Source organism: Lithobates pipiens, unplaced genomic scaffold (genome assembly GCF_037356315.1).
Source record: "Lithobates pipiens isolate NorthernLeopardFrog02 unplaced genomic scaffold, aLitPip1_a1.2 Scaffold_13, whole genome shotgun sequence".
Lineage (NCBI taxonomy): Eukaryota > Metazoa > Chordata > Amphibia > Anura > Ranidae > Lithobates > Lithobates pipiens.
The window spans coordinates 102,190,751-102,334,929 of NW_027507718.1; the positions used below are offsets into that span (position 1 = coordinate 102,190,751).

The following is a 144,179-nucleotide window of genomic DNA, read 5'->3' on the forward strand; positions in this document are numbered from 1 at the left end:
GAAAACCAATCACTGCCTTCAGGGTATCTAAGGGTGCAAATTTTTGATTTCACTCCTTACTACCTATCACAGTTTCGAAGGCCATAAAATTCCAAAATAACACAACCCCCCCCCCCCCCCAAATGACCCCATTTTGGAAAGTAGACACCCCAAGCTATTTACTGAGAGGCATGTTGAGTCCATGAAATATTTTATATTTTGCCACAAGTTGCAGGAATATAAAAAAAAAAAATTTTTTGCACAAAGTTGTCACTAATTGATATATTGCTCAAACATGCTATGAGCATAAGTCAAATTACACCCCAAAACAAATTCTGCTGCTTCTCCCGAGTACGGGGATACCACATGTGGGGGACTTTTTGGGAGCCTAGCCACGTACTGGACCCCGAAAACCAAGCACTGCCTTCCGGATTTAAATATAAAACGCTACAAAAAAAAACTGTTAGCGATCGCAGGAATCAGGCCTGACTCTGCGATCGCTGCAGTTATGTGTTTAGTGTTTTGTAAGTGACAGTGATCGATCGATACTGCACTTGGGTGGGCTGGGCGGAGGGGCAAAACGCAGGTGCTAGCAGGTATCTGGGCTGATTCCGCTAACAATGCGTTTTTTTGGAACCCTAAACAGCTGGGGACGCTAGTATAGATCTGATCAGATCAGATATTGATCTGTTCAGATTCTATACCACTACGGGAGGTGTATTCTTTGCGCGTGGGTGTTAGCGGTACTGGCACTAACCTAGCGCTGCCTGGGGCAACGCAGACCCTGACCCTAAAACCTAATTGATATCACCCGTCGGGTGATCAGGGGGTTAAACCTTTATTGGGTAATAAATGGTGGGTGCCCTGATGCTATAAAAAGCAAACTAACTAACCAGAGTCACCCGTAACACTTATACGGTGATCACTGGTGAAAGGGTTAACTAGGGGCAATCAGGGGGTTCAAATTTTTATTAGGTAGTATATGGAGGTCCCTGGCGCTATATAAAAACCTGACGGGGAACCTAAATAACTAACTGGCTAACCAGCGTCACCAGTGACACTTATACGGTGATCGCTGGTGAAAGGGTTAACTAGGGGCAATCAGGGGGTTAAAACCATTATTGGGTAATATATGGGGGTACCTAGCGCTATAAAAACCTGGCGGTGAACCTAAAAAAATAACTAGCTACCTAGCGACACTAGTGACACTAATGCAGCGATCAGAAAAATGATCGCTTAGTGACACTGGCAAAAGGGGGTGAAAGGGTTAACTAGGGGCAATCAGGGGGTTAAAACCATTATTAGGTAGTATATCGGGGTACCTAGCGCTAAAAAAACCTGGCGGTGAACCTAAAAAAATAAGTAGCTACCTAGCGACACTAGCGACACTAATGCAGCGATCAGAAAAATGATCGCTTAGTGACACTGGCAAAAGGGGGTGAAAGGGTTAACTCTAAGGGCAATCAGGGGGTTAAATCTTTATTGGGGGGTGGTAGGGGGCTACCCTGGACCTAACACTAACTGCCCTGACACTTTTTACTTTTACAACTGACACTGAATGCAGTGATCAGTAAATAAATGATCACTGCAATCAGTAAAACTGTGACTGGGGGGGGGGGGGGTGGGGGGACATCGGGGGGTGATCGGTGATTGGTGCAGACTTACTGTGTCCTCTCCTCGTAGTCCGGTCAATAAGAGGAGAATGACATCACTTCCTCCCTGCCTGTGTATACAATACACAGTGGGAGGAAGCTTCTCATTCGCCAGGAGCGATCGAGAGGGGATGGCCAGAAACCAACGGCCATCCCCTCATCCCGGATCGTTCCTGAAGCGAACCGGACCGCCGCATCCAGCGGCAGGGGGTCCGATCGGACCCCCCACCCGCTGGAAGGCAAGCACGTACATGTACGTGCTTGTGCCTGTACATGCCATTGTGATGACGTACAATGGCATGCGGCGGTCGTTAAGTGGTTAATATCCTCTATGCTATACATATAAAGATGTATCCCTGCTACACCTTACTAAATGATGGTTTATGTTTCCTTAAAGTGTAACATATAATTAATCCCACATAAGAAAATGATCCTTCCTGACCTCTTTTAACAGATTTCATTATTATTTATTTAAAGTGGAGGGCCACCCTGAGAAACAAAAATACATTAAAATTTAGTAAAAAATCTGAAAAAAAAATGAAAAAAAATTTTTTTTTAAACTTACCAGAAATGCCTGTTGCTAGGCATATCGTCCTAATCCGCCTCTTCCTCCTCCGCGGTGATGTTCGGTCTTCTCTCCTCCGTGCGGCGTCTTCTGGGGAATGGGGCGCTGTGTGTTCTGGGAACTGTGTGTCCCAGAACACAGCGCTCCCCATTCACAAAACGCTGCGCAACTCGCGCATGTGCAGTAGGAAACGGGCAGTGAAGTCGCAAGGCTCCACTGCCTGTTTCCCTTAGTTGAAATGGCAGTGCCGGGACCTGAGAGCCAAGAGACGGGTCAGCCTGGGGCGGCCGACATCACGGGCGCCCTGGACAGGTAAGTCTGCTTATTAAAAGTCAGCAGCTACAGTGTTTGCAGCTGCTGACTTTTAAAAAAAATTTTTTAAAGCTGGCCCTCCTCTTTAATGATGATTTCTCCTATGTTCTAAATGTTACTCATTATAGATAGAGTCGTAATTAAATAACTGAGTAGAATGAATAATACATGTATATGTTTGTGTTTAGACTTTTATATCTCCAGGAATAGAGAAGACTGGATTGCTTGTTCGCCGTATTGCGGACCACACCCTCATGATGAGTGCAAGTGACCCCTATAAGTGGTTGGACAAATCCTGGCTTTCCATCCTTTTATCAGAGGTCAGTGTAAAATAACAGAATACTGAGAACTACTTGTGTAGCTCCAGAGGCTGCAGATGACACTATGAATCCTTGAATGTGTATTTATAAAAAGATTTGCATAGCTATTTTCCAGCAATACTGCTGGTACATGTGTTCTGTAAGAATAGGGTAATGCCACGTACACACGGTCGGACTTTCCCAAATGTGCAATCGGAGCTTGTTGTCGGAAATTCTGACCATGTGTAGGCTCCATTGGACAGTTTCAATCGGAATTTCTGTCGCACAAAAGTTGAGATCTTGTTCTCAAATTTTCCGACAACAAACTCTGTTCACGTAAATTACGATCGTGTGTAGACAATTCCAATGCACAAATTGCCACACATGCTCCGAATCAAGCAGAAGAGCAGCACTGGCTATTGAACTTTTTCTCGGCTCGTCGTACATGTTGTACATCACCGCATTCTTGGCGTTCAGAATTTCTGACCAACTTTGTGTGACCGTGTGTATGGAAGACAAGTTTGAGCCAACATCCGTCTAAAAAAATACTATGGATTTTGTTGTAGGAAAATCCTATCGTGTGTACAGGGCATAAGATTAAATCTTTACCTGCTATTTCCTATACATGTTGAGTGCTTCCCATTCATAAAAAAATAAGTGGTTTAGGAAAATACTGCATCATGGCAATTCGATGAAGCTATGAATGATAGGAAATTGGTATTTATTTCCTTTGATCCTGAACTCCATCTAGTGGCTCCATCTATTGTGGTATTTTCCCCCAGCCATTCATTCTATTTTTTAATACATTTTTTTATGAACACATTTCTAAACATTTGCTCCAACATACCTTTCATATGAATTTGAAAAAATCTTCCCCTGCAGTGGGCCCCCCACACTACAAGGGTTAAATGCCGATTATGTCTAGGGGTACAGGAACAGACAGTTTTACACACCCTAACCCCAAAGCTCTGGTCTGTAGTAGGTAACTTTGCGTCATCACATACAATGCAGGCCTATTTACCCTGCATTTTTCCTGGAGGAGGCAGAAGTGTGACCAGGAGTGGCTTAGAAAGGATGTTGCATGGGACTGGTCGCTCTGCTGCAGGGACCCTGCTACAATGAGAAATTAGGTATTACTCCCTATTCATGTATCTCTAGATTTAGCAAGCAATTAACCCTTGCAGTGCATGGGGAGCCCCACTGTAAGGGTAGATCTCTCATTGGGGCTGAATCAGGCATATTCCCATGAAAGCTGAATTCCAACTTTCTTTTCACTAGAACTGTATGGGATGATCAATCTCTGTACCATGTTTCTCGGTCTGCAGGCCCCCTGATATTCTGGGTTTAGTTGTGGCTTTGTATCATGTAACACTCTGTATATCCTGCTGATAGACTCTGTCCCTTCCACAGCCATTTCCTGCAGAAGCTTGAGTCCCCTTTAAAGTCTTTCAGACTCTGCAAACAATGTAACTACCCTCACAGCCCTAATTAGTATTCAATCCTGCCCAGTCACACCTACAAACCTACCAAGTCCCACCTCACAGATCACACTCATTATTCAAGAAGGAAACCCCTTTTTGCACACCCTGTACTGAAGGCTAACTGTGTTGCTGTTGAATTGAATCCATATAATGTCCTATGAAAATTGATAAATTGAAAGTTGATAAGTCCATAAAAAATTGTGATGAAAAGGGGTGAACTGGATAAGGAGAAAAGAAAAAGTGTTCCTCATGACGTCAGTGTTGCATGAATATATAATATGACCACCACCGGTTGTGAAAAGGGTTACCGGAGTGAAGGGACTAAAATGGGCATATGAGTCAGCAAGACTTATGGTGTAAACCCAACACTGTTTTCCTTTCCCTTGGTCCAGTTCACCCCTTTTCGTCACTATGTTTTATGGACTTATCAACGTTTAATTTCTTAATTTTCATAGGACACTATATGGACTTATTTACAGTTTAATTTTGTGTTTATTCACATTGTTTCATATTGTTTTCTACATACACATGATTTTGTAGCTGTACAAAACTTCTAAGCGCTGCACATATTTTTATTTTATTTCTAGTTTGATTTGCATTTGTTGCTGTGCTGGCTGCTGCTTGAAAGACTTTTGGTGTCAGTACCATATACACAATTTCCATTGTAACTGTGCTGCTGTTGGGCGGATTGAATGGATCACAATTAGCCCCCGTACACACGGTCGGACATTCTGCCAACCAAATCCATCGGATTTTGTCCGTCGGATTGTGTCTGAAACTGTTGCATACACACGGTCGGACAAAGTTGTCGAAAAATCCGATCTTTCAGAACGTTATGACGTAATTTCGTTACGATGGGACTACGTTCAGGCTAGTAGCCAATAGCTTTGATGTAGGAATTTGATCTGAGCATGCGTGGCACTTTGTCCCATTGGAATTCTCTACACATGATCGGAGTATGTCCTATCGGACCAGTTTGTCGGAAAATATTTCCAACAAGTTGGAAAATTTGGTCCGACGGATATTCCGACGGAAAAACAGTCTGATGCATACCACACACAGTCGGATTATCCGACAACACGGTCCGATAGGACACATACCAACGGATTCTCCGACCGTGTGCTTAGAATTCAATCCTGCCCAGTTAAGTATGCTGACCAGTATGAACAGAGAGGTCCCACCCTCCCAGAGCCCTTCCCCTTCCTCTGTAGTCTTGCAGTAAGCCATTATTCTGTGGCATGCAAGACAGGAATAACATAGGAGTGATGACACCATCAGAACTGGTAGAAGTGACTTCTATAGCCCACCCTGAAGCTACAAAGGCTCAAAGGATCATGGGACATGTTGTATCAGGACTGTAAAAGGAAGGAAACAGGAATCCAGAGAACTTTAAAGTGGTTGTAAACCCTTACAACCAACTTTGACCTACAGGGGAGCCTAGATTAAGGCTTACCTGTAGGTCCAAGAAATATCTCCTAAACCTACACGGTTTAGGAGATATTTGCCGAAAGACAGCTGCACGCAGGCGCACTGAGCGCGTCACGGTCAACGGCGATATGCCGCGAGTGGCGGCTCCCGTGCGAATGCGCGGGGGTGACGTCATCGCGGCTTCGCAGAATGGCAGCAGCGGAGCAGCGAGACCCACCGAGAAGATGGATGCGCCAGACTACAGGGGACAGCGGTGACTTCGCTGGCTCCTGTGTCAGGTAAGTGACACATAATGGGCTACTATGCGATGCATAGTAGTCCATTATGCTTTACCTTTGCAGGGAATGAAAGAGGAAGTAAACTCATCAGGGTTTACTTCCCCTTTAATATGCCATTGACCAAACTATATAAAAGGGATCTTGCATCAGGGGTGTGGCCATTTACATTTCTTCCTATCTGACGAGCTGGCGGCATGCAGCATTTCTTTGTTCCCATTTTGTTTATATAAAAGGCAGTGGCGGCTGGTGACGTTTTTGGATGGGGGGGCGCCAGACCCCGCCCATCATGACCCCGCCCATCATTTTGGCCCCCTCCCACTTCTCATAAACCACGCCCCTTATGTAATCTGAAAAAAAAATTGGCATGGGTTCCCCCCTCCGAGAGCATACCAGGCCCTTAGGTCTGGTATGGATTCCAAGGGGAACCCCCTACGCCGAAAAAACGGCGTGGGGGTCCCCCCCAGATCCACACCAGACCCTTATCCGAGCACGCTACCCGGCCGGCCAGGAAAGGGGGTGGGGACGAATGGGCGCCCCCCCCTCCTGAGCCGTACCAGGCCGCGTGCCCTCAACATGGGGGGGTGCCTTGTCCCCATGTTGATGAGGACAAGGGCCTCTTCCCGACAACCCTGGCCGTTGGTTGTCGGGGTCTGCGGGCGGGGGGCTTATCGGAATCCGGGAGCCCCCTTTAATAAGGGGGCCCCGGATACCAGCCCCCCACCCTATGTGAATGAGTATGGGGTACAATGTACCCCTACCCATTCACCTGTGAAAAAAAGTACAAAAAAAACACAACACAGGGTTAAAATATTTTATTGCACAGCTCCGGGGGTCTTCCGTCTTCGGGGGTCTTCTCACCGGACTCCTCCGCTATCTTCTTGTAGCTCTTTTGCTAGCGGAGGAGCCCGGCTTTCTTCCTCGCCGCCGAACTCTTCTTCCGACTTCGGGGGTCTTGTCCCCCTCTTCGGTTCTTCTGCCGGGCCACCGCTCCTTCTTATAGCTCTTTTACAGGCTGTGGCCCGGTCTTCTTCTTCTTCTCCAGGAGATGTTGACTCGACGCTCTCTCCGGCCGGAATGCCAGGGACGCGCTGCGCTGCCACTTATATAGGGACAATGGGGCGGTGTCACATGGGTTGATGTCACATGGGTTGGTCACATGGGTTGATGTCACATGGTGACAGTCCCAGCATCCTCCGGGACTGTGACATCGTAAGGGGCGGGGTCACCATGTGACATCAACCCATGTGACCAACCCATGTGACATCAACCCATGTGACCAACCCATGTGACATCAACCCATGTGACACTGCCCCATTGTCCCTATATAAGTGGCAGCGCAGCGCATCCCTGGCATTCCGGCCGGAGAGAGCGTCGAGTCAACATCTCCTGGAGAAGAAGAAGAAGAAGGAGAACGGGCGGCCGCGACAGAAGACCGGGCCACCGCCTGTAAAAGAGCTATAAGAAGGCGCGGTGGCCCGGCAGAAGAACCAAAGAGGGGGACAAGACCCCCGAAGTCGGAAGAAGAGGCCGGCGGCGAGGAAGAAAGCCGGGCTCCTCCGCTAGCAAAAGAGCTACAAGAAGATAGCGGAGGAGTCCGGCGAGAAGACCCCCGAAGACGGAAGACCCCCGGAGCTGTGCAATAAAATATTTTAACCCTGTGTTGTGTTTTTTTTGTACTTTTTTTCACAGGTGAATGGGTAGGGGTACATTGTACCCCATACTCATTCACATAGGGTGGGGGGCCGGTATACGGGGCCCCCTTATTAAAGGGGGCTCCCGGATTCCGATAAGCCCCCCGCCCGCAGACCCCGACAACCAACGGCCAGGGTTGTCGGGAAGAGGCCCTTGTCCTCATCAACATGGGGACAAGGTGCTTTGGGGTGGGGGGGCCGCACGCCCCCCCTCCCCAAGGCACCCCCCATGTTGAGGGCACGCGGCCTGGTACGGCTCAGGAGGGGGGGCGCCCGCTCGTCCCCACCCCCTTTCCTGGCCGGCCGGGTAGCGTGCTCGGATAAGGGTCTGGTGTGGATCTGGGGGGGACCCCCACGCCGTTTTTTCGGCGTAGGGGGTCCCCCTTGGAATCCATACCAGACCTAAGGGCCTGGTATGCTCTCGGAGGGGGAACCCACGTCAATTTTTTTTTCAGAAATTTGGCGTGGAGTTCCCCCTTCAGAGCTCATTCTCTGATTGGCCACGGCAAAAGTCGCCTGGCCTGGGGAAGCCTTTCTGGCTGTGAAAGCTTTTTTTCCATTCATTCAGCTAAATGCATGAACATTCTCAACAAAGTAGAAACTAGAAAGCCTTTATGCGGTGACTCACCTCTTGCCTCACTGTCTTGCAGCTCCGCTCGGGCTGAGGAACGGAGCTGCCGACGTCACTTCCTGGTTTCGTGAAGCAGCCGAAAGCCGGAAGTGACCTGCCTATCTAAGAATGACAATGCTCCTGCCCGTAGAATCACAGTGATTTTACGGGCGGAAGCTAGTCGGCGTTCTGCAGTGCGCCGCAAGGCGGGTTTTTAACCCGCAAATGAAGCGCCATGGATGCAATCTTGCGATTGCATCGACGTGGCGCTTCTCATAGTGCACTGTGACCGGCGCCACAGTACACTATGTTAAATTGTTAAATGACATTTTATTTTATTTTTAAATGTCTTAAAGGGCCCGTTTTTTTTTTTTTTTACACCTAGGGGGAGGGGGGGGTGGCGCCCGGGCGCCCCCTATGGGCGGGCCGCCACTGATAAAAGGGATGTATAATATTTTCTTTTTTTTTTAGATATACACATGAAATAGACCACGTGTGTGTTAATGCTTTTTAAATCTTGTTTCCATGTATAATTTGCAATTACATATGCACTTGGGACTAACTATTTATCTGCTCTGCTTATACGCGCATGCTCTTTTTCATGCTTCGTAGTGCTACACAATAGTGTTGCTTTACTGCTTCTTCCCAAAATCAACTGACTCATTGAAAACATTGCACTCCCTTGTGTGACTGACATCTCTTCCTAAAAGCTGTTAAACAGTGAGGATGCATGAGTCAATTACAGAGTTCCTTCAAGAAGAATTTCAGCTTTTCCTCCCCAAAACAACAGATGCATTGTGTAATAAATTACAACCCCACTGTCAGTTTGTGTGTAACTTACCTCCTTTAGCTGTGTACAGCAGGTTTTTGTGTCACTCCCCCTCCTGGCTGAATTTTAAAGAGGAAGTAAACCCTGATGAGTTTACTTCCTCTTTCATTACCTGCAAAGGCAAAGCATATGCGATGCATAGTAGTCCATTATGTGTCACTTACCTGACACAGGAGCCAGCAAAGTCACCGCTGTCCCCTGTAGTCCGGCGCATCCATCTTCTCGGTGGGGTCTCGCAGCTCCGCCGCTGTCATTTGGCGAAGCCGCGATGACGTCACTCCCACGCATGCGTACGGGAGCCGACACGCATGGCATCTCCGTCATTGACGGTGCCGCCCTCAGTGAGCCTGCGTGCCGCTGTCTACGGTGCATGCGCCGTAGACAGCGGTGCCTGTCTTCGGGCAAATATCTCCTAAACCGTATAGGTTTAGGAGATATTCCTTGGACCTACAGGTAAGCCTTAATCTAGGCTTACCTGTAGGTCAAAGTGTGTTGTAAGGGTTTACAACCACTTTAACTGAGCAATAAAAGAAAGCTTTGCCACAAAGATCAGATCTTCACGTCACTTTTTTTCTGCCAGTAAGCTCCTGTGTTAGATGACAATACTGTATAATGCAGTAGGGCTTGGTGGTTTACAAGGTTGCCCATCTTTCTTCCAATCACGGCTGATCACAGTGTAAATAGGAAGATCCGGTGATTGGCTTTTCCTCACTCGTGTCTGTCAGTGCCCCCCTGTGCCGCCTATCAGTGCCTATCAGTGCCCCCCTGTGCCGCCTATCAGTGCCCATCCGTGCTCATCTGTGCCACCTATCCATGCCCATCTGTGCCGCCTATCCATGCCCATCTGTACCGCCCATCCATGCCAATCCGTGCCAGCTATCAGTGCCAATTTGTGCCACCTATCAGTGCCCATCCGTGTCGCAAATCAGTGCCACTCATCAGTGCCGCCTATCAGTGCCACATATCAGTGTCCATCAATGCCACCTCATCAGTGCCACTACATTGGTGCCACATCATTGGTGCCCCTCAGTGCTGCCTTATCAGTGCCCATCAGTGTAGCCCCATCAGTGCCCATCAGGGAAGGAGAAAACTTACTTATTTACAAAGTTTTAAAACTGAAATAAAAAAACATTTTTTTTTCAAATTTTTCGGTATTTTTTATTTGTAGCGCAAAAAATAAAAACCGTAGAGGTGATCAAATACCACCAAAAGAAAGCTCTATTTGTGGAAAAAAAATGATAAAAATTTCATTTGGGTACAGTGTAGCACGACCGCGCAATTGTCAAAATGCGACAGCGCTGAAAGCTCAAAATTGGTCTGGGCAGGAAGGTGTTTAATTGCCTGGTATTGAAGTGGTTAAGCTTTTTGGAAAACATAGGGAAGGGTTATCATCCCTGTATGACTTTTTTTGCCGTCCGTCTTTTTTCATCTCACTTCCTGTTGTCTCCTTCCGTTTGCAAGTAGGAGACGTTTGTAAGTTGGATGTTTGAAAATAAGGGCCTGCCCTATATGCTCTGCAGAAATTTGGGCCTAAGGTGTTGGTGTTGCCACAACACTTTAAGCCGTCAAAGTGACTCTTGGTGGGCACTGGAACACCCTGCTGTGAACTATTATATCAAGAATTGTAATTACATGCCATTGTTGAACAGTGGTAGAAAAATTGGGCCTTTGGTGATGGTGGTGCTGGTGCCACAACACTGTAAGTCCTCACAGTTACTCTCGGTGGTCGCTGGAACGGGCCCTGCTGTGAAATATTATATCAAGAATTGTAATTACATGCACCTGTTAAACAGGGGCAGAAAAATTGGGCCTTAGGCACTGGTGCCACAACACTGCAACACCTCACAGAAACTCTAGTTGGAGAGCAGGAATGAGCCCTGCTGCAAAGTATTGCATCAAAAATTGTAATTACACGCCCCTGTTAAACAGGGGCTGAAAATGTGGGCCTTAGGCACTGGTGCCACAACACTGCAACCTCTCACAAATACTCTAGTTGGAGTGCAGGAATGAGCCCTGCTGCAAAGTATTGCATCAAAAATTGTAATTACACACCCCTGTTAAACAGGGGCTGAAAAATTGGGCCTTAGCCACTGGTGGCGGCACCCAGTACCAAAAATGTTCTTCCAAGCTATCAGCAGTATCATTGAGGAGGAAGAGGATAGTCAGTCAAAATAACAGGATAGTCACTCAGCATCAGCATAGGCAGTCTTGAAGGGATGTGACATTTAAAAAAAATTAGTTTCAGGTGCTTGGTAGCTGGTGGTGATCCAAGACTGATTCATCTTTATGAAGGTCAGTCGATCAACTGTGTCAGTGGACAGGCGCACCCTGTGATCGGTTACAAAACCTCCAGCAGCACTGAATGTGCGTTCCGAAAGAACGCTGGATGCAGGACAGGCCAGTAGCTCAATTGCACACTGTGCAAGCTCTGGCTAGTGATTCGTCCTCAAGACCCAGTAACCCAGAGGATTTTCAGTGGGAAAGGTGTCCAAGTCTGACCTTGCCCCTAGGTATTTCTGCACCATGTAAATCAGATGCTGGTGATGGTGTTGCTGGAACCGATCATACCTTGGGTGCTGCGGACTAAAAAATTGTCTGAACGCATCGGTCAGATGGCCACCTTCTACACCGCTCCTTCGGTGACTGACCGAAACCTCAGCAACAAGTTGTCCAGGACCAGGAATTTTTAACCTCCCAGTCTCTGGGAGCGCATTGCACAGACCTTTCTGCAAGGCCTCCCGGAGATGTCTCATCCTCTGCTCCCTCTGCGACGGCAAGATAAGGTCCGCAACTTTACCCTTGTACTGTGGATGAAGGAGAGTTGCCAGCCTGTAATGATTCCTCTCCTTGATCCACTGAATACGAGGATCCTTCCACAGGCTTTGCAGGATCAGGGAGGCCATGCAGCGTAGGTTAGCTGAGGCATTCGGTCCGGAGTCCTCTGGGTCACTAAGGATGACATGATCCGCAGGCACCTCCTCCCTGCCATGTACAAGTCCACAGGTTTCTTGGGACTGTAAATCATCCCTAAAAGACTGCTGATGCTGAGTGTCAGACTCCACCTCCATGCTGACACAATCCTCCTCCTCCTCTTCCTCCTCTTCCTGTGTGATCGGTGGGACAGCAGGAACACTGTCTGGATAAAGAGGGCCTTGAGAGGCAAGAAAGTCCTCCTCTCCCTGCCTCTGTTCTGCCTCAAGTGCCCTGTCCATTATTCTGCACAGCGTGTGCTCCAACAGGTGGACAAGAGGGACAGTGTCACTGATGCATGCACTATCATTGCTCACCATCCTTGTGGCCTCCTCAAATGGTGACAGGACAGTGCATGCATCCATGATCATGGCCCACTGGCGTGGGGAAAAAAACCGAGCTCCCCTGACCCTGTCCTGGTGCTGTAGTCGCACAGGTACTCATTGATGGCCCTCTGCTGCGTGTGCAGCCGCTGCAGCATGGCCAACGTTGAGTTCAACCTGGTGGGCATGTCACAGATAAGGTGGTTCTTGGGCAGGTTGCAACTCCTTTCGGAGCTCAGCCAGCTGAGCACTGACATTATATGACTGGTGGAAATGAACACAGACTTTCCTGCCCTGCCTCAGGACATCCTGTAAGCCCGGGTACCTGCCCAAGAACTGCTGCACCACCAAGTTAAGCACGCGAGCCACACAGGGCACGTGGGTCAGTTGTCCCTGTCGGAGAGCGGGGAGGAGGTTGGTGCCATTGTCAACCACCTCTCAGCCTGTCCCTGCAGAGCTGACAAAATATCTGCCCCAGTGTGGCTCATGTCCCCCAAGTACACCAGCGCAAGCACGGCATGGCATATTTTTTTCCCCGCGTACTTGCGTAGCCCCTTGCATGCCTACAGAGCACCAGTGGTTTCCCAGGACAAAGCACAGGAAGAGGCCACGGAGGAAGAAGAAGAGGAGGGGGTGGAGGAGAGAGGTGTGTCACAACCAGTAGTAGCATTTTGGAGGCGTGGTAGTGGAACAACCTCCAACACTACTGCACCTTGTCCTGCATCCTTCCCAGCTGCCAGAAGAGTGACCCAATGCGCCGTGAAAGACAGGTAACGTCCCTGTCCATGCCTGCTGGACCATGAGTCAGCGGTAATATGCACCTTACCGCTGACCGCCCGTCCAGCAAGGCATGGACATTGCCTTCCACATGCCGGTAGAGAGCCATATTCGCCTTCCGTGAGAAAAAGTGGCGTTTGGGAACCTGCCACTGAGGAAACGCACATTGCACAAACTCACGGAAGGGGGTCGAGTCTACCAACTGAAAAGGCAGAAGTTGAAGTGCTAGCAATTTAGCCAAGCTAGCATTTAAACGCTGGTCATGTGGATGGCTGGGAGTGAACTTCTTTCTACGGTCCAGCAGCTGGGGCAGGGAAATTTGCCTGGTACAATCGGGCATCAGTGTACTGCTAGCAGAGTGCCGCAAGTACTTGGCTTTGGCACACCTAATTCTACACCTTCATTCTTCTCAGTGCAGGTTTCAGAGAAGGTATAGTGGGGTTGGAGATCCCAGCTGATGAGGCGCAAGGAGAGGTACGCTTTGTTCTTTGGTGTGGGTCTTTAAGGTATGCTTGCCAACTAACTGCATGGCAGGTCAACATATGTCTGGTCAAGCATGTGGTGCCCAAGCGGCTGATGTTTTGGCCATGCGAGATACGCTTGAGACATATGTTGCAAATAGCAGCGATGCGATCTGATGCACTCGTCTCAAAAAAGGCCCACACCAAAGAACTTTTGGAATAATGCGCAGAGGAAGTGCCCTGCACAGGCAGAGCTCTGCGGTGTGATTCAGTCAGTGTGCTGCCCTTAAGCTGGCCCCTGGAGGGCATCCTGCCTCATTGGAGATGTGCCTCCTCCTCTTCCTCTCTCCTATCAGGCACCCACGTGGAGTCAGTGACCTCATCATCCCCTCCCTCTTCATCACTGGAGCAAACCTGGCAGTATGCTGCAGCTGCTAGAACATGACTGCCAGATTGTTGTCCTTCTTGAGCATCCCCTATCTCTGGGCTCACGCTACTGCCTTCATCTAGCTGGGTATCATCATCAGAGCCTTCAAAACGCTGGGCATCCTCCTGTAGCATGTACCCAACACTGTGCTCAAACAGTTTGGGGGACTCCTCAGGAGGATATGGTTGGTCTAGGGAAGGAGTGACTGATGCCATTGAGATGAGGGAAGATGCCGCGTTGGCAGCTGCTTTGCCAGTACTCTAAGCCTGGGTGAGAGAGGATGAGGAGGGCTAGGTCATCCACTCTACCAATTCTTCAGCATGTTGTGGCTCAAAGCGTCCAGCTGCTGAAAATAAGGACAAGCGTGTCCCATGGCCACGCTTATGATGATGCACCGCGTCCATGACCAGCACTGTTGCCTCTAGACACAGAGCCTGCCTGCCCTCTACACCGACTGTAATTACTGCAGCTTCCTGCCTGCGGTATAGCACCAGAACAACCCCAGCAATTGGGGTTGCTTCAGGTGTACACTGTGCAGGGGGCACAATACACCGACTGTAACTGCTGCAGCTACCTGTGGTATAGCACCAGAACAACACCAGTAATTGGGGTAGCTTCAGGTAAACACTATTCAGGGGGCACAATACACCAACTGTAACTGCTGCAGCTGCCTGTGGTATAGGACCAGAACAACACCAGCAATTGGGGGTAGCTTCAGGTGTATACTCTGCAGGTGGCACAATACACTGACTGTAACTGCTGCAACTGCCTGTGGTATAGGACCAGAACAACACCAGCAATTGAGGGTAGCTTCAGGTGTATATTGTGCAGGTGGCACAATACACCGACTATAACTGCTGCAGCTGCCTGTGGTATAGGACCAGAACAACACCAGCAATTGGGGGTAGCTTCAGGTGTATACTGTGCAGGTGGCACAATACACCGACTGTAACTGCTGCAGCTGCCTGTGGTATAGGACCAGAACAACACCAGCAATTGGGGGTAGCTTCAGGTGTATACTGTGCAGGTGGCACAATACACCGACTGTAACTCCTGCAGCTTCCTATGGTATGGGACCAGAACAACACGAGCAATTGGAGTAGCTTCAGGTGTACAATGTGCAGGGGGCACAATACACCGACTGTATTACTGCAGCTGCCTGTGGTATAGGACCAGAACAACACCAGCAATTGGGGTAGTGTCATGAAAATCTCATGAAGAGACTGACCTCCAGGTCTTCGGTTTTAGGATCGTCGCAGGTACGCACGATCGTACGAACGCGCATTTTTTTCCCACGCAGGTGCGCGTGCGCGGTCACGTGCGTGCGTCCGTGTTGCCGCCAAACGGCCTATTTAAACTAGCCTCTGGCTAATGGTCTCTGCTGTCTGCTCTACAGCGTTATACCTGTGAGGCCGCGTACACACGGGCGGACTGTTCGCCCAACTTTGTCCGCTGAACAGTGTTTGGGCGGACAGTCCGCTCGTGTGTGGGCTTTCAGCGGACAGTTTCAGCGGACAGTTTGACGGACAAGGTTTTTCGGAATTTCCGAAAAACTGTCCGCTGAAACCTTGTTTCAGCGAACAGTCCGCTCGTGTGTAGGCTTGTTCGTCAAACAAAGTTGCGCGCATGCTCAGAAAGGATTTTCACGCCGAAAGCTATAATGCAGTGTATAGGACGTCGTATTTTTCGTCCCGTCGTACGTGCCGTTCACGTCATCGCGCACGGTTTCAGCAAACTGTTCGTCCGTCGTGTGTGGCCATGTCCGTCCATGCTAAGTTTGAGTGGACTGTTTGCCGAAACTGTTTGACGGACAAAGTTGGGCGAACAGTCCGCGCGTGTGTACGCGGCCTCAGACCTGATCCGTATTGTTTGTTCCTGTTTGACCCGGCCTGCCTGTGACCCATCTGCTATCCGCCTGCACCCGACCCCAGCTTGTTGTGACGATTCTCCTGCCTGTTCCCTTGTACTTCGTTCCTGTCTGATATCCGATCCGGCTTGCTTTGACCATCCGTCTGCTAAAGGTGAACCTGCTTATACTGAACTGTGTCATCTGCTGCAAGTAACCTGCTTGTATTGAACTGTTCACCTGCTGTAAGTGCCTGCTCATATTGAACTGCTTATCTGCTGCAAGTACCTGCTTATCTGCTTCAAGCCACTTGTCATATTGCGCTGTTCACCTCTTTCAAGTCACCTGTCTTATTGAACTGTTCACCTGCTGCAAGTGTCTGCTCATATTGAACTGTTTATCTGCTGCAAGTACTTGTGTATATTGCACTGTTCATCTGCTACAAGTTGCCTACTTCCCTGCACTGCTTATCATCAAGTAACCTGCTCCATTGAACTGTGTTATCTGCTATAAACTACCTGCTGATCCATTCACTGTGATTACCTGCTCCACTGAACTTCACCTACCCATCCTACCCATCTGTTGATCCTGCCAGGCACCTGTACCCCTCCTTACTCCTGTGTTCCCTGTTACATTGCCAGGAAACCGGTAGTGGGAGTCGTAAGGGAGGCCTCTCTCCGCAATCCGGGCACGCTACTAGAAGGTACGTGACAGTAGCAGACAGCCAATGTCTGAGCCCAAGCGGGGAGCCTCCGCCATGGAAGAACTTTGTCAGCACCTGGCAGGACTTTCTGAGGCAGTTAAGGGCCTCCAGCAAGGCTACACCCGGCTGGAAGAACGGGTGATTGCTCTTTCCAACCCCTCCGGATCCTTGGGGGCCCCTCAACCATCAGTTTCTTCAGCTGAAGCAGGACCAGCACCTACAGTTGTGATGTTACCACCAGAACCTAAAGTTCCCACACCCGAGCGATTTTCTGGGAATCGCAGTGGCTTCAGGGCCTTCCGCAACTCCTGCGAGTTATATTTTGCCCTCCAACCACTGACCTTTTCTCTAGAGGCTACCAAGGTGGGTTTTGTGGTATCTTTACTCTCTGGAGACCCCCAGACCTGGGCCCACCGCCTATTAGAACAGAAGGACGCAGCGTTGGCTAATCTTACAATTTTTTTTGATGCAATGGCTCAAATATACGAAGATCCCCAACTTTCATCGACTGCAGAAACTGCCTTGCGGACCCTCCAGCAGAGACGAAGGGCGGTGGAAGATTATGTGGCCGAGTTCAGGCGATGGGGCGCGGATACGAACTGGAATGATGCTGCCCTTCGTCCTCAGTTCCGCATGGGACTCTCTGATTCTTTGAAAGATGAGCTTGCTAGAGTCGGTGTTCCACAGACCTTAAACGCATTAATTGACTTGGCGATACAGATCGATCGTCGTCTGAGAGAGAGGAGATCCGAGAGGGCCACAGGTTTCTCTCGCCCAACCTGGATGCTTCCAAAGGCCCCAAGCCATTTACATCCAGTACCTGCCGCCCGACCCGGGGCCACGTCTGACACACCTGAGCCTATGCAACTTGGGGTCTTGCGACCATCTCTTACCCCCGAAGAACGTCAACGTCGGCGGAATAACAATCTATGTCTCTATTGCGGGGAATCTGGACATTACGTCAGGAACTGTCCTATTAAGCTCCATAAGTGTCCATCTATGCCTCCTGATCTCCCAGACTCTTTAATAAAGTTTTCGTCTCACCTTATCATTTCTGTCTCCTTCCAGTTCCCAGGAAAGACTTTACAGACGCCCGCCATTATTGATTCCGGGGCATGCAGCTGTTTTATGGATTCATCCTTTGCTGCCCAACATCAAATTCCTCTCCTACCTAAGACCCGTGGACTCTCTATCCATTTGGCCGATGGCTCCGCTATTAAATCTGGTCCTGTAACTCAAGAAACTGCACCTCTATCTACTGTTATCTCTGGTTTGCATCGAGAACTTCTCCGGATGGACATTATCTCCTCCCCACTTTTTCCTGTAATACTTGGGATGCCCTGGCTACAGGCCCACAATCCAACCATAAATTGGGCTACAGGAGAAATTACTTTTTCTTCACCCTATTGCCAGAAGTTCTGTGGTTCCTCCGGTTTCCTGAGACCAGCAACCTTATTATCTATTGACTCCCATGACTACCATGAATTCCTGGACGTATTCAGTAAACAAAAGGCAGAGGTGCTCCCGCCCCACCGAGCTTATGACTGCCCCATTGAGTTACTTCCTGCAGCCAAAATTCAGTTTGGAAGGGTTTTCCCCTTAACAGAGGTAGAGCAGGAGAAACTCAAAAAATACCTCGAAGAAAATTTAAAGAAGGGGTTCATTCGCCCATCTACGTCCCCAGCAGGTGCGGGTATTTTTTTTGTTGAGAAGAAGGACCACACTCTCCGACCCTGCGTAGACTACCGTGAATTAAACAACATCACTATAAAGAACCGGTACCCTCTTCCTCTATTTCCAGAGTTATTCCAAAGACTGGGCACTGCTACGGTTTTCACTAAACTCGATCTCCGCGGGGCTTACAACTTGATCCGTATCAAGGCCAGAGATGAGTGGAAGACCGCTTTCCGTACCCGATTCGGACACTTTGAGTATTTGGTGATGCCCTTCGGTTTGTGTAATGCCCCCGCTACCTTCCAATACTTTATCAATTATGTGCTCCGGGACTTTCTGGACTTATTCGCTGTCGTTTACTTAGATGATATTTTAATTTTTTCTTCCTCCCTTGAAGCCCATCACAAGCACGTCAAAAGCGTGTTGGGTCGGCTCCGCCAACACGGACTATATGCAAAAGCAGACAAGTGTTTGTTTGAACAGGAAAGTATACCATTCTTGGGGCTGATCATTTCTAGTAAGGGTATAAAAATGGACCCCCAGAAGATCGCTGCGATTTTGGACTGGCCAACTCCTGTAGACAGGAAAGGAATCCAACGTTTTATTGGATTCGCCAACTTCTATTGCAAATTTATTAAGGGGTTCTCGGCTATTGTCGCACCCATCACACAACTAACCAGACAAGGAACCCGTTTTCATTGGACTTCTGAAGCTCAAGAAGCATTCGAGACTCTCTAGGGACTTTTCACCTCCGCTCCTATTTTAAGACATCCAGATTCCTCCCTGCCATTTGTTTTAGAAGTGGATGCATCCGAAATCGCCGTAGGAGCTATATTATCCCAAAGACAAGGAACCAAGGCCCTGCTCCATCCTGTGGCTTTCTTTTCGCGTAAACTATCAGCAGCCGAGAAAAATTACAATGTTGGAGACCTGGAGCTATTGGCAATTAAATCTGCATTAGAGAAATGGCGCTACTTGTTGGAAGGAGCTTCTCATCCAATTTTAATATTTACCGATCACAAAAACCTGGAGTACTTAAGATCTGCAAAAAGACTAAAACCAAGACAAGCCAGATGGGCACTCTTTTTCTCCCGGTTCTCTTTTCATGTGACGTATCGCCCAGGGTCTAAGAATATAAAACCAGATGCCTTGTCACGGATGTTCCACAAGACCCAGGAAATTTCTCCTCCAGATACCATTCTCGCTCCTGGGAATTTCCTTCTGCTTCAGGAAGATCTTCTCTCCCGGCTTAGACAAGCCTCCATGGGACGAAGACCTTTTTCAGAACCAGAACTACAAACCAGAGGTGGGTTACTGTGGTATAAAGACAAGATCTACATCCCCGAAACTCTGCGGGTATCTATCCTTGAGCTGTGTCACGACCACGCACTCGCCGGACATTTTGGTATCACTAGAACTATTGATTTGGTACAGCGTACTTTTTGGTGGCCTCAGTTACGGGAGGATTGCAAGAAATACGTGAACACCTGCACTACGTGCATTAGAAGTAAGAACTGTAAAACTAAGGCCTGGGGCCTCCTTAAACCATTGTCTGTTCCGGACAGGCCATGGAAAATGATGTCTCTAGACTTCATTGTTGAATTGCCTCCGGCAGGCGATCATACCACTATCTTTGTGGTGGTTGATCGTCTGTCAAAGATGGCACATTTTATTCCCATGAAGGGTACCCCCTCAGCCTCTGAAACTGCACAAGTGTTCATCAAGGAAATCATTAGGCTCCATGGGGTACCAGCCAATATAGTGTCGGATCGAGGGGTACAGTTCACCTCTCGATTCTGGAAGTCCCTCTGCAAGGCCTTGAATATTGAACTGTCTTTCTCATCCGCCTATCATCCTCAGTCCAATGGGCAGACTGAGAGGACGAACCAAACTCTTGAACAATATTTACGCTGTTTTTCCTCTTTTGCACAAGATGATTGGATCTCCCTGCTTCCAGTAGCTGAGTTTGCGTATAATAATTCTCTCCATTCCCCCCACCAAACAGACACCCTTTTTTGCCAATTATGGCTTCCACCCTTCGTTTCTACCCAACTCCCTTCCTGAATGCTCAGTACCAGCAGTCCAGCATAAGATGAACTTTTTCTCAACCAACAACAAACTTCTGCAAGAAACAATGACTAGAACTCAAGAGCACAACAAGGCAACCTTTGACAAGAAGAGACGAGGGGAGTTAGTACTGGTACCTGGTGATTTGGTGTGGCTATCCACGGTAAACTTAAAAATGGCGTGCCCTTCAAGGAAACTAGGTCCCAAGTTTTTAGGACCTTTCGCAGTCAAAAGGAAGATTAACGAAGTTGCTTTCGAACTAGAACTTCCAGACTCACTAAGGGTCCATCCGGTATTCCATGTGTCCTTATTGAAACCTTTCACTCCCAATCCATTTCCTAACCGAAAGACCGCCCCTCCTGATCTGATCCTGGTTGATGGTGAAGAAGAATTTGAAATAGAAGCCATCCTAAATTTCAGAAGAAGAGGAAACCAGAACCAGTTTTTAATCAAATGGAAAGGTTATGGTCCCGAAGAGAACTCCTGGGAGCCCGAGGACAACATTCATGCAAAAAACTTAATTCAATCTTTTAAAAGGGCCCATCCGGGAAAATTTGCCCGAAAGGGCATCCGGAGGCTGCCCCTTGGGAGGGGGCAATGTCATGAAAATCGCATGAAGAGACTGACCTCCAGGTCTTCTGATTTACGATCGTCGCAGGTACACACGATTGTACGAACGCGCATGCGTTCGTACGCAGGTGCGCGTGCGCGGGCACGTGCGTGGTCGCGTGCGTGCGTCCGTGTTGGCGCCAAACGGCCTCTGGCTAATGGTCTCTGCTGTCTGCTCTACAGCGTTATACCTGTAAGACCTGATCCGTATTGTTTGTTCCTGTTTGACCCGGCCTGCCTGTGACCCATCTGCTATCCGCCTGCACCCGACCCCGGCTTGTTGTGTGACGATTCTCCTGCCTATTCCCTTGTACTTCGTTTCTGTCTGATATCCGATCCGGCTTGCTTTGACCATCCGTCTGCTAAAGGTGAACCTGCTTATACTGAACTGTGTCATCTGCTGCAAGTAACCTGCTTGTATTGAACTGTTCACCTGCTATAAGTGCCTGCTCATATTGAACTGCTTATCTGCTGCAAGTACCTGCTTATCTGCTTCAAGCCACTTGTCATATTGCGCTGTTCATCTGCTTCAAGTCACCTGTCTTATTGAACTGTTCACCTGCTGCAAGTGTCTGCTCATATTGAACTGTGTATCTGCTGCAAGTACTTGTGTATATTGCACTGTTCATCTGCTACAAGTTGCCTACTTCCCTGCACTGCTTATCATCAAGTAACCTGCTCCATTGAACTGTGTTATCTGCTATAAACTACCTGCTGATCCATTCACCCATCCTACCCATCTGTTGATCCTGCCAGGCACCTGTACCCCTCCTTACTCCTGTGTTCCCTGTTACATTGCCAGGAAACCGGTAGTGGGAGTCGTAAGGGAGGCCTCTCTCCACAATCCGGGCTCGCTACTAGAAGGTACGTGACAGGTAGCTTCAGGTGTACACTGTGCAGGGGGTACAATACACTGACTGTAATTGCGCTAGGTTCACAAGAAATGAAGACACTGTCCCTGCCTATCTTTCTCTCTATGAATGCTGCAGCACACTACACAAGACCGCCACGCAGGCGGCCTTATATAGTGTGGGGCATTTACTAAACCCCGTGAGCTATAATTGGCCACAGGCATTCTATTCAATTATGGCTCTCCTTGCTGCCGGCGCTGTGATTGGCCAAGCATGTGGGTCACAGTGCATGCTTGGTCAATCATCAGCCAGCAATACCCTGCAATGCATTGTGGGCCGTGAGCTCCACACGAATATGACGCAAACAGCCCACAAAGTTCTGGCTTCGCCGAACGGGCGAGCACCCGGTGTTCGAGTCGAACATGCGTTCGACTCGAACACTGAGCTCACCCCTAGTTGGGAGGTATGTAATGTTGTGAATTGTTTTATAAAAACACAAATGCACACTTGTGACACCATTACTCTTCAACCTAAAACTATTATTTTGGGTACAGATATTTTCATTTTTTAAATAATTCTAGTTATGTAACAAAAAATTGAAGAAAAAAAAAACACAGCAAGGATTTTGTTCATTAACCCTTTCCCGCCGAGCGTACGCAGATCTGCGTACTCGGCTTCCGGGGGGTATACCGGGATGATGCCCGCACCTGCAGGCATCATCCCGGTACCGTTTTCTTCAGCAGGCGATTGGCTTTCCAGCCATAACAACCGATGTGGCTAAAAGCCGCTCGGCTGTTATGCCGGAGGAGCGGGAGGGGACGTCCCGCCGCCTCCCGCCGCTGTTACCGGTGCTCCCGTTCGATCGGGAGAACCGATTCAAGTTGCGCTGCCTCCGGCCACTGGGGAGGAACTGGAACGAAGCCGTAATCGGCTTCGTTCCAGTCTCCTCATAGTAAACACGGAAGCGACGTCATGACGTCACTTCCCGTTTACTCGGCTGCCAATGGCGCCGGTTTTAAAAAAATATACGGTATTCAGAATCGCCGTTTTCGGCGATCTGAATACATTGAAGTGTAAATGAGGGGTGGGGGGTCTTTTAGACCCCCGATCCCTCCATAAAGAGTACCTGTCACCACCTATTACTGTCACAAGGGATGTTTACATTCCTTGTGACAGCAATAAAAGTGATCAAAATTTTTTATTTTTTTTTAAAACAATTTAAAACAATTTAGTTAACTTTCACATTGGTTGTGCTCTCAACCAAACTTTCAAACCATCCAATAGTTGGTTTCATAACTGATCACATGTGCAGCATTATGGCAGTTGAAGAATCATTAGAGGCCAAGATGGCAGCTTCCTTGCCTGAAAACGATAGGAGGGTTTACTTCCACTTTAATATCTGGCCTGTTAGTGGGTCCTGAGGACAGGAGTGGAGAACCACTGTTGTAGAGGCTCCTGATTAAAAAGATGCTTCTTACTGAAGATTTCTGGATGTAAATGTACCAGGTCAGCACCTACGCTGCCAATTTATCCAGTGGGATTTTTCAGAATATAGATTGGTGTCCTTTAACAAGAACTTTGTACTTAGAATATTTATAAATTGCACGCTTCTTATGGTCTAAAGAGTAATGTGTTGTTTTTCTGTTGAAATATACTGAGGTTTGCTCAGCTACAGCAATCTATCCTAAATAAAATATGCCATAATAAAAAGCAAGTAATTTCAGCACAGAACATTCATATTTTTCTTTTACCAAGCAATACCATCATAAGATAACATTGTATTTGAAATGAGGGCAATTTTCTGTGTATTGCTCCTATTAAAAAATGTTTTAACATTTGAGGATAATTTGACAATTTTTTTTTTCCCGGAAAAAGCATGATTAGGATATTACAAAGTATATGCCAACTATATAAAATGAATTTAAGTTGGTTAGTCTTGAATGATTTCTTTACTGTGAATAATATTTTTTAGATAATAAAATGGGGTTGTTTGCTTCCATTCTATTTATATTAGGGATGCACCGAAATTTCGGCCACCGAAACATATTGGCCGAAAATGGCCCTGTCGGCAAAAAACCGCAAGAGAATTCTTGCCGATATTGGCACCGAAAATAGCGCATGTGTAGTAGAGGCGGCAGAACCAGCGGGTGATGTCACTCATTGTGTGGGCGGCGTGCACATTCCTCGCGGTTAAGACGCCGTAACGCCAGACTCGTAAGCATGTTCCCTGCTGAGACGCTGGCACCTTCCCCGCGGATGCTCCTCATGCTTGTGAGACGCTGCTGGGACCTGAGAAACACTGCTGGGAATCGATAAACGGTACTAGGGCCCGAAAGACGGTACTGGGACCCGAGAGGCAGTACTGGGAAGTGAGAGACTGTACTGGGAAGCGAGAGGCGGCTTCATAGAGGGCTGCACATAGCATACTCAAGTACAAGAGTGGGCATTGTCACTCCTGGATGGCTACCATTACTATTCCCCGGTGAGCATTGCTGCTTTTGCCTTTTTAAACTGACAGAAACAAACTAGTAATTTTATTTCTTGATTATTTTATTATAGTACTAATACTGACTATTTAAAATGACTGTGTATCTGCACTGCAGTACATCTGACCTAACTTATTGCAAAAAAATTATATAATTGAACTGAGTGATTAAATATGATTTGAAATGGAATGGATTGCAAATTGCAAGCTATTTTTTTTTTTAGCTATTCTGCAATATACTGTATACAATTCATGCGCTTGCTGTTATTGAATGTGTCACTTTGACAGCGTAGTATAAGTTATACAGTATTGACATGACAGAAAGCGCATGAATTTATATATTAATAATTATATTTATTGCGTACTATCATGTTTAAAAAATTAATGCGCTTGCTGTGATGTCAGTGTCGTATAACTGTATAACTTATAATACTACGCTGAGACAAAGTGACAAGTTTTATTCAATGACAACACGGCACATGAAGTATACTACAGAATAGCTCAAAAAATAAATAAAATAGCATGCAATTGCAATTTGCAAACAATCCATTCCATTTCAATTTATTCAGTTCAATTATATTTTTCTCTTATATTCACTGACTGACACAGCTCCTCTCTGTAACTAAATGGGTTGTATAGCCTGCCATTAGGAGAAACTAGGCAAAATTGTTACACAATACACAGAACTTTAATCCCGACCCAGGGGTTCAATGCTCAGGGGTATACATATGACCGGGTTACTGATGTCTGGATCACAGTATACCGAGGCCAGCAGCCACCCTGTAACTGCGCAGGAGTGGGTCTGTGATGGAATGTCTCCCAGCTCTTCAGGACTGGTAAGTACGGCTCTCCCTGCTTCGGTGGGGTGAGCAGCTGGGTATTCCCTGGGGTGTCGATTCGGGGGCCACCTCACCTCCCTATCTTCTCTCCCAAGTCCCTATCACCCCTCCTTCCCCCCTCTGAGGGGGGTGGCTGCATGCGCTGTGGGCAGTGTGTGTGTGTGTGTGTATGTCGCTGTTTCTCACCTGTGGGGGTCTGTGTGGCTGGCGTTGGTCCTGGTCCAGGTCTGGGGGTCCCAAAACATTTTTATGGAGGTTGTTCTGACTGTTAGCAGGCAGCATGTTTTTATTTTTTGCTCTGTCACTGCATGGCGCCGCTCCGGCGGCCATCTTGGATTTGGGAAAGCTGTAAATTCCCCTGGTGAGCTTCAGCAGCCATTTTCTTTAGGATTCCTATTGATTACATTGGTGGCCATTTTTTTAAAGCCTGAGTGCTTTTTTCACCGCTGGCCTCTTGGGGCAGCATTACATGTGCTTTCTCTGGCTGCTTCCTGTATCCACTGTGTGTGTGCAGGACACTGGATGGCTCTGTGCTGAACGCTGAAGCTGCTCTGCAGATTGTTGCACCGCTGGTGGGAGCTGCTTCTGCTGACACAGTTTTTCTCCTCTCTGCAACTGGGAACCTCCTAGGGACTACAGGCACTGCTGTGGCTATCACAGAACGCCCCAGGGTGGTAAGTCTAGCGCTAAGTAACCCCCCATGCGGCGGCAGCAGGAGGGCGGGACCTTCACTGTCCTAAGTCTCCTTGCAGGTGGCAAACGGGATAGGGTTAGCATGGCTTCAGAAACTGGTGTTTCTTCCCCTAAAATCCAGGCTATAGCAACCGGGTTACCTGCAGTTAGTGCGGTGCGCATGGACACCCTGACGGCGGTCCTTGACTCCTATGTTGCTAAGATAGAGGCGGCACGTGGCAGGAAAGGTGCACGTAAGAGGCCCCTGCCCCCCCCCCCGACCTCTGGGGAGAGCTCTGATGCAGACTCGGGCCCTGCTGCGGCTGGAGACCCCTGCTCTGACCTATCAGACGTGGCTGACCAGGACCGTTCGGACAGGGAGGATGATTCCCTGTCCGGGTCTGGGTACGACAAGGCGCTTGTTGGAGCACTTATCACAGCTGTGCATGATACCCTGAAGATTCAGGAGTCAGCGGATTCCTCTGCTGATGTACCGGTCCATTTTGGGTCCCACAAGCCAGCACGTTCACCTAAGGTGTTCCCGTATTTGACTTATTTTGACAAATTCATCTACAGGGAATGGGGTCACCTGCAACGGACCTTTTTGCACCGCAAATTGGGAGAGCAGAATGCCTCCCCTGTCAGCGTGGAACTAGCAGACCAACTAGTGCATGGCCTTAAGTATGTTTGTGACGCGGCCCTGGATACTCTCCCTCTGCTATCCAGGGCCTCAGTGTCAGCCGTGGTGCTGAGGCGCCTCATTTGGCTGAAATGCTGGTCTGCTGACCAAGCATCCAAGAAAGCCCTGACGGATCTTCCCTTCCTTGGCGAACGGTTCTTTGGAGCCTTGTTGGATGACATTATTAAAAATGCCACAGGTGGTAAGAGTACACTACTCCCACAGGCCAGGAAGGCTAAGGAGCCACACCGTAGGCAAGGGCCCTCCTTTTCCGCTCACAATCGGCATTTTTGTCCACCTGGTGCTTCGGCAAAACGCCCCCAGCCCGACAGGATGCCCACGGACGGTCAGAAGCGTCCCTGGAACCGCAAGCATAACAAGCCTGCTAACAAAAGTGCTACCGCATGAAGGTTTGCCCCCACCCATGTCTCGGGTGGGGGGTCATCTTCGGGAGTTTGCAGCCCGTTGGACCTCCTGGTTATCAGACCAATGGGTCTGCGATCTGATTTCCACAGGTTACAAGATAGAGTTTCTCTCTTGACCACCAAACAGATTCTTTCCCTCCAGCATGCCCGTGTCCCCGGTTCCCTGGGAGACCCTGTTAAGGGGGCGGTGAGGGACTTGCTGAATCAGGGGGTGATTGTACCGGTTCCGGAATCGGAACGCTTCCAGGGGTTCTACTCAAATCTGTTTGTGGTTCCCAAGAAGGAAGGGGTATGTCCAATATTGGACCTAAAAGCCCTAAATCACTTTGTAAAAGTGCAGAGGTTCAGAATGGAATCAGTTCGCTCAGTAGTCGCTGCACTCCATCAAGGGGACTTCCTGGCGTCCTTGGACATTCAGGATGCCTACCTGCACATACCCATATGTGTTTGGCATCAAAAGTTTCTGCGTTTGGCAGTCGGGGAAGCCCACTACTAGTTTGTGGCTCTTCCTTTTGGCCTGGCATCAGCCCCCCTGAGTCTTTACCAAAGTACTGGCTCCAGTATTGGCGTTGTTGAGACAACGCGGGATCACGATCGTGGGTTACCTAGACGATCTCCTCCTGAGAGCTTATTCCACCTCAGAATTAGAGGAGGATGTGGCGATCACCTTGCTTTTGCTGCAAGCATTTGGGTGGCTGTTGAACCTAAAGAAGTCAGTGGTGGTACCGACTCAGCGTCTGGAGTACCTGGGGTTACTATTGGACTCCAGGGAAGCAAGGGTTTTTCTCCCCTCAGACAAATTGCTGACTCTCAGATCTGTGCTCAGACTACTGATGAACCGCAAGTGGTCATCACTCCGCTTTTGCATGCGGATGCTGGGGCTCATGGTAGCCTCCTTCGAGGCAGTACCTTATGCCCAGTTCCACAGCAGAGTCCTGCAGAAGGAGATCTTGACAAAATTGGACAAATCTCCGTTGTCCCTGTGAGCCAGCCAGTCAGGGACTCCCTGATCTGGTGGTTGAGGTCCCCAGTGATTCAGTTCGGAAAATCGTTCCTTCCTCTGAAATGGACGGTGGTCACTATGGGCGCCAGTCTGTCCGGCTGGGGTGGAGTGATGGGGATTCAGTCGGCTCAGGGCCTCTGGTCGACGGAAGAATCGAAGTTGCCGATCAATCTGCTCGAATTGAGAGCGATCAGGCTGTGCCTCCACACGTGGTCGACATGTCTTCAAGGGCGTCCGACCAGGATACAGTCAGACAATGCCATGGCGTGGTGTACATAAATCACCAAGGGGGAACAAGAAGCTCAGACGCTGCTCGGGAGGTCGCTCACATACTTCGGTGGGCAGAGCGACACTTTCCGGCCCTGTCAGCCATTTACATCCCGGGGGTGGAAAATTGGCAGGCGGACTACCTGAGTCGACAGATGCTGGACCCAGGAGAATGGGCATTGCATCCGGAGATATTCAGGCTGCTGTGCCTGAAATGGGGCACACCAGATGTGGATCTATTGGCCTCCCGGCTAAATTGGAAGGTGTCGAGATTCGTGTCCAGGACAAGAGATCCGTGGGCAGATGCGTCAGGCACGCTGGTGGCTCCGTTGGATCAGTACCAGCTGATCTATGCCTTTCCTCCACTGAAACTGTTGCCACGTCTGCTTCGCAGAGTGGAAGCTGAGGGGATTCCAGTAATCCTGATTGCCCCAGATTGGCCTCAGCGGGCCTGGTACGCAAACCTGGTGCGCCTAGTGGCAGACGCTCCCTGGCGACTGCCGATGAGAGAGGACCTCCTATCTCAATGTCCAATCCGTCACCCTGCTTTACCATCGCTGGCTTTAACGGCCTGGCTATTGAAAGCCAGGTATTGAGGAACCGGGGGCTGTCGGACTTGGTGATTCCAACTATGCTGAGGGCGCGGAAATCTTCTTCCAGGAAGATATACCATCGTACTTGGAAGGCCTACATCTCCATTTGTGAGGAGAAAGGGTGGCATACATCTCCATGTGTGAGGAGAAAGGGTGGCATCCACGCTCCTTTTCTATATCCAGGATCCTGCTGTTTCTTCAGCAAGGTGTAGACCAGAGGTTGGCGTTGATCGCCATCAAGGGGCAGATTTCAGCTCTGGCTGTCTTTTTTTCAAAGACCCCTGGCGTCTTACTCATTAGTGAGTACCTTTGTGCAGGGGGTGCGACATGTAGTTCCTCCGGTGCGTCCTCCGTTACCTCTGTGGGATTTGAACCTGGTGTTGTCGGCGCTTCAGAAGCTGCCGTTTGAGATTATCAGGGAGATTCCTCTGCTAACCCTTTCACAGAAGGTGGTCTTTCTAGTGGCCATTACATCAGCAAGGAGGGTTTCAGAACTGTCAGCCTTGTCCTGAAAGTCGCCTTATCTGGTCATCCACAGGAATAAGGTGGTGTCCTTTCTACCGAAGGTGGTTTCGGCTTTTCATATCAATGAGAACATTGTATTGCCATCATTGTGTCCTAAGCCGAGGCACCCCAAGGAGGTGGCCCTTCACGCTCTAGATGTGGTTAGGGCTCTGAAGGTGTACTTGTCTGCCACAGCTTCCTTTCGGAAGTCAGACTCACTGTTTGTTTCGGTGGCTGGTCCTAAGAAGGGCATAGCAGTCTCGTTGGCCTGACAACGCTCCTTCTGCTTGAGAATCCAATTGAGCGCCTCCGCGAACACATTAAAAAGCCAAGGACTACTCCTAGACCCAAAGGTAAGCTTGGTGGCAAAATAATACAAACCCCACCATTTGACCCCATGCCACCGCCAAAGTTCTGGCTGAATAGGAAGGAGCTTAAAAGCATCAGAAATATCTGCTTTAGACAGCCAAGCATTCCTTCCTGCACAGATGATGCGTTGGATAGCTAAATCCACTGATGCGTACTTCAGTGAAAATTCCTCCGAGGGAACCAGGGAATTCAAACTAGTCACTACTGAACAATGAGGCGCAGACAAGTCATAAATTAACCTTAATTTATTAGAGAATTTCCCCCTGACCAACCCCAAAGGGTTGACCCTCCACTGGTGAAACGGAGGTGTGGAAAAGGGGCCGATGATGAACCCCTTCTCCAGCTCCAATTGAAGCTGCCAATCCACCGCCTCCATGTCTGTGCCTGCGGACAATAAATTCTTGCACTCAAAGCTGCCCTGTGGCAAGGTGATGAGCCCCGTATGAAACCTGTGCGTGAAACCCTCCACCAAGAATTGCCGTAGAGTGGGAGACGGATGAAACTCCAAACAGGCCTGTAAAACCAAGATGTTGATCAGGACGAATTCCCCTGCTTGAGTGAACACAATGATTTGGGATGTGCCCTAAAGCAGCTGGCACAGACATGAAGGAGACGACACTGGCTGTAATTACATGAACCCTGATTGAAATTGTTACATACCTGAGATTTCTTCAAAAACTGAATAGGGCGGCCCAGTTTGTCAAAAGAAGTGGAAAGCCCCAGAGAAGATAAAACACTAGAGAGGCCCCTGGAAGTGCCCGGCACTGCCGGGGGACCCATGAGAGGGCACCAGTAAGTAGTATGTGCTGAGCACTGGCAAGTGGCACAGACCGGGGACCTCAACCCTGCAAAATGCCGACAAAAAAGTTCGGTGTCCACCTTGCTCCAGTCAGTCGTGACCTGGTGCTGAGCGAACACCGCTGCTGCTTTAGCTGAAAAGGACCGATAATAATCATAAAACGCCGACCCACCATACTTCTGTCCCAACTCCACCACCGCGTATAAATATAGGTCACGCTCCTCCCTTCTCTGAGGACTGACCGAGCAAAAAACATCCCTGAAGATGCTAAAAGCTAACACAAAATCAGGCATGGAAAGGTTGCGACTGAGCCTATGGTCCCTGGTCTGGACTACCACCGACACGTTTCCACAAGCATATGACTTGTTGTCCTCGATGCCATGAGCCGCGATCAAGAGGGAGGCCAAGTTAATGTCCTTACCCTCCAAAATATCTTTTTTAATATTGGCTGGGATAAAATGGGCTGGAGTGACCAAAAACGAACTAGCACTATTACCTGCTGCCGATGGCAAGACCAGAGGTTACATCGGGACTGCTGATATGTCAAGACCCACAGGTGCCACTGGCGCCGGGCACGGAGGACACTCCAAAACCTTCCCCCTGGCTCGTAATTCCTGAAAAGATGTCGCCAACACGCTAAGGGAGGACTGAAACAACGTGAGTGACGCACCCACAGAACGCAAGGTAACTTGTTCAGGGGTAGTGCCTGAAGCGCTGGGGAATAAAAGTCTGAAAAGTTCCGCTTTACGAGCTGAAGCCGGATAAGAGACACCTCTACGACGAAGTTCGGCTATCAACCTGGGGACCGTCCAAGACCTCATGGAGGGTGTGCTGTCATGTTCAGACTCCCCAGCCTGGGAAGGAGGGATGATCTCAGAATCCTCGATATCTGCCGCCTGAGACATGATCTAACTTGACACAAGTGACAGTGAGTTAGGAAATCATCCTCCCAAACCTAACCCGAGACTAGAGTGAGTGCTGACACCCTGAAATGATGACCCAACCCTCCCCTCTCCCAACCAACCATCCCTCCCGTCACCAACATACCAACCCTCCCGTGTGTAAATTGTGATATAGAGAGAAAAACTGGAAAAGTGTTTGAAATGAAATGGATAGAGCCGAGCCACCTGTGATTCCGCAGGCAATTAAAAACGTACACTCAGGCCCCATGAACCTGAAAACATGTCAGGTAGGATAATAAGAAAGGTGAAATGATAAAGTATGAAACGAGTGAAATGAATAACCGACTTGCCACTAAGCAACCCTGGATAACCTAGACCGACCTACTCCCACCTGTATGCATGCAAAAAAAAAAATAGGTACCTCAGTAGTGAAGCCGTATTGCAAAACCCAACTTGGTGACCTCATACCTAGCCCTTACCATGGGTGACAAACCCCTAAATAACCCAAACCTACCTGAATAGCTGAGACTGCAAATCTAAAGAAGAAACACCCCTGAGGTCCTGCAACCATGCCAAAACTTGACAGTACGTAGAACTGACTAAGAACAAAAGAAATGAGACTAACCAATTAACCATGCGACGCGCCGCTGAACAACAGAAACCAAGATCTGGCAAGAGCAAACATACAATTGATCCCACACGCGTGTAAACGCACTGAAAGATACCCTGAGGGAAATGAGAGAGGCCCTGATGATAAATGAGCCTAAACGCGACCCAACCATCATCACAGCAACATGAGAAGCCCCCCCCCCAAACCTGAAAACATCCCCTAACCATCTGGACCGCACGCACACCCCCCTTCCCCAAAACTCCCCCAAACCCTGCTCTGTACCCTGAATGTGCGCCCTGTCTGGACTCCACCCCGACCAAGCTTCCCCAGTGACATGACCAACCCAGAACTGACCGTACAGGCACTTACTACGGGTTTGACAAAAATAAGTACAACTTGTATTGGCTGCTCACACCCACACACAGCTCCAAACAGTACCTGAGGGAAAAGGAAGGTAAATATAAGCATAAAATGACATTGCAGTAAAATTGAAAAAAGAAACCCCCAACATTTTCACTGTGCCCTGCAGTAAAGATGCCAGAGCCTGGGAACATGAAATGAAAATGATAATGAAATGACAACCGGAAAGAAATGACTGCAAAACATCCCAGTCGTTACCCCTGCATGACCATGACACCGTCCAACCTCTAACATTATCCCAGCAAGAATGTCCTATCCCAGTCAGCGATGCCCCTAAGGAAAGCACTGCTGTTTGTGAACCAGTGACATACCCCCCCCCCCCAGAGCCAACCCACCCCCCGGACAAAAATAAAGGCAGCGTCATCTGTCAAGACCATCCCTCCCCCCATATAGATAGATGCTGAGCAACCCCACCCCCCCTCAGAATGCCCATACCTTTTAAACCCTCAATAACCCCCTTCCCCAACCTGTGACTGCCCCCCCACCATAAATGCCCCCCCCCCCACGAAAACAAGCCACTGCAAGAGCCCCCTCACAACTACCTTCCCCCGTCCGACAGCAGGGTAAAAGATAAGTGCCCACCACCGCTGAACACCTCCACGAATGGAAATTTGGAAATGCCACCAGCCGTCGCCGGAAATGACACGGCGAACGAAGAGCAGCCTCTTGACCCTGAGAACCGCCCACCACCTCCGACAACCTCCGGAAAAGACCGACAGGGCAGGGAGGAGCTGAGGCCATCTTATAACGGTGAGGCTCCTCCCACAAATACAGGCGGGCCTGCGTCCCGACTCCCCACTTATCACACATCCAGCCACTGACACCTTAGGGAGAGAGAACTGAATTACTAGTTCTGTTAATAAAATATAAAAAAAAGTCAGTCTTTGGCATTTTTATATTATTATTTTATTAATATTAATTATTATTAATATTATATGTTATTTATTTTTTATTCTTGTTTTATTTGGTATGGTGGTTCAATGGGAAATGACTGCAGTCTTATTTTATTTTATTTTTATCTTCTGTGTCCACTGTCCAATTTTATGTGGGTTACTTTTTATTAAAGTACTTTTTGATACTACTGGATTGTAGTATTATTTTCTTCATAAAATTAAAAATTAAGTTGAATATAAAAAATATAACGAATACAAATGTAACAATTTTGTATATACAATAATTTTATTGGGTAATATATAAAAAAAAAAAGCCTATTTCAGTCTTGGTGCTGTTTCGGTATCGGTTTTCGGGATCAAGGAAGAATTTTTTTTGGTATCAGTTTCAGCACCAAAAAACCCATTCGGTGCATCCCTAATTTATATAGATTTTCCCTTTATTTATGGAATTATGCAATCCCCTCTCGGCCCTCTTGATAATTAAAAGGCAAAAATTACATAACTGCATTCTTACGAAGTAACCTCTCTGAAGAGAAGTTTTTATTGCCTACTTTTTTTTTAAGTACATACACAGCTGGCTTAATTTTCACTACTTGGTAAGTCACTAACCTGGAAAAAGCAGTGGATTGCAAATAGGGTTGCACTGATACCACTTTTTTAAGACCAGGTAAATGCTGATACTTTTTTTTCCAAGTACTCACTGATACCGATTACCGGTACTTTTTTTAAAGTCATTTGTTAGTGGCACTATAATGCAGCACTGATAGGTGGCACTGATGAGGCATGGACTGTGTCTGTACTTTTTTATTTATTTTTATTTTATATATTATATATTTTTTTGTTATTTTTTTACAATACTTTCTTTTATGTGTGTGTGTGGGGGGGGGGGGGGTGAGAAAGGAGGGAGGGTGGACAGTGTCAGTGTTTTTTTTTTATTATTATTATTTTTACAATTTTACATTTATTTATTTATTACCATTTTTCCTTTTTTTTTTTTATCAACCCTGTTGGGGGGGGGGGGGCTTTGGTGAGCTATCGGGGATCTAAACAGATCCCTGACATCTCCCCTTTGAGACAGGGAAAGGGACTGAGGACACAGATTCCCCAGTCCCTTTCTCAGCAACCTCAACTGTACTGAACAGGAATGGACAGGAGACAGAGGCTCCTCCCCATTCATAAACCATCATAAACGCAGTTTACGATGCTCAGTTATGAATGGAAAGAGTCAGTGATCACTGACTCTGTGCATTCGGAAAAGGCAGCCAGTGGTGAGCCAGTAAATGACAGATCCCACATGCAAATTTTTGTTATGGATCTGTGACTCTAGTGAAACAGATCTTCAAAAATGACGCCCTGTTTTAGTCTATTAGGAAATCGGGACAATAATGGGACAATTGGTCTGAGATTTTGGTCTCTTTTTTTTTTTCACTGGTATTTTCTTTTCTTTTTTTTTTCTTTTTTTTTTCCTCCACTATTTTGAGATTATAAATATATATATATATATATATATATATATATATATATATATATATATATATATATATATATATATATATATATATAAGAGATGGGAGCGGGGGAGGGGGAGGGAAAGGGAAAGGAAAGGGAGTTATTAGGTAGAGTGTGAGGGTTTTTTTTGTTTTGTTTTTTACGCCTTCTACTGGAGGGGGATTGATGTGTTATTTTTTTGGGGAATTTTATGGATAGAATATTTATGGACACACTTGATTCATATGGGATTGTTCTTTTTTCACCAGATTTTTTTTTTTAAATGAGATATATCATCGTGGGTGGGAAAGATGGTCACTTCAGAAGCCCTCAATATGGGCCCAAATACGGGCAGGGTCAGTGTGGGAGGGGGAGGGAGAAAAGGGGGGAGGGGAAGGCGAGTTAGAAGGGAGGAGGGGAGAGAATGGGGTGAGTATGAGGATGAATGGGAATCTATGAGAAGGTATTGGTATGATACAGGTGAGGGGGGGAGGGGGGAGAGAGAGAGGGGTGTGCAATGATGAAGGGATGTAAGAAAGAATATGGTAAAGGCTTTGAGTTCACACAGGAGGAAAAACACTAAAATCACTAAAAAGGATCACAAAAGACAGGGGAAAAAAACACCCCAGAACACCAAACACCAAGGAAGATGGGATAAAATTAAATAATTATTTTGATAAAGGAACAGGAAATAGAATTATAAAATGATAGAAATTTGGGGAGTAAGGGGAAAAGCTTTAAATCAGACTAAGAGAGTCAAAATATGTTCTTGGAATGTGCGGGGGAGTAAAAGACCCGGCTAAAGGCGGGCAATTTTTTCTATGGCCAGTACTGGTGGATTTGGAATGCTTTGCCTGCAGGAGACACACCTCGAGAAAGGAACAATTTGCATTTTAAAACACAGGAAATATAGGGAACAATAGCATTCTACACACACCTCCTATTCAAGGGGGGTGAGTACCTTGATAGATCCCAGAGTGACTTTTTCCTGCAAGCAAAGCATGGTAGATGAGAATGGAAGGTATGTTTTTCTTTTTTGTGGGATTGAAGATAAAGAGTGTGTGATAGCCAATGTCATATAAATAAATTTAGGGATCCTGGCGCTACTTCCAAAAGATGTTTTTATAGGTAAAAGGTATGCCCTTACTGCATAGGGTGATCTAAGATATATTAGCTATAGTAGTCTTATGTCCCGTAAATAAGAGAGAAAAGTTCCTAATGTAAACAGCAAAGAGAAAACAAGAGGAGAGAACCGCAGCCTATATAGCAGTGATGGCAAACCTTGGCACTCCAGATGTTTTGGAACTACATTTCCCATGATGCTCATGCACTCTTCATTGCAGTTGAGCATCATGGGAAATGTAGTTCCAAAACATCTGGAGTGCCAAGGTTCGCCATCACTGCTATATAGTCTAGGTCACTGTAAGGATACTCTATGCTTGAACTATGTAGTACCGGACACTGGGTGTGTTGTCAACACCCCCCTGCTTACTGTATATACCAGATAATTATATAAGCATGCTATATGAAGAGAGTCAGAGTTGATAAATATATCACATCATCAGACCATAATCAGTCATAAGCAAACAGTGAAAAATGGGTGAAGACATACAAATAAAAGTAAAGGCACAATGAAAAAATAAGTTGATGGTTGGCGCTGGTCATTTTACATATTGGAGCGTCTTATGACGGGCATATGTAATGGGCGCATTCAAATGAATACCTCCACCTCCTGCATCTAGTCACAATTTGATCAACCAATTGTACTCTTTGGCCTTGGCCATTCTTAAGCTTTTCTGACACCCAGCTTAAGATTTTTTATAATTTTTTTTATTTTTAATATTTTTCATGTTCTGAGGTATTTTTTTATTTTTATTTTTTATTTTTATTTATTTTTTATTATCCATCAATATTATATATTTCTTATAGAATTTTTTGATATATATATTTTTTGTTCATTTTTTTCATTATCTTTAACTTTACTGTGCCTGCGAGCTGTGGAAGATTTTTATGTTTTTTATGGCCGTTTGAACCGGTCTGTAATAAATAAAAATTACTTAATGAATAAAAGCTTTTTGGTGACATTGAGTTACTGCACTATGGGATATATTTTTCCATCTCCCTGAGGATACACTGGCCTGCCTGCACCGGTTCTACCAAAGCACCAATTGCACACCAGAGGAAGGAAAAAAGGTGGATTATCGGGCTGACAAGTACCTGGAGATTGGGATATATACGCACAATTACCCCCCGTGGGTACAGGGATCCGGTGAGTGGGGACCTGAGGGGGTGAGCACAGAAGTCACCGGCTTGTTTGTATGAGCACTAACGTCACCTTATGATCTACCTGTATGAAGATCTGCTGTACATAGAAATCTCTCTGCTAAATAACTTTTTCTTCCAAGGAACTTTATACGATATTTACAGACTATCTGCACATTACAGCATACATTAATGTGTGTTTTGGTTTCTTTGGCATTTTTGTGTTCACTTATATTGTAGTACTTTAATAATATTTCTTATATTTTTTAATTTAGCCAAATATTATACATATTCTTTTTGATCTTCTGCAATTTTTTGCACATATTTTTGCCCATTTTTATATTTTGCACATAATTTACCCCTTTGTGGCTTATAATAATTTTCTCACATATGGTGTGGACTGTATAATATTTAGTTGATGTGATAAGGACATCTATGACATTGAGGTGGAGATCTTTTGGATATTGGCTTATTGTACTTACAAAATAAGGACTGTATAAATCTTATATAGCCAGACAAGTGACAGAAAGTTATAAGCCAACCATCAACTTATTTTAAGGGTAAACGTTTGTCGCCATTCCACGAGCGAGCGCAATTTTGAAGTCTTATTTTTTTATTCAAAAAAGTGAATTTTTTTCCAAAAAAAGTGCGCTTGTAAGACCGTTGCACAAATACGGTGTGAAAAAAAGTATTGCAACGACCTTTTATTCTCTATGGTGTATATAATGTTTGGGGATTCTAAGTAATTTTCTAGCAAAAAAAACATGTAAAACATGTAAATGTTTTAAACATGTAAACACCTAAATCTCAAAACGAGGCTGGTCCTTAAGTGGTTAAAGATCCAATTATTGTATGATCCATTCAAAAGCAGTATTTTTCGTACGATTTTCTGATCTTGAGTAGCGGGCAATACATCTGTTTATTGTGATTTTACAAATGTTTCCTTGTCATCTTTTAGAAATATTACAATTATATAATAAAAACCTTGTCTTTTGGGCATGCAGTTTATGTGGCTATTAATAACAGAATGGTTGAAGTGTCAGTCAAACTTTATGACAAAATTATATACTAATTTTGAAGCAAAAGGTGATCTTGACATTGGTGGTTACATGTCAATAAGGAATATTTTCCAGTGACATGTTGTAAAAATATTGTTAATATGAAAAATGTATCTGACTATACTACAAGAATATAAACTGACACTGTCGCCTTTTAACTATGCCAATAAATTTTTGTTTATTTTTATTTAGCGGGCAATTTTATATGCTTTTATAAATAGAATCATTATATTTTGCACTAATATTAATGTCTTTTCCAGGAAGAAAAAGTTTTACTTTCATTTCCAAGTATTAATCCCTTGGTGGCTCAGAGTATGCTAAGCAGAGGATCCTCACTACAATGGTTATTGTTGGCAACCAATGACCAGCTAATGGAACTATTTCCAGAAATGCCATCAAAAGTTTTAAAGGTATGACAAAGTATATGTGACATTTACTTTCTCAGCCTCATCCTGCATGTAGATTTTCCAGCTAGCAAGACAACAATTTAGACAACAGCAGTCTGCAAGCAATCATCTTTGGGGCAGGTTAACTGAGCAACCCTTTACACACACAGTAGGTGCCGCCATGTTTTAATGCAAACATATACCTTTCACAACAACCGCTGTTGCAATTCTGACCTTTCAAAATGATCCGTATCACTCCCTGCAATGGCTAGACAGGAATGTAGTTTTACACTAATGTAGCTTCTTTACAGAGGCACAGGTCTTTCATTTATAGTTAGAACATTCAGAAATTCAGTTTAAGGATTTTTAAGTATTGTTATATTGAAAAGAATAATGGTGCAAGAAATATTTACAGAAAATATATAACAAAACAGACATAAGCAACAGTATAAAAGAGTTTTCAAAAGTGGAAAAGAATATAAGTAGAGTTATGCCGCGTACACACGATCGGAATCCCGGTCAGAAAAAGACCGATGAGAGCTTTTCATCGGAAAATGCGACCGTGTGTATGCTCCATTGGAATTTAGCTGTCCTAATTTCCGCCAGCCAAATATTGATAGCATGTTCTCAATTTTCCAGACGGAAAAACGTTCTATCGGTAATTCCGATCGTGTGTATGCAATTCTGACACGCCAAAAATCACGCATGCTCAGATTCAACTACGAGACAGAAGCTATTGGCTACTGGCTATTGAACTTCCTTTTTCTTGTCACATCGTACATGTTGTACGTCACCACGTTATAAATGATTGGAATTTGATGTGACCGTGTATAGGCAAGACAGCTTGAGCCGAATTCCGTCAGAATTCCGTCTGAAAAAACAGAGCTTTTTCCGACGAGAATTCAGATCGTGTGTATGCGGCAATAGTCTTGTCTTTGATTCATTGCAGAGTCCAATATGATATGGCAAAGTCCCCAGTCTTTATAAACGACTCTTGATATTCCTTAATAGTTGTTGGTAAGATGAGAACTCCAACTGCCAAATGCAGCAGTTTTTTTGTCCCCGGAGACAAAGCTAACTCCACTGAATCAAAGGGACTGATGGGTGTGTGGCAGATGTGCTAGAAAGTATTTTATTGTGCTCAGCGGACACACCCTATCCACTATCCAGGGTTCAGCTATATTCCCATATGATGTTTTACAGTCTGACAACTAACATTATTTTGCAGGATGAAACTGTAATTTGTTAGATACCAATTTTTGTACTAATAGTTGTTTCACAATATAGTATAGTAAAAGAGTGGTTTGTAAATGCACTTGGGGCTCTTAATATTTGGCTACTGTTTGGGTTGTGATGTCTGTCGCAGACAGTTTTTTTTTGTATTTGATCGCTTGACCACACCATATTTTAGTGGTTGGCATACACCCACTAATTAAATCCTTTCATTTTTTTTAATATTCTGCATAGCAATAACCCTACTGTTTACATTGTCTTTAGAGTCCACAATAGCAATAGACATAATAATGAGGCACTTCAATATGCATATCAATATCTAACTACATTTCGATTAGCGCGAACTGCAAAAAGAGGTTACTTTTGACACCCCTGCTCTTCTTGTAACTACACAATACTGTAGGTGGTACTGTGCACCACAGTTTAAATAGTGCTGCGCACATTACTTAACGCACTGTAAATGCTATGTATGCTGCTGTACACAATACTAGGGAAGAAAAAGAAAAAAAGTAAAGAAAAGCAGATAAGTCAACTTATAAAGGGTTAAGTCAAAAAACTACCCTAATTCCTCCTTTTTTCTTTAATTAAAACTGAAAGTGCACCAAACCTGCAGAATATAATAGAAAGCTATTGCAAACTGCAGGAAAGCCAAAGGTACACTGCGTAAACCACAGCGCATCAGTGTGAAAGCAGCCTTGGACCCCTTTCACATGGTCAGTCCGACCAATTGAACCCGCCATTCACCTCTAAGCCCTTGTACACACGGTCGGAGATTCCGACAACCAAATCCGTCAGAGTAATTCTGACGGATTAAATCCGGAAGAGGTCCGGAAGTGATGTTGCATACACACGGTCGGACTAAGTTGTCGGAAAATCCGATTGTACGTAACGTGATGACGTTATTTCGTTACGACGGGACTACATTCAGGCTAGTAGCCAATAGCTTTAGCCTAGGAATTTGATCTGAGCAGGCATGGCACTTTGTCCGGAGTAGGCTACACATGATCGGAGTATGTCTGATAGGAGCATTTTGTCGGAAAATTTTACCAGCAAGTTGGAAAACTTGGTCTGTCGGATATTCCGACGGAAACAGTCCGATGCAGACCACACACAGTCGGAATATCCGACAAAACGGTCCGATAGGAAACATTCAGACGGAATCTCCGACCGTGTGTACAAGGGCTAAGTGGTCGCAGACATAAACGGACTTGTATTCTACCTCCAGTATGATCTCTAAATGCAGAGTGGACACAGACATGCCATCCACCGCTCCGCTCATTGTGGCACACGACCGGTTACCAAGTCGCTTAAGTGGCCCTCACTCTTCAAAAGATTGGGCACCCCTGATCTAGAGTATGGTGCATAGAACCATTTACAGTGCAGTTCCATCTACAGTAATTTGCACAGTAATAGCTATAGCATAATGCGCAATCACATGCATAGACCTCTTTGCGGTAACATTTACAGTTATGTGTGCAGTAGCATCTACAGTACTGTACACAGTAACATCTACAGTATTGTGCACATCATCATCTACATATGGTGTGCAAGAATGGCAGGAGGGGGTGCAAGAGCAGCTGGCTTTGAGTGGTGCACTGAAAGGCGAAGCCAGCTGATGATCAGGCATCCGCGTGGATCCCGAGGAATGTTGGAATCCTTAGAGCCTGGAGTGGCTCTGCTATGTAAATTGAGAGCGGGCAACAGCCCGCTCTCAACTGATTTTGGATTACAGCAGAGCAAAAGTAACTGCACTCTTGTGACCCACAAGAGAAGTATGGCCAAAAAAACTTTAGCTATACTTCACTTTGAAAAAATTTCCATTCTCACTTTGTCTTGTTTCTAGGGAAACTTTTTTTTAAAGTTACAAAATTGAACAAAAAAGCCTGTTTAATTCGCTATTGCATAGAAAATACATTTTATTTTGTTTTTGTTTTTTGAAAAACAGATCAGAATAAAGCCTTGTTTGTAGCAAAATGACAATGTTACTGAATCATTAGGTCTATAGCAGAAATGTAAGCATAGTTTTGGTTTATAAGGTGTGAAAGCTGATGGGGTTAATAAATATAAACTGATAAAAGAAAAAAAATATGATTTACTTTAAATGCTTCTAATTTTGTCCTCTTAGCATTTCAGCGACATTACAGCTTTGAACAGGTTAAGCACATCAGCCACATGTCAACGATCTTTTCAAATCTCAGCATCAGGTGCTATAGAAGACTGTTGTAGCCCTGACAGTATCCAATGCTCTTCTATAGATATTGATAATCATAATTCCTGCAATGCATTTGCCAGCAACAAATCACAACTCGGTAATAATGGATTGTTGAAAACATTTAAAATAATGGCTTCTAATAATGCAACCAAATTAAGCCACCAAAGTGAAGTAGTTGAGAAAGATGCTCAGCAATATCGTCAGACCACTGGTATCAGGAACAACCAAGATGTAGAACAAACACTGCTATCATCAAATGTTCCCATTTTGCAGAGTTGTCGTAATGCACCTAAACAGTCATTGAGATTTAGCCGCAAGTATTACTCAGAAGCAACATCTCTGGGCTTTTCAAGAAACCAAAACAGGATGACACTTGCAGAAAATGTTTCCGAACAATATTCCCACCAGACTACAGATACACATGAAAGTTCTTCAGATATTCTTTCTGGTGAAGAGGATAGTATTCTTGAGAGTATTCTTCCACAGCATAACTATTGTGACACCGAAGGCAATCCAAGCTTTTCAATGAATACCGAACATTTCTTTGCTAATGCATCAGGCCTCCAAAATTCCACAAACCCAGTGTATGGCAGAAATGAGCTAGAGAATACATTTTTTGTCGGCAAAGAAATGTCTGCAGAAAAGCCTTGGGTCTCTTCAAAGTGTGGATCAGGGAACATTTCCAGTCATGATCCCTCAGTCCTCAGTATTGAACACCTACATGGTCTGCAATTTTCCCAGATGGAAATTTCTGGGGAGAGAAGATTTATAATACACAGTGGTGTAACAAAAGAAACACCTGCAGGTATGGTACTTTTATTAAATCAAAATTCTCTACACGTCTAAAAAAAATGATTATGTTATTGCTCATCTTTAGGGAACCCCATTTTAATTTCTGCATATCCTTGCCTAAAAGTATAATTAAAAAAATTAGAAAATACACTTTGAGGTACTTAAAAATAAACAATAATTCTCATAAGCTAGGGACATGGGGACCTTTCCTGACCTGCTTTCCTGCCAGATATTTACTGTACAGACAGCGGGTAATGTTGGGTGAACAGTTCGGGTCTAGCGTAAGTTCGGACCCTACATTGGCTGTACGCCCATTCGGCGAACTCCCGAATTGTGTTCAGCCAGCCGAATACGCCGCAATGCACTGTCCTGTGCACTTCAGTAAAGCCCAGATTGGCTTTACTGAAGGCTTTGCCCAATCAGGGCACTGAACAGGGTCAGAGCCATGATTGGAGAGAGTTACGATGACTTAGGCTAATCATAGCTCATTGCTCATAGACACATCCCACACTATAAAAGGTTCCTTCCCAGAGCATGCATTTGCAATGTGATATTGGAGTAGAGATAGATAGAACAGGGTTCTGTTTATTGCAGTGGTTCTCAACTCCTGTCCTCAGGACCCACTAACATGCCAGGTTTTAAGTATTACCTTGGGGAGATGCAGACTAGAATACTGCAATCACTGAGCAGCAAATGATATCACCTGTGATGGATTTCAGTTATCTTGCAAACCTAGTCTGTTAGTGGGTCCTGATGACAGGAGTTGAGAACCACTGGTTTATTGCTACTAGCGAGTTAGTGCGCTATTGTAATTCTATTGTGAGTGTAGAGTGTCAGTGTAGTGTGAATATAGTGCAGTGCAGTGTAGTGCGTCTGTGCAGTTTTGCTGCAGTATATTGAAGTGTGTCGGTGTAGTGTGTCTGTGTTGTTTTATTTCAGTAGATTGTGTGCATCAGTTCAGTTTTCCTGCAGTACATTGAGGTGCATCAAAGCATTTTTACTGCAGTATATTGTAGTGCTTTTTTTACTGCAGTATATTGTAGTGCGTCAGTGCATTTTTACTGCAGTATGTTGTAGTGCATCAGTGCAGTTTTTACTGCAGTATATTGAAGTGTGTCAGTGCAGTTTTACTGCAGTATATTGAAGTGTGTCAGTGAATTTTTACTGCAGTATATTGTAGTGCGTCAGTGCAGTTTTACTGCAGTATATGGAAGTGACATTTCTGTCAGTAGCAGTCTTCACGTTAAAGTGCACCAAGCACCATTTTCCATTGATTGAAGTGCATCCAATTACACATGTCCCTGGCTCTATTACATTCCGGTAATAAGCCCTTACCCATCATGTCTGTGTCCACAAGCAAAGGTGGGCATGGTCCGTCCTCAGGCAGGGCACCATTTTCTCTGTTTAGTGCTGTTGCACATGCTATCCAGACACAGCATGTAGAGCAAGTGGTGAACTGGCTTACTAAACCATCCTCCTCCTCCTTTTATCACCCAAGCAGAGACTAGTGTGTAGTCCACCACAGCTGCCAGAGGGTCTTATTCTGCCTCCTTGTTCACAGCTACTCCTGTCATAGCCCCAGCATCATGCATGGAGGTGTCAGCTGAGTTATTTGAGCACAGTGTCAGCTACTTATGCCTTGATGATGCACAGGCATTGCTTGATTCTGATGTTGGTTCTGACTCTGAGGTAGAGGAAGGTAGAAACATGAGCCTACAGAGAGGGGAGAACACTAATAAACAGCAATTTGGCAGTCGTGTTTCCCCAGCTTAAGCGTATTGCCAAGTTGGCTCCAGTGATGATGAGCATGGAAGGGATGATGAGGTCACTGACAAGACTTGAGTGCTAGATAGAGCAAAGGAGAAAATTTAAGGTGAGGCACAACACCAACGAGGCAGGATGTCCTCCAAAGGCAGCCATCATGGATAAGTAGAGAGCAGCCACCCTATTCCATCAGATTGGGATGATGTTATCTCCCAGCTCACTTCCCACAGCTCAGCTGTCTTGGCCTTTTTTAACACATGTGCAGCCAATCACACTATTGCAAATTTGCAAACTTTGTCTCAAGCAGATCAAGCGTGGCAAAAGCGTGGCAAAAATACCAGCCATTTGGGTACTACATGCTTGACAAGGCATTTAACCTCCCACCACCCAGCCTTTTGGCAAGAGCACCTGAAATCTACACAAAAGGGCAACAATTCTTCTTCTCAACTTTCAGATCTACCCCCGCTATATCATATGACCTCTCAGCAGCCCCCACTGACAGAGGTGAAGGTATAGCGAAGGGCGTCACAGGTCCTTGCAGCACATCTGCCAGCAGCACACCACCAGCTGCAGAGTATAGCAATCAAAAATTTCTATGCCCCAGCTTCTGCAGCCAAAAAAAATACAGACACTGCCACCCACATGCCAAGCGTCTAAATTCCAGCTTGTCCAAGCTGCTGGCTTTACAAATCCTGCCTTTCAATCTGGTGGATTCTACCCCCTACAATAAATCTGCAGAATGCCAACCACAATGGCAGGTTCCCAGTAGCCATTTCTTTGCACATAAGGCCATTACAACTTTGTACCATCATATGGAAGGCAATGTGGTGGTATCGTTGGGCAAGGCAGTCAACTGCAAGGTCCACTTTACTGCTGACTCATGGTCCAGCAAGCATGGTCAGGGACGATCTATTTAATTCACAGCACACTGAGTAATTCTGCTTGCAGCTAGGAAGGAGGCAGGACAGGGCTCAGTGCTGGAGCTTGTTTTGCTGCCACATCTCCATACAGCTGGTTGGATGATGCAAGATTTGTCAGCCCCTCCCCCCTCCTCCTCCATGCCCTCCTCTGCTGAACTGTCCTATGAACCACCAGTACACCCTAAGTGTTCAAGGGGCTATTCAATGAGTCAGGCTAAAAAAATGCTATGCAGTAGTTCAGCTGGTCTGTCTAGGGGACAAGAGCCATACTGGAGCAGAGATTCTTTCAGCTCTGACTCACACCACACTAGCTGGAGCCAGGAATAGTGGTGTGCGATAAAGGCACTAACCTTCTGTCCACCCTTCTACAGGGAAAGTTGATAGGTGTGCTATGCCTGGCACATGTCCTCAATTTGGTGGTTCAGCGTTTCATAAACATGTACCCAGGGTTGTAAGATCTTCTGAATCAGACCAGAAAAGTCTAGCCATTTCAGGCAGTCATACACAGCCAGCGTTCGGCTGGCTGAAATTCAGCGGGAATTCCACCTGCCCATAAACTGCCTGATTTGTGTCAACTGTGGCAATGCTGCAGAGGCTGCACATACAGTACAGCAGAGGGCCATCGACGAGTACCTTTGTGAGTATGGTACAACGGCAAGCTCAGGATGGCTCGACTTTTTTTCACCACGCCAATGGCTGTTGATAAAGGATGCATGCACTGTACTCTCACCATTTGGGGAATCAGGTAGGTTACAGTCTCATGGAAAAGCTAGTTTTAAGGCTTCTGTTGGTCAAAAGAGGAGAAGTGAAGAAGGGGGCTGCCTCAGTGATGTATTTCAAAAATGTTTAAGTCATCTGTGCTCAAGGCTGTCAGCTTCCACATCCCATCGGCAGTGTCTGCATCATATGGTGGGAGATTATCTAGGGGCAAAAACAGAGCTTTCCAGTGGACAGTCCACTGCATTACTGGATCATGAGAATAGACCACTGGTCAGAACTTGCCCAGTATGCAACTGGGCTGCTGGGCTGCCCTGCATCCAGCATGCTTTCGAAAAGGGCATTCTGTGCTACCGGAGGTTTTGTGGCTGACATTTATCAAAATTATTCCTGGATTAGCAGCAGCTATCAAGCCCCTGATGTGATTGTTCCTGATTAAAGCAGCGTTCCACCCAAAAATGGAACTTCCGCTTTAAATGAAGGTGACCCCCTTTTTGGGGGGGGGGAATGGATATCCTCTTTTTAGGGGCATCCAGCTCCCACTTCCTCCCGGGGTTCCACGTAGCCGGAAGGAAGTTCACTTCTCCCCCTCCCTCTGTGCAATCTTCTGGGACACGTCACAGGTCCCAAAAGATTGCCCGGCCAATCACAGTGTGCAGCACAGCTCGCGCATGTGCAGTGCATACCTGGCTGAAAACCCACAGCCAGGTGCCCACAGTCACAATGCTGGCGCAGAGGAGAGAATGGGGGCTTTGTTCGCCCGCATTGCTGGACCGTGGGACAGGTGAGTGTCTGATTATTAAAAGTCAGCAGCTACACTTTTTGTAGCTGCTGACTTTTATATGGGTGGAACTCCGCTTTAAGTGTTTTTGGGATGTGGAATGTCTGCAAGACTATCTAGGCTGCCTAGATTTCTGGGTGTTGATTTTATGTGGAAGAAATTTTTTGGTATAGCTTTCATTGGCCCAATTAACACCCAAGGACCAGATTTACCTGTTTGACAGGTGCATATAATTACATTTTTTTACAGCAAGGCCAAGTCTTATGCCGTGTAAACACATGGTCAGACATTCCGATGACAAAATTCGGATTTGTCTACACACTATCAGAATTTAAGCGATCTGATTTTGTTGTCGGAAAATTTTAGATCCAGCTCTCAAACTGTGTGTTGGAAATTCCGACGGAAAAAGTCCAAAGGAGCCCACACACGATCGGAATTTCCCACAACACAATCACTTTTTCAGTCAGAAAATCCGACCATGTGTACAGGGCATTACTTTCATCAAGAGTACCTCTATAGGGTAGCGGTTTGAAGGTACCACCAACACCCAAAGACCAATTTTTCCACAACTGTTAGTGCCCGTTCACACTACCACGACTTGTCAGGCGTCTTAGCCGCCTGACAAGTCGCGCTCCGTTCTGTACTATGGAACCGCTCTAATAGGAGCGACTCAAGTCGCTCCGACTTAGAAAAAGGTTCCTGTACTATTTTTGGGGAGACTTCAGGCGACTTGCATTGACTTCTATACAGTAGTCGTTTTGCAAGTCGCTGCTGAAGTCGTGTGCAGGTCGCGTCTGTGAGTCACGCTGCAAATCTTGTCGCCCCTGTGTGAACGGGCACTTACTTCTTTCCAAAGTCTGCGAAACAGGCACCAGAATTTATACTAAAAATCTTGAATCTTGTTCCAAGTGCACTAAATTGTGGCCTCATCATACAGACTGGCTCCCCAAGCTGTTTACAAAATAATAAAAGCTTTCTGGGAAAAAAAAAGTATTTTTAAAAATGTAATTTTTGCTGCAGCATGTTCTATACATGATACAGATGTGCCACTTTACAAGCAGATTAAGGTGACCCCCCCCCCCCCCCCAGGCACTATATTTAAAGGATTTTTTCATTTTTATTGTTTCACTCTAAGCATCATTAACCTCTTATGGACCGCCCCACGCAAATATACTTCTGCAGGGCGGCCCTCCTGCACGAAATCAGTACTTTGCACTTTGTCTGGGCAACCCACTCCCACTGTGATTGGACACAGCTGGAGCCAATCAGCGAGTCGATGTCCGCCGGGACCCACAGATCATTCTCCGGAGAGCAGAACATAATGGAATGGAATGTAAACTGCCATTCTGTGAGCGGGGAAGATGGAGATCTTGTGCTTCTGCTAAGCAGAAACGCGGATCTGTGTTTTCCCCTAGTCAATGCACCCCCACAAAAAGAAAGCACATTTAACCCTTTGATCGCCGCTGATGTTAACCCCTTCCCTGCCAGTGCAATTAGTACAGTGACAGTGCATTTTTTAGCACTGATCACTGTAATAATGTCACTGGTCTGCAAAAAGTGTTACTTAGTGTCCGATTTGCAATGTCGCAGTCACGCTAAAAATCGCTGATCGCCGCCTTTACTAGTCAAAAAAATTCCATAAATATATCCCTTAGTTTATAGATGCTATAACTTTTGCACAAACCAGTCAATATACACTTATTGGGATTTTTTTACCAAAAATATGTAGCAGAATACATATTGGCCTAAATTGATGAAGAGTATGTTTTATAGCATAACTTTAAAAAATGCATACATTTTTTTCAAAAATGCCAGCTTTTTTTTGTTTATAGTGCAAGAAATAAAACCTGTAGAGGTGACCAAATATCACCAAAAGATGGTTCTGTTTGTGGGGGAAAAAAAGATATCAATTTTATTTGGGTACAGCATTGCATGACCGCGCAATTGTCAGTTAAAATAAAACAGTGCCGTATCGCAAAAAATGGCCTGGTCATGACCCCCTCAAAATAACCCTCATAAACCTTTCTGTGACTGAAGAGGTTAAATCACTGCTCATTTAAAAATTATATTTTTTAAAAACTTTTTTGCATTGATACATGTCCCCCCAGGGCATTTTCCGGACTTCTATACCCTTTATATGCCCAATAACTTGCATATAAGCCTTCAAAATGGGCAATTTCTCCAGTTCGGGTCCCATAGAGTTTAATAGGGTTCGATGTTTGGCTCCAAACCTTTCTGATGTTCAAAGTTCTGGCGCAAACTGAACTGGGGGCTTCTCAGCCCATCTCTAGCAGCCGGGAGCCTCACAACCATCACTGCAAAGTCTTCTTTTTCTTCATTTGTGTGTAAAATCAGAAAATCCCCGGTCATTCTTTTGGAAAGGCTATTATGCATCCTAGTGGCATACAGCCTATTTATTTTTGGATGCTGAAAGCAGGCAGCGAATAGCTCAAAAGAGCAGGGAAATGAATGTAAAAGTCTTTGGTGGGAGGGTACTAAACTGAAAAAGGTGGGATATTCTGTTCAACTTAACCTTTTACTTACTGGGCACTTAAATACCCCTTCCTGCCCAGTAGAGATGAGCTTTGTGTCATCGTCTGTTTCGACCGTTTGGCGAATTGCGAACGTTATGGGCCGTTCGTGCCAAATTCGAGTGGCATATCACGGGCCATAATTCACTGAGGCATTGCAGTGCATTGCTGGCTGCTGATTGGCCAAGCATGCACTATGACCCGCATGCTTTGGCCAATTACAGTGCAGAAAAAACGGAGAGCTATGATTGACCAAAGCCAGGGTGGCTTTGGCCAATTATGTTTCAGGGCGTTTAGTACACGCCCCACACTATATAAGGCTGCCTGTGTGGCGGCCTTGTGCAGTGTGTTGTGGGCGGCGGTGGTTAAAGACAGAGAGAGAGAATGTAATTTAATTTGAGTTAGATAGAGTAGGCAGGTGAGTCAGTTAGCTTCAGTTACAGCGTGTAGAGGATGTATTTGCATACCAGGTGTGTTGTGTATATATATATATTTATACACTTTATTCAGTTTAGCTATATCCATTCCTGTTCTTCTCTTCATAATATACTAATGGGCAGGGAGCTTCACTATTTTCACTTGGTGTACTGTGTCCTTTGCACAGTGTGCACCTAAAGCTTTACCTGAATACAATTGCTGACCTTCTCATACAAATACAGGCAGAAAGCTGCAGTATATTGTTTTAGTGTCCTTTACACAGTGTGCACCTAAAGCTTTACTTGAATACAATTGCCGGCATTCTCATACAAATACAGACAGGGAGCTGCAGTATTTTGTTTTAGTGTCCTTTGCACAGTGTGCACCTAAAGCTTTACCTGAATACAATTGCAGGTGTTCTCATACAAATACAGGCAGAGAGCTGCAGTATTTTCTTTTAGTGTCCTTTGCACAGTGTGCACCTAAAGCTTACTTGAATACAATTGCCTGTGTTCTCATACAAATACAGGCAGAGAGCTGCAGTATTTTCTTTTAGTGTCCTTTGCACAGTGTGCACCTAAAGCTTACTTGAATACAATTGCCGTCGTTCTCATACAAATACAGGCAGGGAGCTGCAGTATTTTGTTTTAGTGTCCTTTGCACAGTGTGCACCTAAAGCTTTACCTGAATACAATTGCTGGCATTCTCATACAAATACAGGCAGGGAGCTGCAGTATTTTGTTTTAGTGTCCTTTGCACAGTGTGCACCTAAAGCTTTACCTGAATACAATTGCCGGCGTTCTCATACTAATAATACTACAGGCAGGCAGTTGATTCTGCCAGCTCCAGTATAATCAATATATATATATATATATATATATATATATATATATATATATATATATATATATATATATATATACATACCAGCTTTGTGCAGCTACATCTCCCTGCAGGCCATTAGTATGTCTCGAAGGCCAATAAGGAGAGGCAGACAGTCACGAGCCAATAAAAGAGGGCAAGTAGGCTCTGTGTCTAGAGGCAACAGTGCTGGTCGTGGACACGGTGCATCTTTATCAGCACGTGGCCATGGGACACGCCTGTCCTTTTTTTTCAGCAGCTGGCTGTGTTGAGCCGCAACATACTGAAGACTTGGTAGAATGGATGACCAAGCCGTCCTCATCCTCCTCATCCTCTCTTACCCAGGCTCAGGGTACTTTGTCTGGCAAAGCAGCTGCCAACGCGGCCTCTTCCCTCGGCTCAATGGTATCAGTCACTCCTTCCCTAGCCCCACCATATCCTCCTGAGGAGTCCCCTGAACTGTTTGACCACAGTGATGGGTACATGCTCCAGGTGGATCCCCAGAGTTTTGAAGGCTCTGATAATGGTACCCAGCTAGAGGAAGGCAGTAACATGAGCCCAGAGAGAGGGGGTGCCCAAGAAGGACAGCAATCTGCCAGTCATGTTCCCCCAGCTGCAGCATACTGCCAGGTTTGCTCCAGTGATGAGGAGGGAGGGGATGATAAGGTCACTGACTCCACGTGGGTGCCTGAGAGGAGGAAGAGGCACATCTACAACGAGGCAGGATGCCCTCCAGGGGCCAACTTAAGGGCAGAATCACACCGCAGAGTTACACATGTGCAGGATGCTGATGTCTCTGCGCGTTATTCCAAAAGTTCCTTGGTGTGGGCCTTTTTTGAGATGAGTGCATCAGATTGCAGTGCTGCTATTTGCAACATATGTCTCAAGCGTATCTCGCATGGCCAAAACATCAGCCACTTGGGCACCACATGCTTAACCAGACATATGTTGACCTGCCATGCAGTTCGTTGGCAAGCGTACCTAAAAGACCCACCCCAAAGAAAAAAGTGGACCTCTCCTTGCTCCTCATCAGCTGGGATCTCCAACCCCACTATACCTTCAGTCCTCTCTGAAACCCGCACTGAGAGGAATGAAGGTGTAGAATTAGGTGCGTCACAGCCAAGGACTTGCGGGCAATCTGCTATCGGTACACTGACGTCAGATTGTACCAGGCAAATTTCCCTGCCCCAGCTCCTGCACCACCGAAAGAAGTTCACTCCCAGCCATCCACATGCCCAGCGGTTGAATGCTAGCTTAACTAAATTGCTAGCACTTCTTTGGGTAATTGGGTAACTCTGCTGGCAGCTGGGAAGGATGCAGGACAAGGTGCAGTAGTGTTGGAGCTTGTTCCGCCACCACGCCTCCAAAATGCTACTACTGGTGATTCTGACACACCTCTCTCCTCCACCCCCTCCTCTTCTTCTTCCTCCATGGCCTCTTCCTGTGCTTTGTCCTTGGAACCAGTGGTGCTCCTTAGGCGATCAAAAGGGGCTACGCAAGTACGCAGAAAAAAAGATGCCATGCGGTGCTTGCACTGGTGTGCTTGGGGGACAGGAGCCACACTGGGGCAGAGATTCTGTCAGCTCTGCAGGGGCAGGCTGAGAGGTGGTTGACACCATGCCAGCTTAAGCCAGGAATGGTGGTTTGCGACAATGGCATCAACCTCCTCTCCGCCCTCCAACAGGGACAACTGAACCATGTGCCCTGTTTGGCTCACGTCCTTAACTTGGTAGTGCAGCAGTCCTTTGGCAGGTACCCAGGCTTACAGGATGTCCTGAGACAGGCCAGGAAAGTCTGTGTGCATTTTCACCAGTCATATAATGCCAGTGTTCAGCTGGCTGACCTCTAAAAGGAATTTAATCTGCCCAAGAACCGCCTAATCTGTGACATGCCCACCAGGTGGAACTCAACGTTGGCCATGCTGCAATGGCTGAACATGAAGCAGAGAGCCATTAATGAGTGGGCCATGATCAGGGATGCATGCACTGTCCTGTCACCATTTGAGGAGGCCACGAGGATGGTGAGCAGTGACAGTGCATGCATCAGTCACTCTGTCCCTCTTGTCCACCTGCGTGGATTAATGGACAGGGCACTTGAGGCAGAACAGAGGCAAGAAGAGGTGGACTTCCTTACCTCTCAAGGCCCTCTTTATCCAGACAGTGTTCCTGCTGACCTGCCGATCACACAGGAAGAGGAGGAGGATTCTGTCAGCATGGAGGTGGAGCCTAGCACTCAGTATCAGCAGCAGTCTTTAAGGGATCATTTACAGTCCCAAGAAACCCATGGACTTGTACGTGGCTGGGAGGAGGTGGCTGCAAATCATGTCATCCTTAGTGACCAGAGGACTCTGAACCGAATGCCTCAGCTAACCTACGCTGCATGGCCTCCCTGATTCTGTAAAGCCTGCAGAAGGACCCTCGTATTTGTCGGATCAAGGAGAGGGATCATTACTGGCGGGCAACCCTCCTTGAGCTTTGTTACAAGGGTAAGGTTGCGGACCTTATCTTGCCATCGCAACGGGAGCAGAGGATGAAACGTCTTCAGGAGGCCTTGCAGAAAGGTCTGTGCAACGCGTTCCCAGAACCTAGAAGGTTACAAATTCCTGGTCCTGGACAACGTGTTGCTGAGGCTTCGGTCAGTCACAGAAGGAGCGGTGGAGAAGGTGGCCATCTGACCGATGCATTCAGACAATTTTGTAGTCCACAGCCCCAAGGTATGATCGGGTTCCAGGAACCATCGCCAGCGTCTGATTTACATGGTGCAGGAATACCTAGGGGCAAGGTCAGACTTGGACACCTTTCCCACCAAAAATCTCTGGCTTACTGGGTCTTGAGGGTGGATCACTGGCCAGAGCTTACACAGTATGCAATTGAGCTATTGGCCTGTCCTGCATCCAGCGTCCTTTCAGAATGCACTTTCAGTGCTGCTGGAGGCTTGTAACCAATCACAGGGTGCGCCTGTCCACCGACTCGGGTGATCGGCTGACCTTCATAAAAATGAATTAATCTTGGATCACCACCAGCTACCAAGCACCTGATGCTGATGTAACTGAATTTTTTTTTTTTAAATGTCAGATCCCTTCAAGACTGCCTATAATGATGCTGAGTGACTATCCTGTTATGCTGAGTGACTATCCTCTTCCTTCTCAGTGATCATGCTGATAGCTTGTAAGAACATTTTTGGTTCTGGGCACCGCCACCAGTGTCTAAGGCCCAATTTTTCAGCCCCTGTCTAACAGGGGCGTGTAATTACTATTTTTGATGCAATACTTTGCAGCAGGGCTTATTCCTGCTCCTGCGCTCCAACTAGAGTATCTGCGAGGGGTTGCAGTGTTGTGGCACCAGCACCAGTTCCTAAGGCCCCATTTTTCTGCTCCTATTTGACCTGTCAGTATTTCACAGCAGGGATCGTTCCAGCGCTCAACAACAAAATCTGTGAGAGGTTACAGTGTTGTGGCACCAGTGCCTAAAGCCCAATTTTTCTGCTCCTGTTTAACAGGGGCATGTAATTACAATTTTTGCTGTAATATTTTGCAGCAGGGCTCGTTCCTTCTCTCAACTAGAGTATCTGTGAGGGGTTGCAGTGTTGTGGCACCAGCACCAGTTCCTAAAGCCCAATTTTTCTGACCCTGTTCAACAGAGGCGTGTAATTACAATTCTTGATATAATATTTCACAGCAGGGCCCGTTCCAGCGCCCACCAAGAGTAACTGTGAGGACTTGCAGTGTTGTGGCACCAGCACCACCAAAGGCCCAATTTTTCTACCACTGTTCAACAATGGCATGTAATTACAATTCTTGATATAATAGTTCACAGCAGGACGTTCCAGCGCCCACCAAGAGTAATGCCTTGTACACACGGTCGGAAATTCCGATGGAAAAGGTCTGATCGGATTTTATTGTCGGAAAATCCAATCGTGTGTGGGCTCTATTGGACTTTTTCAGTCGGAAATTCGGACGGAAAAAATTTGAAAGCAGGATCTCAAATTTCAGATCGGACTTTTTCCGATCGTTTGTAGAGAATTTCCGATTGGACAAAGTGCCATGCATGCTCAGATCAAATTACAAGACCAAAGCTATTGGCTACTAGCCTCTACGTAGTCCTGTTGTACGCAACGACTTTGTCTGTCCATGTGTATGCAACACCAGTTTCGGACAAAATCCGTCTGAAAAAAATCGGATTTTGTGGTCGGAATGTCCGATCGTGTGTACAGGGCATTACTGTAAGAGCTTACATTGTTGTGGCAACACCAGCACCTTAGGCCCAAATTGCTGCAGAGCATATAGGGCAGGCCTCCACTTTCAATATCCAACTTACAAACGACTCATACTTGCAAACGGAAGGAGACAACAGGAAGTGAGATGAAATCTACCCCTAGGAAGGGAAATTCTCTCCTGTAAGAGTTGATATGGGAAAAACGTGTCTCCTCTCCACCGATGCTTTATCACCAATCCTTGTTTCACTGAAAACCCCAAATTTTCAAAAAACATTTGTCACTGGGACAGAAAGTGAGGTGAAATCTTCTGAAGAGGTGCACAGACAGCAAAGCAAATGTTACATGAGTGATAACCCTTCCCTATGTTTTCCAAAAAGCTTAAAAATAGATTTTTTGGGTGGAGCTACACTTTAAAAATGTACCAGTTCAAAATTACAAACAGATTCTACTTAACAACAAACCTACAGTCCCTGTCTTGTTTTCACCACCTGTATACTGCTGTTCAGAGTATATAGGGCCTGGGGGCCACACGCCTTTCCTTTTTTTAAATGTGGGTGCGGGGTTCCCCTTAATATCCATATAAGACCCAAAGGGCCTGGTAATGGACTGAGGGGGGTACCCATGCCGCTTGTCTCACTGATTTTCCTCCATATTGCTGGGACCAGACATTACATTAAAGCCACCAGCAGTTTTAAATGACTTTTATTCCTTTAAAAATGTCATTTTGTACAGGGACTGTTTTAAGCACAGGAAACACGCACCACTTAACAGGTATACTATAGACAGTGTTAGACACCCCCCAGGTACAATATTTAACCACTTCAGCCCCGGACCAATTATCAGCCTAAGGACCAGAGGTCTTTTTACAATTTCGCACTTCTTTAACTGGTAATTGCGCAGTCATGCAATGTTGTACCCAAACGAAATTTGCGTCCTTTTCTTCCCACAAATAGAGCTTTCTTTTGATGGTATTTGATTGCCTCTGCGATTTTAATTTTTTGTGATATAAATGGAAAAAGACCGAAAATTTTGAGAAAAAAAATTATTTTCTACTTTTTGTTATAAGAAAAATCGAATAAACTCAATTTTAGTCATACATTTAGGGCAAAATTTATTCAGCCACATGTCTTTAGTAAAAAAAATGTCAATAAGCGTATATTTATTGGTTTGCGCAAAAGTTATAGGGTCTACAAACTACATTTTCTGGAATTTACACAGCTTTTAATTTACGACTGCCTATCTCATTTCTTGAGGTGCTAAAATGGCAAGGCAGTACAAACCCCCCCCCCCCCCAAATGACCCCATTTTGGAAAGTAGACACCCCAAGGAAATTGCTGAGGGGCATGTTGAGCCCATTGAATATTTTTTTTTTGTCCCAAGTGATTGAATAATGACAAAAAAAATAAATAAAAAGTTTACAAAAAGTTGTCACTAAATGATATATTGTTCACACATGCCATAGTTATATGTGGAATTGCACCCCAAAATATATTCTGCTGCTTCTCCTGAGTACGAGGATACCACATATGTGGGACTTTTTGGGAGTCTAGCTGCGTACGGCACCCCGAAATCCAATCACTGCCTTCAGGGTTTCTAAGGGTGCAAATTTTTGATTTCACTCCTCACTACCTATCACAGTTTCGAAGGCCATAAAATGCCAAAATAGCACAAAACCCCCCCAGATTGCCCCATTTTGGAAAGTAGACAACCCAAGCTATTTACTGAGAGGCATGTTGAGTCCATAAAATATTTTAGATTTTGCCACAAGTTGCAGGAATATTAAATTTTTTATTTTTTTTGTGTTAAGTGTTTTGTAAGTGACAGTGATCGATCGATACTGCACTTGGGTGGGCTGGGCGGAGGGGCAAAAAGCAGGTGCTAGCAGGTATCTGGGCTGATCCTGCTAACAATGCATTTTTTTGGAACCCTAAACTGCTGGGGACGCTAGTATAGATCTGATCAGATCAGATATTGATCTGTTCAGATTCTATACCACTACGGGAGGTTTATGCTTTGCGTGTGGGTGTTAGCGGTACTGGCACTAACCTAGCGCTGCCTGGGGCGACGCAGACCCTGACCCTAAAACTTAATTGATATCACCCGCCGGGTGATCAGGGGGTTAAACCTTTCTTGGGTAATAAATGGCAGGTGCCCTGATGCTATAAAAAGCAAACTAACCAGAGTCACCCGTAACACTTATACGGTGATCACTGGTGAAAGGGTTAACTAGGGGCAATCAGGGGGTTCACATTTTTATTAGGTAGTATATGGGGGTCCCTGGCGCTATATAAAAACCTGACGGGGAACCTAAATAACTAACTGGATAACCAGCGTCACCAGTGACACTTATACTGTGATCGCTGGTGAAAGGGTTAACTAGGGGCAATCAGGGGGTTAAAACCATTATTGGGTAGTATATGGGGGGTACCTAGCGCTATAAAAACCTGGCGGTGAACCTAAAAAAATAACTAGCTACCTAGCGACACTAGTGACACTAATGCAGCAATCAGAAAAACGATCGCTTAGTGACACTGGCAGAAGGGGGTGAAAGGGCTAACTAGGGGCAATCAGGGGGTTAAAACCATTATTGGGTAGTATATCGGGGTACCTAACGCTATAAAAACCTGGCGGTGAACCTAAAAAAATAACTAGCTACCTAGCGACACTAGCGACACTAATGCAGCGATCAGAAAAACGATCGCTTAGTGACACTGGCAAAAGGGGGTGAAAGGGTTAACTAGGGGCAATCAGGGGGTTAGAACCAATATTGGGTAGTATATCGGGGTACCTAGCGCTATAAAAACCTGGCGGTGAACCTAATAAAATAACTAGCTACCTAGCAACACTAGCGCAGCAATCAGAAAAACGATTGCTTAGTGACACTGGCAAAAGGGGGTGAAAGGGTTAACTCTAGGGGCAATCAGGGGGTTAAACCTTTATGGGGGGGTGGTAGGGGGCTACCCTGGACCTAACACTAACTGCCCTGACAGTTTTTACTGTCACAAATGACACTGAATGCGGTGATCAGTAAATAAATGATCACTGCAATCAGTGACACTGTGACTGGGAGGGGGGGCGATTGGGGGGGGGGGGGGGTTTGTGTGCCTGTGTGTGCCTACGTGTTAGTGTAGTGTTGGTGCACACTTACTTTCACTTCTCCTCGTAGTCCGGTCAAAAAGACCGCCCCGAGGAGAATGACATCACTTCCTCCCTGCCTGTGTTTACTATACACAGTGGGAGGAAGCTTCTCATTCGCCAGGAGCGATCGAGAGGGGGTGGCCAGAAACCAACGGCCATCCCCTCATCCCGGATCGCTCCTGCAGCGAAACGGACTGCCGCATCCAGCGGGAGGAGGTCCGATGGGACCCCCCACCCACTGGAAGGCGAGCACGTACATGTACGTGCTTGTGCCTGTCGGTGCCATTACATTGCCATGTTGCGGTCCTTAAGTGGTTAAAGGAATATTTCACTTTTATTTTTTCATTAACCATCTGACATCCGCGCTATGGCCGAATGACGGCCACAGCGCAGATGTGAATTTCCAGGAGGCCGTCATATGACGGCCTCCCCTGTGCACGCTCCCTCCACATGCCCTGTAGTGCGCACGCAGAGCGCGCTGTGTTCACCGAGTTACTAAGACTCGGGTGATCACAGATCTGAGTAAGGGGCCGGTCGCGGCCCCTTACCATGTGATCAGCTGTCAGCCAATGACAGCTGATCACATGATCAAAACAGAAGTTCAGTGATAGTTTTTTCTTCTCCTCACGCTGACAGCGGAGGAGAGAAAAAAAGCTTAAAGGGACATTGGTCCCGAAACGAATAGGCAATTATGCCTCATAAATTGAACCTTGCCCACAAGTGCCACCTATCTATGCCCACAAGTGCCACCTATCAATGACCACCAGTGGTGCCAATCAGTGCCACATAGAAGTGCTGCCGATCAGTGTAACCGCTCAGTGCCCATCACTGCCACCTATCAGTGCCCATCACTGCCGCCTCATCAGCGTACATCAATGATGGACAAAAATTACCTGTTTTAACAAAAAATAAAAATTGCAGAGGTGATCACATACCACCAAAAGAAAGCTCTATTTGGGGGAAAAATTATAAAAATTTCATTTGGGTACAGTGTTGTATGACCGCGCAATTGTCATTCAAAGTGCGACAGCGCTGAAAGCTGAAAATTGGTCTGAATAGGAGGGGGGTTTAAGTGCCCAGTAAGCAAGTGGTTAAAATCGCTGCTCCCAAAAAAAGGGCCATTTTTAAAACTTTCTTTTGCATTGATACATGTCGCCTGGTTCAGGACACGGGTCCACAAACCCTTTTTAGTACAATAACTTGCATATTAGCCTTTAACCACTTGCCGACCAGCGCACGACGATGTATGTCGACAGAATGGCACGGGCAGGCAAATGGGAGTACATGTACGTCCCTTTAAATTTTCCGCCCTGCCACCGCGCTGGTCGGGACCTCCGTGAGTCCGGTCGCGGGACCCACGGACTCGATCGCCGCGGACATCCCCGCGATCGTCTCACGGAGCGGCCAAATGAAGAAATGCCGTTGTAAACAGCATTTCTTCATTCTGCCTAGCAACTAGTGACGCTGATCTCTGCTCCATGTGATTGGAGCAGAGATCAGTGTTCACTAAATGAAAGCCTAACCCCCCCACAGTTAGTAACACACCCCTAGGAACACTTAACCCCTACACTGCCACCCACTGGTTAACCCCTTCACTGCCAGTGTCATTTACACAGGAATCACTGCATTTGTATAGCAGTGATTACTGTAAAAATGACAATGGTCCCAAAAATGTGTCAAAAATGTCCGATGGGTCCCCCACAATGTCGCAGTCACAATAAAAATCGCTGATCGCCGCCATTACTAGTAAAAAAATAATAATAAAAAATTATTAATAAAAATGCTATAAAACTATCCCTATTTTGTAAACGCTATAACTTTTGCGCAAACCAATCAATAATCGCTTATTGCGATTTTTTTACCAAAAATATGTAGAAGAATACGTATCGGCCTAAACTGAGGGAAAAAAATGTTTTTTTATATATTTTTGGGGGATATTTATTATAACAAAAAGTAAAAAATAATGCGTTTTTTTTCAAAATTGTCGCTCTATTTTTGTTTATAGCGCAAAAAATAAAAACCGCAGGGGTGATCAAATACCACCAAAAGAAAGCTCTATTTGTGGGAAAAAAAGGACATCAATTTTGTTTGGGAGCCACGTCGCACGACCGCGCAATTGTCAGTTAAAGCGATGCAGTGCCGAATCGCAAAAAGTGGTCTGGTCTTTGACCAGCAAATTGGTCCGGTCTGAAAGTGGTTAAAATTAGCACTTTTGATTTTGAACGTTTCGAGTCCCATAGACTTTAATGGAGTTTGTGCAAATTTTCGGTCCATTCACAGGTTCTGGTGCGAATCGAATCAGGGGGTGTTTGGCTCATCCCTACTGCCCAGACCAATTTGCAGCTTTCAGCACTGTCATTCTTTGAATGACAATTGCGCAGTCATGCTACAGTGTACCCAAATTACATTTTTATAATTCTTTTCACACAGATACTGTAGAGCTTTCTTTTGGTGGTATTTAATAGCTGCTGGGTTTTTTATTTTTTGCTAAATAAAACAAAAAAGGCCCGAAATCAAAAAACAAAACTGTTTCATAGTTTGTTATAAAATTTTGAAAACAGGTAATTTTTCTCCTTCACTGATGTGCGCTGATGGGCACAGATAGGCGGAACTGTTGGGCACTGATAGGCGGCACTGATAGGCACTGATAAGGCAGCAATAATGGACACTGATAGGTGGCACTGATAAGCACCGATGAGGCGGCAATGATTGTTGGCACTGATGGATGTCACTGAAGGGCACTGATAGTTGCCACTGAAGGGCACTGATGATCACTGATGGGTGGCACTGATGGGCACTGGTAGGTGACACTGATAGGCAGCACGGATCTGTGGCACTGATTATGAGACACTGATGGGCATTGATTGGCAGCACTGGGGGTCATTGATGAGTGGCACTGTGGACACTGGTAGGTGGCACAGTGGGCACTGGCAGCTGACACTAGTGGGCAAAGAAAATGCAGCCGCGGCTTTCTGTGTGAGGGTCTGATCTTTTCTGATGGACATAGCTCTCTCTATTCAATATGATTGGGTTATACAGCCACCTGCCGAAGAAGTATACTAGACATAAAACAAAGAAAAAGCTTGGCCTAGGGATTAGCCCTTGCAGGTGACCAGTTTATTGACTAGTATAGAAGAGTTAGGACTTCATTTTCCCTGCTGGGATTTCGTTCACTTTCTTTTCTATTTTTTATTTTTCAGAAAATGCCTTTTTATTCAACTCTAACACTGAAGATTATGTTCTATAAAGCTGTCAGTTCCAGCCATCAAAAGTATGCAATATCGGCTATAACCAGAGCCGCTGATAAGGCAGTACAGCCGACCATTCTGTACTTGGCCCAGGCCCCAACAATTCAAAAGGGGGATCTGGGCACCTGTCATGCAGGAGGCCTGGCTGTACTGCCTTACTGATGACTCTTGTGGCTGTCGGCTTCGAATTTTTCTGCCCCTGGCTGTGCTGCAGGAAGATCAGCATCTGTGCCTCTACCCTCCTGCTGTCCAGGCTCCCTGTGTGCCCCCCTTCCCCTGCAATAGTGCCGGCTTCCCTCCTCTCCTGTGTTCATTCAGAACTGAAGCATAGTAAACTGTTTACTATGATTCAGTTTTTGAATGAACAGGAAGCTCCTCAGCACAGAGCACGTCCCATTGACTTTCCAGTGCAGTTGAGGCTGCAGAGAAAGGGACTGGGGAATCTCTGTCCTCAGCCCCTTTCCCTTGCTCAAAATTATAATAATTTTTTAAAAATTAGAAAAATTGGAAATACGGTATCTAAAAATTATTTGAAAAAAATTAAGGACTCATTCAAATATGCTTTGATCTCTGAAGAAAAGTCAGCATTTGGATCGCTCTTCAGAGAGCATTTGATAGGCGGTAAGGAGGAATATTGCCTCCCTTTCACCTGAATGTGTCTTGTTCTATGTGGGTCTAATTTCTGCCATGGCTGTAAAGCATAGCATCACGCCTGTGGCATTTTAGCAAAAATATTGTTTGATATTTTCAGGGGGGGGGCCCTGTCAGGTAGGTTGTACCGGGGGACCCATGATTTCTAACAGTAATCCTGTCTGTAACAGCCTCGACATGGAAAGCCTGTAAAGTTTTTACTCCTGGAGATACACATGACCAGTCAACCTTCTTGGGAGTACAGTGTGGAGGGGTTTGCTGCTGTGTGGGGATGTCTTTGTACCATAGAGTCTGTGGGGATCAGTGGCGGCCCATGAATAGGGGGCGCAGAGGCGATGCACCCCAAAGACATTATGGTGGTTATTTACAAAAGGCAACTCCACTTTGCACTGCAAGTGCACTTGGTAATGGAGTCGCTCTAAATCTAAGGGGTAGATCTGAAACTAGTGGAAGCTCTGCTGATTTTATCACCCAATCATGTGCAAGCTAAAATGACATTTTTTATTTTCCTTGCATGTCTCCCTTGAATCTAGAGTGACTTTACTTCCAAGTGCACTTTCAGTGCAAAGTGGATTCTCCTTTAGTAAATAACCCCCCTATGTGTCTATGGGAGGCATGATGTTTCCCACATCACGTGGTCAAGGTCAGAAGCTTTATTGCCAACCCTTAGCTCTTGTACGCACAGTCGGACATTCTGACAACAAAATCCGTCGGATTTTGTCCGACGGATCTTGTCCGAAACTTGTGTTGCATACACACGGTCGGACAAAGTTGTCGGGAAATCCGATCGTACGTAACGTGATGACGTTATTTCGTTACGACGGGACTACGTTCAGGCTAGTAGCCAATAGCTTTGGTCTAGGAATTTGATCTGAGCATGCATTGCACTTTGTCCGATCGGAATTCTCTACACACAATCGGACAAAGTCCGATCGGATCATGTTGTCGGAAAGTTTTATAGCCCAGCTCTAAAACTTTGTCCGTCGGATATTCTGACGGAAACAGTCCGATGGAGCCCACACACAGTCGGATTATCCGACAACACAGTCAGATCGGACATTTTACGTCGGAATGTACGACCGTGTGTACAAGGGCTGAGAGTGTCATTGGGGCTGCATTGATGGTCACACTGAGTTTGCACTGATGAGCACACTGAGGATGCATCGATGGGCACACTGGCACAATGAGGCTGCATTTATGGGCACAGTTGCACCCCAAGGCCACATTGATGGGCACACTGAAGGCACAGTGAAGCTGCAATTTCGTGGGCACAGTGAGGCTGCATTGATGGGCACACTGGCACAGTGAGGCTGCAATTCATGGGGACAGTGAGGCTGCATTGATGGGCACACTGGCAGAATGATGCTGCATTGATGGACACACTAGCAGAATGAGGCTGCATTGATATGCACACTGGAAGAGTGAGGCTGCATTGATGGGCACACTGGCACAGTGATACTGCAATTCATGGGCACAGTGAAGCTGCATTGATGGGCACACTGTGGCTGCATTGATGGGCACACTGGCACAATGAGGCTAGATTGATATGCACACTGGCACAGTGAGGCTGCATTGATGGGCACACTGAGGTTGCATTGATATACACACTGGCACAGTGAGGCTGCATTGATTGGCACAGTAATGCTGCAATTCATGGGCACAGTGAGGCTGCGTTGATGGGCACACTGGCACAGTGAGGCTGCAATTGATGGGGACAGTGAGGCTGCATTGATAGGCACACTGGCACACTGAGGCTGAATTGATGGGCACACTGGCACAATGAGGCAACATTGATGGACACACTGGCACAGTGAGGCTGAAATTCATGGGCACGGTGAGGAGGCTGCATTGATGGGCACCCTGGCACAGTGATGTTGCAATTCATGGGAACAGTGAGGCTGAATTGATGGGTACACTGATGCTGCAAGTCATGGGCACAGTGAGGCGGAATTGATGGGCACACTGGCACAGTGAGGGTGCTATTGATGGGCACAGTTAGTCTGCATTGATGGACACACTGAGGCTACATTGATGGGCACACTGAGACTGCATTGATGGGCACACTGGCACAGCGAGGGAGCATTGATGGGCACACTGAGGCTACAATTCATGGGCACAGGGAGGCTGCCTTGATGGCCACACTGGCACAGTGAGGCTGCAATTGATGGGGACGGTGAGGTTGCATTGATGGGCACACTGGCACAGTGAGGCTGCATTGATAGACACACTGCACAATGAGGCTTCATTGATATGCACACTAGCTCACTTAGGCTTCATTGATGGGCACACTGACACAATGATGCTGCAATTCATGGGCACAATGTGGCTGCATGATGGACACACTTGTACAATGAGGCTGCATTGATATGCACACTGGCACACTGAGGCTGCATTGATGGGCACACTGGCACAATGATGCTACAATTCATGGGCACAGTGAGGCTGCATGATGGACACATTTAGGTTCCCCTAAATTCAATTGCCAGGCCCTTCAGGTCTAGTATGCATCAAATTTAAAAAAAAATTGCAGTGGGGGTCCCCCTAAATATCCATACCAGACCCTTCAGGTCTGGTATGGATATTAAGGGGAACCCCGTGTCAAATTAAAAAAAAATTGATGTGGAAACCTGCGTCACATCAGAGGGTCAGGTAACTGGTGGCCCCACTCTCCTAATATAAGAAATGTCAGGCGCTGGGATCCCCGCAGTGTCTCCTCTGTGGAGACAGAAGATGGATGCATGGATGGACTGTGCTGGACTGAAAAACACCTGTCGCTGGATCAGATCAGCCATCGCTGGACCCCAGAGAGATGATCATCCATCGCTGGATAGCAAGAGTGGATTACCACCACTGGAATCTTTTTTTTTATTTTATTTTTTTAATAAAGGAATATTTCAAAAGTGTGTTTGTCTTATTTAACCATCTTTTACACTTTCTTTGTGAAATGGTAGGGGTACAAACCCTTACCATTTCAAATGGGGGGGCGAGATCTGGGGGTCCCCTTGTTAAAGGAAGCTTCCAGAATGTGATAAGCCCCCCGCCCGCAGACCCCCACAACCACCGGCCAGGGTTGTGGGGATGAGGCCCTTGTCCCCATCAACATGGGGATATGGTGCTTTGAGGGGTCACAGACCCCGAAAGCATCCTCCCAATGTTGAGGGCATGTGGCCTGGTACGGTTCAGGAGGGGGGGCACTCTCTCGTCCCTCCCTCTTTTCCTGTGGCCTGCCAGGTTGCGTGCTCGGATAAAGGGTCTGGTATGGATTTTTAGGGGGACCCCCACGTACATTTTTAAATTTGACGCGGGGTTCCCTTTATTATCCATACCAGACCTGAAGGGCCTGGTAATTGAATTTAGGGGAACCCCACGCTTTTTTTTTTGCTTTTTTTTTATCAATGAATGAATTGTCGGCTCCCGTAATACAGAGAACACTCATTGAGTGTTCTCTGTATTACGCCGCAAGTGATTTTAAAAGACTTTTTTTCCTGCAGAAATTACACTTTGTTCAGGGACAGTTCTAAGCACGGGAAACATGCGCCCCTTCACAGACATACTATAGACACCCCCCAGGTATGAAATTTAAAGGAATATTACACTTTTATTGTTTCACTTTAATCATTATTAAAATCACTGCTCCTGAAAAAACTGCAGTTTTTAAAACTTTTTTTTGCATTGATACCCAGGTCCCCAAACACTTTTTAGGACAGTAACTTGCATATTAGCCTTTAAAATTAGCACTTTAGATTTCTCCCATAGACTTGTACAGGGTGTTCCGTGGCTTTTCGAATTTGCCGCGAACAGCCCAAATTGTTCACTGTTCGCTGAACAGGCGAACAGGCAATGTTCCAGTCGAACATGAGTTCGACTCGAACTCGAAGCTCATCCCTAATGGACACACTTGCACAATGAGAATGCATTGATATGCACACTGGCACAGTGAGGTTGCAATGATGGGCACACTGTCACACTGAGGTTGCATTCATATAAACACTGGCACAGTGAGGCTGCATTGATTGGCACAGTGATGCTGCAATTCATGGGCACAGTGAGGCTGCATTGATGGGCACACTGGCACCCCGAGGCTGCATTAATGGGCACACTGGCATAGTGAGACTGCAATTGATGGGGGCAGTGAGGCTGCATTGATGGGCATACTGGTACAGTGAGGCTGAATTGATGGGCACAATGGGGGGTGCATTTATGGGCACACTGGCACACCGAGGCCACATTGATGGGCACAGTGAGGCTGCAATTCATGGGTACAGTGAAGCTGCATTGATGGGCACACTGGCACAGTGAGGCTACAATTGATGGGGACAGTGAGGCTGCATTGATGGGCAAACTGGCACTGTGAGGCTGCATTGATGGGCACTCTAGCACACTGAGGCTGCATTGATGGACACACTGGCACAGTGAGGCTGTATTGATGGGCACACTGGTAAAGGGATGCTGCAATTTGTGGGCACAGTGAGGCTGAATTGATGGGCACACTGTTACAGTGATGCTGCAATTCATGGGTACAGTGAGGCTGAATTGATGGGCACACTGGCACAGTGAGACTGCAATTCATGGGGACAGCGAGGCTGCATTGATGGGCACACTGGCACACTAAAGAGCTGCATTGATGGGCACACTGACACACTAAAGGGCTGCATTGATGGGTGCCCTGGCACAGTGAGGGTGCATTGATGGGCACATTGGCACAGTGAGGGTGCATTGATGGGCACACCGAGATCACATTGATGAGCACACTGGCACAGTGAGGCTGCAATTCATGGGCTAAGTAAGGCTGCGTTGATGGGCACACTGGCACAGTGAGGCTGTATTGATGGGCACACTGACAAAGTGATGCTACAATTTGTGGGCACAGTGAGGCTGAATTGATGGGCTCACGGTTACAGTGATGCTGCAATTGATGGGCACACTGGCACACTAAAGGACTGAATTGATGGGCACACTGGCACACTAAAGGGCTGCATTGATGGGCACACTGGCACAGTGAGGGTGCATTTATGGGCACAGTGAGTCTGCATTGATGGGCACAGTGAGGCTGCATCTCATGGGTACAGTGAGGCTGCGTTGATGGGCACACTGGCACACCAAGGCTGCATTAATGGGCACACTAGCACAATGAGGCTGCACTGATGGGCACAGTGAGGCTGCATTGATAGGCACACTGGTACACTGAGGCTGTCTTGATATGCACACTGGCACAGTGAGGCTGTATTGATGGGCACACTGGCAAAGTGATGCTACAATTTGTGGGCACAATGAGGCTGAATTGATGGGCACACTGGCACACTGAGGCTGCATTGATGGTCACACTGCTGCATTAATGGGCACACTGGCCCAGTGAGGGTGCATTGATGGGCACACTGGCACACCGAGGTCACATTGATGGGCACACTGAGGCTGCAATTCATGAGCACAGGGAGGCTGTATTGATGGGCACACTGGCACAGTGAGGTGGCAGTTGATGGGGACAGTGAGGCTGCATTGATGGGCACACTGGTACACCGAGGCTGCATTGATGGGCACACTGGCACAGTGAGGCTGCATTGATGGACACACTGCCACAGTGAGGTTGCATTGATATTCACACTGGCACGGTGAGGCTGCATTGATGGACACACTGGCACAGTGAGGCTGCAATTGATGGGCATGGAGAGGCTGCATTGATGGGCACACTGGGGCTGCATTTATGGGCACACTGGCACAGTGAGGCTGGAACTGATGGGGGCATTGAGGCTGCATTGATGGGCACACTGGCACAGTGAGGCTCCATTGATGGACACTCTGGCATAACGAGGCTGCATTGATATGCACACTGGCTCACTAAGGCTGCATTGATGGGCACACTGGCACAGTGAGGCTGCAATTGATGGGGACAGTGAGGCTGCATTGATGGGCACACTGGCACAGTGAGGCTGCATTGATAGACACACTGCACAATGAGGCTTCATTGATATGCACACTGGCACACTTAGGTTTCATTGATGGGCACACTGACACAATGATGCTGCAATTCATGGGCAGTGAGGGCGCATTGATGGGCACACTGGCACACCAAGGTCACATTGATGGGCACACTGGCACAGTGAGGCTGAAATTCATGGGCTCAGTGAGGCTGCGTTGATGGGCACACTGACACTGTGAGGCTGCAACTCATGGGCACAGTGTGGCTGCGTTGATGGGCCCACTGGCACAGTGAGGGTGCAATTGATGGGGACAGTGAGGCTGCATTGATGAGCACACTGGCACACCGAGGCTGCATTTATGAGCACACTGCCACAATGAGGCTGCCTTGGTGGACACACTGGCACAGCGAGGCTGCATTGATATGCAAACTGGCACAGTGAGGCTGCATTGATGGGCACTCTGGCACACTGAGGCTGTATTGATATCCACACTGGCACAGTGAGGCTGCATTGATGGGCACTCTGGCACACTGAGGCTGCATTGATAGGCACTCTGAGGCTGCATTGATATCCACACTGAGGCTGCATTGATATCCACACTGGCACACAAGGTCACATTGATGGGCACAGTGAGGCTGCAATTGATGGGGACAGTGAGGCTGCATTGATGGGCACACTGGCACACCAAGGATGCATTGATGAGCACACTGGCACAATGAGGCTGCATTGATAGACACACTGGCACAGTGAGGCTGCATTGATATGCACACTGGCACAGTAAGGCTGCATTGATAGGCACTCTGAGGCTGCATTGATGGACACATTGGCACAATGAGGCTGCATTGATGGGCACACTGGCACACCGCGGCTGCAATGCATTGGCACAGTGAGACTGCCTTGATGGGCACATTGAGTCTATATTGATGAGCAAACTGGCAAACTGAGGCTGCATTGATGGGCACAGTGAGGCTGCATTGATAGACACACTACCATAGCTAGGCTACAATTCATGGGCACAGTGAGGCTGCATTGATGGGCACACTGAGGCTGCATTGATGGGCACACTAAGGCTGCAGTGAGGGACACTCTTAGGCTGCATTGATGGGCACACTGGCACAGTGAGGGTGCATTGATGGGCACACTAACACAGTGAGGGCGAATTCATTGCCACACTGAGGTCACATTGATGGGCACACTGGCACAGTGAGGCTGGAATTGATGGGGACAGTGAGGCTGCATTGATGGACACATTGACACAATGAAGCTGCATTGATATGCACACTGGCACAGTGGGGCTGCATTAATGGGCACACAGAGGCTGCATTGATATGCATACTGGCACAGTGAGGCTACATTGATTGGCACACTGGTACGGTAAGGCTGCAATTCATGGGCACAGTGAGGCTGAAATTCATGGGCACAGTGAGGCTGCATTGATGGGCACATTGGAGCTTCAATTGATGGGGACAGTGAGGCTGCATTGATGGGCACACCGAGGCTGCATTGATATGCATACTGGCACAGTGAGGCTGCATTGATGGACACACTGGCACAGTGAAGCTGCATTGATATGCACACTGGCACAGTGAGGCTGCCTTGATGGGCACACTGGCACAGTGAGGCTGCAATTGATGGGCACAATGAGGCTGCATTGATGGGCACACTGGCACAGTGAGGCTGCAATTGATTTGGACAGTGAGTCTGCATTGATAGACACACTGGCACAGTGAGGCTGCATTGATGGTCACAGTGAGGCTGAATTTATGGGCACACTGGCACAGTGATGCTGCAATTCATGGGCACAGTGAGGCTGAATTGATGGGCAAACTGGCACAATGAGGATGCAATTGATGGGCGCCCTGAGGCTTCATTGATGGGCACACTGGCACACTGAGGCTGCATTGATGGGCACACTGGCACAGTGAGGGTGCATTGATGGGCACACTGGCACAGTGAGGGTGAATTTATGGGCACACCGAGGTCACATTGATGGGAACACTGGCACAGTGAGGCTGCAATTGATGGGCACACCGAGGCTGCATTGATATGCATACTGGCACAGTGAGGCTGCATTGATGGACACACTGGCACAGTGAAGCTGCATTGATATGCACACTGGCACAGTGAGGCTGCCTTGATGGGCACACTGGCACAGTGAGGCTGCAATTGATGGGCACAATGAGGCTGCATTGATGGGCACACTGGCACAGTGAGGCTGCAATTGATGTGGACAGTGAGTCTGCATTGATAGACACACTGGCACAGTGAGGCTGCATTGATGGTCACAGTGAGGCTGAATTTATGGGCACACTGGCACAGTGATGCTGCAATTCATGGGCACAGTGAGGCTGAATTGATGGGCAAACTGGCACAATGAGGATGCAATTGATGGGCGCCCTGAGGCTTCATTGATGGGCACACTGAGGCTGCATTGATGGGCACACTGGCACAGTGAGGGTGCATTGATGGGCACACTGGCACAGTGAGGGTGAATTTATGGGCACACAGAGGTCACATTGATGGGAACACTGGCACAGTGAGGCTGCAATTGATGGGGACAGTGAGGCTGCATTGATGAGCACACTGGCACACCGAGGCTGCATTTATGAGCACACTGCCACAATGAGGCTGCCTTGGTGGACACACTGGCACAGCGAGGCTGCATTGATATGCAAACTGGCACAGTGAGGCTGCATTGATATGCAAACTGGCACAGTGAGGCTGCATTGATGGGCACTCTGGCACACTGAGGCTGTATTGATATCCACACTGGCACAGTGAGGCTGCATTGATGGGCACTCTGGCACACTGAGGCTGCATTGATAGGCACTCTGAGGCTGCATTGATATCCACACTGAGGCTGCATTGATATCCACACTGGCACACAAGGTCACATTGATGGGCACAGTGAGGCTGCAATTGATGGGGACAGTGAGGCTGCATTGATGGGCACACTGGCACACCAAGGATGCATTGATGAGCACACTGGCACAATGAGGCTGCATTGATAGACACACTGGCACAGTGAGGCTGCATTGATATGCACACTGGCACAGTAAGGCTGCATTGATAGGCACTCTGAGGCTGCATTGATGGACACATTGGCACAATGAGGCTGCATTGATGGACACATTGGCACAATGAGGCTGCATTGATGGGCACACTGGCACACCGCGGCTGCAATGCATTGGCACAGTGAGACTGCCTTGATGGGCACATTGAGTCTATATTGATGAGCAAACTGGCAAACTGAGGCTGCATTGATGGGCACAGTGAGGCTGCATTGATAGACACACTACCATAGCTAGGCTACAATTCATGGGCACAGTGAGGCTGCATTGATGGGCACACTGAGGCTGCATTGATGGGCACACTAAGGCTGCAGTGAGGGACACTCTGAGGCTGCATTGATGGGCACACTGGCACAGTGAGGGTGCATTGATGGGCACACTAACACAGTGAGGGCGAATTCATTGCCACACTGAGGTCACATTGATGGGCACACTGGCACAGTGAGGCTGCAATTGATGGGGACAGTGAGGCTGCATTGATGGACACATTGGCACAATGAAGCTGCATTGATATGCACACTGGCACAGTGGGGCTGCATTAATGGGCACACAGAGGCTGCATTGATATGCATACTGGCACAGTGAGGCTACATTGATTGGCACACTGGTACGGTAAGGCTGCAATTCATGGGCACAGTGAGGCTGAAATTCATGGGCACAGTGAGGCTGCATTGATGGGCACATTGGGGCTTCAATTGATGGGCACACTGAGGCGGCATTGATGGGCACAGTGAGGCTGCATTGATGGGCACACTGAGGATTCTATGAGGGGCACACTGGCACACTGAGGCTGCATTGATTGGCACACTGGTACAGTAAGGCTGCGATTTATGGGCACAGTGAGGCTGCATATGATGGACACAGTGAGGCTGCATTTGATGGGCACGGTAATGCCCCGTACACCGGGTCGGATTTTCCGATAGAAAATGTACGATGGGAGCCTTTTGTCGGAAATTCCAACCGTGTGTAGTCCATCGGACAGTTTCCATCGGAATTTCCATCGCACAAAATTTGAGATCTGATTCTCAAATTTTCCGACAACAAAATCCGTTTGCGTATTTTCCGTTCATGTGCACACAATTCCGACACACAAGTGCCACGCATGCTCCGAATAAATTACGAGATGGAAGGGCTCTGTCTGGTAAAACTACCGTTCGTAATGGAGATAGCACATTCATCACGCTGCAAATTTTTTAAATAGTTTAATGCAGCGCATGCTCTTCTTTAGAATGCTAGAAGAATGAAGTTGTTTTGCTGCTCATATTCACACAGAGTTCTCACAAACTGATTTCTTTATTATTTCTCGTGCTCTCATGAATAATATTCATTTTTTATTTTGTCAGATCTCCATAATAATGTTTATAATTTTTATTTCTTTTTTTTTATCAAAATCTACATTTTTTTTCTAGTGCTCCCCATAATATTATTTCTTGTATTGTTTGTCACATTACCACAACACCATTATTATCTTGTATTTTTTATTCCTTTTTGAAGTAAAAGACATTGGCAAGTATTTCTGAAAAATAAATAGCCATTTATTCTGGGTCATAACAAAATAAAGAGGAAGGCAACGCTGGGGAAACTGTTGAAACTGGCGAAGCCTTTGTACAACAGGGCACAGATCAACTATTCGCCAGCCAAAATTGGTGGCCTGAGGAGTCCATATAATAGTGAGCACAATCCGGTCCAGGACTACAAGAGATCAGGAACAGCAGCAGATTATCTGTCCCCAGGCTGTGGTCATACAACAGCCTGCATCTTTTGTCAGACCAGACTGAACCCAGGCGAGCACTCTCTGGTCTTCCTTACAAGCTTCCTTACAGGCTGTGGCTCTGGTGTTGGAGTTGTGGCAGGAGGTGGAGGAGGAGGACTATGATTCAACAAACGTAGCTTTGGCTTCTGAGTTCGCCCCTCAACCCCTTATTTAGGGCTTGCAAGATCACTTCCTCACATAAGAGGCATTTGCCCTTCTCCATTTCCAGCATTTTTTAGGCTGTCATGTAGGCATAGTCCTCTTGAAGACTGGGAGGGGGGGGGGGTTTCTGAGGGCCGCAGCAACCTTCAGAAATAGGCCAAGTGCTGCTTCCTCCAGGTTACTTCTCTTCCTATGACTTTTTTGTGGAAGGCCGAGGGGAGGGACCTGGGATTTGGCCAGCCTACTGGTCACCTCCTGGCTGCCACTTACCCGCGCCACCTCCTGGCTGCCAGTTTCCATGGCCTCCTCCTGGCTGAGACTTTCCTGTGTATGAAAAAGGGACATAATTTTTTTTTTCGTTCGTCAATCACACACAATTTTCAGCTCATGACTGTTGCAAATTGAATGTTAATAAATAGAAAAGACTATCATTCTGACCCCAGCATTTTTCAGTCTTGTCCCTATCATTTGTGGCCACTACTGTCTATTGATATGTAAAACACTTTGTGAAATCAGAACTTAGTTATCAAAACTAACATATTTAAAATCATTAATTTGGAAACCAGAAATATTTTTAAGACTGCTATACCTGACTCAAGCTGGGTTCCTCCACATGTTGCTGCCTGGAAGGCCCAGGTTGGTCATCAGAAGCCTCAGCTGGGTGGGGGGGGGGGGGGGGAGCCTTGAAGGAAGACTGGAGAGTGCTGGCCTGGGTTCCCTCTGGCCTGACAGAAAATGCAGTCTGTCATAGTACCACAGCCTGGGTACATAAATGTCATCTGCTGCTCCTGATCTCAGGGAATCCTGGACCTTCTTGCGCTCCCTATTATAAGTTCTCCTCATGCCACCGATTTTGGACGTTAAATACTTGATGTCTGCCGTGGGGATAACCGGCTTCACAAATTCAAGCAGTTTCTCCAGCACTGCCTGCCTCTTTGTTGGCTTATTATAAAACAGGTGGTTCACCTGCCAAAGACAGGGCAGCTCCCTGAACATATCAATGAATATTCCTATAAATTCCCTATCATTAAAGGGATCCATTTTCTCTGCAAAACACAACACAAGACAAACCCTAATGCCAGGCGAAACTCTCCTAATCTTGATCCAATATAGGCCTCAATCTATAAGCAATATAGGCCACTGATGCACCAAGTTAAAATTGTACCTGCGTTACAACGATTGTCGCTTCCGTTACTCCGTCCTCCACTCACAGACTGTACATATGACGCTTTATATACACTGTGCATGTGTGAAACTCTGCCTGCCCCTGACGTTCTTTCTAGTCTATTCCCCGCCCCTTGTCTGTCGGTGCAGTGGGAGAGCACATGGCGGAGAGACAACAGCTGCATGCAGAGGAGTGCAGCAAAGACGAAACCCCCGAACCTCTCGATCCCGGAGGAGATTGAAGGCCTCAATTACAGCCTTTATATAGATTGTGGACATCTTCAAGAGGGCCAACTATGATGGGAAGCATGGACCGTACCCAAACCCAAATGTGAGAAAGGCCCAGATCATGCCTAAAGTTGTGAAGAGTCTGCACAGGAATTTTGGGGTACGACAATCCAAGGATCAATTGAGGAAACAATGGTCAGACCTCAAAATTAGGGAGCACGATCAGTACAGAAAGATCAGGAAACTGCCTCTAAAAAGTAAGTATTTGTCCTGTGTTCCTGTTATTATTACTTGCATGCTGCTCCATGTGCTTTTCTTTACTGTTGTACAGTATAAAATGGCAACTTTCATGTTCATGGGCACAGTAATCGGTCGTAAGAAACATCATTCGTTCGCCCACTTATAAGATGTTTTTGGCAGATACAGGTTAACTAAATTTGTTCAGGCCTATTTGTATTAAAATAAGTTTGTTGTCCAGATGGGTTTGTAACTAGAATGAAATACAAACTTGATTCAGTGTATGGAGAGGACACTCAGCAGCTGTTTACACATCTGGATGCAGGAACACTAGTGTGGGACACCAGAATCAAACTTTTTAGGGTGTCCCACACAGATGCTCCAGTGGATACTAGGGGTCTCTACATGTGTGATACTTTAACAAAAAAGGTAATTATTACAGCTTTAGAAAGGAAATAAAATGTTCTTCAGCTTGGAACAGACAATTGTATGACACTTCCAAGCAATGTTTCATATTCCTATTTCTGCCCTCCAATATCTGTATGTTAAGTATACCTATTTTTTATTCACATAGGGGAGAAAAGACTCGGGACATCTGAGGACACCAGGGACCCCCACCCCCTAAAGAAGGGGAAATTACAAAAGGATGAGGAGGGAGAGGTTTATGAAGTGGGCAAAATTGTCCCCACAACAGGTGAGTGTCTGAGACCATAGCTTCAGTTAAGAGATCTATGCCTGCATATTTCTAACACATGGTGTGTTTTTTTCTTTTAGGTGATGTGGATGTTGTGGAAGAAGAATCTAATTTCACCAGTGAAAGTGCCCAGATCCTCATAAGGGAGAGAATGGGGTGCAGTCATGATTTAGAAAATATAAAGGAAAACATCAAACACAAAAATTGTAGTTTTATCGTGTATTTTTGCTTTGAAAACAAATTCATAAAGTATTTTAAAAGCCAAATTTTGAATATGCACACGGTGTGTCAACATGTGCTATCTGCCATCACGGGATATTAATGTATGTGTTTTGTGGGTGCAACCCCTTCCTCGCAACTCAGATGAGAGGAAGGGTTTGCACCCCCAAAACACATCCAGTGATCCCCCATGATGGGAGCTAGCACACGTTGACATTAGGCATGGGATCAGGAGGGAAATCAGTTTGAATCCCAATTTGTGTGCATCTTCAAAATTTGGCTTTTACAGCGGTGACATCACCCCATCTGATGAAGGCAATATCAACACAGTTTGGACATACTCATGTCTGATATTGCCTTCACTTTGTCAAAGTTGAACTTTGTAAGTTCCTGAGTTGTGTATGTTATGCTTTGAAACATGCCTGATTAACCAAAAAAAAGGATATTTACAATGTGAAAAATAAAAAAAGTTATACACCAAAGATGTTGGTTTGTTCCAAAACCGTTTTCTAACGCACATGTGAATGTGCTTTGAGTAAATTGTTTTCTACTCAACAATGTGTGGTTTCTTCTTTCAATGCTCAATAGCAATTTGGTTTTTACAGTGACAATGGGGGTTAGTTACTAAAGGAAAATCCACTTTGCACTACAAGTGCAGTTTCAGTGCAGTTTGAAGTGCATTTTTGCAGTGCACTTGGAGTGAAAAGTGGAATTTCGTTTAGTAAATAACAACCCCCACAGTGCTTTATAATTTGCCACAATCAGGCCATTTTCGTGACTCCACAAAATTCATTCATGGTGCTGAAAATGAAGAATATGTTTGTCAGTAATGCATTACATATATTAACAACAAAAACAAGGCGTGTGTAGCAGTCCCACAACATAATAATAGCTTGCTGAAGAAGAGCTTGTCACCTCATGTATCAAATAAATTACATTTGCACTATTGAAGAAAATGTCCAAAAAGAAAAGCCCATTGGAGAACTTAGGAGACAGCTAAAAGATACCCAGGCAGTCATTCAAAGGAAATCTTCTTTCAGTTTAAGTTCAAAAATTTATGATAAAATGTTTATTAAACAGTTTCTGGCATATCAATGGCCCCCCACAGGCAAAGTACTATACATACTTCTGTCTTACTTTGCGGGCGCTTTGGGGGGGCAAGCCAGGACGACCAGCTTCAAGCACTGTCAGGGTTTCTTGTTGAAGTCCGGCCTCAGGCCCAACTGAGGCCACATAGTTCATTGAATTTCTCCTTAAATAGTTGTGTAGAATGCAGCATGCAAGGATTATATGGTTAGATTTATATTCTGCCATGTTGACTGGCATAAGGAATAGGCAGAAGCAGCTGGCCATTAAACCAAAAGGGTTCTCCACCACTCTTCTGGCTCTGACCAGACGGTAGTTATAAACCCTCTGGTCCAGGGTGAGGGTCCTCATGGCTTCACAACGGTCGGCTGGTCAGAACGAACTAACAGAAAGCACTGAAAAACAAAGGCTGGAGCTGAAAACCATATACGAGCGGTCAAAAACGCACTGAAGATTAAAGAGGAAGTAAACCCTGATGGGTTTACTTCCTCTTTTTTTCCCTGCAAAGGTAAAGCATAATGGACTACTATGCATCGCATAGTAGCTCATTATGTGTCACTTACCTGACACAGGAGCCAGCGAAGTCGCCGCTGTCACCTGTAGTCCGCCGCATCCATCTTGGTTGTGGCGTCTCTCGCAGCTCCGACGAATGACAGCGGAGAAGCCGCGATGACGTCACTCCCGCGCATGCGCACGGGAGTCGCGTCTCGGAGCTCCGACGCTGCCATTCGGCGGAGCCGCGATGACGTCACTCCCGCGCATGCGTACGGGAGTCGACAAATTAGGCAAATCCATTCTTGGACTTGCCGCATTTAGTGCGCCTGCGCTCCGCTGTCTACGGCGCATGCGCCGTAGACAGCGGTGCCCATTTTCGGGCAAATATCTCCTAAACCATATAGGTTTAGGAGATATTACTTGGACCTACAGGTAAGCCTTAATCTAGGCTTACCTGTAGGTCAAAGTTGTTTGGAAGGGTTTACTTCCATTTTAAATATGTGATACAAACCCACAAGCACAAACTGAAGAGCAATAATGATCGGAAAAGCAGGAGGCTGAAAAGTGCGAATCGTCTGTCACCAAACTTCTACTAACACGAGATTAGCGGAAGGAGCCCAAAGGGTAGCACACTTGGTATTGAACTTCCTCTTTCTAGTGCTGTTTGTCACAAATGTTAAATGTCCAAGCAGGTAGTCAGATCACTGGGCTGCACCAAGGAATAGGGACAACAAGTAAAAGGAAAAAATATATATATTTATTAATGAAGGACACACGTGCACCACCAATAAACAGCAACCATAAGCAAGCAAAGGAAATACAAGACAAACCCCAAAACCACCTAACTATCTAACTGACTAATATAATACACAAGCAAGGAAACAAACAAACAAGAAGTAATAAAGCACAAAAGCAAGAAGGGGACAGAAACCAGGGTTAAGGAAGCAGACCAATGAGCAGGGAACAGGATTGAATGACAGGATAACAAATGGGGTACTGGAACAAGAACAAGTACTGGCAGGAACAAGGCCTAGCAGAGGAATTCTGAAGCACTGAGCATAGTTCAGGGCGGGTCTATATAGTCCAGCAGACCCATGACAGGTGTGCTTGATGGCAAGTCCGAACAGGGAGACACCTACTGGTGGCCACTGGAATTGTACTTTTTGGTCCAGAACGTAATAGTGCCACCAGCAGGTGAAACCAAAAATGACACCATTCCTGACACCGTTGTATGTGTTGTACGTCACCGCGTTCTTGACGCTCACAAATTCCAACCAACTTTGTGTGACCGTGTGTATGCAAGACAAGTTTGAGGCAACATCCATCAGGAAAAAAAAATGGATTTTGTTGTCGGAATGTGTGATCGTTTGTACGCGGCCTAAGACTGTGTGCGGAGTCATGTCCTTTGTACTTTGCTTGCTTTTTGGATTACAAAGAACCTTCAGTGAAAAAGAAAATTCTTCCACCCCTCAGATACCTTTTGCCCCCAATCTTAGTCTTTTTCAGTGACTGGTAGATGTGTATTGGTAGTCCATGGCCTTCTAAAATAGGGGAGGATTGCCAGTTCCCCCTGAATAATACTGTTTCAGATCTGTTCGCTGTCCCAAAGGATGTCTGAAGAAACTCACCAGTTTTGTGAGTATACGCAAAATCAAGATGAGGTCTGCCGAATTGGTGGTGACACCTCTCCATCATGGGGACCTGTTAGGTCTCTTCCACAGGGTAGCAAGGGAGTGGTAAAAATAGGCAGTTGAGTCACATTTTTACCTCTATCCAACAACCCACCCAAAAGATAACATACAGCCAAATGGGGCTGTACACATGCAAAGCATCACGCCTGCTGCAAATTTAACACGGTTTGTCAAATTGAAAAGTGGTAACGCTTGTCAAACTCATCCATTAATGTCGATGAACGATGAGGTCATGAGCCAAATGCTTGCCTTGTGTTTGCAGCTCGTTGGTTCAATTGAAAAATGCTGTTCAGTAGTAAAAAAAAGAAAGGCATTTCGGAGGCAACGAGATCACTCCCTGAATGCCTGGAAGCATATTTGACCTCTGAAAAGCTATCTACGGCAAATTGCTTTTGAGAGTATGCTGGAGTGTGAAGTGTTGCCAGCACTTCCTCTGTTTCATGATGAGGAGGATCATTGCCAGCTTGTGGTTCTTCATCTTTGCTTAGCGTTGGTCTCCCAGGTAATTACCACACTGTTGGCCCCCATTTGAGCCTTACTAAGAATACACAGGATCTTAAATGTTGAATTGGAACAACCTGCTAATTTGAGTGGGTCTATTTTAGCCTAGAAATCTAATTTCTCACTGTAAATACAGACCCTGAAGCATTACCTTGGGCCTCTTAACCTCAATAAATCAGTTTTTGTCCAATCTTTCTGCCTGTAGTACCTTGGTCTGGTCTTGGCCACCAAGCTGTCCAAGATGCTTCTTTTAGCGGTAAAGCTTTACAATTTTCACTCCTTTGTTCAGCTGCTTTGTTTAGGCTGGTAGGCATTAATTATTCTTGTATGCAAGTTCTCTGTCCCATGCGTGCAGATGGCACTCTCAATCTCACCCTGCTCAGAGATTTTCTAGCACATGTGACAGCAGTCTAAGCACCAACAAAGTAAACTATGTTAACCCTTTAACAACATGCAGCAGCTGTGTTTTAACCTCCCTGGCGGTATGATTATTTCAGATTTTAGGTGCTGAAAGCGGTACCATTATTTTGCATGGAAATTTGGCGTTTTATATTGTAGTCCTGTAATTCTTAGGAATAACTCACTTAAATCTGTTCAAACCAGAGTCTAGTAGACATCCCCGGTATGATAAAGTTTGAAAAATGAAATCATAAATTATAATATAATAAATAACTATAAATAATTATACAAAATAATAATATAACAATAATAAAAAATATTCAATAATGTAATCAAATCAAAAACACTGAAATTTGCTCAGTTGCAGAATTGTCACTGTCATTACTTTTCAGTATTTGATGACGGATCTCCCCACAAATCGCTATCGCTCAATTCTGCAAGTAAATCTAATTTATTATCGCTGTTTTCTAGCTGGTCGAAAACCATTTTTGAGGTAAAGGGACTGTTTTGGTTGCTATGGACAATCTCCAGTTTCCTGGCATAAAGAACAGTTTTTATATTATAAAACTGCATGCAGGACACTGGGCAGAACACTAGGGACAAAGGGGATGTGAAATAATTACATACAGCAATGTAATATGTAAGATTACATTATACTGTATGTAATGTGTGCGTTTCACTTTTTGAATTTGGCGCCGTTCTCCGTCCCTGTGCGTCGCAACGCTTGCAGGGAACGGAGTCCGGCTCATCCTAGAACCCTGCACCCTGTATGCAGCTCATCCCAGAACCCTGCACTCTGCATGCAGCTCATCCCAGAACCCTGCACTCTGCATGCAGCTCATCCCAGAACCCTGCACTCTGCATGCAGCTCATCCCAGAACCCTGCACTCTGCATGAAGCTCATCCCAGAACCCTGCACTCTGTACATAGCTCATCCCAGAACCCTGCCCTCTGTACATAGCTCATCCCAGAACCCTGCCCTCTGTACATAGCTCATCCCAGAACCTTGCCCTCTGTACATAGCTCATCTCAAAACCCTACACTCTGCCCTCTGTACATAGCTCATCTCAAAACCCTACACTCTGTACATAGCTCATCCCAGAACCCTGCACTCTGTACATAGCTCATCCCAGAACCATGCACATAGGTCACCCCAGAAGCCTGGACTCTGTACATAGCTCATCCCAGAACCCTGCCCTCTGTACATAGCTCATCTCAAAACCCTACACTCTGCATTCAGCTCATCCCAGAACCCTACACTCTGTACATAGCTCATCCGAGAACCCTGCACTCTATATGTAATGCACACCAAAACCCTGCATTCTTATATCCTTTATTTCTTTTATTTTTATTTTTTATGAATGTGCTGAGGTTTGTATGTATCCATGAGACTCTCTTGCTTGTGGAACAACAATAAAAGCATATTTTATAGGTACAAGGAAGTTTTGTTTAATGACACCCCTTAAGCTCCTCCCACTGTCAGAAGTTTGACCATGCCCACATTTGGTTACTTCTTTCCTCAAGTGTCCCTCATTCTGAAGTGTAAAAGTTGGGAGGTATGTTTATACAATGAAAACATAGCTTTTTGTGGAACTTCTAGAGGGTGTCACAAAGCCCCCCCCCCATCAAAAGAACTGGGTAATAGGAATGCTGAATCGTTTGACCACTCCTTTTAGTGTCACTTATAATTATATAAACATTTCTAAATGACCATAGTTTATGAATAGGTGACCAACATATCACACAGAATTAAAGTGGTATTAAACTCATATTTAACCCCCAAACATTTATTATTGCAGTTTACCAACTCTAATGCCGCATACACACGATTGGACTTTCTGCCAACAAAACCGTGGATTTTTGTTCGAAGGATGTTGGCTCAAATTTGTCTTGCATACACACAGTCACACAAACGTTGGTCAACAATTCCGAACGTAAGAACGCGGTGACGTACAACATGAACGACGAGCCAATAAAAAGGAAGTTCAATAGCCACTGCGCCACCCCTTGGGCTCCTTCTGCTAATCTCGTGTTTATCTTGTGTTAGTAGAAGTTTGGTGAGAGACAATTTGCGCTTTTCAGACTTGTGCTTTTCAGTTCATTTCTGCTTTTCAGTTTGTGCTTGTTGGTTCGTATCTGTTCTTCAGTGTGTGTTCTCAGTTTGTTCCTGTCTTTCAGTGCGTTCTATTTATAGTTTGCTTCTGTTTTTTTCAGTGCGTTCTTGTCTGCTCGTTTCTGATTTTCAGCTCATTCTTCTCGGGTCCTTTCTGATTTTCAGTGCGTTCTGTCAGTTTGTTCTGAGCAGCTGACCGTTTTCTAGCCATTTTGCGGTTATGTACTCGTCGTAGAGTTCGTGCTTTTGTTGGGCTTGATGTTGGAGTTCTTGCTTTGACCCAAGTCCAGCCCATGAAAAGGGGGAAGAGGAGTTCATGGACCAAGAATTGGTTACTTAATCGTGACAAATTCTCTGTTGCGGGAGCTTCAGGAGAATAATCCTGACAATTTCAGGAATTATGTCCGGACGACGGACCCCGCCTATCACCAACTGTTGGCTTTGCTTACCACCTATATTACCAAGTAGGACACCTGCATGCGGCAAGCCATCACTCCCGAACAAAGGCTTGTCGCCACCTTGCGGTACTTGGCGATGGGGAGAAGTCTCCAGGATATTAAATAACGACTGAGATCTCCCCCCAGGCTCTGGGAATCATTATTGGAGAGACCTGTTCTACCATAATTCAGGTCCTGCAGAAGGACTATATTAAGGTAAGTTGTATCCTTTAACCACCTCAATACTGGGCACTTACACCCCCTTCCTTCCCAGACCAATTGTCAGCTTTCAGTGCTCTCACACTTTGAATGACAATTTCTCAGTCATTAGTCATGGTACACTGTACCCAAATAAAATTCTTATCATTTTGTTCACACAAATAGAGATTTCTTTTGGTGGTATTTATTCACCACTTCTTTTTTTATTTTTGTGATATAAGTGAAAAAAGAGCGAATATTTTGAAAAATAAACAAACTTTTCTACTTTGTTTTAAAAGAAACCAAAAAAATCAAATTTTGTTGAAAATTTAGACCAAAATGTATTCTGCTACATGTCTTTGGTAAAAAAAAATCCTGATAAGTGTATGATCATTAGTTTGTGTGAAAGTCTACAAATTAAGCTACGCATTACTGAAAATGTATCAATCCTAATGCACTGATGGCTTATCTCATTTCTTGAGGCCCTAAAATGTCAGCACAGTACAACTACCCCCAAATGACCCCTTTTTGGAAAGGAGACAGTCTGATGTATTTAGTAAGAGGCATAGTGAATTTTTTGAAGTTGCAATTTTTTCCCCACAATGCTTTGGAAAATTATGAAATATATATATATTTTTTTTCTTCACTAAATTGTCATATTTACAAGTTATTTCTCACAGACGGTGAAGGCGTAATGGCAATTACAGCCCAAAATACATTCTGCTATTTGTCCTGAGTATGGCGATATCCTGTGTGTGAGACCTTTCCACAGCCTGACTACATACAGAGGCCCAACATCCATGTAGCACCATCAGGCGTTCTAAAGGCATAAATTACACATTTCATTTCCTGAGTACCTATCACATTTTTGAGGGCCCTGGAGCACCAGGACAATGGAATTATCCACAAAATGACCCCATTTTGGAAAGAAAACACCCCAATGTATATTCTATGAGGCATAATGAATGAGTCTTTTGAACATGTCATTTCTTTCCACAAGTTTTTGGAAAATGTGGAAAGAAAATGAAAACCTATTTTTTTCTCACCAAATTTTGAATTTAGAATATCTTTCTAACACGTAGCATGTACATAGCCAAAATGACACCCCAAAATACATTATGCTACTCGTCCTGAGTATGGCGATACCCCATGTGTGAGACTTTTCCACTACTTGGCCACATACATAGGCCCAACATCCATGTAGCACCATCAGGCGTTCTAAAGGCATAAATTACACATTTCATTTCCTGAGTACCTATCACATTTTTGAGGGCCCTGGAGCACCAGGACAATGGAATTATCCACAAAATGACCCCATTTTGGAAAGAAAACACCCCAATGTATATTCTATGAGGCATAATGAATGAGTCTTTTGAACATGTCATTTCTTTCCACAAGTTTTTGGAAAATGTGGAAAGAAAATGAAAACCTATTTTTTTCTCACCAAATTTTGAATTTAGAATATCTTTCTAACACGTAGCATGTACATAGCCAAAATGACACCCCAAAATACATTATGCTACTCGTCCTGAGTATGGCGATACCCCATGTGTGAGACTTTTCCACTACTTGGCCACATACATAGGCCCAACATCCATGTAGCACCATCAGGCGTTCTAAAGGCATAAATTACACATTTCATTTCCTGAGTACCTATCACATTTTTGAAGGCCCTGGAGCACCAGGACAATGGAATTGCCCACAAAATGACCCAATTTTGGAAAGAAAACACCCCAATGTATATTCTGTGAGGCATAATGAGTCTTTTGAACATGTAATTTCTTTCCACAAGTTTTTGGAAAATGTGGAAAGAAAATGCAAACTTAATTTTTTCTCACAAAGTTGTCAATTTGGAAGATCTTTCTAACACAAAGCATGTACATAGCCAAAATGACACCCCAAAATACATTCTGCTACTCGTCTCGAGTATGGCAATACCCCATGTGTGAGACTTTTCCACTACTTGGCCACATACATAGGCTCAACATGCAAGCAGCACTTTCAGGCTTCTAACACATAGCATGTACACACCAAGAATTACACCCCAAAATACATTCTGCTGAGCAAAGGTTAAAAAAACGGCTCACCTGTGGATTTTTTTTTATTCTTCTATGGTGAGGGGTTTCCAAACAAAGGGACAGGCATATGAGGAATTTGTATTGTTGGCTGGCGTATCGATTACATTGCACCAAAATGTAATTTAGGAGATCATCGGTAAAAAATAAGTGAAAATAATAAAATTGGGGTTACGTTTTCTGACCGTATCTGAGGGCCTGGCTGGGCTGTAAAAAAGGGAAGAACAGGTTCTACTGACGTATCGGGCAGCCATGTTGGAAACAGTAGAACATCTGGGAGGCTAGTATGGGCCCTGCCTCAATGGGATGCTCCGATGCTAGCATCTGGCCTATCCTCTAGGAAGGTTGCAGAACTGCTGGTGGATGCCTGCCTATCCTGGAGTGCTGCGCTGCTGGTGGATGCCTGCTGGTGGATGCCCTGGAGTGCTGAACTGCTGGTGGATGCCTGCATATCATCCTGGAGTGCTGCGCTGCTGGTGGATGCCTGCTGGTGGATGTCCTGGAGTGGTGCGCTGCTGGGGGATGTCTGCGCCTGCTCATATCTCCCAATTCTCCTTGTTAGAATTCTATCTTCCTTGGTTTCCATCTTGGAGCCACTGCTTTCCACTGGCTCATTGTCGTTATGCGAGTCTGATGAAGAGAGTTCCCCGCTACTCTTGTCCGACATACTCTGGCGTATCTGGAGAGCCTCCTCTGCACTGTACAATCTTTTTTTCATGTTGGCGGGCAGATGTGTCAGATGGCGGGCTGCAGATGTGCCTGATGGTGGGCAGCTAGATGTGCCTGATGTTGGCGGGCAGATGTGCCTGATGTTGGCGGGCAGCAGGATGTGCCTGTTGTTGGCAGGTGGCAGATGTGCCTGATGTTGGCGGGCGGCAGATGTGCCTGATGATGGCGGGCGGCTGATGTGCCAGCTGTTGACGGGCAGATGTGCCAGCTGTTGGTGGACAGATGTTCACTGTATGACAGGTGTTTTCACTCTTTTTGAGACACTGTGTTTTGGGGACACTAGCTGGGTGATCAGTGGGTAAACAGCAGACAAACAGCTAAAAACTCACTGATCTCCCGATCACATGGCCCTCCTGTCTTGTACTACTCGCCTGTCTCTGGGGGGCACATGCAGATTGGGATTGCGCTGCTGCACGGGCACGCAGCAGCAAGATCCCCTGTAAAATGTCACCCCTATGTTTACATTATGGTGGCTGTCATTAGACACAGCCATCGTGCGGATAAGGAGGGCAAATCACAGTGCCCTCCTGACGTTTTGAGATTTGGCGTGTCTGGGGGACACGTGCGCATCTCGATACCGCTCCTTCTGAAGGACATTCGGGAAGAGCTCCCACCCCCCCGTTTATGTGTAATAGCCGGGTGGGAAGTGGTTAACATCACATTCTATGTATTTAATGTATTGTATTTATTTCATCATTCCCTAATTACCATGATTGTAATATGTCGTGAATGTGCTCTTTGGATGTGAAACTGCCTTGCTCCGGGCTTTCCTCATTGTTGCTGCTCTCTGCACGCACCTGCTGCATCCCCGCCATGTGCTCTCCCACTGCCCCAAAAGAGAAGAGGCGGAGAATACACTAGAAAGAAGGACAGTGGCGGCGTTTCAGTGTATATAAAGCATAACACGCGTGCATCGTACGTACGATCTGTGAGTGGAGGATGGAGGATCGTAAGCACCAATCGTGCAAACGAAGGTGCAATTGTAACTTGGGGCATCGGTGATTGGTGGCCTTTACTGCTTATAGATTGAGGCCTATATTGGGACAAGATTAAGAGAGTTTAGCCTGACATTAGGGTTTGTCTTGTGTTATGTCTTGCAGCTAAAATGGTGGATAAATTCACTGACCTGGACCTCCTGCCCAAATTCCTAGACATGTACAGGGAGCAGCCATGTCTCTGGCAAGTCCAAAACAGGGACTACTCCAACAAGCAAAAGAGGAAGGCAGTGCTGGATAAACTGTTGGAATTAGTGAAGCCGGTGTATCCCACAGCAGACATGAACTATTTGAAGGCCAAAATTGGTAGCCTGAGGAGCACATATAATAGGGAGCGCAAGAAGGTCCAGGATTCCATGAGACCCGGAGCAGCAGCAGATAGCGTATATATACCCAGGCTGTGGTACTACAACAGACTGCATTTTTGTCAGACCAGATGGAACCCAGGCCATCACTATCAACACTTCCTTCCACATCAGCTGAGGCTCCTGAAGTCCAACCTGAGCCTTCCACCCAGGAAGATGTGGAGGAGCCCAGCTTGAGCCAGGTATAGCATTGTTGAACACATTTCTTGTCAAAAATTTAATGATGTTAACTAGATGTTATTGATCACCAATTTCAGATGTAACAAAGTGGTTTACATATCCTTAGACAGCAATATCCAAAAATGATTGGGACAAGAATGAAAAATGCTGCTGTCAGAATGATAGTCTTTTCCATTTCTTAACATTCAATTTGCAACAGTCATGAGCTCAAAATTGTGTGTGATGACCAAAAAACTAAAACTCTGTAACATTTTCATACACAGGAGAGTCTCAGCCAGCAGGCGGCCGTGGCAAGCAGCCTGACGAAATCCCAGGTTCCTCCCCTCTGCCCTCCAACCAAAAAGGCCAGAAAGTCGAGAACCTGGAAGAGTCAGCGACTGTTTTCCTTCGCCAGGCTACTACAGCACTTAACATCACCCCTGGTGTCTACGAGGCATTTGGCTGTGTTACAGCAAGCGAACTGGAACACATGGAGGAGGACCAACGCACAATCTGTGAGGAAATCATTTTAAAGGCCCTAAACAAGGGGACGATGGGTGAACTCACAAACAAAACTCATCTGTGTGAGTTTGACCATACTCCTCCACCACCTCCAGCAACACCACAGCCACCCAACCCACCAGAGCAGCGTGGAAGGAAGCGTGGAAGGAAGTGTTGATAGTGATGGCCTGGGTTTGGTGTGGTCTGGCAAAAGATGCAGGCTGGTGTAAGACCACAGCCTCGGGACTTATGTCATCTGCTGCTGCTCCCGATCTCTCGGAGTCCTGGACCGTATTGTGCTCCCTATTAAATGGACTCCTCAGGTTACCAATTTTGACAGTCAAATAATTGACTCCTGCCCTTTGGTACAAAGGCTTCACCAATTCTAACTGTTTCTCCAACGTTGCCTTCCTCTTTATTTTGTTATGACTCCTATTAAATTTTGTTTTGACAAATACTTGGCTATGAGTTTTACTTCAAAAAGGTCAGTTTGTTTGTGAGTAGGCAGGTACATTTCAAAAATACAAATGTCAAATTAACAAGGGACATCGACATAGTTGTATCTTTGAGGTCAAAAAATACAAGATAATAATGGTGTTGTGGTAACTTGACACACAATACGACAAAAAATTATGGAGATCACTAGACAGCAAATGTTTGATGGGGCGTATACATGGTCAGACTTTCCGATAACAAGCTCACATCCAACATTTCCCATCGGAAAATCCGACAGTGTGTATGTGTCATTAGATGTTTGCGACTGTATTAATTTTTTTTTATAAACAAACACATACACTAATGCCGCGTACACACGACTGGACTTTTTGACGGATTTGGTCTGGCGGATTGGAATCCGTCAGACAATTAGATCGTGTGTGGGCTCCAGTGGCATTTTTCTTCCCAAAAGTCCGACGGACCTAGAAATAAAACTTGCTTCAAATCTTTCGGACGGACTCGAAAAATCTAGTCGTCTGTGTGCTAGTCCGACGGACTAAAACCAACGCTAGGGCAGCTATTGGCTACTGGCTATGAACTTCCTTATTCTACATCATCACGTTCGAATTCGTCTGACTTTTGGAATGATCGTGTGTGGCCAAGTCCGTTCGTTTGAAAGTCCGGCGGAGCTCAGCTGCAGAGTCCGTCAGATTGTCCGTTGGACCAAGACCGCTGAAAAGTCTGGTCGTGTGTACTCGGCATAAGGGTAGTAAAGTTTAAAGCATTAATCAAACGCAAATTGGCCACTTACAAAATAAAATAGACAAAGGCTACCTATAGGGAATGTGTACAATAATCCTTATCTAAACAATAGAATAAGCAGCGCTGAATATAATACAAATCCACACCAGTGAATTCAAAAATATTGAATACTATAGATCCACTCCAGTGAACATTAATTACTAAATGTTACTACACTGTGCAAACCCTGCCCTGTGCATACAAAAATAGAGAAAAATAAAAAAAATAAAATAATAACTTGTATCGAAATCAATTAACACAAATTATTGTATCGTGCATGTCACCAGATGAATAGTGATGGCAAATACATACAATCTGTTGAAACACATCACTCTGTGACTAAATATTGTTCAACACTGAAAATAAATAAACAGAGAACGAGAATCAAGTGAATTGTTTCAAGTTCTATCAGACAATGTCCACTTCCTAAAAAAATTATTACAATCACCACTGTGAAAGTTCCTGAGAACATAATGTAATGTAACCCAGTAAAATCATAGTCCATACGTTGAATCTTCAGATCATAATCCAAATAATGAAATAGTGAAGAAACAGTGAAAAAAACGTTTAACCAGTGTCTCTTGAACAAACAGCAGATTACATCTACACGCCTCCACCACACCGCTCTAGATACGACTCCTCTCTCCTTATGTGGTTACACTCACCCGCTGTATATGCCTCACACTTTCGTGTTTGGCTGGATGCGCTTTTCCCCTTTGCAGTGTTTACATGGGATATCCAAATTTCCAATTCGGAATACAGGGAATACAGGGTTGGTTGGGGACACTGGTTAAACTTTTTTTTTCACTATTTCATTATTAATTCATGTTCACTGGAGTGGATCTATAGTATTCAATATTTTTGAATTCACTGGTGTGGATTTGTATTATATTCAGCGCTGCTTATTCTATTGTTTAGATAAGGATTATTGTACACATTTTGTTTTTATAAAGTGGCGGCTTAGTTTAAAGTTTTTGTTGAGCGCAGTGGTGATACACAGTAGATGGGGAAAGAGTGAGTGTATCTTTGTTTTACCTATAGGGAATACCGTGATTGCTTTATACAGGAGAAGGAGGAGGGTGCATGCCACAACACTGCAGCTTGATAATCTCAAATGCTGACAAGGACAGCAGCTGGCAGAATACACTGACCAGCAGAACCATATAAAAACATCTAACAAAACAAATCATTTTAGTAAATGCACATAAAATAGGATAGCAGAGAAATACAGTGGAACCTTGGTTAATGAGTAACGCGGTTAACGAGCGTTTTGAAAGACGAGCAACTTTTCTTTTTTTTTTTTGACTATTCTGACTCTGGTTGCGAGTGTTGTCTTGCAAAATTAGCAGAATTCAAGCTAATGGGGTGTGCAGTATCACATTTGGCCAGAGGTACGGGGATGCCGGTGACATTCGGAATGGTTCGGAGCCGCTCGGAAAAACTCGGAATCTCTCTGAAATACTCGGAAAGACTGGTAATTACTTAGTTCTCAAGCCTTTCCAAAGGCTTTTCGAGTTCAGCCGAGCTGTCCCCGAGTATTTCCGAGGCTCTCCGGCGCCCCCCCCACCTCTGGCCACATATGGTATTGCTTGCAATAGAACTCAATGCGGAAAAAATGATCTTAGCTTTGATATGCGAGTGCTTTGGATTACAAGCATTCTCCTGGAACTGATTATGCTAGTAATCCAAGGTTCCACTGTACTGAAGTGAACAAATGCTCTGTCCAGCATACATACAGTACAGGGGAAGATCAACTAAAACTAAAGGACTAAGAATCTGGTGCAGCTGTGCATGGTAGCCACCAGCTTTTAGCTTCAGCTTGTTCAATTAAGCTTTAACAATAAAATCTGGAAGCTGATTGGTTTCTATGCAGAGTTGCACCAGATTTTTGCACTCTCCAGTTTTAGTAAATCTACCCCACAGTGTACTGAGCAGTAGCTGGCAGACTACATTAACTAGCAAATAATGAATTGGTGACTTGCCCAAAGCTATAAAAACTCTTACCAAAGTCTAGAATTTCTATAATTAGAATCCAAATTGTAAATATATAATAAAGTACTGTATATATACATAAGCGAATATATGATTATAAGTCATCATAAAGCATTACATATGAAACTTTAAAATGTAAACTATGAAAAAAACACAGTGGCTAGCACTTTCACCTGGCAACACCAGGGTTGGTTTAATCCTAACTACAGCACTACCTGAAATAAATAAATAGAAAAGGCGATCGTTTATCTTCCTGTTAATGTGAATCTACAATAACAGTAATATCACTATATTGTGAGGGATTTTTTTTTAATAATGTATATGTTCCTGAACCCATTGTATTATACTATGGTGTTTATCTCTAGTTCCTCATTAAGTCCCTTTGGTGTTACAGAGTCAAGGGTAAAACTCGAATATGTCTCTCTATTAAATAATCTCTTAAACCTATGAGCAAATGCCCCATCTCTTTCACCTTTCTATTTTCCTGAAAAAAGGTTCGACATTTATTCAACTACCACAACAAAAAAGGAGAAAGTTGATGTACGAGAGAGTCCCTGGAAGGTGCGATGGTCAAACCCGTCTAAAATTTTTCTGAAATGGTGATCCAAATGGAAATGTTTTTATCCAAAAGTTATTTTAAGTTTGTTTTTATTGTTACATGTATAACACAAATAAAGTTATGACTAAAATCTGATATCTTGTGAAGACTTAAAGGCAAAGTATATTATACTATGTATTATCTATGTTGTTTTCAGACAATGCAACTGTATTGAAACACCAACACTGTAATGTATATGTTCATAACTCAGCAATGTACATGTAGGTCTCCGTCCGCGCCTGTGTTTTTGGGTGCACCTGCTGACCCGTGCTGTGAGTGGAAACAGCATGAGTTTGTCAGCAGGTTTCAGGAAATAATTTTGGCTTAAACCTGCTGATTGGCTGCGTCCAATCACAGCACGGAGTTCTGTGTTTACAAACACAAAGAACAGTGATCTGGCCATTTCTTCTCCCTGAAGAGCAGGGATAAAAAACAGCCAGATCTGAAAGTAAAAGCAGCACACATTACACACTTTACACTTGTTAGGCACACGGTTAACCCCTTGATTGCCTATTGATGTTAGCCCCTTCCCAGCCAACGCCATTAGTACAGTGTACATTATTATATCTGATCACTATATTAGTGTCACTAGCAACATCATTGTCAGTTAGTTAGTGTTCCTCTCAACCAGTGCCTGTTAGCTCAAGATTGCCCACTATACTATCACAGTCACACTATAAATTGCTGATCACCAGCCATTATTAATAAATCTATAGCTGCTTAAATTCCAGTATATATACCATATACTAGTTCACACAAACTATTGATTACACTTATTGAAATTTTTTTATTTTTTTTTACCAAAGACCTGCAGAATACATTTTGGCCTAAATTTATGAAGAAATTAGATTTTTTTTAGGTGTTTTATAACAGAAAGTAGAAAATATTGTTTTTTTTTTCAACATTTTCAGCCTTTTTTGTTTTTATATATGCAGTATCCCACAAAAGTGAGTACACCCCACACATTTTTGTAAATATTTTATTATATCTTTTCATGTGACAAAACTGAAGAAATTACACTTTGCTACAATGTAAAGTAGTGAGTATACAGCTTGAATAATACAGTGTAAATTTGCTGTCCCCTCAAAATAACTCAACACACAGCCATTAATGTCTAAACCACTGGCAACAAAAGTGAGTACACCTCTATGTGAAAATGTTCAAATGGGCCCAATTAGCCATTTTCCCTCCCCAGTGTCATGTGACTAATTAGTGTTACAAGTTAAAGGTAAATGAACCCTCAATGAGAAAAATACGTCTTGAATACTCATCACTTAACATGGTCATCATTACTTTGGTACATGATTGTAAATTTTTTTCCCAATGATTTAAAAGTGGGATCAATCTCATCCAGCATGGGAAAAACTTGGATTCGCAGGCCCAGGGGATTAATGTCCTTCCGGATATACCTATCAAAGCTTTCCGCATGCCAAAAATAAGCTACTTTTTTGTCAACAATTTTTCCTAATTGGATAAACAGAGAATAAATTTCAGAAGATGATGACGATTTTTTACTATAGTCTTGAAAATAACCTGCCATGAGGTCCCACTCCTTACCCTGAAACATCCTGAAATTAAAAAGACTGCCCAATATCCTACAACCAAAACATTTTTTGAGAAAGAAAAAAAAGGGAAAAAATATCCAAAAACTAACCAATGATTTTTTATACTAATATAGTTATAATATGATTCATGTGGGGGGATTGGGTATTTGCCACCCTAACTAATGGTTAAAGGTAAATGAACCCTCAATGAGAACTATACGGTTCTCTAAAAGTGTTGCCAACATCCTGATCGAAGGGATGTCTAGGTGCCAAATGACCACCTGTTTATCAATGTAAATAACCAACAAATTGATTAAGCCCACAAAGAGGCTCACAAGGTACCCCCACCCCCTTTATAATGTATAAATGTTTTTAGGCTCCCAGCCTCAGAGAGCAATTACTTCACCATGTGTACTGTATACGCTTGCTCCCCTGCCTATGGCTAAAAATATAGGCTTGAATATTAAATACATCTTTTTGAATGTGGTTCAGCAGTCAACATGTTATTGGAATCCCCTAAGTTCTGAAATTTCCCTATCAATTGGTCCTTCGAATGCCGGAAATGATAACTCTACAGACATCACAAAGAAATGGAACAACACAAGCTGGGAATTCACGTCTGCTGGTGAAGGTAAGCTAACTTTTTGCTTACTGTGACTTCCCCTTGTGCTGTGCCTATTTATGTAAGTTGGTGTCATGTAGACGTACTCTTTCCAAGAACCTTGACTGTTGAATTTTGTTATTTTTATGTTTCTTTTTACTTTCCATACTATCTGTACTTATTACTGTCCTTGCAAGTGTGTTTTTTGTGTGAATGGCTTGCCCTATTTCAGGTGCAATGTGTGCTTAGCTAGGATTTTTGCATTTCCTGTGTCTGGGTGACAGGCCAGGTCAAGAATCGGTCTTAGGACTCAAGGGATCATTCATAGGCTGTGGCTGATAAGGTACTATGTGTGGTGAGGCCCTGGTTTATTGCTGAGGGTGACGGCCTGCTTAAAAAAACAGCGCCGCTTGAAACCGTAGTACCAGTTTTGAATTAAATTCTATTTTCCGGTTCTCGTCTGCGTAGTTCTCCATAAAGCTACACCATGAGCAGATGTACTATCTCTCCTATTCTGCACAGTGCCTATAAACTGATGTGGAAGACTTTAGGGAAGCAGAACTGTCAGATTCTATACTCCTATTCTATACTATATTTTCTCCTATTGACATGTTTTTGTTACTGTACTGCACCATTTGTTGGAATATGTGATGCTGTGTGCCCTGCATGAGTGGGTTGTCTAAAGGAGTGCTTTTTACATTCTTGAACTGTTTTAATCTGTCTGTGTGCCTATCATATTTGCTGCCATGTATCTTGCATATAAGTGGACTGTTTCTTTTTGGAAAGGAGCGTGTTTTTACATCTTAGAATCCAGAGTTTCCTTTTTAGCAGCTTCTGTGACTGACCCCCCCCCCCCAGTTGTCTGACTGTCAGTCTGTGTGGCTGATTTGTGCAGTGTATAGCCTGGTACAGATCCTTGGCCATTGGGTTTAATAATAGATGAATTCTTGAGGAAGTCTCACCACCGTGTGAGATGGGGAATTGTACCACTGAGTACACCCTAGATTGGGGTCTGTGTGATCCCACCGGGAGCTTCTCCTGGATTGCCAAAGATTGACCTTGGGAACAGGAGTGGCTGAGTCCCTTAAGGAATGGAACAAAAGCACACAGGGGTTTTCTACCACTAGAAGGCTAAAAAAGTGTTGGAAAAAAAAAGAACAGGAAATTAAAGAAACTTATTGTTCTGTATAATATTTTTGTCTACAGGATGTAGTTGGCTAAGTGGGAGAGTTATGTTTGTTGTATATATGTGTGTGAGATCCATGGATTGTTATGTCATGTTAGCTGTATTAACATGCCCAAAGTGCTGTATCAGAAAAACAGTTGATCCAAACCACAACTTTACCTACATGGAGTTTGCGTGTTCTCCCTGTGCCTGCATGGAGTTTGCGTGTTCTCCCTGTGCCTGCATGGGTTTCCTCCGGGTACTCCAGTCTCTACCCATACTCCGGGGAAATGCTGGTAGGTTAATTGGATCATGTCTAAATTGTCCTGAGTGTATGTATGAATGTGAGTTGAGGACCTTAGGATTGTAAGCTCCTTGAGGTTAGGGACTGATGAATGTGAAATAATAGTAACACAGTATGAATATGGGTGGCATGATGATTTGTTTTGATGTTTGTGATGTATGTTTTAAAGTGATGGGACATTGCCACAAGGGCAATTCCAGGTAACAAGTCAGTGGCATGTTGGTCACTGCAACATTTTGAAGCAAGAAAAATATTTTGTCTGTAAAGTGTGACCTTTAAAAAAAATGGAAAAAAAAGAGACTAAAATTTTTATTTCTATATAATTTACATATAAAAAAAATTGACTTCAAATTGTAAAATCCTGTGCAATGTGTAGTCATTTTGCACTCTGGTCAATTTAATATGAAAAAGAAAAATGCAAAAATATTATATTTGCTTATTCTAAAAGAAAATGTAATCTAAAAACTGTGAGCTAAAAATCGTTAATTTAAATAAATACCCGCTGGGGTGGCTAATCATGTGGTCATTGGAGCCACACCCAATACAGAGAGAAAAAGTAAAATACCTCCTAATAATATATATTGACATGTGTGTGTGTATTAACGGTAATCTTTGTTTCCATAGAAGAAACTGTTTTTGAAGAAGTTTTCCAATGTGCTCAGTATGGTGAAGTATAAATGACTTGCAAGACATAGGGGAACTTATTAAAAAAAAATAGCTTTTTTTGAGCTGCTCATTTTTAACCATGGTGAATAATAGTTTTTTTTATAGTAATGGTATACCATACATAAAATCCACGGGGTAACATTTAGTTTGACGTCAAACTATTTTTGGTATTAGAAAAAGTGCACTGGTAAAACATCTAAGAAAGAAAATGTTAAATATCTTTAAGGTTTGTTTTATTTTTTTAGGAGGAAAATATAATGTGTTTTGTTACTAACATTTTGATGCTTATTCCTCAGATTAGTTCTATGCCCTGAGTTGATTTATTTAAGGTCTTCAGAACAGAAGGAGACCACAGCCTTCAAAGACAATTCACCAAGTATTGTTCTAAAGAGGTTCTATTTTCATATGTAAACATTTATGGGTTTCACTCCCCCCACTAGCTAAATATTGGTGCAGCCATTTTAGTCAGTACCGCAGTTTCTTGTTCCTATTTACAGTATCAAGTACTAAATCTTTTTTTCTTATGATCTGATGTATATGAGTTTTGAAATTTAACGAGTTTCAATGCCCTAGATAACAGGTGTCAAACACAAGGCCCGCCAGGACATTTCATGTGGCCCTCGCACCTCTCCTGCAGCTGAAGGAAAGCTCCAGCCCTCCTCTGGTCCTCCTCCAGACCCTGTACTTTCTGCTTTCAAGCAATGCATCCAGCTTCTTCCCAGCAGCAACATAAGGAAAGGGGGTGCACTGTGATGTTAGGAAGCATAGGGGACTCAACTTCTTATGGTGGGGTGGCTCTTGACATCTAATGTAAGGGGAGGGGATGTGTTGGACATCTAATCGTACAGATACAACCGGCCCTTTTGAGGACAATTATAATGCTGATGCGGCCCACAATGAAATTGAGTATGACACCTCTGCCCTAGATAATTAAGAGTCTCCTGTCTTAGACTATGTTTTCACTATAGTGACCCCCTAGGCCACGTGATTGTGAGACTCTGGAGCGTGACTCTGGTCCATCCTCACAGTCTCTAAATCAGAGTTGCATTGAAGGTCCCATCAAGGTATCACAAGAACCTTTTCAAAGTTGCTGCGATTATAAGTCGCAATAGTGGGAACTGAGCCTTATATAGTTTTTGTATATTATTTTATAATAAAAAGTTTTATTAAGATTGAATTGAACAATTGCTGCTTTAGTTTAAACACCTATGATGACAAAAAAAAAGTAATGAATGTATTACTACATGTCAGTGTTACATTGTGTTAAGATTACTTGGGTATTATTAAGATGTTAAATTAGACATGTCACAGATCTTCAGCTTTTCTACAGATCTGTCTCCTCTATCCCCTCTATCCCCAAAGATCAGCAGGTATAGGTATGCTGGTATTACATAGTAGGTGAGGTTGAGAAAAAAAAAAAAGGCACAAGTTCATCAAGTCCAACCTATGTGTGTGATGTATTACTATTGGAATTACGGTAAGTTCCAATGCTTTAACTTATAAAGTCTGCTGTTGAGATTAGACCTCCTGTTAATTGAATTAGCTACATGCCCAGCCAGTACTGCCTTTTTCATGCTGAAGCAGATTGCCTTAGGCTTTTAATAATAATGTCCCAAGCAAGTCTGCCTTTGTGTCTCCAAGTGTATTGTAAGCTAGTTTCCTGTTCGGTGACACCATGCAACTTCACTTATAGATTCCTGTGAGACGGTTTGCATGACCACTAATTTCTAGGCATCTTATGTGTCTTTGTGTATCTGTCCCCAATGTCTGCACGTGTCCAGGCACACACCTGTTAGCTTGAATTTTACTCCCTACTGTTTAGTGATCCCAGCACCTCAGCGCTGCAAGGGATTCTCATTTGTCCATTGGCCCTTAGTTCTAGGTATCTGCCTGCCTGGTTGAGTAAGAGGGCCGCAACCGGGGAACTGTTTGCAGCACAAACCATCTCTAGCATTAAAGCAGGGTTCCACCCTAAAGTGGAACTTCCACTGATCGGAACCCTCCCCACCTCCGGTGTCACAATTGGCACCTTTCAGGGGGGAGGGGGTGCAGATACCTGTCAAAGACAGGTATTTACACCCACTTCCGGGCATAGACTCCCACGGAAGTCTATGCCTCTTCCTGTCCCTGCGCGCTGTCTGCTGGGACACACACGGGTCCCAGAGACAGCGCGGACAATTCCTATTGCGCTGCGTGACTCACGCATGCGCAGTAGGGAACCGGGAAGTGAAGCCACTTCGCTTCACTTCCTGATTCCCTCACCTAGAATGGTGGTGGCAGCAGCCGAGAGCCGAGCAATCGATCGGCCTCTGCACCGCTGGACCCCGGGACAGGTGAGTGTCCATTTATTAAAAGTCAGCAGCTGCAGTATTTGTAGCTGCTGGCTTTTAATATTTTTTTCCGCAGTGCAGTCCCGCTTTAAGAGCTCTGGAGAAGACAAGGCAGTTCCTTAGACTCTGCGCCTCGGCCCTTTCAAGGGTCCTCACCATTGTTGTATGTGCGGACATGCTGCGTTCTCCCCAGATAGTACCATTAGGTACCCTTCCTGCCTTAGAATCCTTGTACACATCAACTGTATCTCGTGTATCTGACTTCCTGTGAACCCTGAACTACTGCACTATACTCCTGTCATTCTTGTAAATCCTGTATTCTGTGCTCTCTTGTCTATCTTCCTGTAGGATCACTGATCCAAGATATACATGATATCCCCCCCCCCCCCCGAGAAGCCTATTGTTCATGATAAATGTTTCATTGAATTCAGGACAGTCTAGACCGTTTAGTTTAAATGACAGTTGAATAATATTTCATACTCAATGAGAATGGTTTCTCCTTGTATTAAGACGTTTTTCTTTTCTTCTAGATCGTATTACCGTAGAACATAGATTTACTTCAGCAGTAAAAACTCAACGGCTTTATGGGCATTTTTGTTAATGATCAATTGTTGGACTAACATCCGCCACAAACAGCATTCATGGAAAAGAGTGCTTTCAAAAGTTTTGTAGATGTCTGAAGAACTTTGATACTTATCATGTCAGCTGTCTAAAAAAAAATCAAAACTCAAAAAGATCTGCACACCTACCGGAAGTTCCTTGTCATGTGGACTGCGATAGTCCTGAAGAAAAGAAGATTATATAAGAACATTGTATGCGTTCTTAAGGTGTTGCAGTGGAGTCTTATAGACTAGCTGTCAAAGTTACAGCGGAGGAATCAACTAAAGACTTGGCGTTCATTGTTAGATCAACGTGTAATTTATTGTAGACATTTTTGTCTAGCCTTGAAAAAGGAAAATGAGGTACATAAATTAGGAGGAATATGAACTAGAAAAATAGATATTTCAACTAAGATTAGGCAGTTACAGAGAGATATTGGAGCGATTGATAGGAATTGTAATTGTGTCTGCTTTTCTTTAAAATGCCATTTGTGTTAGGTTTTGTATGTGTTATGAGACTTTGTTTTTTCCATCTTCCCCATTATCTTGAAAATTAATATTCACATCTAGTTAGGTCCTACACAGCTTTAACTGTCACCAAAATAATCTCTACACTGAATAATTAAGAACCCAACTGTCCACAACCAGTGTGTGAATTGTTTGTTATAGCGCTGTTATCTTATGTTTTGTTAGTTATGTGGTCAATTTTTAATTTGACCAAAAGATGGGATTGATCAAAGGGATGTCTAGGTGCCAAATGACCACCTGTTTATCAATGTAAATAACCAACAAATTGATTAAGCCTACAAAGAGGCTCATAAGGTACCCCCACCCCCTTTATAATGTATAAATGTTTTTAGGCTCCCAGCCTCAGAGAGCAATTACTTCACCATGTGTACTGTATGCACTTGCTCCCCTGCATATGGCTAAAACTATAGGCTTGAATATTAAATACATCTTTTTGAATGTGGTTCAGCAGTCAACATGTTATTGGTATCCCCTAAATTCTGGGATTTCCCTATCAATCCGAATATAGATTTTTTGAAAAATCCCTGATTAGAGGGATATCAGTACTCCCCAGTACAGTAGGACTTTTAAGGTGAACATATTTATATTATAAAATAAATATATTTATTCAAGAAAAAATTATTTTTACACATAAAAAAAGGAGAAAATAAATGACATAAAAATCCATACATAAGATTGGTGTATGGAGAAATATATATATATATATATACACACACACACATACACATACATACATACATACCATGCATATACACACATATACACACACAATCTGAGCAAAGTAGGTTCTATAATCATATATGTGAGCTCCAGAAGCCTAACATGTTTCAGGAAGAAATTCCCTTCTTCAGAGGCCTGTTTACAGGAGAACAGATATAACTATAATCTGAAAAGAAATTTAAGGGGAGAAATGTATTTAACAGGCATGTCTATCAAGGTAATTATTTCACCCACACCCACAAAGTGCATACCATTTGATGCAGTGCAAAGATATGCTATATAGATAAATGCCCTCAAGGTTTTTTTTAATATATATGTTTTAAATTTGCTGCCAAAATTAGGAAGCTGATGATGGAACACCACCCAAGGACGCACACCAGACCGTGCCAAAGGAACTAAACATGGCTGATGCCCTATAAACACACAAGTCTAAGCCCTTGTACACACGGTCGGACATTCCGGCAACAAAATCCGTCGGATAAATTCCAACGGATTTAGTCCAGAAGTGGTGTTGCATACACACGGTCAGGCAAAGTTGTTGGAATTTCCGGTTGACAAGAGCACGATGACGTAAACCGCGTACGGCGGGACTAGAAAAGGGAAGTTCAGCACCACGTTCAGCACCCTTTGGGCTCCTTCTGGCGATCTCGTGTTTATCGCGTGTTAGTAGAAGTTTGGTAAGAGACGATTTGCGCTTTTCAGATTTGTGCTTCAGATCATTACTGCTCTTCAGTTTGTGCTTGTCGGTGCGTATCTGCTTATCAGCGTGTGTAGTCAGTTTGCATTTGTTGGTCATTGCGGACTGTATCTTGGTATATAGTACGCTTTGATTTACAGTGCTTATTGTCCGCTCGTTTCTGGTTTTCAGTTCATTCTTTCAGGCCTTGCTGTTTATGGGTGCCTTCTGCTGTCCATTCTGACCAGCTGACCATTTTAAGCCATGTTTCGTGTACGTTCTCGTCTTAGAGTTCGTGCTGTGCAGGGGCTTGGTGTTGGGCTTTTAGCTTTGACACAAGCCCAGTCCATGAACAGGGTGAGGAGGAGTTCATGGACCAAGAATTGGTTGCTCCAGTGTGACCAGTTCGCACATGCCTTTGCTTCGTGAGATCCGGGAGAATAATCCTGATGATTTCAGGAATTATCTCCGGATGACAGACCCTGTTTTTCACCATCTGCTGGTTTTGCTGTCCCCTTATATCAGCAGGCAGGATACCTGCATGTGGCAAGCCATCACTCCGGAGCAGAGGCTCATCGCCACGTTGTGCTACTTGGCGACAGGGAGAAGTCTTCAGGACCTGAAGTTCTCGACAGGCATCTCCCCCCACGCTCTGGGAATCATTATTCCAGAGACCTCTTTTGCCATCATACAGGTCCTGAAGGACTATATTAAGGTAACTTTTCTCCTTTTACATCACATTCTATGTATTTAATGTTTGCTAATGTATTGTATTCTCTTCCCTAATTACCATAATTGCAATATGCTGTAATTGATATGCTGTGCCCCTTTGTCCTCCTGCATGCTGGAAGCTTTTCAGTTACTTTTTTGTCCTTTGTGCATATTTGCCTTCCCTAACTTTCCCAGCATGCTCTTCTGGGCCCATCAACCTATAGCCTAGTCACTTAGCAATGTATTTTGTCAGCTCCATAGTATTACTTTCCCCTAAACACCCCCTAAAATGAGTACAAATGTTATGTGTGTGCTTAAATTCATGCAGAGTGCCAGAGTTTTTTTTTTTTTGGTGGGCCAAACTCATTAGGAACCCCCCTCCCCCCAACTGCTAGGTCAGCTGATAGCAACCCTCTATCTGCTGACTTTGCAATGTTGATGTGCAAAATGTCTAATTTTTTTTCTCTTGTTTGACTCCAGTTTCCTTCAACACCACAGGAATGGCAGACTGTGGCCTCCCACTTTACCAGCCGTTGGGACTTTCCCAATTGTGGAGGTGCAATTGATGGGAAACACGTCCGCATCATCACACCCCCCAACTCGGGGTCCTACTATTATAATTACAAGGGGTAGAATAGTATCGTGATGTTGGCGGTGGTGTCAGCGACGTATGACTTCCTGTATGTGGACGTGGGGAAAAATGGCCATATGTCGGATGGTGGAGTGTTCACGTGGATGGAGTTCTACTGTCGTCTTCAGAGTGACAGTCTGGGCTTGCCACCTCCAGAGGAGAATGTCAAAGGACTCCCCTTTGTTTTCGTCGTGGATGAGTCGTTTTCTCTGGCAAATCATCTGATGCGGCCTTTCCCGATGAGAACCCTCACCCCGGCCATTATCCCGAAAGTGTGGAGAACACTTTCGGGATAATGGCCAGCCGGTTCCAACTATTTTTGACTCCAATCCACATGGCGGAATATAAACTAAATCATATTGTGCTTTCGTGCTGCGTTCTGCACAATTTTTTGAAAAAACATTCAGCAAACTATGTGGCCTCAGTTGGGCCTGATGCAGACTTGCCGGAAAATGTCAAACTCATGGCCCTTGAAGCCGCTCGTCCTGTCTTGCCCCCCCCAAATCGCCCGTGAGGTCAGATCCAGATATGTGGAGTACTTTATGGGTAGGGGGGCCATTGATATGCCAGACAATGTCTGAGAGGCATTTTTGTAATACGTTTTTCTTTGAAACTCCAATAATCTTTGTTTTCATTTACTGCTTGGCTTTGTTTTAGGTGTCTCCAAGGTTTTATTTGGTTTTTTTTGGGCCTTTTTCTACAACAGTGCAAACCCAATTTTAGAGCGAGATGAGGTGACAGTCTCTTCTTCAGATAATCTTATTATGTTGTGGGTCTGCTACACACACACCTTGTTTTTGTTGATAATGTATGTAGTGCATTACTGACAAAAATATTGATCATTTTCAGCACCATGGCAGAAATATGTGGGGTCATGAAAATGGCATGATTGGGGAAATTTAAACATCACTGTGGGTGTTATTTACTAAAGGCAAATCCACTATGCACTACAAGTGCACTGCAAAAGTGTACCGAAACTGCACTTGGAGTGCAAAGTGGATTTGCCTTTAGTAAATAACACCCATTGCCACAGAAAACAACTTTACTACAAATACTGCTTTTGTGCATTGAAAAAGGAAGCCACGCATTGTTGATAATTTAACTTTTTACTCAAAGCACATTCACATGTGCGTTTAGAAAAGGGTTTTACAACAAACCAACATATTTGGTGTATAGAAAACATTATTTTGGGTAACATTTTTCTAACTTGCCGTTTTTTTGTAACCAGGCATGTATCAAAGCATAACATACAGGACACAGGAACTTACAAAGTTCAACTTTGAAAAGTGAAGACAATATCAGACATGAGTATGTACAAACTGTGCTGATATTGCCTTCATCAGATGGGGCGACACCCCTGGAAAAGCCAAATTTGGAAGATGCACACAAATTGAGAATCAAAAAGTGGCCAGTTTCCTCCTGTTCCCATGCATAATGTCAACATGTGCTATCTCCCATCATGGGGTATCAATGTGCGTGTTTTGGGGATGCAACCCCTTCATCTCAGCCACTTTAGTAGCAAGGAAGGGGTTGCACCCACAAAACGCGTACATTGATCCCCCATGATGGGAGATAGTACATGTTGACTGTACACTGTGTGCATCTTCCAAATTTGGCTTTTCTAAAAATATAAAAGTGTTTTTGAAAATTTAAAATGGATGCTAGCTAGTTTTGGGTGTTTCAGACTCCCTAAAACATCAATGATGTTCTTCATTTTTTGTTGAACATCATTGATGTTTTTCTGGATATTGTCTAAATCGCAATTGCACCCCATTATCTCCCCAATGAGGATCTGGGCACTTTCACTGGTAAAATGCGATTCTTCTTCCACAACATCCACATCACCTAAAAAGAAACCCAAAAAAAACACACCATGTATTATAAATATGCAGGCATGCATTGATTAGCTTACCTGAAGCTGTGGTCTCCGACACTCACCTGTTGTGACAATTTCACCAATCTCTCCTTCCTTCTCTGCTTCTGGTGTTGGTATTTCCCCTTCTCTGGGAGGTGTGGGGTCCCTGGTGTCCTCAGACGTCCTGAGTCTTCTCTCCCCTATGAGAATGTAAAAAAGGAATACTTAGCACACAGATATTTGGAGGCAGAAACATTGCTTGGAAGTGTCGTACAATTGTGTTTTTTGGCAGAGTTCAAAGGTGAAAACATTATTTTTGACAAAAGCTGGAATACTTAACTGTTGTGTGAATAAATGTAGTCAAGTGCAACTTGGCAAAACCATCGTTTTTGGAGTGGGCTAATGAACGATATTTATTACGAACAATTGAACCCATGAACATGAAAGTGGCCATTTTAAACTGTACAACATTAAATCAAAGCACATGGAGCAGTATGCAAGCAATAGTAATAATATGAACACACGACTACTTACTTTTTTGAAGAACTCACTTGATCCTTCTGTACTGATCGTGCTCCCTCAGTTTCAGGTCTGACCAACGCTTTCTCAGTTGATCCTTGGATCGTTGTACCCCAAAATTCTTCTGAAGACTCTTCACAACTTTAGTCGTAATCTTGGCCTTTCTGATATTTGGGTTTTCGTTAAGGTCCATACTTCCCATCATAGTCATTCCTCTTCAATATGTCCACCATCTCCAACATCTCTCCAAAAGACACATTTGAGGCCTTAAATCTTCTCCTCCGGGATCGGGATGTTTCTAGCTCCGGGCTTTCCTCGTCCTCCTCCTCGTTAGTGGAATTATTAGTGCGCACCTGCTGTGTCTCCGCCATGTGTTCTCCCCACTGCGGCAAAAGAGAAGGGGCAGGAATAGTCTAGAAAGAACGCCAGGGGCGGGTGGAGTTTCACGCATGCGCACTGTATATAAAACGCAGCACGCGTGTGTTGTACGTACGATCTGTGAGCAGAGGGAGAAGCTGGCGCGCCGATCATTCAAACAAAAGGTACAATTTTAACTTGGTACATCACTAGCCTATACTGGTTCTAGATTGAGGCCTGTATTGGGACAAGATTAGGAGAGTTTAGCCTGACATTAGGGTTTGTCTTGTGTTGCGTCTTGCAGATAATATGGATGGGTTTAATGACCATAGCTTTCTCCCCCTGTTCATCGACAAGTACAGGGAGCTGCCCTGTCTGAGGTAAGCTACACATCCCCACTACAGTAACAAATTAAAGAGGCAGGCAGCGATGGAGAAACTGCTGGAGTTGGTGAAGCCGGTGGTCCCCAGGGCAGACATCACCTATTTAAAAAATAAAATTGGGGGCCTGAGGAGTACATATCTGAGGGAGCGCAGGAAGGTGCTGGAGTCCATAAAAACTGGAGCAGCAACAGATGGAGCTTATGTCCCTAGGCTGTGGTACTATGAGAGGATGCATTTTCTGTCAGACCAGGCTGAGGTCAGGGAATCCCTCTCCACTCTTCCTTCCACGCGTCCTTCTACGATTCATTCCACCCCTGCTGAGTCTTCCGACGCCCTACCTGGGCATTCCAGACAGGAAGAACTACTGGAGGAGCCCAGCTTGAGCCAGGTATAGTATTGTTCTACATATTTTGGGAGTTAAAATGAATGATGTTAACTTGATTGTTGCTCACTAATTGCTGATTTTAGAAAGGGTTTTACATATGAATAGACAGTAGTGGCCAAAACATTTGGGCCAAGAATGAAAAATGCTGGGCTCAGAATGATAGTCTTTTCTATTTGTTAACAATTTGCAACAGTCTTGAGCTGAAAATTGAGTGTGTTTGATAAACCAAAAACTAAAACTATGTCCCTTTTTCATACACAGGAAGACCTCGGCCAGGAGGAGGGTATGCAGCAGCCAGGAGGTGGCTGTGGAATGTGGCAGCCAGGAGGAGGCAGGGGTAAGCGGCAGCCAAGAGTTGGGCAGGCGTAGGAGCCAGACTCAATCCCAGGTCCCTCCCCTCCGCCTTCCACCCAAAAGGGCCAGAAAGGGGGGGGGTGTAGGAGTCAGCTCTGAAGCTAATTGGGGAGGCTTCAGCGGCCCTCAAAGCCACCCCCACATATCAAGAGGCCTTTGCCGCCTTGGCTGCCTGCAAACTCCAGCAAATGAAGGAGGGGCAACACCTCTTGTGTGAGGAGCTCATTATCCACACACTCAACAAGGGGTTGTTGGGCCAAATCACACAAACAACACACTTGTGTGATTTGGACCATGCTCCTCCTCCTCCTTGTGCCACACCTCCAGCACCACAGCCACAGCCTGGAAGGAAGCGTGGAAGGAAGACCAGAGAGTGATGGCCTGGGTTCAGTCTGGTCTGACAGAAGATGCAGCCTCTTGTAGGACCACAGCCTGGGGACATCTGTCATCTGGTGCTGTTCTGGATTTCTTGGACTTCAGGACCAGACTGTTCTCCCTCAGATATGTACTCCTCAGGCCACCAATTTTTACATTTAAATAGTTGATGTGCGCCCTGGGGGCCAAAGGCTTCGCTAATCTCCCCAGTTTGTCTAACGCTGTCTTCCTCTTTGTTTCTGACATCTAAATAAAGTTTTTTTTGGTTCAAGAAATACTTGCCTATGTGTTTTACTTCAAAAAGCACAGTTTAGAGTAGGCAGGTACATTTCAAAAATACAAAGTCAGATTAATAACAAGGGGCACCAACACCAAACAACCTCCTAGAGATTAAAAAAAGAAAACAATAAAATAAAAAGATAATAATGGTGTTGTGGTAAGTTGACACACAAAACACACCAAAAAAATTCCGAATATGAGCAAACTGTCAAAAAAGGAGATCTTGATAAAAAAAAAAAAACAACCACAAAATTTAAAACAAAAAAATAAAAATGATTGGGGAGATGTGACGAATTAAAATATTGTATTAATGAAATGAGGAAAAAGAATAAAGAATTAAGTTTGGGAGAAGTGTGTGTGAATATGAGCAGCAAAACAACTTCATTCTTGTAGCATTCTAAAGAAAAAGAGAATGCGCTGCATTAAATAATTTTTAACATTGCAGCGTGACGAATGTGCTATATCGATTACGAACGGTAGTTTTACCTGACCGAGCGTTTCCATCTCAGAATTTATTCTGAGCATTTGTGGCACCTTGTCCGTCAGACTAGGCTACACACGATCGGAACTGACACGCATCGGATCATGTTGTCGGAAAATTTTATAGCCAGCTCTCAAACTTTGTTGGTCGGATATTCCGACGGAAACAGTCCGATGGAGCCCACACACTGTCGGATTATCCGACAACACGGTCCGATCGGACATTTTCCATCAGATTTTCCGACCATGTGTACAAGGGCTAATAAAGAAAGACAATTAAAAAAAAAATAAGGCAGCACATAAGAATGACTAATAAATAATTAAAGAATTGTGTGTGGGGAATCCACCTAGAGGAACCTTCTGAGCTGAGCCTGCGCGGCGGCAACCCACCTATGAAAAGGTGGGGGGGCGTCATGCAGAAAGAGCCCACCGGCGCAATAGTCACAAACCACAAGGGGCAAAAGAATACCCCTGTGGCACGATGACATATATAGAGGCCCACCCCCAAAGTCCACGACCCTCCCCCCCAAAAAGAGGGGGGGAAACATGGATAAAAGAAGGGGGGCCCCCAATGCGCCGGGCATGGCTGGATGCGCCCTGCAACGGGACCCATCATAGCAACCTGACAGAGAAATAATTATATTAAAGCATATTATATTATGAAGGAGAATCATTCCTCCAAAAAACCTTTGGACAAATATGGGTGAACAAATGAGAGTAGGACAGGTAAAGCATATATTTTTTTGAGAAAAAAAAATTACAACTTATACATATATTTAGAACAAGATCGAATTGGACCAATAAGATCAAATAAACATAAATAAGAAAGAAAAAAATATATACAATTAATTGTACACATCATATATGGACATATACATTAAGTCTCAAAACAAATTCATGGCAAGTACTCTCAATAGTCAGCAGACTATACACTGTGTACTGTATAACAAAAATTCAACAAACATGAATTATATCAAATCTGTCACACAATACTACAGAGATATTCTGAAATTCTGAACATCATTCAAAGTCACAATAATGCAATCAATTTCATTGACCAATGTTTTCTCCTTTTCACAACCCCCAGACACAAAGCCCTCCAAATAGGGCCGAAAGCTAAATTGAGTGTTTAACCCTGGAAATGTAGTCGCATTAAGATTGGCAATCCATCGGACCTCACTCTGGAGTAAGGTTTTATTCCAGTCACCACCCCTGTTACTCGGATGAATCCAATCTAGGGTGGTGAACTGGATGCGAGGAATAATACCTGAATGGTAGTCTCGCACATGTTGCCCCAGAGGTAGGTCCGGGTCAGCACATTTCATACTGGTGATGTGTCGTGCCGCTCTCTTATAGAACTCTAGCTTTGTTTTGCCAACGTAGAAACACTTACATTGACGTGTAAGAAGATATACAGCACCAGGCGTCTTGCAATTCGCAAAATGCCTGGGTCTGTATCTCCTACCATTAGGTAGTATAAAATTGGATTGAGTATTGATATAAACGGCAGATATTACATCCACCACAGGTGAAGGTTCCCAGCCTTTTACAACTATCCAAGCGAGAGGTACCCATATATTCACTCTTAGCCAAATGGTCTAAGCCCCCGTACACACGGTCGGACATTCTGCCAACCAAATCCATCGGATTTTGTCCGTCGGATTGTGTCCGAAACTGTTGCATACACACGGTCCGACAAAGTTGGCGAAAAATCCGATCTTTCAGAACGTGATGATGTAATTTCGTTACGATGGGACTACGTTCAGGCTAGTAGCCAATAGCTTTGATGTAGGAATTTGATCTGAGCATGCGTGGCACTTTGTCCGATTGGAATTCTCTACACATGATCGGAGTATGTCCTATCGGACCAGTTTGTCGGAAAATATTTCCAACAAGTTGGAAAATATGGTCCGACAGATATTCCGACGGAAACAATCCGATGCATACCACACACAGTCGGATTATCTGACAACACGGTCCGATAGGACACATTCCGACGGATTCTCCAACCGTGTGTACGGGGGCTTAGAGTGAATGAGCTTGTCTGAAAGTGATAGATGGCATCTTGGAAATATGGGGTTGCAGATTGGAATTGATTTGTAACAGATGCCAATGTTTATGTAGAATCCTCTCAATGGTTTTATGTTGTCTACTATAAGGCCGCGTACACACGAGAGGATTGTCCGTCCAACTTAGTCCGCTGAAACGTGTTTCAGCGGACAATCCGCTCCTGTGTGGGCTTCAGCGGACTTTTTCAGCGCACAGTCTGGCGGACTAAGTCTTTCGGAATTTCCGTAATATTGTCCGTCCAAACTTGGTTTCAGCGGACAATCCGCTCGTGAGTAGGCTAGTTCAACGGACTAAGTATGGCGCATGCTCAGAAAGGATTTACACGGTCGAAGGTTGCATTGCAGTGTATTGGACGTCGAATTTCTAGTCCCATCGTACGTGCCGTACACGTCATCGCGCAAGCTTTCGGCGGACTGTCTGTTCATCGTGTGTGGTCAAGTCCGTTCATTCGAAAGTAGGACGGACTGTCTGTCGGATTGTCTGACGAACTTAGTTGGCCAGACAATCCGCCCGTGTGTACGCGGCCTAAGTAGTAATTAGCCTCATGACAGATTTTGAACCTTCAAGTGACTTTTTCAAAAACAAAACATCCGATCTCTGCTGACCCCGTGGCGGTCTATACGCTTTCCTTAGGAAAGTAGGTGAGTACCCCTGGTCTAGCAATCTATTTTTTAACAAATTTGCTTCATGGATGAATTCAGAGTCCGTCGAACAATTACGTCTTAATCTTAAATATTGTCCATAAGAAATAGATCGGGCCAGAGATCTAGGATGTGAGCTGAACGCGTGTAAAATAGTATTACCCACGGTCGATAGAGGCCGCTAGAGAGTCTACCATCAGGGGATTTCATGATGTTCAAGTCAAGGAACATGATAGATGTACTACTAAAGGTCATCGTAATGAATAGGTTGAAAGCATTGTTGTTCATAATCTGTATGAAGGCCAGTAAGTTGTTAGATGTACCATCCCACACCATGAGTATGTCATCTATGTATCTAAACCATGCCAGAACATGGATAGTATATGACGACAAGTTTTCATAAGATAACAGGGGTTGCTCCCACTCCTCCAGGTACAGGTTGGCATGCGATGGGGCACAGCATGTCCCCATCGCAATCCCCTGCACCTGCAGGTAGTGGGACAGGCATCTTTGACAGGTATCTGCACCCCCTCCCCCCTGAAAGGTGCCAATTGCGACACCGGAGGGGGGGGAGGATTCCGATGAGCAGAAGTTCCACTTTAGGGTGGAACCCCGCTTAAAATTTTCCATCAGGTAGCCACTACCAGAAATAATGGGATGACCTGGGGGGTTTTTGAGTTTTTGTGAATTTTGGGTAAGCAATATAAGGCTGGAATGCATGGATATGGAGTTCTAATGTATTCCCAAACATCTTTGTTGATGATCCCATTACAAAAGGCATTGTCTACCAGCTCATAAAAAACGCTATTGAATTTCTCAATGGTGCCTTTGGAGATGAATTTGTACCATTCCTTTTTTGTAATGTCACACAGATATATATTGCTCATTTGACATGATGACAATATTACCACCCTTATCGGATTGCTTAATTGTCAACGGGTGTTCTTTTCTGAGTTTTTCCAAAGCATCTTGTTCATCTTTGGTAAGATTACTACAGGATGCTTTGGATTTTAATTTTTTTAATCTCCGCTGTGGTCAAGGGGCTATGAAAGCCACAAGGTTGAGATTACTTGTGAATGTGGGAAATTTATCTGACTTTTTTTTTTAAAGTATGTTGTCTATTACTATGGGTTCTTTAGTAATACACTGCTCCAATAGAGCCTCAATGTCCACTGAGTCTATAAGATCACTTGGATCTTGTTCTTCCAATAGCGTTAACAAATCATCCAATGTTTCATCAGATTTCTGACTTTCAATCTGAGAAACCTTCTTACTTTTTTCTTTTGAGAGGACGCTCTTGTAATGAGCCTCCTCGCAAAAAGATGTAAATCTTTGATAGTTTCAAAGACATTTAACCCAGCGTCAGGACAAAAACTCAAACCATTGTGTAGTAGATCTGTGTCAGCACGTGTAAGTGAATAAAGCCGCGTACACATGGGCGGACTGTATGGCCTACTTAGTCCGTCATACAATCCGACGGACAGTCCGTCATACTTTCGAATGAACGGACTTGACCACACACACCACTTTTTGAGCGGACTAATACGGCGTACTAAGTCCGCCATACTATCCGCTCTACTTTTGAAATGAACGGACTCGCCCACACACGCGGAGGAAAGTCCGCTCATTTCGAGCGCGTCTCCAGGTAGGCGGGGCCCGCGAAGGAGACGTCGCTGACCCCGCCGCCTGGTATGGACTTAAAGAGGAACCCCAACGCCGTCCCCCCCAAGTCCACAACAGACCCTTGTCTGAGCACGCTACCTGGTCGGCCAGGAAAGGGGGGCGAGCGAGCGCCCCCCTCCTAAACCGTACCAGGCCGCGTGCCCTCAACATGGGGGGGTGCCTTGGGGAAGGGGGGGGCGCGCGGCCCCCCCACCCCAAAGCACCTTGTCCCCATGTTGATGAGGACAAGGGCCTCTTCCCGACAACCCTGGCCGTTGGTTGTTGGGGTCTGCGGGCGGGGGGCTTATCGGAATCCGGGAGCCCCCTTTAATAAGGGGGCCCCCGGATACCGGCCCCCCACCCTATGTGAATGAGTATGAGGTACAATGTACCCCTACCCATTCACCTGTAAAATAAAGTACAAAAAAAACACAACACACGAGATAAAATACTTTATTGCACAGCTCCGGGGGTCTTCCGTCTTCGGGGGTCTTCTCGCCGGACTCCTCCGCTATCTTCTTGTAGCTCTTTTGCTAGCGGAGGAGTCCAGCTTTCTTCCTCGCCGCTGGCCTCTTCTCCCGACTTCGGGGGCCTTGTCCCCCTCTTCGGTTCTTCTGCCGGGCCACCGCGCCTTCTTATAGCTCTTTTACAGGCGGTGGCCCGGTCTTCTGTCGCCGCCGCCTTCCGTTCTTCTTCTTCTTCTTCTTCTTCTTCTTCTTCTCCAGGAGATGTTGCCTCGACGATCTCTCCGGCCGGAATGCCAGGGACGCACTGCGCGGCCACATGGGTTGATGTCACATGGGGACTATGACATCGTAAGGGGCGGGGTCACCATGTGACCAACCCATGTGACATAAAGCCACGTGACACCGCCCCTTGTCCCTATATAAGTGGCTGCGCAGTGCGTCCCTGGCATTCCGGCTGGAGAGATCGTCGAGGCAACATCTCCAGGAGAAGAAGGAGAAGAAGAAGAAGAACGAAAGGACGGCGGCGGCGACGGCGACAGAAGACCGGGCCACCGCCTGTAAAAGAGCTATAAGAAGGCGCGGTGGCCCGGCAGAAGAACCGAAGAGGGAGACAAGACCCCCGAAGTCGGAAGAAGAGGCCGGCGGCGAGGAAGAAAGCCGGACTCCTCCGCTAGCAAAAGAGCTACAAGAAGATAGCGGAGGAGTCCGGCGAGAAGACCCCCGAAGACGGAAGACCCCCGGAGCTGTGCAATAAAGTATTTTATCTCGTGTGTTGTGTTTTTTTTGTACTTTTATTTTACAGGTGAATGGGTAGGGGCACATTGTACCCCATACTCATTCACATAGGGTGGGGGGCCGGTATCCGGGGGCTCCCTTATTAAAGGGGGCTCCCGGATTCCGATAAGCCCCCCGCCCGCAGACCCCGACAACCAATGGCCAGGGTTGTCGGGAAGAGGCCCTTGTCCTCATCAACATGGGGACAAGGTGCTTTGGGGTGGGGGGGCCGCGCGGCCCCCCCTTCCCCAATGCACCCCCCTTGTTGAGGGCACGTGGCCTGGTACGGCTCAGGAGGGGGGGCGCTCGCTCGCCCCCCTTTCCTGGCCGGCCGGTTAGCGTGCTCGGACAAGGGTCTGTTGTGGACTTGGGGGGGACCCCCACGCCGATTTTTTTCGGCGTTGGGGTTCCCCTTTAAGTCCATACCAGGCGGCGGACCAGCGACGTCTCCTTCGCGGGCCCCGCCTACCTGAATACCCGCTCGAAATGAGCGGACTTTTCTCCGGGCGGGAAAAGTCCGCTCATTTCAAAAGTACGGCGGACTGGCATACACACGGGCGGATTGTCCGCCGAAATGCGAGTACGACGGACAGTATTTCGAAAAATCCGAAATACTTAGTACGCCGGACTGCACACACGAGCGGACTGTCCGCTGAAATGTGTTTCGGCGGACTAAGTAGGCCATACAGTCCGCCCGTGTGTACGCGGCAAAAGAAGAGAGGTTAATAATATTTTGTGTATTAGAGTTGAAAGATAATTCATCAGATAATATTTTTTCTGAGAAACTTAGGTAGGAGGAGGGTTCTCCTCCATTTTGTTAACTAAAAAATCCTTATCAACTAGTGGTAAAGAGATCATAGTTGAGGAAGACAGAGAATCACCATTATGTGTGGATGTAGAAAGTCCAATACCAGGAAGACCTATTGAAGAAGTTTGAATCACACCTCGTGAATTACCTTTACTAGCAGATTAGTAAGAAGATTGTTGTGTAGATGTGGAATCAGTGATTTTTTTTTTGGTTAAAAGAGGTGTCTTCAACGGATGATATTCTTTTGTTTTTTTGTGGTTTACGATTCCTTTGCCTATTATGAGAGAAAGATGAAGTGGAAGAATTTAAGGAAGAAATAGACCAGATTCTCTTGGCATTTGACCTGAATTTCCTTTGTGGAGACGTATAGAATTGTTTTGGTGCCATCTATACGCTTTTCACTCCTGAAAGGCTCCTTTGTCTCGCCAGAATTTTTTATCTTTAGCCGCGTACACACGGGCGGATTGTATGGCCTACTTAGTCCGTCATACAATCCGACGGACAGTCCGCCATACTTTTGAATGAACGGACTTGACCACACACGGATAGCCAAACAGTCCGTCGAAAGCTTGTGCGATGACATGTACAGCACGTACGACGGGACTAGAAATAGGAAGTCCTATACACAGCAATGCAATCTTCCACCGTGTAAATCCTTTCTGAGCATGCGCCATTCTTAGTCCGTCGAACTAGCCTACTCACGAGCGGATTGTCCGCTGAAACCAAAGTATGACGGACAGTATTACGGAAATTCCGAAATACTTAGTACGCCAGACTGCACGCTGAAAAAGTCAGCTGAAGCCCACACACGAGCGGACTGTCCGCTGAAATGTGTTTCGGCGGACTAAGTAGGCCATACAGTCCGCCCGTGTGTACGCGGCCTTTCGTGGCTAGTTTTTCTTGAGATTTCTGATTAAGTTGATTTTTAATTTTTTCCTCGTGTTCTTTATAACTCGGCAGATCCTTAAAGGGAAGCAATTTGGTATAGATGGAATCAATATCTTTATCCAAAGTGGTAATACGTCTTTTAGACTTAACATGGTCATGATTACTTTGGTACACGATTGTAAATTTTTTTCCTAATTTGATTTAAAAGTGGGATCAATCTCATCCAGCATGGGAAAACCTTGATTTTCAGGCCCAGGGGATTAATATCCTCCCGGATATACCTAAAAAGCTTTCCGCGTGCCAAAAAGAAGCTACTTTTATGCGCAACATTTTTTCCTAATTGGAAAAACAGAGAAGACATTTCAGAAGGCGATGTAGATTTTTTACTATAGTCTTGAAAAAAACCTGCCATAAGGTTGTCCCACTCCTTACCCTGAAACATCCTGAAATTAAAGAGACTCCCCAATAAAAAGGGAAAAAATATCCAAAAATAAACCAATGATTTTTTTTATACTAATATAGTTCATGTGGGGGGGGGGTTGGGTATTTGCCACCCTAATTAGTGGTTAAAGGTAAATGAACCCTCAATGAGAACTATACGGTTCTCTAAAAGTGTTGCCAACATCCCAATATTGATTTTTTGAAAAATCCCTGATTAGAGGGATATCAGTACCCCCCAGTACAGTAGGACTTTTAAGGCAAACATATTTATATTATAAAAGAAATTTATATATATATATATATATATATATATATATATATATATATATACACATATATATACACACATGCATACATACATACACACACAATCTCTGAGCAAAGTAGGTATAATCATATATGTGAGCTCCAGAAGCCTGACATGTTTCAGGAAGAAATTCCCTTCTTCAGAGGCCTGTTTACAGGAGAACACCCACACTTGTCCAAAGTACATACTGTTTGATGCAAAGATATTCTATATAGATAAATGCCCTGTAATCTGATTAGACGCCACAGGCACTAACATTGTATAATGTTTCCAGAAACATTCTGATTGACACTAGAGGTGGGTTTTTTCATTACTATTTATTTATACTATGGATGGCTCTTTGATACTTAAATGGATACATTAAATGGCACTATTATCCTTATATGGAGAATTGCAAAGCAACTATTCAGGAATATTACTTTAGCAATGCTGGCTGTTTCAGTCACTTGTTTAGGCTTTTTCATATTAGACTTTTTTTATTATTCTACTCATTCCTTTCTTTCATGCGTTTTTCAGCTTTTGGCAGCTCATACAGTATATTCGTTTTTCATTAAGGATCGCTTTTTTTTATCTTTGCTATAGATGGATGCATTTAGGAGTTTTACTAAATTGTAAAGCTGTATATATGATCTCATCGCTCGTTTGAATAATGAGATGTCATTCAATGACTGTGTTCCATGTGATAATGAATCTTCTATTTATCATTTGTTTGTTTTTTTTGCATTTTCTTTCTTTATTAGACTGGTGTGTTTATGGGGCGTCAGCCACGTTTGGTTCCTTGGGATGGTCTGTTGTGCGTCCTTGGGTGGTGTTCCATCATCAGCTTCCTAATTGTGGCAGCAAATTTAAAACAAATATATATATATATATTTATTTATTAGGGGATCAGGGGTGAAGAGCTGGCTCAGAGGCAGTACAGTAAAATAAAATTGGCTTTTATTCAGCAAAGCAGCAAAACAAAACATAAGAGCAGACAGGCTTGTCTTATCAAACGGATGTGCACACAGGTACAGCTCACAGTTCGTCAGCCCACAGGCTTAAGCCCCATACACACTATAAGATTTTCTGCTGATTTTTTGCCTTCAGATTTACCAAAACCATATAATATAAGGTCAAACCTTAGGAGTTTCAATGTGTATGCAATCAGGCTGGCCCTTGCACTACATGGTTTTGGTAAATCTGAAGACAAAAATCAGCAGAAAATCTGATAGTGTGTATGAGGCTTTAGAGGTAACAGTTCATAGCTCCAAACACAGCTAATGTCTTTTTTTGTGGTTTAAGCTCACCCAGCAGGTCCACCTTCCAGCAATGGATGTTTCCACACAGCGTGCTGCTGTGTCTCTCTCTCTCTCCTACTCAACAACTCCCCACTGACACTTTCAGCACACCTGATCATAAGCAGGCCTGAAGGGGAAGTACTTGCCTTCTTCAATTAACCCCCTCTTAACCCTGCCCCAGGCTGACCCTCTACATATCCCCCCCTCTGTTCCAGGCCAGGGGTCTGGACACCACGACTCCAGTGGCAGTAGACCCGGGAAAGGACATCCGCATTCTGATGTACCTTTCCCGGTCTATGTACCACTACAAACCTGAAGTCCTGTAAAGCAAGGAACCACCGGGTGATTCTGGAGTTTTTATCTTTATTTTGGGCCATCCACTTAAGGGGCGCATGATCTGAAACAAACTTGAAGGGTCAGCCCAACAAGTAGTAGCGGAGTGTCTCCAAAGCCCATTTTATTGCGAGACACTCCCTTTCCACAATGGAATAGTTCCTCTTAGCTGGTGTGAGCTTCCGGCTCAAGTACACAACAGGGTGCTCATCGCCCCCAATCATCTGGGACAGTACTGCACCCAGACCCAATTTTGAGGCATCTGTTTGTACCAGGAATTCTTTTTGGAAGTCAGGAGCTACCAACACTGGTTCCTGGCACAAAACTTGCTTCAATCGGCAGAACGCTGCTTCTGCACTCCACTGAACAACAGTTGCATTCTTTCCCTTGGTGAGATCAGTCAGAGGGGCTACAAGACTGGCAAAGTTGGGGACAAACCTCTTATAATAGCCCACAATGCCAAGGAAAGACTTGTTTCTTTGTGAGTGGGCAGGGCCATTTCAGAATAGCCGCCACCTTGTTTAGTTGGGGCTTAATCACACCCCTGCCTACAACATACCCCAGGTAGCGGGCCTCCTCCAACCCAACCTTACTCTTTTCTGGGTTCACTGTGAACCCCGCCTTTCGGAGGGCATCCAAGACCATCTGGACCTTCGGTAAGTGACTCTCCCAGTCCTTACTAAAGATGACAATGTCATCAAGATAGGCTCCAGAGAAATCCTTATGAGGTCTCAAGACGAAGTCCATGGCCCTCTGGAAAGTGGCTGGGGCCCCATGTAACCCAAATGGCATTCGGGCATACTGACATAAGCCCTCGGGTGTGGCAAATGCAGTTTTTTCTTTAGCCTCTGGGGACAGTGGGATCTGCCAGTATCCCTTGGTCAAGTCAAGAGTGGTGATGTACCGGGCTGGTCCCAATCTTTCGATTAATTCATCGACCCGGGGCATGGGATACGCGTCTGGCTTGGAGACTTCATTTAACATACGAAAGTCATTGCAGAACCGCCAGGTTCCATTCAGCTTGGTTACAAGGACTATAGGGCTAGACCAGCTACTTGAAGACTCCTCAATGACCCAAAGGTCCAACATGCTCTTAAACTCGGCCGAGACAATATTCCGGCGAGCTTCGGGTATGCGGTAGGGTTTGAGGTTTACTCGAACGCCAAGGTCTGTAATGACATTATGTTCAATTACCGAGGTTAGGCCCGGTAGGTTTGAAAAAATGTCTCGATTCCTCTGCAAAAATTCCCAGGACTCCTGTTTTTGAGAAGGGGAGAGAGCCTCTGCAATCCCTACCTTCCTAATCTGAGCATCAGGGTCTTCCGGGACTTTCAGACTGACTGTCAAAACATGGTTTGATCAAGTTGACATGGTAAATCTGGTAGGGTTTACGTTTGGTGGGCTGATGGACTTTATAGTTGACCTTGCCCACCCTCTCAACTATCTCAAAGGGTCCTTGCCACTTGGCGAGAAACTTACTTTCGACGGTAGGCACTAAGACCAGCACCCGATCCCCAGGTTTAAACTCTCTAATCTTGGCAGATCTGTTGTATACCGACTCTGGGCATTTTACGCAGCCTGCAAATGTTACCGTACTATGGGCATAACTTTTGTTATTTGGTCCTGCATTTGAGACACTTGTTCGACCACACTCTGATACGGGGAAGCTTCTTGTTCCCACGTCTCTTTCATTATATCCAGTAGTCCACGGGGGTGTCTCCCATAAACCAGCTCAAAGGGGGAGAACCCCATAGAGGCCTGGGGGACCTCTCGTATGGCAAACAACAAGGGAGGCAACAAACAATCCCAATCCCGACCATCCTCCTCAACTGCTTTCTTTAGCATTCCCTTTAAGGTTTTGTTGAACCGCTCGACTAACCCATCAGTTTGAGGGTGATACACTGAAGTCCGCAAGTGTTTGATTTTAAACAGGTTACAGAGTTCCTTCATCACTTTTGACATGAACGGGGTACCTTGGTCTGTCAAGATCTCAGATGGAAGCCCTGTTCTCATGAACATCTGAAACAACTCACGTGCGATGACCTTGGATGAGCAATTTCTTAAAGGGACCTCTTCCGGATACCTGGTGGCATAGTCAAGGACAACATAAAATGTATTGGTGTCCCCTAGCTGACTTAGGTAAGGGGCCCACCAAGTCCACGGCTATGCGATCAAAGGGAACCTCGATAATTGGAAGCGGTACCAGCAGACTGCGAAAAATGGGGTATTGGAGCAGTTCTTTGACAGGTAGGGCAGGACTCACAGTAGTCCTTAATTTCTCAATATAGACCGGGCCAAAAGAAACGCTGTAAAACCCGTTCCTGAGTTTTAGCCGCTCCAAGGTGACCCCCAAGTACATGACTATGAGCCAAATGCAACACCTTAGACCTAAAAGGTTTGGGTACCACCAGTTGTTCCAACACTTCTTGATTGACCTTAGTTACTTGGTACATCAGGTCATGATTCACAGCAAAATGGGGGAACTTCACGGCCACCCCAGAGTGCTGTGGTTCACCGTTTAAGACTGTGGCCTGTTCCCTGGCAGGGATCAAAGTGGGGTCTGTCATCTGAGCACTAAGGAAATCTTCTCGGGAGCCCCCAAGATCTGACATGTCTGGCTCAGAGGAGGTACTTTCCACTTCCAATCCCGCAAACACCTCCAGGGGACCTGGCTCACTTTCTGTAGGTTCAGCAACCTGGTACTGATCCTTAGTAACAACCTCCTACAACACAGTATTATTTACCACCTCTGTGGGTTCTTGCTTTTTGGGGGAAACCCCCAAACCTTTGAGCTTTTGCTCATACAAGTCCCAAAACATGGGGCAGTCTCGCCGATTAGTAAATCATGAGGTAATCCCAGGACCACCCCCACTTTTAGTTTAGCCGTTCCTGCTGGTGTACACATCTTTTGTAATCCTGCTATCTGTTCACTCAGTAAGCAATTTGTTTCCTGTTGTACAGCGACTGTCTGCACCAGGATCTGCTCCTGCCGGGCCTGTGCTTCTTGATGGCAGGCCTGTGCTTGTACCAGGGCCTCCTGATGGCGGATCAAACGGATGTGCACACAGTTCGTCAGCTCACAGTTCGCCATCCCACAGGCTTAGAGGTAACAGTTCATAGCTCCAAACACAGCTAAAGTCTTTTTTTGTGGTTTAACCACTTTCAGACCGGACCATTTTGCTGGTAAATGACCAGAGGTCTTTTTACAATTTGGCACTGCGCTGCTTTAACTGGTAATTGCGCGGTCATGCAATGTTGTACCCAAACGAAATTTGCGTCCTTTTTTTCCCACAAATAGAGCTTTCTTTTAAAGGTATTTGACTGACTCTGCGATTTTAATTTTTTGCGATATAAACGTAAAAAGACCGCAAATTTTGAAAAAAAATGATATTTTCTACTTTTTGTTATTAGAAAAATCCAATAAACTCAATTTTAGTCATACATTTAGGCCAAAATGTATTCAGCCACATGTCTTTGGTAAAAAAAAAAAGTCAATAACTGCATATTTATTGGTTTGCGCAAAAGTTGTCACATCTACAAACTAAGGTACATTTTCTGGAATTTACGCAGCTTTTAGTTTATGACTGCCTATCTCATTTCTTGAGGTGCTAAAATGGCAGGGCAGTACAAAACCCCCCCAAATGACCCCATTTTGGAAAGTAGACACCCTAAGGAAATTGATAAGAGGCATGTTGAGCCCATTGAATATTTTATTTTTTTGCCGCAAGCGATTGAATAATGACAAAAAATAATTTATTTATTTTTTTACACAAAGTTGTCACTTAATGATATATTGCTCACACATGCCATGGTTATATGTGGAATTGTACCCCAAAATACATTCTGCTGCTTCTCCTGAGTACGGGGATACCACATGTGGTCGACTTTTTGGAAGCCTAGCCGCGTACGGGGCCCCGAAAGCCAAGCACCGCCTTCAGGATTTCTAAGGGCATACATATGTCATTTTACTCCTCAATACCTATCACAGTTTTGAAGTCCATAAAATGCCAAGATGGCACAAAACCCCCACAAATGACCCCATTTTAGAAAGTAGACACCCCAAGCTATTTGCTGAGAGGCATGTTGAGTCCATGGAATATTTTATATTTTGCCGCAAGTTGCGGGAAAATTACAAACTTTATTAATTTTTCACAAAGTTGTCACTAAATGATATATTGCTCACACATGCTATGGGCATATGTGAAATGACACCCCAAAATAAATTCTGCTGCTTCTCCTGAGTACGGGGATACCACATGTGTGGGATTTTTTGGGAGCCTAGTCGCGTACGGGGCCCCCGAAAACCAAGAACCGCCTTCAGGATTTCTAAGGGTGTTAATTTTTGATTTCACACCTCACTACCTATCACAGTTTTGAAAGCCATAAAATGCCAAAATAGCACAAAACCCCCCAAAATGACCCCATTTTGGAAAGTAGACACCCCAAGCTATTTGCCGAGAGGCATGGTGAGTATTTTGCAGCTCTCATTTGTTTTTGAAAATGAAGAAAAAAAAAATAATGTATATTTTGTTTATTTTTTTCAATTTTCAAAACTTTGTGACAAAAATGAAGGTCTGCAAAATACTCACCATACCTCTCGGCAAATAGCTTGGGGTGTCTCCTTTCCAAAATGGGGTCACTTGGGGGGATTTTGTGCTATCTGGGCATTCCATGGCCTCCGAAACTGTGATAGGCAGTGAGGAATGAAATCAAAAATTTACACCCTTAGAAATCCTGAAGGTGGTGCTTGGATTTTGGGGTACCATACGCAGTTAGGCTTCCAAAAGGTCTCACACTTGTGGTATCCCCATACTCAGGAGAAGCAACAGAATGTATTTTTGGGGTGTAATTTTACATATAACCATGGCATGTTTGAGCAATATATCATTTAATGACAACTTTGTGCAAAAAAAAAATAATAATAATGTCTTTTTTCCACAACTTTTGTCAAAATATAAAATATTCCATGGACTCGACATGCCTCTCAGCAAATAGCTTGGGGTGTCTACTTTCTAAAATGGGGTCATTTGGGGAGGTTTTGAACTGTCCTGGCATTTTATACACAACATTTAGAAGCTTATGTCACACATCACCCACTCTTCTAACCACTTGAAGAAAAAGCCCTTTCTGACACTTTTTGTTTACATGAAAAAATATTTTTTCTTGCAAGAAAATTACTTTGAACCCCCAAACATGAAGTGTTTTTTTAAAGCAAAAGCCCTACCGATTAAAAATGGTGGGTGTTTCATTTTTTTTTTCACACGGTATTTGCGCAGCGATTTTTCAAACGCATTTGTTGGGGAAAAAACACACTTTTTTTTATTTTAATGCACTAAAAATCACTATATTGCCCAAATGTTTGATGAAATAAAAAATATGATCTTAGGCCGAGTACATGGATACCAAACACGACATGCTTTAAAATTGCGCAGAAACGTGCAGCGGCGACAAACTACGTACATTTTTAAAAGCCTTTAAATGCCTTTACACATGACCACTTTAGATTTACGGAGGAGATCTACTGCTAAAATTAGTACCCTCGATCTGACCTTCGTGGTGATACCTCACATGCATGGTGCAATTGCTGTTTACATATGACACCAGACCAACGCTTGCGTTCGACGTTGCGCCTTAGCAGGGGGGGACAGGGGTGTTTTTTTATAATTTTTATTTTTTTTATTATTTATTTTGATTTTTTATTTTTATTTTAAACTGTTCCTTTCATTTATATTTTTTTATGATTTTTATTGTTATCTCAGGGAATGTAAATATCCCCTATGATTGCAATAGGTAGTGACAGGTACTCTTTTTTGAAAAAATTAGGGTCTATCAGACCCTAGATCTCTCCTCTGTCCTCAAAGCATCTGACCACACCAAGATCGGTGTGATAAAATGCTTTCCCAATTTCCCAATGGCGCTGTTTACATCCCGCAAAATCTAAGTCATGAAATGCTCGTAGCTTCCGGTGTCTTAGGCCATAGAGATGATTGGAGCCATTCTGGTCTCTGATCAGCTCTATGGTCAGCTGGCGGAACCACCGGCTGCATTCTCAGGTTCCCTGTTGGGACAGGAGAGCCTGAGAAAACCATGGAAGATGGTGCGGGGGGGGGACATTCCCTCCCACTGCTTGTAAAAGTAGTCTAGAGGCTAATTAGCCGCTAGGATTGCTTTTACATAAAAGCCGACCGCTGGCTGAAAAGAATGATACCAAGATGATACCTAAACCTGCAGGCATCATTCTGGTATAAGCACTCAAAGTCCAGCAACATACCAGTATGTTGCTGGAACTGGTTGGGCATATATTGTAATTTTTTTTTCATGCAGCCTGTGGGCTGAACGAAAAAAACATATTGATCGGTGGGTATGCCCACCATTAGATACCTCCCTTCATCCACCCACTTCTAATGGTGGGCATATATGCACCATTTATATATGCCGAAGCATGGGGGCATCCTCCCGCAAAAGGTAGGAGCAGATCGCTCCTCCACCCCTTATGCCCCCATGCTTCGGCATATATGCTCTTTTTTAACTGTGGTGGTGAAATCACCCCCGACAGTGCTGGAGTCGCGGCTTTATGTATCGTGGGAGCAAACGCTGTTGCTGTCAAGATAAATAAATCCACGCTGCAACTGAATGGCGTACCTGCTAAGCAAATGATGGTTAATGATAAAACAAAGTAACATTACAGTATAACAGTAAGACGTACCATACCTGCAAAGCAAATACAAAAAAAAATAGCAAAAAAACACATTTAACACAATCTGTGCCTAAAATATATATATGCCGAAGCATGGGGGCATCCTCCTGCAAAAGGTAGGAGCAGATCGCTCCTCCACCCCGTATGCCTCCATGCTTCGGTATATATGCTCTTTTTTAACTGTGGTGGTGAAATCACCTCCGACAGTGCTGGAGTCGTGGCTTTACGTATCGTGGGAGCAAACGCTGTTGCTGTCAAGATAAATAAATCCACGCTACAGCTGAATGGCGTACCTGAAAACAAAAAATGGTTAACAATAAAACATTGCAGAATAGAATACAGTACAAAGGAGCAGAACAATAGAGAGAGAATAGAGAGAGAGAGAACAATAAAACAACTATTTTTGGTTTTTTTATTTTATATTTTTTTTGTTTTTTTGTTTTTTTTACTTTTTTTTTTTTAAACACTTTTTTATGTAACTTTAACACTTCTGTTGTAACGGTTCCAGCGGTTTGGGTCTCTCAAAATGCGATGGCATCTTGGGAGACCCTGTGAACGTGTGCCTAGCCTGTGCAATGCTGTACCCTACTCTAAAACTCAACTAGTTCATGGTAGCGTTCAAAACATTCACCAATGCAAAGACCAGGATTGTCAGGACAGCGGGGACAACAATAACGGGTGTCACGCCTATATCCGCGCTTTCTGCAGACACGACATTTTCTTTGGGGGGCTCGTTGGGTAGGGGTACTCGGGATGACATAAGGATAATGCCTCTCATGCAGCCGGCTTACTGCATCTGGTTGGGGAACGTGAGGTGGAGAATTTAAGGAAGGATCCAGTCCGTCCTGAAGCTTTGTGTAGTACATAAGCATTCAGTATAGCCAATTGGAATAAATAAACAGACACTTTTTTGTACCAGCGTCTGGCCTTACGGGCAACTAGATACGGCGCCAACAACTGGTCATTGAGGTCCACCCCTCCCATATTAAGGTTATATTTGTGGACACAGAGGGGTTTCTCCACAATACCAGTCGCCGTAGGAATTTGGACCATCGTGTCTGCATGAAGGGAGGTAAGAACGAAAACATTCTTATTATCCCTCCACTTCATAGCAAGCAAATTATTACTGCGCAAGCAGGCTCTCTCCCCCAGCCTAAGACGGGACTCTACAAGCCGCTGGGGAAAGCCCCGGCGATTAGGTCGCACGGTGCCACATGCTCCAATCTGCTGATCAAACAAGTGACTAAACAGTGGCACGCTTGTGTAATAATTGTCCACGTACAAGTGGTACCCCTTTCCGAATAAGGGTGACACCATGTCCCACACTATCTTGCCAGCGCTTCCTATGTAGTCAGGGCAGTTCTCCAGCTCTACGTGACTATCTTTACCCTCATAAACCATAAAACTACGTGTATAGCCTGTGGCCCTGTCACAGAGCTTATACATCTTGACCCCGTATCTGGAACGCTTGTTGGGGACGTATTGTTTGAATGACAAGCGACCAGAAAACTTAATCAGGGACTCATCAACGCAGACAACTTGATGGGGAGTAAACAAGTCTGCAAAACGTTGGTTGAAGTGGTTTATGAGGGGCCGAATTTTGTAGAGCCCATCGTATTCAGGGTCTCCACGAGGACGACAGAGTTCATTGTCGCTGAAGTGCATGAACCGCAAAATCTGCTCGTATCGTGCCCTGGACATGGAAGCAGAGAACACGCGCATATGGTGAATTGGGTCAGTGGACCAATATGACCGCAACTCACTCTTTTTGGTTATGCCCATGTTGAGGGAGAGGCCCAGAAAGATTTTAAATTCGGAAACCGTAACTGGTTTCCATTGTCTGGCAAGGGCGGACTGGGGAATAGTGGCGATGTGTTGACCAGCGTACAAATTGGTTTGGTCCACAATAGATCTATAGAAATCTTCGGTGAAAAACAGTGAGTAAAAGTCAAGTGTCGTAAAATCAACTGTTTCCACGTTAATGCCAGGTTGGCCAGTGAATGGGGGAAGTACGGGTTCTGCAGAAGTGGTGGGCACCCAATTAGGATTGGCGAATTCTGCAGGAAGGGCACTATGGGTACGACGGGCCTGTCTTTGTCTTTGTCTTGGTGGCAGCGGGACACTACTTGTGCTTGCCACCTCGCCAGCTTGAACTGCACTTATGGGACTCGCCACGTCACCACGTGTTACTGCAGTGCTGGATGTACGTCCAGGGTGTACTAGGCCGCTGGTGCTTGCCAGTTCACCAGAAGGATGAGCGGCTCTAGTACGTCTCTGCTCCATACGAGTGACCTGCGGTTCCTGCACCTGAACAACAGAATACATTCGGGATCGGGCACACCTGTCCTTAACAGGGACCTCATCTCCGTCGTCAGAGCTATCTGTCATGGAGCCGCTGTCCTCTACAGGATCGTATTCTGAGCCTGAATCTGACAGATGAGTGACGTCCTCTTCACTATCTGTCATGCTCAGAAACGTGTAGGCCTCTTCACTAGTGTACCTTCGCTTTGCCATTTTGGGCTCTAAATTTAGGGGTACACTAGTGAGACTCACAGGTAAAAAAGCACCTAGCCTATCAGCGACTGTTTCAAAACGCTACAAAAAAAAACTGTTAGCGATCGCAGGGATCAAGCCTGACTCTGCGAACGCTGCAGTTATGTGTGTTGTGTTTTGTAAGTGACAGTGATCGATCGATACTGCACTTGGGTGGGCTGGGCTGGGCTTGGCGGAGGCAGGGACGTATATATACGCCCATATGTCTGCCCGTGCCATTCTGTCGACGTATATCATCGTGCGGCGGTCGCCAAGTGGTTAAGCTCACCCAGCAGGTCCACCTTCCAACAATGGATGTTTCCACACAGCATGCTGCTGTGTCTCTCTCTCCTACTCAACAACTCCCCATTGACACTTTCAGCACACCTAATAATAAGCAGGCCTGAAGGGGAAGTACTTGCCTTCTTCAATTAACCCCCTCTTAACCCTGCCCCAGGCTGACCCTCTACAATATATATATATATATTTATGGTGTGGAGCCCTCTGACCGATACGGTTAAGGATGACAAACAAGGTTAACATAAACTCGCTTACTTGAAATGGACCTGAAAGTGTGCCCTGGTCTGACGTACGGTATACCAAAATAAGGGGGCATACCTTAGATAGAAAGTGGGTGATAAATGAAATGAATATGAATGGAGTGAAATGAGTACTCTCATGAGGAGTATGATGCTTGAGAAATGCCCTGAAAAAGGGGATGGGTGGGTGGGTATCGCGCACCGGAACCGACGAGGAAGACAGGCGAACGGGCTGGTTATATACTCCACCGGGCTCCTCCCATAATTTCAGGCCACCATACTGGCCTTTCTATTTATGGTGTGGAGCCCTCTGACCGATACGGTTAAGGATGACAAACAAGGTTAACATAAACTCGCTTACTTGAAATGGACCTGAAAGTGTGCCCTGGTCTGACGTACGGTATACCAAAATAAGGGGGCAAAAACATTCAGGTAGGGGTTGCATTTTATTGATCCAAGTTTGTTACTGGGTGAGCTCGACAAAGGCCTGGGTCATCTCTGCTTGCGGATTGGGTATGTAGCGGGCGAAACAGGTGGACCTCCATCTGCCCAACTTCTTGATAATGTGAGTAGGACAGAGGTGAAGGATACCCGGGAGTATCCTGACACGTTCCACCGGGCAGCGTTCAGAGGTTTAGTGAGAAATGGCAGAAGAGGACTAACTCCTGGTTGATCAGCCAAAAAGGGCCGACAGGCGCGTGAGAATGGCGACCGGGTACCAGCGGTTGTTGGACTTATAGAGGTGTATGTCCGAACCCGAGCCAAGCTGCTGCGTCTTGGAGACTGCTAAGTGTAAGACGAAATGGTCTTCGTATCGGACCAGGTGGTGCTCGCACAGCATGCGTGCTGTGAGGCTACAACAAATAAAACTCGCTTGGCCGTAAGAAGCCGTAGAAGGCCAGGTGTATGGCTGCTTGTAAATGACACTAATGTGGAGACCGAAAAGGTGAAGTGGCCAGGAAATCTGACATATTTCTAAACGTCTCCTGTGACAGGCAGTCGTTTTGGTGCCGGCCATCGGCTGGCGCTTTCTGGATACCGCGCATAACAGCCCGAACGGCGTGGTAAAATAGGAAGGGTACGGTAGGGTCCTGGAGGGACGTGAAATGTTGTACACCGGTCAGGTATAGCCGGATCGTATTAAAGGATAACGCCAACTGCGAGTGGCAGTAGGCAATGAAGGCTATGACTTGCTTGACACGGGACGTCTCTGTACTGTGATACGTGATGAAGTTGGTTAAAGGCCCTCCAGGCTGATTGATAGGCTTTGAGGGTATTGCGGGAAAGGGAGTGATCAAATGAGTTGGGTAGCCGCTAGGAGGTGAGGGGCTAATCCAGGGTCAGTTGAGACCAGTCCGGGATAGCTGCTGATGTTAGTCCGGCTCCGGGCACCTGAACGAAAACGAGACAAGGTTAAAAGCGGGAGAGGGCGTCCGCTGCCTGATTGACTTTACCGGGGATAAAGGAAGAATGGATGTTGAACTGAAACAACAACAAGAGCTGGACCAGTCGACGTAGGAAGGACATAACCAACAGAGAGGGCGCCTTGGCGCAGCCAGGAATTGCCAGTAACTGGGGAGGCCAGGGAGCTGCGAGCCAGAGGTGGCCAAAAAACAGCCGCAAGCCCGTGGATGCCGCTGCGTCGGTCATCACCTGGGGCGAAAGGGAAGACACGGAGGGAATGAACAGGGAGACGCCATTCCCAGACGATAGGAATTCCTCCCGCATAGCAAGGACTGCTATTGCCGCGGGATCCAGGCTGAGGACTTGCTCTGGATCCTGTGAGAGGGACAGTAAAACCAATAAGTGTGACACAAGGCGCGACCCTGAGGGATGATGCGCATAGCGAACTCAACATGCCGTGTAGGGACTGTAGGTGTCTTTGGACGACTAGACTGGAGAATATGCGAGGATATAATATGCCCCTAAAGATGGTAGTTGTGATGGCGAGCGTTTGCCGTTGGCTATGGGCTGATGCCTCTGGATGCCCCGAGGTGGGGATCTTGCTGTATGGGCCGTAACGACAGATGGCTCTCCGTGCACTGTAAGGATAAGAAATGTTGAACGCTGGCTAGAAATAGCCTGGGCGTGCTACAGGAAGAAGCCAGTTGCGTGTGACAACATGATCCTGGTGCGGGACGGAAGCTGAACTCAACTGTCCTAAGGAAGAGACGGATAGACAGACAACAGTGAATGGTTTGTAAGAAAGCCACGGGAGACGAGAGGCCAATTAAGTGCTGCTGAAAATGACGTGTAGCCAGTTTGTGTGCCACTGAGAACGTGCTTGCCAATGAATGATTGCAAGAAGTTATGCTAAGTCATGAGCCTTGGCGTGACTAAGTTGTGTTTAAACATGTGCTTGCGACAATTGCCCGGGAGTTTGTCACTGGAGATGTATACGTAGTGACTGTGAGCCATTCGTGTTACCGCATGCGCACTGCGAAGACTACAGGAGTTGTGCTTGAACGCATGTTTGGATGCGCGTTTGCGATGATTGCAAGATGTTACCCAGGATGCGTGCTTGCCATGACTGCAAGATGTTATGCTAGGATGCGTGCCTGCAACTAATGCAAGGAGTTGTGCCAGGACTTGTGCCTGCAACGACTGGAAGGAATTATGGTAGGCTTCATGGGTAGCCAGGCCGGAAAAGACAGAAGTCCATCCGGTCCAACCAAATCAAAATAAATAAGGTATCACACAACCCGACACCCAGTTCTACGCCCGCAGCTGATCCAGAGGAAGGCAAAAAACCCCCAACAGAGCATAGGCCAATTTGCTACAGCCGGGGAAAATTCCTTCCTGACCCCTCGAGAGGCAATCGGATTTTTCCCTGGATCAACTGCACCTATAAATATAAGTACCCCGTAATACAACGTACATTTAGGAAGGTATCCAGGTCTTCCCTAAAGCAATCTATTGAGCAAGCCAGAAGTGCCTGCCAGCAATGATTGCAACAAGTTGTGCCTGGACACCTGCTTGCAACGATTGCAAGAGGTCTATGCTCAAATGCGTGCTTGCCATGATTGCAAGAGAACTATGCTCGAATGCGTGCTTGTAATGAGTGCAAGAGGTCTATGCTCGAATGCGTGCTTGCAATGATCGCCAGAGGTCTATGCTCGAATGCCTGCATGCAACGATTGCAAGAGGTCTATGCTTGAATGCATGCTTGTAATGAGTGTAAGAGGTCTAAGCTCGAATGCGTAATTGTAATGACCGCGAGAGGTCTATGCTCGAATGCGTGCTTGCAGCGATTGCAAGAGGTCTATGCCCGAATGCGTGCTTGTAATGAATGCAAAAAGGTCTGTGCTCGAATGCGTGCTTGCAACGATTGCAAGAGGTCTATGCTCGAATGCGTGCTTGTAATGACCGCGAGAGGTCTATGCTTGAATGCGTGCTTGCAGCGATTGCAAGAGGTCTATGCCCGAATGCGTGCTTGTAATGAATGCAAAAGGTCTATGCTCGACTGCGTGCTTGCAACGATAGCAAGAGGTCTATGCTCGAATGCGTGCTTGTAATGACCGCGAGAGGTCTATGCTCGAATGCGTGCTTGCAGCGATTGCAAGAGGTCTATGCCCGAATGCGTGCTTGCAACGATTGCAAGAGGTCTATGCTCGAATGCGTGCTAGTAATAAGTGCGAGAGATCTATGCACGAATGCGTGCTTGTAACGATTGCGAGAAGTCTATGTCTGGATGCGTGCTTGCAACGATTGCAAGAAGTCTACGCTTGGATGTGTGTTTGCAACGATTGCACGAAGTCTGCGCTTGTATGTGGAGAAAACAGCGAGACACGCCTAAACGAAGCTGTGTTTCCCTTTTGAAGGCAATCTATAATGAAATGAGGCCGAGGAGCAAGGCCCCCCGGCAGGCATCCAAACATTGAAGAATCAACTGGACCCAAGCCGGGAAGCGGTATGTGACAGTGAAATGAGAGAACCTGCCATGACAGAGATCCGGATCGCCATGCCACAACTTGCGACCGAGCACGAAACGGATTCTGGAGCATGTACTGAAATGAGGCCATTCCTGGGGCACGCCGAGACGAATTTGGTACACCGATGTGACTATTCGTACCGGAACGTGATAGGTGAAATGAAATGAAAAACCCATGACAAAGACAAGAATCAGAGGACGAGCCTTTGAACCAAACAGATGAATCCTGTCTTTGGAGCATGTACTGAAATGAGGCGTAGCAGCTGGGCACACCAGAACGAATCGGTGCATAAGGAATGCGACAGGATTCGAATTGGCGCGTAATAAGTGATAGAAATGATATGCCATGACAGAGACAAGATTCAACGACTGGACTGATGGTTACAACAAAGAATCCGTCTCTGGAGCATGTACTGAAATGAGGCGTAGCAGCTGGGCACACCGGGACGAATCGGAGCATAAATAAACGCAACAGGATTCGAATCGGAGCGTAATAAGTGACAGAAATGATATCCCATGACAGAGACAAGATTCAACGACTGGACTGATGGTAGCAATAAAGAACCCGTCTCTGGAGCATGTACTGAAATGAGGCGTAGCAGCTGGGCACACCAGAACGAATCGGTGCATAAAAAATGCGACAGGATTTGAATTGGAGTGAAATAAGTGACAGAAATGATGTCCCATGACAGAGACAGGATTCAACGACTGGACTGTAGGTTACAAAGAATCCGTCTCTGGAGCATGTACCGAAATGAGGCGTAGCCGCTGGGCACACCAGGACGAATCGGTGCATAGAGGAATGCGACAGGATTCGAATTTGGAGCGTAATAAGTGACAGAAATGGTATGCCATGACAGAGACGAGAATCAGTGCGTGAACCTGCGAGTGATTCAGTCTCTGGAGCATGTACAGAAATGAGGCCGAACCCTGGGGCACTTCAAAGCGAATCGGTGCACCAGAGGTGCGACAAGATTCGCGCCGGAGCGCGACTAGTGACAGAAATGATTTGAAACGGTAGAAATGACTGGGAGTGAAATGATTTGACATGAGATAAAATAAGATACATAACATAACTGCATGAATGAAGAGACATATATTCGAACTGGAGCAGACAAAGCAAAACGTGTGGACTGCTTGCCTTGTCGTAACAAGCAGTCGGCTGTGAGTCGAACGATTCGACCGATACTATTAGAAATGCTCGGGCAGACGAATGGTTTCGAATGCCGTACCTGCGAATGAATCGCCTGACGTGGTGTAATCGAACGTGTCGAAAAGTGATAACGACTACATCGAAAATAGAAAATAGTGACATGCGTACGAGGGCCACAGTAAAACATTCGATTTAAAAGAAGCGAGCGGGTCGAGAGTACAGGGAATGTTGATGGTACATCGAAATACATAATTGAAAAGGGGGTGCCGAAGCCAAACCTGCGACAGCCGGCCCAACGTGAAACGACAAATTCGATGGGTACGACGACACTCCGACGGCGAAACCCACGGACGCTGATGTACGGGAAGACGAGTTGTCAAGACGGAACGAATAACGCGGGAACTCACGAACAGGCTCACTGCATCTGGTCTGGATAGTCGGCCCTTGATGTCTGACGTATCAGATATCGCGCACCGGAACCGACGAGGAAGACAGGCGAACGGGCTGGTTATATACTCCACCGGGCTCCTCCCATAATTTCAGGCCACCATACTGGCCTTTCTATATATATATATACACACACACAACAAAAAAACTTAAGGGCATTTATCTATATAGAATATCTTTGCACTGCATCAAACGGTATGTACTTTGGACAAGTGTGGGTGGAATAATTACCTTGATAGACATGCCTGTTAAATAAATTTCTCCCCTTAAATCTCTTTTCAGATTATAGTTATATCTGTTCTCCTGTAAACAGGAGAATTTCTTCCTGAAACGTGTCAGGAGTTCACACATATGATTATAGAACCTACTTTGCTCAGAGATTGTATGTGAGTGTGTGTGTGTGTGTATATATATATATATATATATATATATATATATATATATATATATATAGATATATATATATAGATATATATAGATAGATATGTATATATCCATACACCAATATTATGTATGGATTTTTATGTCTATGTATATGTCATTTTTTTCTCCTTTTTTTATGTGTAAAAATAATTTTTTCTTGAATAAATATATTTATTTTATAATATAAATATGTTCGCCTTAAAAGGTCTACTGTACTGGGGGGTACTGATATCCCTCTAATCAGGGATTTTTCATTAGTGTTACAAGGTCTCAGGTGTGATTGGGGAGCAGGTGTGTTAAATTTGGTGTTATGGCTCTCAATATCTCATACTGGTCACTGGAAGTTCAACATTGCATCTCATGGCAAAGAACTCTCTGAGGATCTGAAAAAAGAATTGTTGCTCTACATAAAAATGGTCTAGGCTATAAGAAGATTGCCAAGACCCTGAAACTGAGCTGCAGTACGGTGGCCAAGACCATAAAGCGGTTTAACAGAGCTGTGTGAAGTTGGCACCCATGTTTGTAAAACCTGAATAAAAAATATACCATTCGTTTGTCCAGCGTTTGTGCTGATTTGTGCCGCAAAAATTAGCATTTGTGCCAGTTCGGTTTCTGAGATATTAAACATTCAATTCAATGCAAGCCCCGCCCCCTTTGCACCCCACATTCCTGAATTTGAAAAACAAGCGTTCGTTTGTGCCGCGTTTGTGCTGATTTGAGCTGCAAAAAGAAATGTTTGTGCTGCTTTGGTTGCGGAGATATTGTGCGTTATAGTTGCTGCAATCCCGCCCACTTTGCACCCCATGTTGCCGAATTTTAAAAACAAACACGCCATTCGTTTGTGCTGCGTTTGTGTTGGTTTGTGTTGCAAAACAAATTTGTTTGTGCCGCATTTGTGCCGCAAAAATAAACGTTTGTGCCTCTCTGGTTGCGGAGATATTGTGCATTATAGTTGCTGAAACCCCGCCCACTTTGCATCCCATGTTGCTGAATTTTAAAAAACAAATGCGGCATTCGTTTGTGCCGCGTTTGTGCTGGTTTGTGCCGCAAAAATAAACGTTGGTGCCGCTTTGGTTGCGGATATATTGTGCGTTATAGTTTCTGAAACCCCGCCCACTTTGCACCCCATGTTGCTGAATTTTAAAAACAAATGCGCCATTCGTTTGTGCCGCGTTTATGCTGGTTTGTGCCGCAAAAATAAACATTTGTGCCGCTTTGGTTTCGGAGGTATTGTGCGTTATAGTTGCTGAAACCCCGCCCCCTTCGCACCCCATGTTGCTGAATTTTAAAAACAAATGCACCATTCATTTGTTCCACGTTTGTGCCGCAAAAATAAACGTTTGTGCCACTTTGGTTGCGGAGATATTGTGCGTTATAGTTGCTGCAACCCTGCCCACTTTGCACCCCATGTTGCTGAATTTTAAAAACAAATGCGCCATTCGTTTGTGCCGTGTTTGTGCTGGATTGTGCCCGCAAAAATAAATGTTTGTGCCGCTTTGGTTGCGGAGATATTGTGTGTTATAGTTGCTAAAACCCCGCCCACTTTGCACCCCATGTTGCTGAATTTTAACAACAAATGTGCGATTCGTTTGTGCTGGTTTGTGCTGCAAAAATAAACGTTTGTGCCTCTTTGGTTGCGGAGATATTGTGTGTTATAGTTGCTGAAACCCCGCCCACTTTGCACCCTTTGTTGCCGAATTTTAAAAACAAACATGCCATTCGTTTGTGCTGCGTTTGTGCTGGTTTGTGCCGCAAAAATAAACGTTTGTGCTGCTTTGGTTGAGGAGATATTGTGCGTTATAGTTGCTGAAACCACGCCCACTTTGCACCCCATTTTGATGAATTTTAAAAACAAATGCGCCATTCGTTTGTGCTACGCTTGTGCAGATTTGTGCTGCAAAATAAACGTTTATGCCGCTTTGGTTGCGGAGAGATTGTGCGTTATAATTGCTGCAACCCTGCCCATTTTGCACCCCATGTTGCCGAATAAAAAAAACATGCCATTCGTTTGTGCCGTGTTTGTGATGGTTTGTGCCTGCAAAAAAAACATTTGTGCCGCTTTGGTTGCGGAGATATTGTGCGTTATAGTTGATGAAACCCCGCCCACTTTGCATCCCATGTTGCTGAATTTTAAAAACAAATGCGCCATTCGTTTGTGCCAGGTTTGTGCTGGTTTGTGCCGCAAATAAAGCTTGTGCCGATTTGGTTGCGGAGATATTGTGCATTATAGTTGCTGCAACCCCGCCCACTTTGCACCCCATGTTGCTGAATTTTTTTTAAAAATGTGCCATTCGTTTGTGCTGGTTTGTGCTGCAAAAATAAACGTTTGTGCCGCTTTGGTTGCGGAGATATTGTGCGTTATAGTTGCTGAAACCCCGCCCACTTTGCACCCCATGTTGCTGAATTTTAAAAACAAATGCGCCATTCGTTTGTGCCGCGCTTGTGCCGCAAAAATAAACGTTTGTGCCGCTTTGGTTGCGGAGATATTGTGCGTTATAGTTGCTGAAACCCCGCCCACTTTGCCCCCATGTTGCCGAATTTTAAAAACAAACACGCCATTCGTTTGTGCTACGTTTGTGCTGGTTTGTGCTGCAAAAATAAACGTTTGTGCCGCTCTGGTTGCGGAGATATTGTGCGTTATAGTTGCTGCAACCCCGCCCACTTTGCACCCCATGTTGCCGAATTTTTAAAGCAAACACGCCATTCGTTTGTGCTACGTTTGTGTTGGTTTGTCCTATGAAAGTAAACGTTTGTGCCGCTTTGGTTGCGGAGATATTGTGCGTTATAGTTGCTGCAACCCCGCCCACTTTGCACCCCATGTTGCCGAATTTTAAAAACAAATGCGCCATTCGTTTTTGCTACGTTTGTGCTGGTTTCTGCCGCAAAAATGAACGTTTGTGCCGCTTTGGTTGTGGAGATATTGTGCGTTATGGTTACTGCAACCCCGCCCACTTTGCACTCCATGTTGCCGAATTTTAAAAACAAACGCACCATTCGTTTGTGCTACGTTTGTGCTGGTTTGTGCTGCAAAAATAAACGTTTGTGCCGCTTTGGTTGCGGAGATATTGTGCGTTATAGTTGCTGCAACCCCGCCCACTTTGCACCCCATGTTGCCGAATTTTTAAAGCAAACACGCCATTCGTTTGTGCTACGTTTGTGTTGGTTTGTCCTGTGAAAGTAAACGTTTGTGCCGCTTTGGTTGCGGAGATATTGTGCGTTATAGTTGCTGCAACCCCGCCCACTTTGCACCCCATGTTGCCAAATTTTAAAAACAAATGCGCCATTCGTTTGTGCTACGTTTGTGCTGGTTTGTGCTGCAAAAATAAACATTGTCCCGCTTTGGTTGCGGAGATATTGTGTGTTATAGTTGCTGAAACCCCGCCCACTTTGCACCCAATGTTGCTGAATTTTAAAAACAAACATGCCATTCGTTTGTGCCACATTTGTGCTGGTTTGTGCTGCAAAATAAACATTTGTGCCGCTTTGGTTGCGGAGATATTGTGCGTTATAGTTGCTGCAACCCCGCCCACTTTGCACCCCATGTTGCCAAATTTTAAAAACAAACGCGCCATTCGTTTGTGTCACGTTTGTGCTGGTTTGTGCCACAAAAGTGAATGTTTGTGCCGCTTTGGTTGCGGAGATGTTGTGCGTTATAGTTGCTGCAACCCCGCCCACTTTGCACCCCATCTGGCCGAATTTTAAAAACAAATGCGCCATTCGTTTGTGCCACGTTTGTGCTGGTTTGTGCTGCAAAAATAAATGTTTGTACCGCTTTGGTTGCGGAGATATTGTGCGTTATAGTTGCTGCAACCCCGCCCACTTTGCACCCCGTGTTGCTAAATTTTAAAAACAAATGCGCTATTAGTTTGTGCCGCAAAAATAAATGTTTGTGCCGCTTTGGTTGCGGAGATGTTGTGCGTTATAGTTGCTGCAACCCCGCCCACTTTGCACCCCATCTGGCCGAATTTTAAAAACAAATGCGCCATTCGTTTGTGCCACGTTTGTGCTGGTTTGTGCTGCAAAAATAAATGTTTGTACCGCTTTGGTTGCAGAGATATTGTGCGTTATAGTTGCTGCAACCCCGCCCACTTTGCACCCCATGTTGCTGAATTTTAAAAACAAATGCAGCACAAACGAATGGCGCGTTTGTTTTTAAAATTCAGCTGGTTTGTGCAGATTTGGTGGATATTGTACATGTTTTACTTCACATGCATAGTTTTGCCACCCCCACAGGGATCCCCCCTTCCGATTCTCTAGCGCTGACTGGAAGAACAGACGGAGGAGGAAATCTGGGGAGGGGGAGGGTACAGCTGGCACTGGCTCTAGTGAGGCAGAGTCAGCCGTCAATCAGGCGGCAGGGTGGATCCCAACAGTATTGTCAGGATCTGTCCCGGCTGCATCATGGCTCTGTGCTGTCAGGATCTAGTGGGCAATAGCCCACCACATGCACATGAGTTTTTTTGTCACGGGAGAACATACAATATGTCATGTGAACAAAAAAAAGAACTAAGGCCAAAAAAGGTTGGGCCATAGTTCTCTTTTAAACCAGGTGTTAACCAAGCAAAACAGCACTCCAGCAAATTCTCTTATATAAGTCCCTTCTTTTTTTAATTGCTGTTTTGAAAAACATCATGTCAGTAAACATTTTTTTCCTGACAGACTCCATGGCAGACTATGTGTGGGTTAACCCTGCCTCCTCTCCAATGCTATAGGACCCAACTCCCATAAATTTGAGCTCATCACTAGAGACTGCGTTCCGTAATTAGACAACTCATGACCAAAGGGTGGGAACTCCGTCTGCCATGGAGTCCATCAGGAAAGTAAAATTATGGTAAGTATTTGATAATAAATTTTCCGTTTTCCTGACAGACTTCATGGCAGACTATGTGTCGGAAATAACTAGCCAAACCACACGGGTGGGTATGCTGATAAAAAGAAGTTTAGTTCTCCCGCCAACCGACTGGATTCTTAAACCAAAGATCAAAACATGCAAAGATTGCAATAATGTGAGATAAAGGTATCAATGGAGGCCCATGAGGCCGCCTAGTAGATGAGATCAGGAGCCACATGTCGGGCTGCTGCCCACAAAGCCATCATACCCCTGGTAGGGTGTGCTGTCACCGCCTCTGGAGGAGCCAGGCCCTTAGCCCTATAAGCCTGCTAGATAGACCGGATGATCCAGGTCACAATCGTTCTGGACGAAGCACGTTTCCCCTTGTTGTTGCCGGAGTGTAGAACAAAGAGTAAGTCGGAGCATCTAAAGGTGGAAGTAACTCGTAGGTATTCCTTCAGCATTTTGCCCACATCCAGAGGATGAACTTCAGAGGAACCTGGGGTCCTGAATGTAGGTAGGGCAATTTCTTGGTCCTCATGGAACACTGAAGAGACTTCGGATTTGAGCCGAGCATAGGGGTGAGGACCACCCGGTCCGGGAAGAAAGTCAGGAATGGTTCTACATGACCCAAGGACCCAATCTCAGAAACCCTTTTAGCCGAAGTGATGACTACTAGAAAGGCGACCCTTGCAGAAAAGTCCTTAATAGAAAGCGGGGCAGATCCAATGGTGCTTAGTCCAGACAGTGAGTTGAGGACCAGGGGAATCTTTGAAGCCTGTTGCCCCACAGAAAAACTGCAGAGTTAAAGGGTGAACAGCCCACGATGTACCAGAGAAGGCCGACAAGGCAGAGACTTGGAGCCTGAGAGAGCTGATGGACAGAGACAGATCTAAAATGGATTGAGGAAAACTGAGAATATCCTGGGATTCCAAGATCCCTGAATGATCTGCCCATAGAGGATGAGAATTTGACAAACTTGGCCCAAATTCTCTCATATACTTTATTCATGATTGCCCTTCTCGAGCCCATGAGGGTGGAAATTACTCCTGAAGCACCCCCGAGAGACTCCAGCCTTTCCCTCTCAAGAACCAGACCATCAGTCACAGTAATGCCGAACAAGGGTGCAGGACTGTCCGTCTGAGAAAGAAGGTCCAGCCTGAGAGGAAGAGGTAGTAGATCCCAGAAGCTGAGCTGGGTCAGGAGGGGAAACCATGGCCTGTTTGGCCAGTAAGGTGCTATCACCACCTCGACTGCCTCTGCTTGAAGCCTCCGTAAGAATCTGAGGATGATCAGGAATGGGGAAAAGGCGTACGCCCTGTTGGAGCTTCCACTAATCTGTCAGGGCATCTATTCCGAAGGCCTGGCTGCAACGGCCCCGAGTGTATAACTTCTTGATTTTGAAGTTGCAGGGGAATGCAAATAAATCTACTTCGGGATTGACTCCCAAGGACAGAATCCACTTGAACGTCTGCGCATGCAGTGACCACTCATTGTTGTCCAGCTGAGTGTGCGACACGAAGTCCGCTTGGACATTCTAGACTCCAGGGATGAAGACTGCTGAAATATTGGCCATATTTTTCTGAGCCGAGGACATGATGGGCTCGACTTCTTGGAACAGAGTAGAGCTCCGAGTGCCCCCCTGTCTCTTCACATATGAGACCGCTGTGGTGTTGTCCATCTTCAGTAAAACTGACTTCCCCTTCAGGAGATGAGTGACCAGGCCAGGCTGCCCATAACTCCAGGACATTCGAGCCCAGGTTGTGAAGACAGGCAACCCACTTGCCTTGAGCAAGTTCTGACCCGCAAAGGGCTCCACAACCAGTACCATTGGCATCGGTCAAACCATGACCCACGATACGGGGGCGATGGAGTGGCAGGTGAGCAAATTTCTGCACTGCAGCCACCAGAAGAGGCTGTTCATCAAATTATGTGAATGGACTGACTGTCGATCCCCAAATTCCAATTCTTGAAGATACCCTATCTGAAAAGGGCGTAACCTCCCCAGAGACCACTTGACCATTGTGCCGATAATCTTTAAGCATTTTAGGTGTGGAGAGATCGGAGCTCGTGAGATTCTTCCTTGAATGGATGGAATCTTTTCCACGGGGAGAGAGATGGAACTTTCTACCGTGTGGAACTAAGTACAGTATATCAGGCGCTGGACTGGTTCCAGATTGCTTTTTCCCAGATGTGCTGGAAGAGAAGCAGACGCGCCCCCAGCCGACCCACCTGGGCAGGCCCAAACTCAAAATGGCTTACCCGGCTTTCGTCCACTGGACGCCTGGCTCTTAGCGGGCTTCTGGAAGGATGTCTGTCTTCTGCTCCAATTCCTTATGCTATCTCGGCCGGGCCTGTAAGAGTGTGCTTCCCTTGAATGCTTAGTACTATGTCTTCTGTGCTGAGGCCATTTCTGATTGAACAGATGCCTAACCTGAGGCAGGAAGCCCGACCTCCCACCTGTGGCCCGGGCTATGGCACTATTCAGCTTGTCACCAAACAGCGAGAACCCTTTAAGGGGAACCTACACCAGGCCTGCTTGGATGCTGGGTCAGCGAGCCAGGTGCGCAACCACAAGGCCCGCTTGGCAGTGACCAAGGACAGTCAGGGCTGACAGGCGGATAAGGTTGATTGAAGCCTTCCCCAGGAAGGCCACCGCCAGCTTCAGCTCCTGGATTACCGAGCCCCTGGCCAGTTCTTCTGAGACTCCTCTGATCATGGAGTCTAAATTCTCCATCTAGACCTCCATGGCCTTGGACATGGCCACAAGGGCCAAGGCGGGTTTGCAAGCTGACCCGTAAATCCTTTTAAGATCTTGATATATTCTTCTCTTAAGCCCATCTTTGAAGGATACTGCATCTTGCAGAGGAAGAGTGACGCGTTTAGCTAGTCGCATCAGAGCTGCGTCTACGAGGGCAGCGTTTTCCAGATATTTCACTTCCTCAGCCTTGAAGAGGTATAACCTGGAGGTTCTTTTAATTCAGAAAGGAGTGGAAAATTGGAATGTTCTTTCTCCAGATGCTTAAAGAATTTCTTCTGTTTAGCCGTGGGAGTAAAAGAGTCTTGCCACTTTAGGCCTTGTTGACCGCTTTAATTAGTGGGGAAACTAGGGTGAAATCAAAGCCTCCGACAAACTCATCTCCCTCCATCTCGCTATGTGAGGAATCAGGGGAGGAATCATAAGGCTTGAATGGGCCCGGATCCCCCTGGGCCTCGTCAGCCAGGGAGCCAGATAATGTGGTGGACTGGCTCTGCGTGTAAGATGTACCCCACTCTTTGAGGGATTGCACCACTCGTTTGACCAGCGTCTCCATTTGCCAGCTTTCATCATCTTTTTCCCAACTGCCTTGGCATAACAAGGGTCACATAAGGACTTGACTTCCGGGACCCAGGTCCCACAACCCCATCAGGATCTGTGATCAAAACGGCTGGTGTGGCGGTGGTGTTTGGAGAAGGAATGGTAACATCTCCTCTGTTGGGAGGAGGAATGGTAACATCTCCTCTGTCAGGAGGAGGAATGGGAACATCTCCTCTGATGTTGGGTCCTAGACGGAGAGTCACGCCTGGACCTTGATGAAGAAGGTGGGCATTGCGGCCTGGCAAGGTCCATGTCATCTTGGACAGTAAGCTGATGGTCTGACCTGGAAGGGCTAAAAAAGGGAGAAGGGAGAACGTGACGTTTAGGGAATGAGTCCATCTGCATGTGGACCTGGCCCTCCCTTTCTCATGCCCCACATACCTAGAGCACGAGGGCTGGTGATCTGTCCATGGCACCCTGGTGGACGAGTAGGAGGTGATTCTGCAGCATTGTAGGAACACTCACACGTCCTGGAACAGAGGAGCACAAATAGCAGTGCAGCTTCCCCTTTAAAAGGCATCTTAGCCCCCTTCCCTCTTTTACCATAGCCTCAGTCTGAAGCTAACCATGAGCTGGGAATCTGGGGCCTGAGGAGCGGACGAAAGCTGCCTGTAGTAATCCTTAGAATGACAGGGCTCTCAGGGATTCAAACATCCCCGCTGGAATGACATCACTGCCATGCCCAGACTGCGCCTGCGCAGTGGTGACCTGCTGTAGAGCGCCTGCATGGCCGCCGGGTCCACTGCCACACCGCGCATGCGCGAAACCAAGCCTCGGCTTCGTCTGAGGATCGCACATGCGCAGTAGCGAGCCGGAGCTGTGACCCGGAAGATGCACTTGAGTTCCAGGCACCATAAAAGCAAAAAAAAAGAAGACAGCAAGGCACATGAGGGAAAAACAAACAGGGAGCTTTTATATAGAAGAACTGCTGCCATGGAGAATCTTCAGACCTGCCAGCCATTCCACTGAGCCTGGGCATATGAAGGCCATCCCCACCACAGGACACAGGGGCCTGGAGCCACACACCTGCCCATGGCTGGGTCCTGGGCTATCTTGAAACTGCCCGGCATCAACTTCCACACTCAATTTTGGACATCCGTAAACATAAGGAGGTTCAATGAAGAGGACAAAAAAAGCTCTAGTGGTGAGCTCAAATTTATGGGAGTGGGGTCCTATAGCATTGGAGAGGAGGCGGGGTTAACCCACACATAGTCTGCCATGAAGTCTGTCAGGAAAAGAATGTTTACTGACATACATGTTTTTCCAAAAAAGCTATTAAAAAAAAAGTGACTTATATAAGACAATTTGCTGGAGTGCTGTTTTGCTTGGTTAACACCTGGTTTAAACTTTTGTTAAAAGAGAACTATGGCCCAACCTTTTTTGGCCTTAGTTCTCTTTTTGTTCACAAGATGACATATAGTATGTTCTCCTGTGACAAAAAAAAATCATGTGCATGTGGCGGGCTAGAGAATTGGAAGGGGCGGGATTGCTGTGGGGGTGGCAAAACTACGCATGTGAAGTAAAATATCATGTACAATATCCACCAAATCTGCACAAACTGCAAACAAAAAAGTCTAGTTGTATGTAAGATTTAATAACGAGGTGTAAAGTCAGTGTGGTTCGACAACATATACCACTCAATATCTCCAAAACCAAAGCGGCACAAACGTTTATTTTTGCAGCACAACCCAGCACAAATGTGGAACAAATGAATGGCACATTTGTTTTTAAATTTCAGCAACATGGGGTGCAAAGTGGGCGGGGTTGCAGCAACTATAACGCACAATATCTCTGCAACCAAAGCGGCACAAATGTTTATTTTTGCAGCACAAACATAGCACAAACGAATGGCGTGTTTGTTTTTCAAATTCAGCAACATGGGGTGCAAAGTGGGCGGGGTTGCATCAACTATAACGCACAATATCCCCGCAACCAAAGCGGCACAAACGTTTATTTTTGAGGCACAAACCAGCACAAACGTGGCACAAACGAATGGTGCATTTGTTTTTAAAACTCAGCAACATGGGGTGCAAAGTGGGTGGGGTTGCAGCAACTATAACGCACAATGAAGGCTAATAGGGTAGTTATTCCTGCCCTGCCACTCATTATGAGATAGATCGAGGAACTGCTGCATTCACCGAGATGGATCAAACCAAATCCACTTAGTTATAACGTGAGGGTAGGTTGGTGTCGCGCTGTTCTGGTTTAAGGTATTACACGGGAGGGGATAGTTCCCTATATTTTTCACTCAACAAATATGAGTGAGAGAGGTATTTCTCACTCAAAGATATGGGGGAGGGGTATTATCCCTTAACACAATATGAAACTCTTCCCCTCTAGCTAGAAGTGCATATAATATAGTTATATTTATATAAATTATCAGACACTGAAATAAACCCAGGCTATTAAAAAAATTAAAAGATTTTTTTTTAATTAGTAAACGCACTACAGGGGTGCCTGCACCTAGACCCCACACAAGAAATAAAATACTTGTTTGACCAGAAAGGTAAGTTCAGTGTAATCGTGGTACACCAATACGAACAATATAGTCAGAAGAATTATCAGAAAAGTAAACGCACTGCAGAGCCAGCTATAGTCAGCTGACTAAACATGCACCAGAATGGAAATATAAGCTTAGCTCCGTCACCTTCAGCAGACCCAGCAAGCAAAAAAGTGCTATGTGCTAATAAAACCAGGGTAAATAAATAACAACTACATGTCTCTTGGTGCAATGTATAAAACTTAATTTAAAATAAAAGTGAAATCAGGTGATCAAAATAGATTAATAAACGTGCTTATCATAAAATAGAATAAACATGATGTGAGAAAAAATGATAAAATTATAAAATCTGTTTCTAAACGAAAAATAAATACCCTACAGAGCCTCTATATCAGGTATATAAGGTTTAACTCGTTGAGAAGTGCTAAGTGCAATAAATTAATAAACATGAATTTCATAAGGTAGACCAAAACATAGTGTGGGAAAAAAAAATTATAAAAGTAAATACCCTACAGAGCCACTAGATAAGTATGTTAAGCTTTTTTTAAAAAAAACACACAACTCCAAAAGTGCTAAGTGAAATAAAGATTAGGTGCCGATATGCTAAAGAGACTCTAGAGCAACATATGTGAAAGCAAAAGTGCATAAGTATCAAAATAATAAACACACTACAGAGCCAAGTTCATATGTGCAGTGCGCTGCACGTGGATCAGCAAGCTGCTGAATCTACTTTAGCAAATTAGTCCAACACACAGGTGATGGGAGGGAACAGTGAGGACACTTCAACAGTATATATATAGTTCCTCAAGGTGCTCGTATTTTTGTATTTTTGTATTTTTGCAATCTGATTGGAGAAACACCGCTTCCCAGTGGATTCCTTTTTTCGTGACCATTGTGACATTGGGGTGATTAGCTCAATTGGTAGATGCATTTTTTAGTCCACATCAGTCAGGCGTGTATGGTTAAGGGCCTGGTAGCCCACGTTTATTAGAAGAAAACAAAATATTAGTCCATCCAGTCATCCCACGCAGGGGTCCAAGCTTAAATTAAATACAACAGAATCCAAACGAAAATGCTAGCCCACCTGGCTACTCTTCAGCAGTAGTGCTGCTATAGGTACTTGCCCCGTCCAACAAACTGCTTGGACGCACACAGCTTCAAACCCTTCGACACACAGCACACGGCTCCTTGGACGCACACAGCTTCAAGTCCTTCACACAGCTTTGGACATGCACAGCTTCAAGCAGCAAGCTGCTCACACACCCCCATCCTACACAAATCCCCTCGTTATATGGGCTGTGTGCAGCTGGGCACACACCCTGCTCGCTAGCCTCAAGACCCGGACACAGGGTTGGAGATCCCGTCCCACCCATAACTCTCAGGGATCTCCAAACTACAGAATCCCATCTGGAGCTAGCAAAACCTGGAGAAAACTGACAGAGCAGTTTTCTCCATTTAAACTCTACACTCTGTAGTCCTGCAGTCCGCAGATATGCAAACTCTGTGTCTCCTTTACCTCTAATTTCATAGGGACAGAGCCTCGCTCTGTCACACCATACACTCAGGTGGGCAGTGGCCCCTTACCTTATGGTAAAGCAAAAAATGCCTTAAGCTGGAGGTCTCTTTAAGGTTCTTCCCACCAGGTTAAAACTTCTC

General features: G+C 45.3%; 1 protein-coding gene across 1 annotated transcript; it reads left to right on the forward strand.

The window, feature by feature from the left end:
- The first annotated feature begins 38,364 nt into the window (after positions 1-38,364).
- LOC143976025 (protein shortage in chiasmata 1 ortholog-like) lies at positions 38,365-91,009 on the forward strand. Its single transcript, XM_077478531.1, has 3 exons — positions 38,365-38,510; positions 41,845-42,736; positions 90,879-91,009. Exons 1-3 carry the CDS (start codon positions 38,415-38,417, stop codon positions 90,977-90,979), a joined length of 1,089 nt encoding a protein of 362 aa, XP_077334657.1. The 5' UTR covers positions 38,365-38,414; the 3' UTR covers positions 90,980-91,009.
- Positions 91,010-144,179: the final 53,170 nt, after the last annotated feature.

What these genes read in the sequence shown, in the direction of transcription:
- LOC143976025 (XM_077478531.1), top strand. Translation starts at nt 38,415, where the DNA reads ATGCTAAGCAGAGGATCCTCACTACAATGGTTATTGTTGGCAACCAAT. An exon ending in TGCCATCAAAAGTTTTAAAG is followed by an intron (nt 38,511 to 41,844) that starts GTATGACAAAGT and finishes TTGTCCTCTTAG; the next exon opens with CATTTCAGCGACATTACAGC. An exon ending in AACAAAAGAAACACCTGCAG is followed by an intron (nt 42,737 to 90,878) that starts GTATGGTACTTT and finishes TCCTGAAAAAAG; the next exon opens with GTTCGACATTTATTCAACTA.